Raw genomic sequence first — 127,006 nt, forward strand, 5'->3', positions numbered from 1 at the left:
ATCCAGATTTGTTTTGATTAGAGGAGGGAGGCAGTTTTAAGGCAGTCCCTACACGCAGATGTTTTGGACGTCCCTTGGTTTGCCAAGCAAACGGCAATCCTACAGGTGTTGCAGTGAAGATTTTATTTTATTTTTTACAACATTTACATTTTTTTTTTTTTTTTTTACAAATATCGTCATACAACGTATACCCAGGTAAAATGACAAGACGATATGAAAGTATGAAGAAATTAAAACTGCCCAAGCCTAGAAGTTAGAACGCACAAAGATTTTATGACCGATGCAGAGCTGGCTAAAAACTGAAGCTTCCCATGACATGTCAACCTGGGTGCACATTGACTCCAGTGAGGAGGGGGCAGGGGGAGACAGCTATCTACAATGTTTTGTATTTAAACTACAATATCAATTTTAAACGTTTCGTGTCAGTTACATACTGCTCATTTGTAATGTAACCATTTATAAATGTGTGTGTCAGATAGGGTTTTACTAATCATTTGCCGTAGTCAGTTCATTTTATTTTTATTTTTTATCACTTTGCTGGTTCAAAACATGATTTTATCTTCCATCGGAGGTATTTTCTGCATGTTTCCAAACTTCAGTGAGCTTCACAAAACTCTCTGTATGATCTTAATACAAATAGTGTGAGAGTATTTAAAAAATGATTTATTCCCATCAAGGAAAAAAATCCCACAATAATTCTTCAATATTTAACCAAATACAGACCGTGATGTGTTTCTTAACAATATTTTCCCATGAGAGAGCTCTACAACATGCAGATTAATGAGTGAGTCACTCATCTCATTTTGGAATCAATTGTCTGTGTTATTTCAGAACAGAAAGGAGGAACCCGTCTCAAAGAGGGTCAGCTTTGCTATCATTAACACAGACTGATAACAGGATGAAGGAAGGAGGATGAGAGAATGAAAAAAAAAAAACTGCCTTAATCAGGGTTATTGGAGCCAGAAATAACAAATGAGCCAACACGCCTTTACATAATGAGCCTGAGATTAGACTGGGAGGCAAAACAGGAACAGTCACCTCTACAGTGTCAGAGGGAGAAATAAAGAGGGTTACATGAGAGAGGGTGGGAGGGGGGAAGAAGATGAGATGAGTAATATGAAGAGGGGAGGGAGAGATTAGGAAGGTTTACATGTGGAGAGGAGGGAGATGAAGACACAAAGAAGAATATGATGGGAGTTAAATGACTTGGAAGTTTTTCATTAATGTGGAGGATGTGGGGCCACATTTTGAATGGATGCCGTAAATAATTGGGCCAATCTACATATTGTTTAAGCTTACAATTTTCTTAGTATGCCAAACATGAAGCCAAGTCAGTGAGCCAAAAGCAACCGTTTCCAAAGAAGAAGAATGGACGAAGAAGAAAGACATTGCATGGCATGTATTTAAATTTCTGTCAGCCCTGTGTTTTACTCTTAGAATAATGCTAATGACAGCTAATCATTACAGACTAACATGGACTTTTATCCTTAATGTACACTCACGCAACAATGTTAAAACGTCACATTTTGGAAGTTATGGTCACTTAAAGGGATACTTCATCCATTTGCATTAATCTTTGTATCATTAGAAACCTGGTAGTATTTTTGAATGGTCGTGCATCCCGCCCTCATTTTCCCCTGAGACTGGAAATCTTTGTATTTCTAAGTCTGAAGAGAAGCTTCTTGTGACGCAAAAATCTTCATTTTGCATCATCGGAGGCTGCTTTGGTTAGAGGGAGTGAAACTACATCACTAGCGACAACAGTTGAGGCTGATGGAGGAACAGGAGGCGGCTGCTGTGCATTCTGGGAGTTGTTGTCTTTCATCCACATGAGCCAAAAAAACACTTTCTGCCATTTCACGGCCAAGAAGGCACCAACTTCAACATTTATTTCACATTTCTACTACTACTTTCAACCAGTGAAGTATCCCTTTAAGCTATATCTATAATGCTTCAATGCAACCATGCTAATTGCTAACAAATAAACATGACAATCTTTGTTATGAACCATACTTTCATGACAAGGTTGGCAAATTAAGTATTCTACCCTTGCACTGTAAGCACAGCTAGCTATAGGTGAGTAAAAGGTCAATGTGAGGCTGAAAAAGCTGATCCCCTTTTAAAAAACACATACAGTGTTACAAAGCTGGATGATGAAAAGTTTCAGATCACGAAGTAAACATATGTTGGTGTAATCCCATGATAAGTCTGCAGAGAGCGCTAAACATAAGCGGCTTGTTCTGCAAATCACACGATCGTTCACCGATATGAAACCAAGAATTTAACGAGACAGCTTCAAGCCTCTTCTTAAGCCATTGAAACCCTTTACATAGTCTGTCTTCTCCCAGCACTGGAGACTTCTGCTCTACTGGTGTCCATTGGAGCTTTATTTTAGAATACTTATAGTTATAATAGACCATCAAACTAAACAAACTTTACACTGTACTCCTACAATCGACCATGAAGCTGTGGTTCAGTGATAGAGTCGGTCGTCTCTTAAAAAAATCTCAACTGTTATGGCCCATTATGATACAAATGTATATTGAAACAGGTTGTTTTTTTTAATGGTGCTTTACACAATGAACTCAAACTTGAATAAATGTATGCATGATATTTCTTTGTTGGTCATATTTGTGTATTTTTATAGTAAGTGTGGTCTCCAAACCACTTCAGACCCTTGGGAATTGAGCTGAACTCAGAGAGACACACAGACAGAACTGGGCCAGTCTGTCTGGGGGAGGAGTGGACGATGTAGGGATAGATGGTGGGATGGGGAGAGGAGAGGAGGGCGGTGTGGAAAACAGCGGTGTGGAAAACAGCGGTGTGGAAAACAGCGATGTGGGCGCCCTGTGGCTGCTGAGGCCAGATCATGGTATCACCCCGCGGATGCATTTGCCAATGGAAACTGACTTGGTCAGATAACCGATCATGTCCAGCCACCCGTGGATGTCACTGGTGGAGGCATACAAGTTGGAACACAGACGTCAAACAGGCCCATCCTAACCAGCACATATGCATATTTCCCTCTTTTTCATGGTCTCTCTGTCTGTCTAGATGTCTAGTGTTCTTTTCTGTCTCCTTGGCAGCTTTGTTTCCCCTCCTGGCAGTCAACGTGCCATGTCTTGGCTCGCCTTTTCATAGTGATGTCTTCATTTCAATACACCAACGCCTGTTTTCCCCTAAACCAGTTTTCCCTCCTCAACCTTCTTATTGAAACTGTGTCCTCAGAGCTGCCAGGCCTTTGCCACGGTCTTAGCGGACTGTGTGCCTCAGCACTGTGGGTTGGAGCTGAGGATTGCAAGGGTTTGTGGTTTTGTAGAGAGGGGCGATGTATGCCCTTGGGTGGGGAATTGGAAAAGATCGCAACAGTGCAGTAAGAGGACAGGACAAGGGAGAGGGGGAGAGGGATAATTACGTTATTTAACAGCTCAGGAAACTGCAATACGGTCCTGATAGGTGATTGAGTGTGTGTGTGTGTGTGTGTGTGTGTGTGTGTGTGTGTGTGTGTGTGTGTGTGTGAGAGGGGAAATCCTGCAGGGTTTTCTCTTCTCGTTGCCTGCTAGGCCAGCAGAAACGGAGAGGTAGAGACCAGCAGCAGGTCTGCCTACAATAACAGAATCCCTCTATCATTTTACATTTGCCTTCTCAGGGGAACACTAGCTGCTCCGGGGGCTGAGGCGCTGTTGCTCTGCTGTCATCATTTAATGCAAACCCTCTAACGCCAACAGAGGGGACTTATCCTTTTCTTTTTTTTTTTAACCCCGTGGACAGTTTATCACTGCAACTGCCCTTGGTAATTCTACACAAGCCGTGTTTAGTGTTACAAATAGAATGAAACTCAAGCTACCTGCATGAGAGGACTATTTAGCCTCAGATGTGTTGTTATACCCTTATAATCAGACTTCAATATGAACAGAGGGAACAGTCTTCAATGTGCACAGCACTCAAATGTATGTGAATTGCCGAGAGTGATTATTGGATTATTGACTTTTTAACTTGTGTATATACAGTATACGGGATAATGTACAGCCTTTTGAGCCCTGCACGTTTGAGCAGACCTGATGTAGGAAAGTTCTTCTTGTGTTTGAACCATTCGTTATTCCTTGCCTTACCCTAAACTAAATGGCCTTTATACACACTTGATTTCACATTGCTGAATTTCTATGGTAATTATTATATAAGGCCATTTTCTACAAATGATGCAAGAGAGGGATCACCCCTTTTTATTTTGAAATGTTTGGTCAACACCACTCAAAGTGGTTGTTAGTGGGCCACAGATGTGTGCCAGGGTTGTGGCAAAAAAAAGTCTATGCTGTGCTTTTATTTTGAAGAACATGTGTACTAGAAGTAGTAGTAGGGTTGTTTATTCATTCTCAGTAGGTATAGGTGGCGGTAATGCAAGTTAGCTGCCAGTTAGCGTGGCAAAATGTAAATATGAAACTGAAAACATGGGCTTTCTGACATTGGGACAGAACCTCAGTGTGTTGTGTTCAGTGAAGTCCTTGCACATGAAAGCTTGATGCCATCAAAAGTCTCTTCTTCTACAATCCGCAACATCTTTAAATTAAAAAATATATTTTAATGATTGAACATTTTCAAAAATTTGGGTTGCAATTGTCATTTAAAAGGTGGTTCCTGATGCTAGACCAGTCCAGAAAACCACTGGACCAAACCATGAAACGTCATCTACCTGGCTTGTCTGTTACAAAAAAGTATTATTATTCTCTTATATTGACACTCGATGCCTGTCAAATGTCATGCCCGAACTACAACACAGCTGCCGGCCACTAGCGAGGGCTGTAGCCATGGACTAATGGGCCTGATTTCCCTGCTCTACTACCCAGATGTAAACAAGCACAGTGAACAGATAGCATCTCATAGGAGCAGCACGGTTTTGCCGTTTCTGGTCTAGAAAACTGAGATAAAAATGTATGTAGGCTGTGTTAGGTTAAACTAGCATATCGACTGGAGTAATGTGCAACTGCATTCTGAACAGGAATGAGGACATTAACATGCAAGGAGGAATGGTGGCTGGTGGAACAAGCACTGGTGACGTAAGCAACTCATTGAAGAGGAAACAGTCGGCTATAGGAACATCCCTAGTCAAACAGTCTAACTTTGTTTATTCTGTCCTCAAGAGGAGTAGAGAAGAATCTAGATCAGATTGATAACTGAAATTGCAGACAGAAATCTGTTTATGAGATAAAAAGTCATTAGGTCACGGCCAATGGGAGGTCAGATGTCTTTATCCCAGATGACATTTTATCAGGTTTTGCTCTTGAAACAGACTGTTTTTCCTGCACAAACCAAAGCCTGCTGATACACGATTAGATAATACAACTCAGACTTCCAAGTTCTATAAATGGAAGCCAGAGAACTTTGCATACCCAAAAAGTCTGGAAATAAAAAAACCTACCAATCTCTTTTTGACTACTTGGTGGTTTAAACTAGATTCTTTCCGACCACAGATTATAATACATTTGTCATGCAATTGCAATATTTAGACATAAATAATAATAGACTGTATTTTCAGCTCACCATCCAACATGGCAGGAAATAAGTCCATGTCAATCTTGTACAGACAATAATAAGTTCATGTTGGTGAAATTACACTCACCCTCTGAAAAGAGGAAAAGTAGTAATGTGTTACTGTCCGCTGATCAGACAGAGATGGGGAGGAGAGGGGAGGCATGAGGCAGAATATTTTGGCCTGATGTGATTCAATGATGGTACGCCATATCACTACATCTTTGGCCACAGGCTGTTGAAAAACTTGTCATGCTGCCAGCTTATCACCAGTGTTATTCTGCCTGAGCATTTACAAATCCGCCCTCACGGACTATAGAGTTTGAATGGAGGCCAAAAAGAGAAGGTATGGAGATGTCAACTAAAGTCATAGGAAATATCAGCACTCTCAGAAGATTAAATTGCAGGCTAAATTAGATGCTGGTATTGACGCTTGCAGCTGCTGGCTCAAACCCCTGAAGTGCTTTTCTTGTTTTGTTTTAATTGGGGTTTAATACATCAAGGACAGTCTCTGGAGATTTAAATAATTTTATTTTGCACTACAGTGTCCTGTTCTCAATGTGGCAGCACAGTCACAGTGTGTTACATGAACCAACACCAGGCAATTGATTCCCTTGACTGTTACTCTATTAGGCAGATGTAAAATGTCATGCATGCACACATTGACAAAGTTAACATGTTCATGTTAAGCTAATATTTTGTATACCCTGCTAATCATCCCATAAAAGGCAGTTAGCATGCTATCATTTGTAAACTGTGTTAACGGTTCTATTTGAGGCGGTTATGTGGTGTTCAATGTTCTGTAATGGTAAATTTCTCTTTTACAAAATTATAAATTATCCGTTTCATGGGGGTGCGATATATTCATTAATGGTTGTCCAGGGAAGTGTGAATGAAGTGCTCATCGATGCTGACAAATTGGCAGACCAACACTTACTTTATTGATCTCTGAGGGAAATTCTGGTTTACACTGTTATTAAAAACATGCTTCTGACACACATAGGCCCGAAATACATGCACATGCTCAGGACCTGAGGACATGCATTAGTGGGGAAATGTCAGAGTGGTGCTGCTACACACTGCTACAAAGGTAGCGCAGCAGAGCTGTTTGGAATTCGGTACCTTGTTCAAGGGCGCCTCGGCAGTACTCTGTAAGTGCCATGGCACTTCTCCTGCCACCAGACCAACTTCCATATTTTGTTCCACACCAGGACTTGAACTGGCGACCCTCCGGTTCCCGACCCAAGTCCCTAAACTGAGCCGTGGATATTCTCTGATCCACACAGCTATAGCATGAATGAAAAAAAAAATGATTGGGAAGTAAATTAGAATGCAGAGGGCATTGTTCATGGGTTGCTTTTTAACAAGCTAACATGCAGGACAAAATATTTTTTCATATTTATTGGAAGGAGATAAGGAGGACACTTTTGCAGGTGAGCAGGTGTCGAATATTTTTTAAGTATGTGGTTGTTGATATAGCAGACTAATTTCATTCTGAAACTTTGCCTTTGGTCAAAAGCTCAGTAACTGCTATTTGCCAAAATTTGATTGGCTATACGTAAACATGTTACCCAGCTACTTGTAAAAGTAAGGGGTGCCATAGAGTAACAGAAACATACTTGTTTACCTCTCTGAGCCGACTGCCAGTTCCTTGCACTTTTGGACTTGATTTTATGGGACATAGCTATTGTCACATAAGAACTCTAAGCAATCAGGTGTATCCATGTTCCAGACGTGCCTTTTCATGCATGTAGCCCACTGCAGTAGATTGCCTATGTGATGTGCATTCTCAACAACTGGATATACTTTGTTTTGGATTCAGAGGGGGAATGTGCCCTGACTGGGGTAAGATGAAGCAGCGACACAAATGCAACAGTGGAAAAGCAATAAACAGGTAATCAAGGCAGTATGAAACATCAATTATCAACTCCTGGGCTGTGGACACTCTGGACAATTACCTGTTGCAACAGACTCAGTTGGACATTAAACAGATATTTGACCAAGACTTTGGTAGGTTAAAATCTGTTTATTGTCCTTGTCAAAAGATTCAGTGCTCCCAGGTAGTGTCATCATTTTCACAAAGTGTGGTGCATGTGTGAAAGTGGCTTGTGCGTTAACAGACGTCTGGATGATGTGGCGGTGGTGACGCGAGATCCTGACTGACTCGGACTTTGTCACGGCATCTATATGTCCTTGTCATAGCTGAGAGAACAGCGCTGACAGCCTCACTTAGTTTGTCTCTTTAAGCCAACATCACAGCAGAGATGGTGGGATGGGACGACAGAGTGGGAGGGTGCAGTGAGAAGGGGTGGGGTAACCCCCAGCTCTGACCTACCTGGCCATTCTTAGCCTGGCCCGGTATGGTATGGTACTGCACAAAACAAGCAATGAAGATAATAGGAAAGACAGGGGGAGGAATGGGAGCTTTGAAAGGCAGACATTGAAGGAGGGCTGAGAGTGACAGAAGGGGAGGAGAAAAGGGAGGGAGAATGAAGAGCAAAGGGGAGGGTTTAGGGAAATAGAGTTGCGAGAGAGGGAAGGAGAAAGAGAGAGAGAGAGAGAGTAAGGGAGGGTGAGACAGAGAGAGCATGTGAAGCACGCTGCCAGCGCTCTGTCGGTAATGCACTGTGAACAGGGACAAGCGAGAGAGCGACACACACACATTTTCACATACATACATGCTGCCTCTGTCACACACCATCTCACTGTGCCGCTCTTTCACACACTCATACACACACTCGCTCACACGTGTGCGCTGAGGCTTAGAGGTGCCTTGTTTAGGGGACACACACACACACACACACACTCTTTTACACACATGGACTCACACTGTGCAGCCGGACTCAACAGAACCAGATTGGACTATTGTCACCCACCAGAGGAGACTCCCAGCAATACAGCATGTACCGTAAGGAATGACTACCTGCCTACCAGCCTCACCTCCCTTCCCCTTCACCTCGTCTCGTCTCCTTCCCTCCCTCTCTCTCTGTCTCCCTCCATTCATTCATCCCATCGTTCTCCCAGCTGTGAGGCGGCATGCGTGGCTGAAGGACACAGCAGTGCGCTCTGCTGTGGTGTAGTGCGCTTGCCGAAAGAGTTGGAGTGTCCGAGCCGATAGAGGGGGGAAATATAGACTCCCTCCCTCTCTCCTCATTCTTCCTGTGACTCTGTCTGTCTCTGTCCCCCCCCCCCCCCCCCCCCCCGCACACTCTCTCTCTTCATGAATGTCACCTCTATCTTTGGGAAATAGTGGATTTATCAAGCCTGTGTCTTCTTCTGGTTTTCCTCTCAGGGTGCGGGTGAATGCAAAGGGTGACGCTAGGAGAGCTTGAAAAGACAGCAAAGGAATCAAAGCGTCCGGCAGCGTCCTTTGTGCATCCCTTCCATCCTTGTCCCAGCTTTGCGGAGCTGATACCTCAGGTCGGACAGTCTCTACTTCTTCTTCTTCTTCCTATTCTTTGTCATTGTTTCGGATGAAGACATTTTTTACAGGTGACGGACAGACCTGAACGAGGAGGAGCTGCAGTGTGTCCCGTCGGTGTCAATTTTTTTGAGAGTTGATAATCAGACATTTTTTTCATCCCTTGACTGGTTCTCGCTTCTAATCCCGTGGACTGTGCAGGATAAGGGGACTAACAGCGACTTCTTGTTCCAGCTGGCTTTTCACAATGCGGAGAATGGTTCTGTCGCTGAACCCTTTTGGACAGGATTGAGTCAAAGTTCAGTGGAGCTCCAGGAGGAGGGATAAGAGGCAAGCTCCAAGTGGGACAGAAGCATTGAGAGACATTTGGATTTTTGGTGGATAACCGGATGACAGTGACATATGAAGGCTTAATCTGTACCTTTTTTTCCAACCAAAAAGCAAACAACCAGAAGACAATTTAAAGGCAATCACCCGATACCTGCATCAGTTGTCAGTTTTGGGTGGGCCTTTGAGGAATCCACCCTTCTTTCCTCCACCTCCTCCTCTTATTCCTTCCCTTGTCCCTCTTTCTCTGCGTTGCTCCCTGTCGTTTCGGGTCCATCCTCATAAAGGCCCCCTCCTCAGCTCTGCACCCCTCCCTCAGCGGTGCTCCGTCGCCCTGGGTGAGTGGGCAGGGGGGTGGCCCACGGTACCCCCCGACACCTGGGCGCCACCGAGCCGCAAGAGGCTGGTGAGGCGGCGGCAGGGTCAGCGCTGGGAAGATGGCCGCTCTCGCCAGCTCCCTCATTCGCCAGCGCAGGGAGGTCAAGGACCCCCAGGCGAACCGGCAGATCGCCAGCAAGCGCAAGCCCTGCCCGAAGAGCAACAAGTCGCTCTGCCAGAAGCAAATTCTAATATTAATATCGAAGGTTCGACTATGTGGCAGTCGAGGGAGAAAGATGGAGAAAAGACCGGGTGAGTTCCCACAGGCCTTTAAATCTTCTTTTACATTTTTTACTTCCTGTCTTCATCTTCTCTACTTCTTTGCTTCATTTTCTGCCTGTGCTGGATAACTGGATTTTGATGGTTGACTTGCCAGACTACAGATTAATCCTCAGCTGTAAAGCCTCAATAGAGAACATCCCCAGCCTGTAATTTCCAGTGCACGACTTAATCTGAATCTGGGAAACATCCCAGTTCATCTTCCTGTTGGTTGTACACAACATGTATTTAAACTTAGCACAGGAAATTAGTATATTCCAGCTTAATGCACACAGATGTGCACCAGTGACCAGATCACATGACCTATAGCTTGTGTTGTGTCTGAAGTGATGACTTTGTTGAGGTGCTTGTCAACACATCCAGACACACACGCTGGTGTTCTGCAAGCGCACGACCAACTTGGCTCATACATACGGTGATTTACCGTGATATAAAAATGTCAAGCGGCGCCTCATTTGCAATTCTTGGGGGCCATTACTCTCTTGGTGCTTCCCCTCACAGTGAGGCCTAATTTGTCTTGTGTGTTTGCATGTTAAATGTAATTGCAAAATTATTCATTGAAGCTTAATGAGACAGTGACACTTGATTTGTGTGATGAGTGTGTCTGTGCTGCATATGGTGACGCTTTGTGACAGTATGAGGCAAACACACATTGATTCTTTTTTACAATCATAGAATGTATTGATATTGTATTTCAATTATTGCTCATTGTTGAAACATTCACATGATTCTTTTGGGGTCTGTGGTCATGGTTTAACCTTTTGTATGTACTTGGAAACACATTCTTAATTTACATAAAGAAAGGCAGGACTGATAGTGAGCACACACACACACACACACACACACACAAATTACATTTTATGGACCTTATTGATAAAAAGTAGTATTTTAAATACAGGTTAATCATTAGTCCTTAACATGAGTCCTGGGGTAACTGATTGGATGGTCAAAACTTGTAGTTTTTTTTTTCCTTTTTGGAAAAACAGAAAAGAAAACAGACGTTTTTTCCTTTATCCAAAGGTCATGATCTATTTTATTTTACAGTTTGGGAAGTCATCCTTCTGTGAAAGAAAAAAACAAATAAAACAACTTTTAATAAAGATAGGTATATGTATCATTTTACCTCCCTGCCGCTTTAATTATTATTATTTTTTACTGTGGTTCTCATTTTTTTGTTTTGGTTCCTTGGAAACAATTCTTAGTTTTTAAAATGAGTTTTTTAAAGTTTCATTTGTGTTTTTGCTTAAATAGTTGTTTTATATAGTGGGGTTTATTTATGTATGTTTTTCAAAGTCATAACATGCAATTCTCTCTTGAGATTCTATTGTTTTTGTGAGGCTGTTGTGGATCAGTGGTGGAGTCAGTTTTCTCTATCAGAAGGTTGGAGGATCCTCATCCCAATGTGTCGTTGGGATAGACAACCCCCAACTGCTCCCAAGTGGATTTAGCTAGCGTTGTGTGAATGTGTATGAATGGGATGAGTTAATACTGATGGACACTTTACATAGCAGCTTCTTCCATCAGTGTGTGAATGTGACATGTAGTGTAAAAGCAGAAGAATAGAATACTGATATTTAAATTCAAATCCATTAAATATCGACCATTTTCCAGTCTCTCCCGTTGTCAACTTTCAAATACATTCAAAGTTAAAAACTTTACCGTTCTTCAAATCATTCTTTTCAGCAGTCCATGTATTTAATGTGTTCAATGAATGAGGGTGTCCTCACCTCACCACCCTCCATGTGTGTGTGTGTGTGTGTGTGTCCTTCATACTTCCATGTACATAAGCGCGCCCTTTCCCAACACGTGCCAATGTGTTTGTTGGTGTGCATTCTTCTATATTTATGACCATGGTGTGCCAGGTTCATCATGATAATTACTTAGGGAACCTCTAACGTTGGAAGCAGCTTCCATTGAGGCGGCTCCTCTCTATATTGTAATTAGGGTTGTAAAATATGTCGGACAGGTCGTGGCTGTGCCAGCGTTTGGGAAAAGGCCATGCGTGCATCATACCCATTGTTTGAAACCATTTCCGTCCTGATAGCTTCAGTGCTTCTCACCCTCTTTATTATGATTATTTATTATGCTAATTGTGGTACAGAGACTGTGGTTAGAGACACATTACCAGCCTGAGCATTTCAGGTTGTGATTTACAGGGGTCTGTGTTAAGTACCGTGTGTGGCAGCGTGCGTCTTCATCATTCTCTCAAGGAGGCTCTTCATGTGTGTGTGCTCGCCATATGGAGGACACTGCTGACCCCTGGCAATGAGTGTGTGTGTGTGTGTGTGTGTGTGTGCGCGTGTGTGTGTGTGTGTGTGTGTGTGTGTGTGTGTGTGTGTGTGTGTGTGTGTGTGTGAGTGTGTATTCTCATCATGTGTGGGTTTCTCTGTCCTTCTTTGAGCTCCAGCCTGAGGCCACAGTTGACCCCTGGCCAGGAATAAACGACTGGACTACTCCTGAGCCATGGCCTCCACCTCCTTCTTCTCTTTCTCCTCCTGCTGGATGGAGTTAAGAGCAGCCTGCCCCACAACTGGGTTCCATTTTTTAACCGACATTTGACTTTTATTGGCTTATTCTGCCTCCCATGGCGTACAGTCTCTTGCATTGTCTTTTGGTTGCTTTCCAATATTTCCTAATGGCTTCCATTTTTTTTACATCCGACTCCTTTGGCCACCTTCACTTGTCGACTTTTTTTTGTTCAGTACGCATTCTGAATATTCATTTCTCAGACACAAACTAAATAAGAACTGGAAAGATTAGATAGCATGGACTACCCCAAGGCTTGTAAATAAAAATGCCGTCCTGTTTTTACTTCAGACAGCTGATAGCAGAGTGACACATTGCAGCATCAGTACCTGTTCAGCATTGTAATTTATAATCTAAGACTAACAACATTTGTGCTGATAGACAACACAAGGAAAGCTTCACACTTTCATCATCATGTTTTCGACTAACATCTGTGATAAGAGGACAGATATTTTGAAAGACATAATTAGCAGCTAGGAAGCAACAGGATCACCTTTTTGGTAACTTTCTGGGTCAGAGGTGTGACATCACACAGGTACCACGATCATCTGTCATGAAGCTTCACAGTTTTTTAAAAGTGTTGAATTAAACTAGGCTGAAAGTTGTTTCCCGAGCATTAGTTTAAAATCACACAGCAGGTGGAGTTTGCACAAAGCAACTGTTAATACCACGCGTGCCAACTGATTACTCACTTACTGAATAGGCTAATGATGTCACACATTCAGCACTCAATGCTGCAAGTGACTCAGTCCCTGTTAGATGTAACACTATATGTTTAGAGTATCAGGGTTACTGACATCTGTTCTCATTTTCTGGCTTGAGTGAAACTCTTTCTGGAAAAAGGATTTGAGCCCAGAGTGGGAACAAACTGCAAAAGTTCACAGGAATTTAAAAAGTGTGGAACTACAGAAATGTCTAAACCATACGCCCAACACATGATCATGTTCTGCTACACTTCTGTAGCACACTGAAAGTTTGTGTATTTTTCTTTCTGATTATTGGTAATATCATTCAACTAATGATAGAAGGATTTTCTGAAATGTCAGTGGAGGATCTAAATAGGGAAACTTCCTTCCATAAAGAGCGACCAAAAAAAGTTGGCTGTCATTGTTGAGCTCTATTGTCCAACTATCTTGCTAGCTTATTTGCTAGTGGGGACATTAGCATGGGCATGGGCAGTGTTTTCTCAGGAAAGCAGGAATAAATCACATCATTAGAAACCTATGAAATAGAGGGCTGGGTATCACCACTGATTGCCTGAAACGATTCAATTAGGATTCCTAAGGTCCCAATTTGATTCTATTACTGACTCGATTCCAAATCGATTAATTTAAGGATATTTAAGTTACAATACCAATTCTGTTTCAATATGATAAGGATTCTCAGAGAAAAAATATTAAAAATGTTTAGGGTTGAATGTACTTCATCTACATGAAGTCACCTCGAAAAATCAGACGTCACAGCACAGAAATACAAAAGACAACCTGATTTGAATGGCCAATTAAAAATCGATCTGTGGATTTTAGGAATTGATATCAGATCATTCATATGAAAATCCATTTCATTTTTTTAAACTCAGTCCTAAAGAAATATGCAACGTTATTAAGGGGCTTGGACTTCCAAAGACTCGGGACAGTTTTCATTTTTTCATAGGATTTTATTGAATTGATGTCCAGCTTGGAAAAACAACTTTAATACACCAATAAGTGCGTTCATAATACATGTTATACCTTTCCTTTAAAAATGCAGAAGGGAAAAAAAACATTTCAAAGAAGGATTGATTCTGAAGGGGAAAAGATGCGCACTCATCAAGTTGAGGTATTTGTTACTCTGGCTTGGTTGTTCACTTTATATTGTCATTACTGTTTTTAAATGCAGTTAATTGAGAGAAAAAAAAGATATGCACATTTGCTGTGATTTTATAAATATCTGCAAAATATGACAAATATTATAGGAACAATTAATCAACAAAGAAAGTTCACTTTGAGGATATTTCACCTCATGTGCCACACATTTTTGCGTCCCCAGAAATCCCCTTTAGGAGAGTTCAAACCTTGAGACTAAACCCTGAGCCTGCACATCAGCGCTCCCGAGCTCCAGTTACAAAATTCTGCTTTTGTATTAGATGTCCAGTATGCTGTGACCCTCTCCAAAGATAACTGATGGCCCCACAAAGACACAGAGTTTCTGTTTGTGAGTGTGTGTGTGTGTGTGTGTGTGTGTGTGTGTGTGTGTGTGTGTAGAGATGTTATCACACATCCAACACTGCTTGTGCGTCACTGCATTGTGCAGTACAGTTCAGGTTCCCTTTGTGCTGTTGAAGGCCATTTGAGGCTATTATAGGAGAGGAGGGGTTGCACTTAAAACTAATGTGTGAACTGTGTGTGTGTGTGTGTGTGTGTGTGTGTGTGTGTGTCCTTAAAACCTACCTGCCTTTAAGTGATGAATAGGGGGGAAGTGACGTGTTTGTGTGTCCCAACCTGACCCACACACCTTACCTCTCTTCCTCTGTCGTCCTGCATCTCTCTCCACTCTTTCAACCCCTCACCTCTGCACACACACACACACACACACACACACACACACACACACACACACACACACACACACACACACCCTCTAACCCTCACCTAACCCATACTAATGATGCCCCGGCACTACAGCCCACTCAGCTTATAACAAGGTCAGCTCGCCCTGCACAAACACACACTCAGAAGCCAGCTAGCACACACACTCTTTGAAGTGAAGACACACACACACACACACACACACACACACACACACACACACACACACACACACACACACACACACACACACACACACACAGTGCATATATCTATAATTGCAAACACCACTTCCATAAATACAAGCATTAAAAAAAAAAGACACCTCCGCACATACAAACTATGCACACACAAACACAAACAAATGATTCTATTTCATGATAATATACAGAGAGGGAGTGTGGGAGAGAGATAATTTCACCCTGGCTTTGAGTGTGTGTGTGTGTGTAAGCAAGGCTGATATGATCTAATGAGGATGTTAAGCCGCCTATTGGATATCAAAAAGAAACCGAAATAGCTTGTGTTGTCCTCTGGAGCTGCGGTGGAAGCCCTCCTGTCATCTGTTAACAGGATAGAATAACACTCCAAGTTGTGACTGCAGCACAGCGAGGGGGGGGGAGCGTTCATCCAGCTCCTGCAAATTGGTTTGTGTGAATGTAAGAGTGTGTGGGGGGCTCGCGGGAGAAGGTGAAAATAAGTGCATGTTTGTGTCAGAAACAAATGACAGCACACACACCCCGACTAGACTCTGCTTTCATCTGTGTGTGTGTGTGTGTGTGTGTGTGTGTGTGTGTGTGTGTCTCATTGTTGTGCCGTGATTCATCAGGCCACACCAGCTCCTCTCATTAACACACTCTGATTTATCAATAACGTGCGGCAGCGTTTGGAGAGCACACATTGACTGGGTTGGGGGGGGGGGGGGGATTTACTGCCTCGCACACCGGACACACCGGACAAGCTACACTATAGAAGACTATATTTCTCTCTCTCTCTCTGTCTTTATCAGCTTTCTCCCTCTGTCCTCCGTCCTCCATCGCTTTCTCCTCCTCCTCCCTCTATCTCACCTCCCTTTCTCCCACAGCCTCGTACGCCCCGTCCACACACCACTCACTTATCTTCTCAAGGACATCTGGCTTTCTTATAACTGTCTCTCTCTCTCTCTCTCTTCTCTCTCTCTCTCTCTCTCTTCTCTCTCTCACTCTCTCTCTCTCTCCCTCTGTCTCTCTATCTCTCTCTTCTCTCTCTCTTCTCTCTCCCTCTCTCTCTCTCACCCTCTCTCTCTTCTCTCTCTCTCTCTCCCTCTCTGTCTCTCTATCTCTCTCTTCTTTCTCTCTCTCTCTTCTCTCTTCTCTCTCTCTCTCTCACCCTCTCTCTCTCTTCTCTCTCTCTCTCCCTCTCTGTCTCTCTATCTCTCTCTTCTTTCTCTCTCTCTCTTCTCTCTTCTCTCTCTCTCTCTCTCACCCTCTCTCTCTCTTCTCTCTCTCTCTCTCCCTCTATGTCTCTCTATCTCTCTCTTCTCTCTCTCTCTCTTCTCTCTCTCCCTCTGTCTCTCTCTCTCTCCCTCTCTGTCTCTCTCTCCTTCCCCTCTCTCTCTCTCTTCCCTGCTGTGTCTAATCATCTTGTCTTTGGGCCCAGTCACTTATTCACTGGATGCTACAATGCGATGTTATGTAACTCTGCTTCTATTGTTAATGGATCAGCAGCGAGAGTGAAGCCTGTCTAATGTATAAAACTCTCATCATTCAGAGTTTGTTTACCATTGTTGCTCTTCCTTTTTGCTGTGGACGTGATGCAGCTTCATGATGCTAACGAGGGTTTTCGAGCAAAGGGAGACACAAAGAAGTCTACCGAATGTTGGTGTTAGTTTTGTTAATCTAGCTAATTACACAATTTAATGAAATCGGTCATTATGTTTGTTGGTCCTAGACTGAAATATGCATCTTTTTGTTTCTACCATAGACCATAGCCGGCATTCGGCCATTGAGCTGTCAATCATGGCACTGATTTTCATAGCATATAACTAAGAAATAAGAATACACCAGCAAGAAAAAAAGATACTGAACACAAATCAGTTTCATAATGTTAATCATGAAGAATGTCATGATTTAAGAAAATTTAATGTTGATTTTATAGTTTGTCCCATCTGTTAATATGTAGGAGGCGGGGTTTATAACCTACACTGCTGCTAGTCAGTAGGGGAAGTGCTCTCTTCTCTTTTGGCTTCACTTCAGTGCAGGTGTTTATCCGTCTATTTTTTATACATCACAATATACAGTCACTCCGTCTATTTGAATAGTGGTGTATTGTATGTACAGCTGTACGTTTCAGCCTTCAAATAGTTCATCAAAGAACTGAAAACCAAACACATCTCTGAGACTTTTGGTGTCATTTCTCATCAGGCTGTAGCTCAGTGGTCGAGTCAGTCGGGCCTCGATAGGAAGGTTTAAACGTAGGTCCTTACCTAAGACTATCTGATATGTACTAGAGGTATACTCCAAATTGGATCAACAATACAAACATATCCAAGATGTAAAGTTCAGAGCTGGAGGGACATCATACAGACGAGCCAGCAGAACCAGTGCATCGCTTGAAGCAACCACGTCTTTATTGGTGCATAACTTTATTCACCAGTATGATTTAAACAAATTGTTTTAAAAGTGAACACCATGCAGTTGGCAATTATTGTAAAAGGAGCTACAGAGAGTAAAACTTGTGTCTGTACCAGGCTGTAAACATGCACATTTCTGCCCAGATGTTAGATACCTCTATCGAAGTTGACACATTATTGGAGGCAGCCTCAAGAGGACACTGAGTCTTAGGAGTTGGCCTCCTTTTTCAGCCACAAAAGTTGCTTATTGCTTATAAGAGCGAGGGCTGTTTATATGTTTTTTGACAGTGAAATAGATTCTGTACAGCTTGATGTCAGGCTGATTACATACAAATTGCGACGAAAGGAAACGTGTAAGTACCTTAAAGTCTTTATATGCGATTTTTTGATCCAGCAGATGTCGCCCTTGAGCACCAGCATGAAACCAAAACAACTTGCGGTGCATTGTTGTGTTAGCATGCTAATGCTAGTGATCTTTATTATGCTCGTATCTTCACACTGCATGTAAATTTACCTGAAATGAGTGTGATCTAGAAACACAGTTAAGCAGTGAGTACAGTATGTTATTCTTCTTTTCTCTAGTCCCTCAATTAAACAACTTTTATACACGAGGGGATGAGCCGGCCGGCCGTCCAGGTGATGTAAACAAAGTGAAGATAGGACTCTGAAAACTCTGAAAACATCACAGACAGTGGGACTCGGGTGTTACACCCATTGTAGACAGTCATGACTCACAGAGTTATTTTCAGAGGATATACTTGATTTATATTATATTTAAGTGTAAAAAATCACATAGAAAGCCTTTAAGCCTGAAGATAAAGTAAGTAAAAACCAAGCAGAGGGAGTCCAGAGTTTAACGAGTTAAAAGATGCTCCCGTCTCTGCAGAAGTGAACAGCTGTACTGTTACAGTAAATTAACCTGCAACAAACCAGTGAGCTTTTAAAATCGCTTCATTACATTGTTGTTTCCAGAAGGATGAGAGATCTACAAGACAACACATGAAGAAGTCTCAAACTTTTTCACAGAACACCTTTGCTCTTCTGCCACTTTCACCCTGCACTCTACCTTCAGTGTCGAGTGTTTTTTTCTAGCATCCACAATCAATTGTTTGGACAAAATTGAGAACTAATTTGCCCTATATCTAAATGGAAATCATCCTTGCCTTAATAAATAAGTCTGCATGTGTTGCTCATTAGCTACAGACAACCAACCGTCATCAATCACCAAAACAGAAATATCTCCACGTGCGTTCCTCTTGCAGTAGACGACGGCCCGTGTTGTTTTGTAACAGGCTCCGCCCCCTCTGTCTCTGTGCCAGTGTGGCAGATGTTGTGCATTAAACGTTGCCCGGAATAGATGATTTGGAGATGCTAACATTTGGCCTGTGCGGTGATCAATTTGAGCTTGCTGTGCCCCCCGCTCCCAACCAATTGATTTATGGATCTGACCAACATTTATAGTCGCTGGGTAGAGGTTTTGGATGGGTGTCTTTGAAAATTTAATATTTCTGGTTATGTGCTTAAAGGCCGTCCACAACCTAGCTCCTCTTTACCTCTCTGAACTCCTGTACATCAACACACCTACTCGCACTCTCAGGTCTTCTTCTTCCATTCACCTCACTGCACCACCTGCCCGCCTGTCCACCATGGGGTCCAGGGCCTTCAGCCGCTCTGCCCCTCCACCTCTGGAACTCCCTCCCACCACAAATCCGTAATATCGACTCTCTCTCCATTTTCAAATCTCATCTCAAAACACATCGTTTTAAACATTCAGTCTGATCATTCTCCATAACTCCTTTACATCCTGAACATTTCTGTTTTTAATGTTATCATTGTGTTGTTACTTTGTTGTTTTTTATCTCTGCTCTGTAAGGTGACCTTGAGAGTTCTGAAAGGCGCCTTTAAATAAAATGTATTATTATTTATTATTAAATGTGTGTGTTTGCTGTTGTATTTCAGTGTGGGCTGAAATCTATCTTGTGTGTGTTTTAGTGTTGGTGAGGGCATGCTAGGTTGTTGTTGTTGTTGTTAGGCTAATGCAGGCTCCAGTGCCCGGGTAGGAACTTGGACTCAGTATGGCATATTCCTGGCAAGGCCTCGGCACAGTACAGCTCAAAGAAAACTAAATTGTATTGAGAGCAGGGCAATGAGGGTGAACATTTTCACTTCTTGAAAATTTGATCTTCAAATGACCTCAAACTGAGCTCCAAGCTCGCACCACATGGACCAACAGTGAGACATGTCTGCATGCATGCAAATATGCTCACGTTTATCTACGCCTGCATTCAACATCTCATATTGCATCAGACAATTTCCTCTCCGCTCGGAATTCTCCGTCTTGAGAGAGCCCAGGTAACAAATGACCAGCAAGAGTCGAGTCAGCATCTTACTCCCCCCACCACCACTGCTTTCTCAATGTCACAAAAAACCTACACTAACAGGGCATTGGTCCTTTAATCAATGCCTATTGTTGGAGTGCAATATTAACATGCTGAGGACAGTAAAGCCAGCATTAGCATTTTATATGCAATCAATTTGCCGCATGGTTTGTGTGCTGCACCAAGCAGGACGTGTGTCACATGGAGATGCCAGTTTAGGGAGACAGAACCCACACACAAACACACACACACACACACACACACGACCACACACACACAAACGCACAATCACATGACCAGACACACACACAACTGTCGAAAAACACAGCACAGCAGGAATGCCTTCTGGCTATATCCAAAACAAGACATTGAGGCACGCAAAGGCACAGAGAGAGAGCACAGCTGAACACACACACACACACACACACACACACACATGTCCTGGTCATGGGTGGAGAGTCTGTTGCTCCCTTATACTGTCCCTGACCGAAGTGACATTGTCTAAAAGAAAAGTCATTAAATCATATGACATTTTAATTCACCACACGTCCTCTGGTGTGTGTGTGTGTGCATGTGTGTGTGTGTACCACGCTAACCCTCACACACTCATAACCACAAACACTTCAAACCGGCTGTCGAGTGACACCGGCCTTACGGGATGAAGTCTGCGTGAGCATGCTTTCCTGCTTGCGTCTGTATCTGGTTACGTGTTAATTTACTTTGATCGGAGAGACAGTGGCACCCGAGGGTGGTGTAGGATTCACTGACAGGTGCTGTGGACCAACAGATCAGCACTGAGATCAGCACACAACCTCGGTCCTCTCATTGATCTGCATTCCTTACCTCTAATTCAGATGTGATGGTAAAGATTCAAATAAAGCAGGAATGTGTCGTCTCTATAAGATTGCACATTCTTTAATCGTCAGTATGTGAATTTCTTCATCCCTGAGGCTGTTATATGGATGGTTTGTTAGTTTTAATGAGTATATACCTGTCAGACTCGTTTGAAGGAATACACTTCATATACTTTATATGCAGAGGAATTGAGCATGACTGGCTAGTGCTAGTATTTGAGCTAACAGTACTTAAGAGCATGTTTTACTGAAACAAAGAACCAAACTTTCCTGATGTCACAAAGGTTTCAACATACAATATCTAACATTTTTACTTCTTGACTACGGTCAACTCGGAGTTCGTTTTCATCGGGGCTTGGGGGAGTAGCAGAGAGGATCACTCCCATGATTCCCCTGCCAGCCTCGACATCATATTTTGTTATTGTTTTGATTGAGAGCCCCCTGGTGGCAGATTTTACATACTGTGCCTTTAAAAGGAAATACTTTTTGCAAGTTTTTCATTTATGAAGTTGAATCGTTGTTGTGAAATTTTCACTTCAGTAACATGGATATAACACTATTTTCCATGAAATGTATCGATGACATATGCATCAAAAAATATATGTAATTTATCACATTTACGCTTAAGTCTTAGTAACAAAAACCAGATACCATACTGTCTTTAAAGTGTTCAGTCAATGAGTTGACAATCCCACAGAATCAGTTCATGCATTGTTTCAGAGCATATTCTGTTCACAGTTTTTGGTTAAAGTTGTTACTGAATAGGAGGATATGAACATCTTTATACTACTTTATACTACAAACACAAATATGTGACAGATATTTATATATTTTGCTGCAAATCTTTAAGAAACATTGGGATTGTCATTCCTTGTACCCTAAATCATAACGTGCTACTTTTGCCTCCTGTGTGTATCTTTAAAAAAACCTTTTCATTAATGGTTTTCACTCTTTCTGTTTCTCTCATCACTCCTTCCCCGCTCTTCCATTTCCTGTCTTTCCTCCAATGTTCATCCCTGTTCCTTTTAACATGATGCACTTAAACATGCACGCTGCATTTACTGTACTTTAAGTGCTGTAACTAAATGGGAACATGAATAAGACTGAATAATGTAACTGGCATGTTTTTATAGACGTGACTCATTCTGTTACTATATTAGATATTTCACAGAAACAAGGCATGCACATAATGTACATGCACACAATGTCTTTGTAAAGAAATGCTAACACAGCTGTATTGTTTTGAAGAGAAAGTAGGGAATCAAACAGGCATGCAGCTTACGTATGCATGTGCACACCGACTGTTCACACACACACACACATGTAAACACAGAGTGATGATAAAAGAGGACATGGTGGATGCAGAGCTGTGATCTATACGGTATAAACCCCCTCCAGGCATGACGTGGGACTTCAAAAGCACATGAGGACCTACAGCACATACATGTGTTCTTTGTGTAAGGATTTGGCATGTATTTGAAAAAGAAAAAAATAGATACACTGTGAATTTCCAAAGTGTGTGTTCATGTGTGTGTGTTGGGGACGCCTTGCTTAACTTGCAGCACCCTGTCTACCTGTGTGTTGTTCCCCTGTGGTACACAAGCAGAGGTGCGTGACGCGTCCTTCACTTTAATGTGCCATCAATCTGTATGAGCCGGAGTGCAACACCACCCCCCCCCACCCCCCCTCCACACACACACACACACACACACACACACACTTTGTACACATGCACACACAGAAAAGACACATTTGTTAAAGATGTGCTCTTTCTGAATTCTCAAATAATAGAATCTGCGCACAGATAAAAGGGGAACTTCTTCAAAAAACTGGGGCTTTACCACAGCCATTAAATTATCCATCATGCAATTAGACTGTGCAGAGAGGAACAGAGAGCGATAGAGTCAGACGGCGATAGAGAGCTCTTTGAGTCATTCATTACGTGCAGCATAAAGTCTTAACATCTAATCAGACGAGTACAGAATCTAATGCTGAATTTTCAGTTCTACCTGTTTGCACTTACCAATGTATTATATCATTAAGCAACAACTCATTTAACATCAAGATAATATTTTACTATTATCATCTCCTATCAAAATCATCTCCTCCAGCTAGCTGAATAACAAGGCCATCAGAAAAATTACTTTAAAATTACTAAAAATAGATTTGTCTTTAAGTATTTATCCCTCAGATAGTAGTCCCTGTTGAATTGATGGCAATTAGGGCACTGCAACAGCATTTTGCTGAAACATATCCCACCCTTAAAATCCCAATATCGCCTGAACAAACACACCTAAAGCAGCAACACTGAGATTTAAAGCTGAAGATAGAAAGGTGATCTGTAAACTTAAAGCTCCTGTGAGGAGTTTTTAGCTGCTCATGAAACACATTGATATTAATATTGATTAATCTTTATGAGCTACAAATGCTTGAAAGACAACCAGGAAGAACATTGATTGTTTCTACCTAATTATTTTTTAATATCTGTCAACACTGCTGCAGGGAGTCTAACCTGTTGCTTAAACTAAAAAATATATTGATTTTTTTTCCATGTTTTACTGTTAAAATACAACAGGATATTGTGTGATCAGAAAAATAAGTACTTTACTCATGCGCAGGAGAAGATCAGCAAACAGATCAATAGTACGGCTTTGTCCACAGGGGGCGCCAAAAACAACACCAACTGAACTTTAACTGATCAACCGAATTTCAATTAGCCATTCCTACATGTCTACTTGTTGAGTAAAAAGGGCAAATAAATGAAACAAATCTTCAACCTGCCATGAGTTTTTACTATTTTACTTCTATTTCTTTTTAAGACAAGATCTTAAATCTTATATTTAGTGCAGAAAACATTGTTAGGAATAAAAAACATACACACTGTAACCAAACTACATCATGTCTTGTAGCAGTTCAGACTCAGATGACTTGATACACATAATGAACATTCATCTGAAATGATGAAAGGAGAGTTGAACCGACCTGAACTCGAGAGACATGTTGTGTTTCTAAACTGAACTCACATTTTTCCCCAATTTGGAAGGTTGTAGAGATCATATCAAGCAGTTTAACACAAACATAATTGTAAACGATTTTAGAAACTTAATTTGTTGATGCTTTTATCATACAGTAATCTGTGCTATGTGGTAAGTTAAAAAACCTAAAATTATTCAATATTTGTAGTTGTTCTATATGAAAATACATCATCAAGTGAGATTCTGTCACATAGTTGGTCAGGTTGTGACTTTAGACATATCCGATATTTAACAAAAATGCTCTTACAGTATGCAGAATCAAAATGTAGGATGCACATTTTATGAAGTGCAGCCTAACAACTGGAAGCTTGCCAATTTATTTTTCTTAAAGAACAGTATCCAATGGACAGCCAATAGACTGTAAATAACCATGGACGAAGCCTGAGTGACATCACCCATTGGCTACTGACAGGGGGGGGGGGCTTTGGCAGCCCATTGATGGCGGTCGCCATGCAGGAAATGCTGTCTCAACCTAACTTTAAGAATCCTGACAAACATCTACATCCACATCCGCCCATCAGTCAGGTCAGTCACGTGCCTTATTATCAATAACTCTAAATAAAAACAGATAGATAAGATTCTAAAACAAACCTCGACCCCGCAGAGTGTGAACCTATAAAGACATGAGGTAATCAGACCAATTCTGTTTTAAAGCCAGGCTGTAAACATGTTGATTTCTGCTGTGAAAGTAAGCATTTTTTTAATGGGGTGTGTATGTAACAGCTGGGGCTTCTGCAGCCAGCCTCGAGTGGACACTGGAGGAACTGTAGGTTTTGCCCTTCCACATTGGATCCATTTTTCAACACAAAAGATTGTGGCTTGGGACAGCCTAAATGTATTTTGACAAGGAAGTGAAATTGAAATTAAAATCTCTTTTACCACTGAGTTCAACATGACAGCAGCTACTTTCTCCCATATTGCTTAAAATATAATTAATATTAATGTAAACATGCACGCATTGTCCACCAGCTTTGCAACTGACCACATGAACTTTTAGAACATACTCTACATATTTTCTAAAATCGTCATACTGTTAATCTCTCTCACTGCGGATGAGGAATGTGGATAAAGAGTATGAGCTCCACACAATCCTTAAGATTACGGTTCTGTTGGTTGACTGGAAGTAAAAGTTAAAATAATTTTCATCCATTTACATCTATTACAAAGCTAGAACCAGCCATTTAAAACCAGAGAGAGCGACTGAGGGGAGGGGGCTACATCTTGAAATCTTTGCTAGTTTTGATGTTATAAGCCCCTTAAGGCCGTTGGGCCATGAAGGACGTCCATTCACAGATATTTATCACCATTATTTTTGAACCATTCCGGCTTTATTAGACGTTTCCGAGTGACAAGTGACGGGAGAAGCGCGGAGGTCGGGCGCTGACATTCAGAAAGGTCGTAAAGGCAGATTCCAACCCATGATGCTATCTGCCATGATGACTCATATCTTAGAGAACACCTTTCGCTCACTCCTTTAGTCCATGTCCCATGAATAAATGGATATATTAACATGTATTCATGGGACATGGACTTTTGGTGTAATCTGTTTAAGGACATGCTGAGATGGAGGCCAGAGGCATTAAATCCTCAGAATGAAAGCAGACGATATAACTTATTCAAGTCAGCGTCTATCACAAATTCACGTCACACTCTTAAATCACGACTCGTCATCTCAACATGTCTTAATGAGGAGGATCTGATTCTGACCTCAGGACCCTTCTTACATCGGGATCTAAATGTGCTCTCTACAGAATGCAGAACATGAGTGTAGAAGCATCACTTGTGAGTTGAAAATATTACGCATTTTTCAGAGAAAAAAAGTTTGAATAAGTTAAGTATGAAGACCTTTTCATCAGAGTTTAGGAGTTGCAGCATTAATTGGATGTGACAGAGACCAAGATGGCTCCAGACTGCTGAATCATAATTGGACACAAGCACACATACAGAAACTCTCTCTCCGTCTATCCGACCTTCTCCACACATCCTGTTGAGGCAGATGGCCGTTCACCCATTAGTCTGGTTCTGGTCAAGGTTTCTGCCTGTTCAAATCAAGTTTTTTTTTTGCTTCTGTTGCCCAATGCTTCCTCCCAGTGAATTCAGATTGAGTCGGGTCTCTCTATATCAGCGCAACAGAGAGTACTGTCTAGACCTGCTCTCCATGTAAAGTACTGTAAAGTGCTTTCTCCAGTTTCCCCTTCACAACAATATGAAGACGAACAAAAGCCTAAAATTTCAACTCTATTCTTGTAAAATGACAAATTGTATTATTTGTATTCACTTCATTCTCATAAGATCACAATGCTCTTAATATTTTGATTTGATATTTTGAAATGTTACGTTTTTCTTCTTCGTTTTGTGCCGATAATACTTTGTTGTAGTTTATTGACATACACTTAAAGAGGTCATATTCTCCCCCTCCTCCACCTTTTCAAACAGTCCCCCTGTGGTCTAAATGAAACATCTGTGCTGTGCTTTGGTCAAAATATAACATGAATCAAACACCAGAGGAGGTTTGTGACCCTGTATAAACCAGCTCTCTCAGAACGCTCCATTTGGTGTGTGTGTCTCATGACCCCGCCCCCTGAATTTTCCCCGTAGACATCACTCCTATGTAGAGAGAATAAAAATGGCCGTCCTGTGAAAAAGTTTTGTTCTAATCTGGGGGTGGAGTCCATGGGTGGAGATACCAGGGGAGGGGAGGGTATTTTTTTTTTACCAGAATCCCACTGTGACATCACAAGGAGAGCACATTTGAAACAGAGCATTTTTCTCTGTGTTGTAAAACTTTTGCAGACCACAAACAAAGGACTGGATGGGTTTATTTCACATGTTGTGGGTCAGTAGACACTCAGGTTACCCAGATAAATGTTCAGAAACACTGTAGTGGATTTTTCATAATATGTCCCCTAACCTTTCACTTCCTCATGGGTCTTTCTCTAAAATACCAGCTAAGCAGGGTTACTGAACAATGCTTTCACATTAAATCAAAATAATACATACATAAATATAAAAAACTAAATACAATACAAAAAAATAATGATTATAAACAGAAAGAAACAAAAATCAAATCATCGATATGGAAGCTTTGAAAGCTTCCAATCTGTGTTCAACTATAACCTGGCCTGCTTGGATCATTTATAGCGACAGAGGTTGACATGTAAAATAATATTTAATAAATAAAATAGAACAAGTCAATTGTTTGATTTGGATGATATTCTTGTTCATTCATTAGTCAGCTCATGATCCTCCTGTGAGCCTCCAGTCCCCACAAACTGAAGTCCCCAAACCAAACTCTTGTGCCTGTTCGCTTCAGGCAGGAAGGACTCTGCCAAAGACCCAGCTGTGTTCTCCCGAGAACCTGACTCTATGGCAGGACGCCATCTTTACACCCCGCCTCTGTAAGACAGACAGAGACAGAGAGCGATTTAGAAAGGTCTATTTAGAGGAAGAATGTGCAACATTTTACACATAAATCCAGGAGAAATCAAGTATATCCTCTGTGAATGTGTCTCTGAGTCATGACTGTCTACAATGAGTGAGAAGTGGGAGCTCTGCCTACTGTACTGTTGTCGGAGCCGTGTTTACATCATGTTAACAGGGAAGGGACGTCCACGTGTATAAAGCTGTTTTATTCCCAAGACGCTGACTAGACTCTTCTCCTCTGTCGCCCCCCGGTGGTGGAACGAACTTCCAAACTCTATTGGATCTGCAGAGTCCCTCTGCACCTTTAAGAAAAAGCTAAAGACCCAGCTCTTTCATGAATACCTACTAACTTAATGATGATGGTCTCCATATTATTGATGATGATGATGGTAATGACGATGGTTTTTGTTTGATAAAGACGACTTATAAGATGGTTTCTATACTGATTAGAGCTCTCAAGAACTGCCCTCAATGTTGTGCTTTGCCTCTGGTCACTTCCTGTCAGCACCTGTGTGTCCAATCAGACTCAAAGCTGATCGTTTGCTCTTACTGACATTGTTCCCTTTTTTTCTAGATCCTTGCTTGTGTTGTACTTACTCTCTGATGTACGTTGCTTTGGATAAAAGCGTCTGCTAAGTGAATTGTAGAATTGTAGTCCAGGACTAGAGAAAAGAAGAATAACACAGCCTACTCACTGCTTATTTGGATGTCACGTGTGTTTAGATCAGGGGCGCGCTGGTGGCGCAATGGTTAGGGCGCGCACCCCATGCATTGAGGCCATTGTCTCAAGCGGGCGGCCCGGCCTCGCATCCCGCCTGTGGCCTCCCTCCCGCATGTCGCTCCCCACTCTCTCTCTCCCCCTTTTCCAACTCTATCCACTATCCTGTCTCTCCATTAAAGGCACAAAAGCCCCCCCAAAAAAAAAATCTTTAAGTGTGTTTAGATCACGGTCATTCTGTGTCAATTTACGTGCAATATGAAGCTATGAGTTAACCAAAGTGTGCTAACATTAGCATGCTAACACAACAATGCAGGACACAGGTGATTGCAGCTCGAGCAAAGTCACTTGCATTTAATGGTTCTTAATTGTGGTGCGTTCTAATTCATAACTTCTTTGTGCGAAAGCAAGTGTAAGAGGGGTTGGACGTGTGCTGCTGGAGGAGAGCGGAGGTGTGGCCAAACAGCCGTTTGTTTTGGTTTAGTGCTGGAGCTCAAGGGCGACGTTTACTTGCACATTAAGGGGCGGCTGTGGCTCAATTGGTAGAGTCGTCACCTCTCAACCAGAAGGTCGAGCGTTCAATCCCCAGCTGGCCAAATGTCCGATGTGTCCCTGGGCAAGACACCTAACCCCAAATTGCTCCCGCTGCTTCAGTGGTGGTGTATGAATGGGATTAGTTACTTCTGATGGATGATACTACATAGCGATCATCACTACCATCATGTGGTGTAAAAGCGCTTTGAGTAGTTGGAAGACTAGAAAAGCACTATATAAGCTCAAGTCCTTTTACCATTACATTCTTCCTTTAAGAAATCACAAAATAGTGGAAGTCTTTTTTTTCAAACACTGTGTGCTATTTTCATTCAGCCCCTGAAACACTGTTATACAGTAAACACATTTACAGAAGCCCATTTACACAATTTCCCATTTTCAAAGATACAAGAAGTTTGTGTGCGTAAATGAGTCACACAGCCTTTTTTGAAAACAAATATGTGAAGGGAAGTGAGGCATCGCCCCCCCCCCCCCCCCCCCTCCCCTGTGAGACTTAAAGTGAATTGGAAGATGGTTTGATTAGAGCAGACAAGGAAAGACTGAAGTGTGACCTCTAGCTCGAGGTAACGGATATTAATGAGGAGCAAGGGGGGGGGAAATAAAGCGAGGCACAAGAGGGATGCTTAAAAAAATCCGGAAGCCTTGGGAAGAAAAATAAACGTTACAACATATGAGCTTGTGTTTCAGAACATGTAACATTACTGAGATGAAGATGATTGATGGCAGGATTTTCTGAAGTATCTGGTATTGCTTTGTACACTCTCCAAATGCAGTTTTGAGGATCCACTCACTGGGCATGTTTTTGACAGTTTGAAGTATTTGAGCGGCCAGTTGAAAGTCTATTTTGGTTGCAGCTTGCCATGTCTGGATCTTGCAGATGTCTTTTTTTTTACAAAGTAAGAGCCTGTGGGGGATATTGACTTTTTGTCAGCTCTTGTTGAACCAGAGATTTTTGGAGGGGTTTTAACTTTTAACAGCTGCAATATCTTGACATCTCTATCTCGGTCTGGAGTTATAAAAGCATGACCATAAGCAGAATTATTATCAAAACTGTTCAGAGAAAATCACCTCCCAAAATAAAGGCCATCATTTTCTCACCCCCCAACTGGTCAAATATGACAGCCTTTATCCATCTGTGTCAGGTTGCAGCAAGGCATCATGGGTACATACCACTGCTGAAGTCTGCTGTGATCATGCATAAATCAAATGCAAGAGCATATGTTTTATTATGCATGTCCTTGTACTATATGGGTGCTTATTGCTTTGATTTACAGTAAATTAAGATTACATTCTCTGATCTCTGCATTTAAAGGAAGAATTTGCAATTTTTTAATCCAGTAGATGGCCCTTGAGCACCAGCATTAAACCAAAACAAACTGCTGTTTGGCCACACCTCCGTTCTCCTGAAGCCTCCGCTATCCTACAGCGGCACACCTCCAGAGGTGCTGCTTGTCAACAGGCAAGGCAGGCAACAGCTTTGGGCCCCCAAGCCAGTAGGAGGCCCCCCAAGGGCTGACAAACTTTAAACCACAGCAGTGGTGTGCACATTTCGCATTGACAGTAGGAAACCTCCCTAAGGCGGCCCCATCTGACAGCAATCTCTTATGTCCTGCTAAGCAACACATTCATTTTTTTACTGTGAAAACCAAAGTTTGTCACTGAAAGTGGGCAAAGGAAAACGAAGAGTAATTATCGAATGGGGGTAAAAAAAAAAGAAAGAAAGAGGAATAAAAGACGAAGCACAGAGACACTAGCTGAGACACCCAATTAAATTTTGCTTTGGGCCATGACAGACTCTAAAATCGCCACTGCACACCTCCAACACTTCTCCAAAAATGAAGCACCTTGAAGCGCAAGTGGAGGACAAACATGTCCTTTGAACAAGCTACAATCACCTGTGGTCAGCATTGTTGTGTTAGCATGCTAATGTTAGCACACTTTGGTTAACTCATAGCTTCATATTGCACATAAATTGACACAGAATGACTGTGATCTAATGACACTTACTTGACATGCAAGGCCATCCCATCCATGTAAACAAGGCTCAGACAACAGTACAGCCTGAAGGACTCTCGTTTCTCACTAATTGTAGACAGTCATGACTCAGAGAGGATAGACTTGATTTCTGCTTTATTGATGTGTGACATGTTGCACACTCGTCCTTTAACACTGTTGGTTAGTTTGCACAGTCAGCAGTTCTATTTGTTAAAACTTTTTCAAAATTCTAAAAAGAAGAAATAATCAAATAATTTTTTTTTGTTTGTAATAGTCTAATGAAATTTAAGGACAGCTATTGATGGGATAACGATGAAAAGGATACTGACAGTGTCAGTTTTTGATGTCTTAATGCTTTCAACACATGACACCATTTAATTTTTAAAAAGGCTGTAAGGACTGGTGCAGTTCTGCAGAAGGAGATGACTCAGGTGGATAGAGAGGAAAGGAAGGTAAGGAGGTAAGGAAGGTAGTGAGCACACAGATATATCTCAGAAAGTCAGGGAGAGATGGACGGATAGGAAAGAGGAAGCAAAGAACTAAAAGCAGCTCTCAAATGGAGAGGAAGAGATGGTGCGATAGAGAGATGGGAGGATAAGGAGGAGAGGATGGAGGTAGGTGGGTGGGTGGAAGCAGGGAGGGAGGTAAGAGGGGTCAGGAGGAGGATGGGGGGAGAGATGGACTGATAGAGAGAGAGAAGGAAGAAGAAAGATAATTGAAAAAAAATACATAGCAGGAGAAAGGTAAAGAGTGATGGAGGGAGGAGATAGGCCTGGGAACGATGAAGCTCTCAGCAGTGCTCACTTATTTCAAAAAGGGGGGATGAGGCGGAGGAGAGTGAGTCAAAAGAAAGAATGAAAGAAGCCCAAGTTAATTCATTTCTCTCAGAGGAGCCTTCATCAGATAATTTAGTCTGAAAAATGCCAGAAATTCAATGTGTGTGTGTGTGTGTGTGTGTGTGTGTGTGTGTGTGTGTGTGTGTGTGTGTGTGTGTGTGTGTGTGTGTGTGTGTGTGTGTTTGTTTGTGTGTTTGTAATGAAGACTTCAGTGCTGTGCAGGAGACACACATAAGTAATGTATATAAATATATAGAGGGTAAAAAATATTTTATGTTACTATGCACATCCTGTGTGTGAGTGTTGGTGTATGTCGAGTCTGTGTGTGTGTGTGTGTGTGTGTGTGTGTGTGTGTGTGTGTGTGTCTGGCTAAGCTGAGCTTGGAGTCTGGGGGCAGTACGGGCGCTTTAGAAGAAGATAAGCAGACATAATTAAGAGGCCATTAATAAATTTGTTAATGAGCACTCCATGTAACAGAGAGAGGTGGAGAGAGAGAACGATGGAGAGGGAGTCCATCGGTAATTGTGTGCATGTGTGTATCTGTGTGTGTGTGCGCACAAAGGGAAGGCACATGCAAGTCGTGTGTGTGTCTCTCATATTGTATATCAGCCGTATCTGCTGGCTGAGATAACTTATCATTGTAAGATATGTCCTGCCTGTGACACATACACACCGTCATTTCGGCCCCATTTGCATAAAGAGGGCTTTTAGCGATGCCCTTGTACCCTCAATGACAGGATCCCTGCATTAGTCAATGCTCGAACACACTGCTGCACGCTCACATACATGCTCACACACACCTATATGAATTTAATTACTTAACATTTTTATGTATTCAATGAAACTTTACAAAATTAAAGCTTGATTTTTAAAGAGGAATAAGTTAACTTTATGTAATGAGAATAAATGATCCATTATTCAGAATAGACGATGAATAAATACTGCAAAAATGCCCTCACATTAACAAGTTTTATAGAACTTGAATATAATTAAATTAAAGTGCAGTGACACCAAGCAAGTTTCATTTATTGAAAAAGACTGAAATACAGGAAAACACTGCAAATTGACACTAAAACAATACCGACGCATTGCTGAGAGGGCATATGAGAAGGAAAAAATGTACGAGTGGGCGGCCCATCACATGCAGTCACAAGTGGAATGACAGCACTGAAAAGCCCGTCTTCTGCCTGCTCCACTTTTCAGAAAATGTGTGCTCAAACAGGCCGATTGGAGATTTTCCCTTCATGACATCACAAAGGGCAGTAACCCCTCCCCCAGGTGGGTGACACTCCCACAGCTAGGTGTTTGTTCTGCCCTCTGAGTCCGCCTTCTCACCTTAAACAAAAGGACATGGAGGGAGAAAGCCCGAGACACCCAAGCCCTTCCAGAGAGGGGGCGTGGTCAGACACAGCTCATTTACATATTTAAAGCTACAGACACAGAAACAGCCTTTTTCCTTTTCAACCAGTTTCAACCAAGTCTCAGAGCTCCCAAAACATGTCTGTGAAAATTCTTGTTCTAAATCCACTCTGATCCTGTATTTGATCGTGTCTATAAACTCCTCTATTTCAGCCCTGCTCAGAACAGGCTGTTTCTGTGTCTGTACCTTTAAATATGTAAATGAGCTGTGTCTGACCACGCCCCCTCTCTGGAAGGGCTTGGGTGTACTCGGTCTTTCTCGCTCCATGCCCTATTGTTTAAAGATAAAGATAAAGATAAAGATAAACTTTATTGATCCCCCGTGGGGGAAATTTGTGCATTACAGCAGCTCCAGAAAACAGGGGACAGGAATATAATTATTAAAAATAAAAATAGAAGTTAAAATCAAATCAAACATATTTACATTCAGTTAAATAAAAAAAATACAATAATGTAAAGTTACACAGTAACTACAAAAAAACTACAAAAAAGGTTTTGTTCTTAAAAAAACACACACAGTGTGTAGCATTATTGATATGAGTGGTGATGCTGTTAAAGAGTCTGATTAAACAGTCTGACTGCAGATGGGATGAACGACCTGCGGTAGCGCTCTGTCTTGCAGGGTGGGTGTCTCAGTCTGCTGCTGAAGGAGCTGCTCAGGGCCCCCGCAGTGTCATGCAGGGGGTGAGAGGGGTTGTCCATGATGGATGTCAGCTTCACTAACATCCTCCTCTCACCCACCTCCTCTACAGAGTCCAGAGGACAGTCCAAGACAGAACTGGCCTTCCTGACCAGTCTGTTCAGTCTCTTCCTGTCTCTCTCTGTGCTCCCTCCTCCCCAGCAGACCACTGCATACAAAAGTGCAGACGCCACCACAGTGTCATAAAAAGTCTGTAGCAGAGTCCTGCACACTCCAAAGGACCTCAGTCGTCTCAGCAGGTGAAGTCGACATTGGCCCTTCTTGTACAGGACGTCTGTGTTGTGTGACCAGTCCAGTTTATTGTTGAGGTGAACACCCAGGTATTTGTACGTCTCCACCCTCTCAATGTCCAAGCCCTGGATGCAGTCTGGGGTAACTTTCTGCGGAAGTCAATCACCATCTCCTTTGTCTTGCTGGCGTTGAGCTGAAGGTGGTTGAGCTCACTCCAGTCGACAAAGTCCATGATGACCTGCCTGTACTCCTGTTCGCTCCCCTTAGACACACACCCCACGATGGCTGTGTCATCGGAGAACTTCTGCAGGTGGCAGCTCCCAGAGTTGTAGCAGAAGTCCGAGGTGTACAGGGTGAAGAGAAAAGGGGAGAGAACTGTCCTCTGCGGGGCCCCTGTACTGCAGACCACGGTTACGGTGAGAAGGCAGACTCAGAGGGCAGAACAAACACCTAGCTGTGGGAGTGTCACCCACCTGGGGGAGGGGCTACTGCCCTTTGTGATGTCATGATGGGGAAAATCGGCCTGTTTGAGCACGCATTTTCTGAAAAATGGAGCAGGCAGAAGACGGAGAGGATGGACTTTTCTCATCATTGGAGGGTTTGTAGACGGACTAGGGACACATATTAGTGTTAAAAACATGTCAAAGTGTATTTTGCACAATATCCTCACCTTTAAAACAAGGTGAAGAATAAAGAAATCATTTGATTGGTTAATTCATTATGACACATTTCAAGCCACAATGATATCTGATGAAAACATGACATGGAATTAAATGATTGGCACAAATCTTAGTTTTCTATCTAAAAGATATTCCAGTATTCACATTGGCAACTAAAAAAAACTAAACTCTTCTCTATTAATTTCCATTTAGTTATCCCCAGGCTAGAATTAGCTTGACTAATAGGTTTATAGAGTTCATATAGGCTTCAGTAAAAAAGGTTTTATATCTTACTGATCACTGTTCTTACACAAAGATGAAAGCTGTTCATCAGCGCCTGCAGGCTGGTTCTTAATCAGGTGTGTCATATAAATGAAAGCTCCCTCAAATATTTGCCCACAATATAACTCAGCAGTATGAGCTGGGCGTAACTTATACATAATGTAGTCATCCATCTACCATATTTAAAGGTAAACACTCAAGCCTTAGACACAGCTGTTTCAAATATTAAAGAGCTTACATACACACACACACATAAGGTTGTGTTGTGTTAGGCTTAAAGTGGAAGTATAAATGTTAGATTAATGTGAGTCATTGTGCTGGGGAGTGCTTATGTCACAGATAGACGGATGTGACATAAGAAGTTCAAGTGTTTGTGTGCAGATCACAGTTTATATTCCAGCATATATGTGAAAGTTTGGTGTGTGAGGGAGTGTTCTGCGTGCAGTGAGTCACTCGGGGAAACACTCCCTGTAAAGGAAAACAAGAGGGGAGTATGCTTCTGTGGATTTATTCACCCTCCTTGGAGAAAAATTGATCCAAACCATGTTACAGCACTTTTGGCACGTGGCCTGATGAAGGGGAACTCGTGTTGCTTATTGTGCTGTGCTGCTCTTAGAGTTGCTATTTGAAATCTTAAGGTCATAACATTAAACTAACTTTAGTTTTAGTGGCAAAAATGCATGAAAAGCCGTTAAGAAGACAAACAACTTGCTGTGAAAATTGATTTTCAACTTGCATCCTCTTCTCTACCCTGGATTTTAAAAAAATATAACAACCCACTGGCATTCAATTTCAGAATACTCCCAGGCTTCACTTATAGCCTTTGACACTCCAGCAACTACTCTCTGGGAGCCTGAAGCTACAGAGCCCGTACTGTAATCTGTAATGTCAACATGATGTACAGCCTGGAGGTTGTCCACTGACAATGACTTTGTGGACTCACAATGTTTGTCTGAATTTATACATACACAGCTTATTTGCTGTGGCATTGTAATCGGCCCAAAAGCAGAAGTACTTTTCATCGCCTGCAGAAAACTGCCAGCGGTGCCAGAAAGAGTCCAAGGAATAAGTATACATTTATAAAGTTAAATGCATCCTGACAACCCAGCCCAGACTGTTTTCATTGGTAACTGCTATAACAAATCAGCACTTACCAAGGTAATTCCTGGTATCTCTTTTAATATATCACTGATGCTAAAAGTGGATCCAAAAGCAGCTAAATGTTTAGATTTTGTGAACAAGCTAAAGTTTTCCAAATAAGCTTAAATAAAGTAGGAACAAGTAGTAAGAAAGAAGGCGTACAGGAGAATGGAAGGTGAACATTTAATAAGGAGGTTGGTCTATAAATGTTGATGGATATTTAAAACAGACAGTTGCTGTGTTATTCTTCTTCTCTGCATTCACATCAAAAAGTCTAACTTTACTGTAGTTTTTCCAATGTCAATGCCTGCGATGAAAAGTGTTGATTATTTTGTTTTCCAAAATGTTGACAATCAGTACAAACAAATACATATTTTTAGTTTTTATTTCTTTCTTTCTTTTAAACTTTTTTGGATCTAAGCAAAGGCTATACGGCTAGCTTTGAAGTTCAGATTTGGATAAAATCAATATTGGCAAGTGGCTACATTTTCTGATGTAGGCTAGCATTAGCAGTGGCTATAACACTAGCTACATTAAATCCAATGTTGGGGAACATTTTGAAGATATTGTTGTTGTCCCATCCCAAGGTTTTGGATGGTCTTTTTTGACACATGAATCTATGTTTTGCAGCTATTTTAGAGCTAAGCTAAAAAGTTAAGCAGCTTGTTCATTATTCTCCAGGTGGGCACAGTTTCTCATAGATGGACGGGGATGTACATCTTCATTTGTCAGCTTGATGCTAACAAATTATGGACATTTCCAGTACTGGGCAAACAGAATTAGCATCGGGATCCAATAATGTTGCTGATTTAACCAATAGAAAAAACGTCACTAATGCACCACGAGTCAAAGTTCAATACTCATTTGTCTGCACATGTGTTGATCAATATTGGGGTTGCAGCTGTTGCTTAGCTAGCCTAGCTCATCATATTAACAGGACCTGCTGTATAAAGACAGGTAGGCTTCCTATTGTGCCGCAAAAGGAACTCCAGGAGAGTTACAGCTTCCCAGGAAAAGTTTCAGGCAATAATTATGCTGAGTTTTTGCGGACACTGAAAGTTTTCATTTTCAGTCGCCCACAGTGGAAATGCCAACATATTAAAACGAGCAAACACAAACGGTGGGTTCACTAAGTAGCCCTGTTGCGAGCTACTTCAGTGAGGCAAATTCCGGAAATAACCAACTTGAGCAGACGGCTCAGGAGGGCATCTTTATCTACGACCTTGTGTGACCTGTGCAGGTCACTGATCTGCTAATGGATTTTTAGCATCCCTATTTGGAGGATTCAAAATGTGGTAACCCTAAAATAACTGCACTGCTGAAGTTAGTAGCTCTACCTGTTTGTACCTCAAGCTACTGCACACTTTTAAAGTAGACAATGAGTATTATCGACTTCTCCCTTCAACTGGAGCAACTGAAGTATGTTTGGGTGATCCAACCTTCTTGTTATCATGAGCTGTTCATTGCCAGGGTCTCCACTCCACCTCCATGGCACACCAGATGTTAGTTAGGTGTTTTCCGACATAGGTGCAGAGCTTTCATTGCCCCTTATATTTAATCGTTTAATATCCTTTCCACTACCACATTTCTCAGCCTCTCCACTCCCAATCCTTCTGCAGCCTTAGGGGCTTTGACTTAAATGTAATTACAAAAAAACCCAACTCCCGAACCCACGGCAATCACATCACCACCACCTCCTGCTTTCCTTACCCTCCCTCCAATTAGAGATAGAAAACGAGAGAGAGAGCTAAGCTACATGGGAAAGCTGATCACATTATTGAAAACCTGCCTGCCCCCCGTCTTTCCCCTCTCTCCTCAACCCTCTCCTCTCTACCCCTCCATAAGCCATCATTTATGTACACAGTAATTCTCTGGGGACCTTAGAAGGAGGCAATTAGTCCTGTTTTGCCTCCTCGTTGCATGACAGTAATGATCGGCCTGACGATAGTCATTATGGCTTTACATGTTGGTGTGGCTCTGTGAGCTGGTTGCCAGATCCTTTGCATACTCTTCCTTAAACTGCAATTGAGTCAGCCACTAAAGGATCTCTGGCTCTGGAGGATTTTGGAAGATGATCTGAAGTAAGCTTTGGTTAAGCCACCCTGTTAGGAAGCATCTGTTCTACCGAGGTGTCAGTGTCCTTCAAAGAGGGGGTAATTACCAACCCCGGTGATTCTCTTCAGTACATGACCTTACCCATTGACCCCCTTGAAGACATGGGCACTTCAACAGGGAATTTGTAAATATTGTTTTCAAATGTTTAGATAATTGAGTTATGATGGTGTCATGTCACAATATGATACTCAGTGTTGGATAGAGAACCTGACAATCATACTTTAGTGCTGATCTCATTTCAAAAAAGGACTGGTAGAAGAGAAGGTCAGCTGTTCTAATATTACTTGAGCAAACGTCTTAAAGTATCTGATATTCACCATACTAAAGTATCAAAACTGTTTTTTTCAGATATTAATTTTACTGAAGTATAGAAAGTAAAAGTGAAAGTTAACGTTAATGGCATTCATAAAAAAAGCAACTGGTAAGAATTTTATTTTTGCAACTAGCCAGACTGCAAGGCTTTGGTGATCCTATGAGTTTTTATCTAAGAACTTATAGTTTCTTCATGGATTATATTTGACAATCATGATGATAAGGCATTAACAAAGTCCCTCTTTTTAATATTTGTCTGTAGGGAAAAACACTTCCTTGTTGGGGAGTGTCCCCCTTAAATACTTTGCATAACGGGACAAGCCTTTTAAAGTGAAACATGACATCAACTTTCATGAAGGGATAATGTAAATCCCATATGGGGGCCAGTATAGGGGCGGCTGTCGTTCAGCTGGTAGAGTTGCTTGTGTCTCAACAGGAAGGTTGGAGGTCTGCAGCTCCTGCAGCTGGGGATTGGAACTGGGCTGCAGGAGCTGGAGTTGTGGCTTGAAGTCCAAACCTTCCAGTGGTAGCAACTTGGGGTCCAGTGTCTTGTCCCAGTGCTTAGGTAGCAGCGTATGAATGTGTATGAATGGGGTAGTTTATACTCATGGCCACTTCATATATCACTGTGTGAAGAGGTAGGTTTAAAAGCGCTTTGAGTAGTCAGAAGACTAGAAAAGCATACAAGCTCAAGTCCATTTACCATTTACATATCAGTCACAGGCTCAGAAACTCCATCCCCTCTCAGGATTATGATGAGGTCAGAATGTTTATCTCTAGACAACCGTTAAAGCTTTTAATTTAAAGCTACATGGCACCATTCATTTATTATATTTCCTCTGCAGCAAATAGCCATCAGTAAGACCTCTAGGTTAAACTGGCCTACTGGAACACTTAGGGCTTATTGACTTCAAAAGACCCTAAATAAATGGACTTCAAGAAACTTGGCTGCAAACAAGCTTTAATTTATGTTCTCTGTAGAAGTTTTATACTGTTGTTTTTTTTCCATTCAGATTACTACTGGAAGTAAAATCTATTATTGAATGTTTTAAACAATGAGGCAGCCACTGATTACTTTAAAGTATAACTCCTGAGAATGTATCTAAATGTTTTATGACTGCTACCTCAGAAATGACTTTGAACTAAATTCACTGAAAGTATTGCTTCATATGAATACCCAAAAGTACTGGATGTTACTAGTTGTCCCCAGGACAGTAGCAATCTCAGGACCAATTGGCTAATGTCTGACATGTTCTAGCTTCTGGGGACAACAGTTCTGGTTCTTCTGGTGGGGTGAGATATTCAGTCCAAGTCTTCCTGTTCCATTTAAAGTTCAGTGCATTTATCTTAAATCACGGGAATGGAGTCACAACAAGACTGTTATCTACTCTCATATCCAGGTTTCTGTATGAATACGATGTTAAATTGTCAACCAATACAGCCATTAACTAATGTGATTGCATATGGATAGATGTGTCTGTCTTCTTTTCTCTTCACACAAATATTGTTGTTTTTTCATACAAAAACAGCTTGCTCAAATATGATTGGTCAATACCACCTAGAAAAGGAGCACAGGAATAACTGAGTTTTAAATCGATCTGGCTACATGGGTCATTAATAGTAGATACAAAGATATGCCTGAGATGGATGGAAGGGACATTTCTCATTGTCTTTGACTGACATTTGATTTACAGAACTTCTTAGTGCAGACTGATATGATTGGACTCGGTTCTTGAGAATCTATGATGCAAAGTGTACAATGACCAATGAGGATTGTGACCACCCTCTGGTCTATTTGTAGCTTCTTTCCTCTTGTGTTTCAAGTTCATGTAATTGGTAGACATGGCATGACGGAGATCACCTCATACCAATGCTCCCAGTCAATTAAAGCAACTACTCCATGCATCTTTATCCCCCTTTTGGACCAACACCTGCAATTGAATTTGTTAGTCAATTCAGGTGTCTCTCCATTTATTCATTATGGCTCTTTGAGTTGGTTTTGACAGTATCACTAGGTATCAAACATCTGTAAGAATTACTTTACATTTAATGGTCTGAATGCCGGTCTAATTAATATTCAGACGTCACTTAATCACTGAAGCAAAGGGGATGTATATGCATAACACTGCTTTGTACTACTTTTGTAGTAGGCTTGGATTTTTCATAAAATAGGGATGTTTTTTTTCTGCACCTACATCCCACTCAATTACAAACATGAACTCAGATTTTCCAGCAATTGTACTCAGTTACTTTCATCCTCCTGGATAATATAACCACCATCCACTAAACTCAATTCAAGTTCTTCATGTTGAGTTTCATCAAAGAGTTTTGCACCCTCACAGGCAGCCCTGCTCTCCTGCAGCGTAATGGAGACACACGATGTGCGATAAATAGAATCACCAGCACTCAGCCAGACAGGCTGACCCGCCGACAGAAAAGGAAGAAGTGAGGTACTAAAGGGGCAACTGGGAGGAGAATAATGACACATGAACAGATGGACAGATGTGGGAGGAGATAACTGGAGCCTGCTGGAGATGATGGGGTCTGCCCGGATGGGTTTTTTACGAGAGGCCTTGTCTCTGAATGTGTAAAGGGAATTATCCCCGTCCAGTTCAATAAAGCGGCTTGTATAATTACAGTTCAGTTTACTGGCTGCAGGGAAATTGAATCCCTTAGAATGGTGGGAGAGAAAAAGAAGGAGGTAGATAAGCAGGTGAACAAAGTGTGAATTAGAAAGAGGAAGAAAGTACTGTAGCTTCACTTTTTTCTTTTATCTCTGTGCAGAAAATTGGATTCACTGGAGCTACTGTACAGACTCCAAATGTGTGTGTGTGTGTGTGTTTTTTGCTTGTTTGCTGTGATTAGCTGCAGCAAGTTTTAAAACCGGCGGCTCTTTTGAGGATAACCCCCATCTTGCTCTTTTTCAATTTCAGCCTTCAAATGAAATGCACCAACAACAGCGAGTGACAACAATTTGACTTCTCCGCCTCCTCCTCGAGGTGTCATTTCAGGACATCCCGGGGGTTGGCTGTTTATTGTCGACATGTCACGCGTTTTGGTGGTGTCACCAATCAAAGAGCGATTGTACTGGATGGGAAACAGCTGCTTCAGTGCGATCGGGAAATAATTAGGAAGTAACATTTTGTGAACTGCGTGGCATTTCGGGCTGATTGCAGAGCCGCCGACGAGAACGCAGCGGAATGAGGATGTATTGCTTGAATGTCTGTGTGTGTTGGTACGGGGGGGTATGAATGAATTGAGGACAGACTGGAAGAGAGGGGTCTCTGCAAATCAGTTTAATTAAAGAGTACCGATGCATGAGATTAGATGGGGAGCCTATGGTGTAAAGGATACGATTACACAGTGAGAGAGACAAAAAGAGAGAAACAGTTCAAAAGAGAGAGAGAGAGGGAGGCAAGAAGGTGGCTGTGAGAGATTTAGGAGGAAATGCAACAACATCACAGCAGACTCCAGAGGTTGTTTTGCGCCTGCGGTGATGCACTGCACTGCCTGTCCCCCTGGTGCTCCTCAGGTTGCCACGGTACCCAGGGTGTTTCCTGTCTTGACGATGTGGTACCCCCTGAGTCAGGAAGTGTGTGTGTGTGTGTGTGTGTGTGTGTGTGTGTGTGTGTGTGTGTGTGTGTGTGTCAGTGCAACAACTGTCTGTGTGGACAGTCTGTCGCTGAGAGCCTAATTAGGTGTGTCACACAGAATCTGGTGACAAGATGCAACCATACTGCTGCAGGAAAAACACACACACACACACACACACACACACACACACACACACACACACACACACAGCGCTGTATGTCTTGTCCTTGTTACGTGACAACACTGAATCACACGTTACACTCTCTGTGAAGACAGAAGCTCTCAGACCCCGGGCGACTCTTTTAATGTCATGAAAAGGAAAGCATTTGCTGCATGGCCAGTTTACATTCAAGTCCTTTCAATCCAATCATGCCTCGGCTAAAGTGTTTTTTAACAGTCTTTGAAATTGGATTTACAATTACTGCTGTTTTGCATTAACCTGCTTGTTGGACTTAATTTACCAGCAGCCACTTTGATTCAGCGTTAATTAAGTTAAAAAAATAGATGTAGTTGACTTTTTCCCCGTTTGATTAACTTGTTCTCTCTGAATAAAAATTCTCCACTTTACTGTCGGTTCTCTGAGATAAAGCATGGAAAAAAAGTGAACTTGATTACTGCTCCTGTGTGGAGATTTTAGTTTAGGTTGAATTTGGCACCCCCTATGGTCAAAGCATTTCCCTTTTATCATTATTAAGATTAAGATTTAAGATTTACTTTATTGAGAGTTTTTACACTCTGTTAGTCATGAACACATACATAGGCTGAAATATATACACACATGCACACAAACAGGATCCTATGGACATGCACTAATGGAGAGAAGCCAGAGTGATGGAGCGGCCCACAGCGGGCGCTCCTGAGCTGATGGTGGGGAGGGGGTTCGGTGCCTTGCTCAGGGGCACCTCAGCAGTGCTCAGGAGGTGATCTGGCACCTCTCCAGCTACCAGACCAACTTCCATATTTGGTCCGCACCGGTACTTGAATCGGCGACCCTCTGGTTCCCAATCCAAGTCCCTACAGACTGAGATACTGCCGCCCACATGCTGATCTTGTCCCGTAAATGTGTGGGAAGGGTTACTTTCTTACTGTGTTACTTTATGTTTACATATGTGGACATTTTGGGTGAATGTTGTACATATATGTCAAAGCCATTGAGGGACATGAACTACATCATTACACATAAAACTTTAGCTAAAAAGCTACCAGGAGAGTTACAGTGTCACTATTGTGGACCCCCCACCATAACATCTCACTTAGCATTTTATCTTCAAACAGTGTTACAGGGACCATATGTTCCTCTGAGGACAGTTTGTGTATAGAGTTATGAACATATACCACAGAATCTGAACACTTCTACAACATTTACATTTCTCTACCAAAACTCCATAGTGCACCTTTAAGTAGTCAGAAATAATAGAAAAGTGCTATACAAGCTCAAGTTCATTCACCATTCAAGTCCATTTGTACTTGGTACTATCTTATCGTGTACCATATATCTTATCGTATATCATATAGTTTATCGTGTCGTATATCATATCCTTACACACTGTGGGCACAAAGATTATTTGCTACATTTAAGACCTTTAAATTTATGTCTTAGGGGATCTGACAGAATGCGGTTATTTAAAGTCTTAATATGTGATTTTTCACACTTTAATGTAATATAAATCAAGTATATCCTCTGAAAATAACTCTGTGAGTCATGACTGTCTACAATGGGTGTAACACCCGAGTCCCACTGTCTGTGATGTTTTCTGAGTTTTCAGAGTCCTATCTTCACTTTGTTTACATCGCCCGGACGGCCGGCTGACTCCTCCCCTCGTGTATAAAAGTTGTTTAATTGAGGGACTAGAGAAAAGAAGAATAACATACTGTACTCACTGCTTAACTGTGTTTCTAGATCACGCTCATTTCAGGTAAATTTACATGCAGTGTGAAGATACGAGCATAATAAAGATCACTAGCATTAGCATGCTAACACAACAATGCAGCACGAGTTGTTTTGGTTTCATGCTGGTGCTCAAGGGCGACATCTGCTGGATCAAAAAATCACATATAAAGCCTTTAAATAACACAAAATTGACATGTACAGTAAAGGACAATATGTTGAAATTACAGTATCAAAGTTCCATGGCTAAGAGATGATGTCTCCATAAATCAAAGAAAAGAGAGGGAGAAGTGAAGAAACCTGAGCAAGAAGAATAGGAGGAATGTGAGGCAGATAAAAGGCAAGGGCTTTAGTTTGTCTCTTTACGTCTCCTGACACTTTCTGGAAGGTATTTTTTTTTTTTATCTCTTGTGTGTGAACCAATGAGAGAGAGAGAGAGTGAGAGAGAGAGAGAGAGGGGGAGGTATATGTAGAGCACAAAGGCCTGATTAACAATTTGCTCCATGTTCCACTGCTGTGGTGTCGACTAAGAGAGAAAGAGGAACAAGCAGGAGAGAAAAGAGAGAGAGGAGGATGAAGATGGCAGAAGTGCTGCCTCAGCACTGTGCTGAAGGAAGGAAGAGAAGAAGAGAGGAGACGAGAGAGGAGGTGAAAGGTGTTCACTCCATATGTTCGGCGATGAATGAGTACAGAGAACAATGAGGGAGAGAGATGCAATTAGGGTAGGAGAAGGTGAGGTGTACTCTCTCTGAGACATTGTTAAAAACTTCATAATAAATCATGCTAAATGCTTTAGCTATAAATCCATGGTACTCTTAAATCTAAAAATGTCTTGATAGGTCATTAAAGTTGACCTTTGTATGCTGGATTCCCATATTAAACACGGCCAAAGTTTCAGATCATGAGGAAAACAAAATGTTCGAGTAATCCCAGGATGAGTCTAAAGAGGGCGCTAAACGGCTTGCACACTATAGTTCCCCCGATATAAAACCAAATATTTCACAAGACGGCTTCAAACCTTTATGTAAGCCGTTGAAACCTCTAACATAGGCTCTCTTCTCCCAGCACTGGAGAGATCAGCCCTGCCCGTGCAGCCCTGCAGCGTCCTGCCACCCCAGAAGGCTTTGAAGAGAACTGGCCAATCAGAAGGGACGCCCCTTAAAGAGACAGTAGCCAAAAACAAACCATTCAGGCAGGGGCTGAAATGAGGAATGAGGAAGATACAGCGATTATTAGATAAATAAGGAGTTTATTGAGTTTTAAATCATGGAAAGCTATCCCTTTAGGTTTTACAGACTGACAACATAATTGGTGTAATATCTTTAATTGTTAATAACAGCATTTAAAAACACGTTTCTCGTTGGATTATGTGCGAGGTAAATAATTCATTAACCTCAACAAATAAAGCATTTCTCCCTTTTTAAGATGCAGTACCTCCAAAACATCACAGCAAACTGTTTATTATACAAGTGAAACAGACAGAATAAATGTGTTTGCAATCCGATTATAAACAATTAAAAACACACATAAGACCTTTTTCTTTATTATAGATAATGATAATGATGCATGCTTCAGTATCTCTCATTATCTAACAATAAATGCAATTATGTTGCTAAATATTATCTCATTTACACAAAAATAATGACTAACAGGCTCTCACTGACTATAGAATTATACATTTTGCAAAGGCTTAATTTGGAGCATTACTAGACATTGTTTTCTCCCCTTTAATTCTGAAACGCTGTAGCTCCAGGATATGACAGGTGCTGATCTCACCGTCTACAATGCATCAAAAGGGAAAATGACACAGCCTGACTTTTATTTTCAGTCTCTTCCCACACAATACAACTATACAACATATTGGCCATAACTCACACTTACACACACACACTTTAATGTGTTTCTCATTTAATAAGACACACTTTTACATGCTCCCCAAACCTCACTTTCATTTTCACTTGTCCCTCTAGAGAGTAAGCATATACATGATGATAGAAATATCACTTTTTTTTTCAGGAAACTCATAACACACTTTTTTTTTAATCTGCTCTTTATTTCCCCGTTGTAAATTCAGATGTGCTTTATTACTTTTCACATGCGTCATGTTTCACTGATATTGATCCTTTCCGCCATGTTGTTCCCAACTCTCTCTCCTTGATTTCTGACTCTATCCTGTCATGTCTCTCTAGTAGAGGAAGAAAGATGCCCCAAAATGTAATCTTACAAAAAGAAAGAACATGTCAAGGGCAGAAAGGCAAACATATTGTTCCATATCATCCTCATGTTATTGTTATAAACAGGCCGCCCATAATAGGAATATGCAAAAACATAAGAGAATAAAAAAACACAGGTGTTTTGAATTATTCTGGCTGATTATATGTGGACAGGTTGGCCAGTAGGTGGAGCTCTGCTGAGAATGTATGATATAATAATAAAGCATCAACAAGAATGATAACAGGTCATGAGGTCCTTCTCTCCAAACAGGTTCTTTAAAATGAACAGGTTAGTGGAGCTGTCAATCAAACTAAGTTGACCATGCCCACATATTCCCGAGAAGAGGTCTAACCATGATCACTTACACTTGTAATCAGAGGATTTAAACAAGTTCTTAAACACAAAAAATAACAAGAAAAAGTAAATATGGTATATGACAGTTAAAGTTGGCGTTTATCTTAAAGCCGCTGTCAGTTTGTGTCTCACACTAAGATATCACTATTCATTTCCTTCCATAACGATATCCGGGTGTTGAAACCTGGACACGTAACGCTCTGAAGAGTGTCTGATAATAATGTGAAAGCAAATTGATTCGTCCTCGTTCTATCAGCGACTCTGGATGTGATCCAATTGAAGAATTGAACAAAGAGTCCTCCTGGGTTCTTTAAATCCGTCAAGTCATTGTCGATTCACCCTTCCCTCCAGCCCATTACCCATCTGCTCCAATACACACACACACACACACACACACACACACACACACACACACACACACACACACACACACACACACACACATCATCATCATCCCTTCTTTGCAATGAGAAACACACCTGAGTGTGTGTGTGTGTGTGTGTGTTTCGCAGTCAAACAGCAATTGGTCATTCACTAATGCACAGCGGGAGAGCGTGTCCGCCAGGACAAACCTTGCAAAAGTCAGAGGTCACTGACGCAAAAGCACGCAAGTCCCTCACAGGGCTGACTCCTCCTCATCTATCTCTGTCAGAATGTCGGCCAAGAACACACACACATACACATACACATACACACACACACAGACGCTGAGACACACACTAGTAGGTGTGCTCCAGCAGACACATAAAACCTCTCACAGCCACACATGAAAACAGACTGCACACACACACGCACGCACGCACACACACACACACACACACACACACACACACACACACACACACACGGCTGGAGACACTTGGTGTCACTTTCTCATGAGCAACAATTGAGACAGAGAATGACAGCAGCAAGTATCCCGAACTCTTTTTGTCATTTGCGTGTTTGTGTGTTTGTGTGTGTGTGAGAGCGATTGTGTGCATGTTTGTGGATATTTCTTGCCTCTAAGCACCGAGACGAGACAGGATTCTAAGCTTCAGACACGAGCCAGACATTCATAAAACATCCCCGTAGATGTTATTGTTATTGTATTTTTGCTTTATGTGCATTCCCTTTGAAAATACAAGTTCACAGTCGGCCTGATATTAAACTGATTCTTTAAGCTATCTGTGAACAACATGTCAAAATTAATGAACCACAACGTGCAATTTCAGTAATTTACATCAAATATTGTTCTTTCACAGCAGAAATCCAGAATCAATATCTTAATAAATATAGGCTGATACCAGCTGATTGAGATGTAAAATACTGAAAATGGGGACCAATTGCTCATGGGTGCATGGTTTCTCCTGCATTGGTGGAATACAGTGAAATGGGAGAAATGTGGGAAAAGAAAACCACTGAATACAGTCATTAACTTTGATTTATATTCTAGAGTTAACAGACAGACTTATTTCATAGATCTTGCAATAATACAATTAAACAGGAGGACCACATGGACATTAATCAGGCCTGGATGCTTTTATTTCAACATTGCATTGAGTTGCATTGAGTCACCAAAGTTTCAGGACTAAAAGCTCCACATTTTTCCAAGTGCTACACTTTCAGCCAATTTACAGCCTCCGCCCGGGTTGTAAACTATGAAAATTTGGCCAATTTGTGTCTTTTGGGGGGTATTTCCTCCGCATTATAATGTGCAATATTTATTCCCTCCACTTGTGCTCTCCCTGTGAGTTATGGCGTAATATTCTTTAAGCATCATCTAGCGAGCGTCTATAGACAGGAAATTGGCCTGTATTTGCCTCTAATGGCTCTTTAGGGAATATTCCTATTTATCTCTGTATGGGTCAGCACTTACCAGGGAAGAGGAGAAATATAGTATGGTGTTAAAACGCTGAAAGATGTAAGGTGTTGTTAAGAGAGAGGGAGAAAAAAAAGCAATAAAAGGAGGGAAGGGTTTTTTTTAAGGAGAAAGAGAGATGTTGGTGATGAAGAGAAAAACGTGTGTGGGTGGAAAGTTGGGTTCCTGGCCATTGACTCTTTTCAATGTTACAACACCAAGGCTCCTGGAGATTGATCTGTCCACTCGCCTCCCACCTTTCTCTCTCCCTCTTTGATTGCCCTCCACACTCTTCATCTCTTGCTGATTCACTTGCTTGCTTTCATCTCCTCTTTTTGCATGTTTAGTTAAATTCTTCTGCCTACATTGCTCCCCCCCACACTACTTCACCTCTGTACTTTGCCTGTCTTCCCTCGGTCTCCTTTAAAGCAACAACATGTAACTTTTCCATTAGTTTCAAATGTAGATACAATAACTTTCAACATGAGAGAATGCCATCTCTACCATGTCCACAGTACGTAAATTTAGCCGCATGCTAACCAAAAAGCTGAGGCTAAGAGGAAGAGAGCGGTGACGGACGATGCTAAGAAGAGACATGGAGAGAGTGACCGAGCAAGAAGTAGAGAGTACATCCTTTCAGAATGTATTCATAACAGATTGCTGTATCATTATAGGTTTCATTGTTGTCTCATGTTTAACAGATTAACCCGACACAGAAAGTCATCTAACCCAAGTTATGGCTCAGTTTGTCATGCAAATAAGTAAAAAAAGTAAGGACATTTTTGTCTGGTAGATGATTTCTTTGTTGTAACAATGCTTTTTGGCAATAAATCTTATACCGATGGAAAGCCTGTTTATTTCCCTTTTATAATGGTGCCACATTTGTAAGGAACATGCATTTGTGGGACGAACAGCAGAGCTGAGTATGTGAGTTGTGGCCTCATGAAAAACTTGCCAAATCTTCTCTTAAGGCTCTAGAATTCGCAATTCTCTAATTTTTTAGGGGGAATTTCCTAAGAATTGACCGTGGCTGCTAACAGCTTCATTGATTGGGCATCAAATGAATCACTTTCTGTTCCCTCTCAAGGTCCAATTCACAAAGCACATTATGCCAATGGGATTCAAGTACAAGCATGCCCTGTTCCAAATTCTTGTTTTGCGCCTTATTGTGAAGAAAATTGTCTTCACCTCAACTATCTGCTACTCAGAGCTGAACTCTTGTTTCAGAGTAGTGAGAGTGCAGGTAGATTGTTGTGATCAGTGGAAAATTTGTGCCTGAAAACCATCACAAATACTGTGGCGCAGTTACCACCGACTCGCAAAAGATGGTCATTTTTTTCAAAATCTCTGTGCATGGTTAGTTCCATAGTTTGTGAATCAGACATTTTTTTGTAATATATCTTATTTGTATTGAAAGGGGCCAATTTTAACCTAAATTTATGCAAAAAAACCTCAATCACCTTCACACCTAGACTCTGTTTGATCTTCCTCTTCCTCCTTCTCTTCAACAATACTTTTTCCACTCGTTTGATTTTTCATTTAGTACTATCTGGAATGGCATACTAGCAAAGCCCCATCCTTCTTTATTCCTTTCCCACTCATGCTCTTTTTCCTCCTTTTCACCTTAAACTTCTGTCTCCTTTATTCCTTTGTTTTTTTCCCCACCCTTTTATATTCAATCCTTTTCTCTCCCTATACCTCCATGTCTCTTTGTCCTTCCTCCCTCCCCCTCAGGTGATATTGGGTCCTGGCCCAGGTCCACATCAGATGGGCGGGGTTTCCCTGCTGATCGTTACAGTAATTGACATCAGTGAAGAAGGGGTCCTGGGATTCTGAAAACCTCTGTGCTGGCTGACTCAGTCTGCTCTCTGTTTCTGTCCTCTCCTTCGATCAGGCCTCTGCAGTGTTGTGATACAACAGAAGCACTAACACAACAGGACACTGAATGATTTCTGTCTTTACAGAGCTGCATCAGTCTGGACAAGCAGCAGCTCCAAGTGCATCTGCAGCCTCCCAATCCAAACATGTCAAATACAATAGCTTGGACAGGGGTCATTGCTCCCAATTATGATGATCTACATACCCCTTAAACTCTGGATACTGTCATCTGGTTTTTAGTTTGTGAATGCAAGGAAAGTACAGCGGCTGTTTGGAAAAAAACTTAAAGAAAGATCTCCAAATGAAATAAACACGTTTGACAATAGACGCCATGCACCTTACAATTATGCCATCTTGCAAGCTAACAGCCTGTTTTGGGTGTTAAGATTAGAAATCTTGGAAAAGTTACAAAATGTAGTCGCCGTTCCCAGATTTTCCACATTTAACTTCCTGTGAAGTTTGCATCTTGAGCAGAACCTTTAAGTTTGAGCTTTATATTTCTGTTCCCCGTCTGTGTCTTTCATTTATGTTCCTTCTGTCTCTCTTACATTTTCTCTTTGATACTCTCTCTCTTCCTCGTTTTCTGTCTCTCTGTCTCTGATCTGATTCTTTTTTTCTTTTCTTTTTTTGCGGTTGTTTTTTCCCCTCTCTGATCCAGGGTAGACTCGTCTCACCGGGCACCTCTCCCTCTCCCAGTTATGCCACAGCTAGTTCTCTCTCTCTCCGTCTTCACATCTCTGTTTGCCTATTACAAAATGAACGACCCTCGGGGGTATCTTTCTTTTCGCTTTTCTAAAGTGTCATCGTTCCCCCTCTCTCTTGGCTCCTTTCTTGATTTATGCCCACCGTCTCTGTCTCACTCTCTCTCCTTCTCATCCCATTTTCTATCTTGTTCTTTATCCCCTCTCTCTTATCTCCCTCTCCATATACACTCTCACTCTTCTCAGACAACAGCTATTGTTTCTCTCTCTCTCTCTCTCTCCTCTCTGACTTAATCATGGAGGCCATTCATTTAAGCTTGAAATCATTAAGCGTTCCAGCACGGACTGAAAAGTTCACCCATTGCTTTTCTAATTAATCCTCAACGTCTCATTCTGTCCTGGACTACGTGTGTGTGTGTGTGTGTGTGATGTGCCACTTCTGTTGGAGTGGTTTCTTGTTCCCAATGAACATTTTTCTTAGAGTCTTCTCGAAGGACCAATGTGTGCCTGTCCAGGTGTTTCATCACTGTAACAGCGTTAGCATTCAGGCCAGATCACAAGGATGGATGGGTGGATTCATGATGGACTATGCTTCTGGGCATTATGCTGCTCAGTGCCAATGCTCCATCCAATCATGTGTCAGGCTAAATTCATTTAAATGTTTATTTTCTTGTTTTCTATCGTCTGAAAAAGATACAGCCTTTGGGGGAAAATTACAACTTTTTTGGATTCTAATGTAGCCAGCAGTAATGGTGCGTTCCATTTGATCTTTGGAAATTCCTAATTCCATAAGCAACAAACAATTTGGGGGCCAGGACTTCCTGTTTGTGCATTGCATTATTTACAGCCTGTCTCACAACTTGAGCAGCCAGAATGGAGTTGGGCCTGAAATATGATGTCTGACGGCTGATTGTTTGTTGCTCTTGAATGCAGATGTCTGCTTATAGAGAGAGCCGGGATGGCATCACATCATTTTGCCTGTTTGATCTCAGGCTTCAACACCAGTTTCATATTAAGATATTCTTTGCTGAAACAATTTCAGATTAGACTTTAGTTTGTATTGAAATGTAAAGGAAAACAAGTATTAAAGATTATAGCATGAGATATGTGTAATTTTTTGACACAGCCACAGTTAGGAGATCACTTGCGGCGGCTGTGACTCAGTTGGGAGAGTCGGTCGTCTCTCAACCGAAAGGTCGAGGGTCAGATCCTCAGCTCCTTTAGGAACACGTCCGATGTGTCCTTGGGCAAGACTCCTTGCTCCTGCTGTTTCGACAGCGGTGTATGAATGCGATTAGTTACTTCTGATGGTCCTACTTCATAGCAATCACTGCCAATTGAATTGAATTGAATCAGTGTGTGAATGAGGTGTAAAAGTGCTTTGAGTAGTCAAAAGACTAGAAAAGCACTATATAAGCTCAAGTCCATTTACCATTTACTCAACTTTCTGCTGCAGTCTGTTTGTTGGAATTGATTTCAGTAAGGAATCAAGAGTTTAAAAGTCTAAAAATTAGATTTTCATAACCTTGATTTCTCTTAAAGGTCCCATATTATGCTTTTTCTGGTTTTATATGCCCTTTAGTGTGTTTTCCAAGTGTCCTGTGCATGTTTAGGCACATCTATGTGCAAAAATTCAAAGTCAGCGGAAATGCGGCTTCTCCTACATCCTCCTGTTAGCTGTAACATTAGCTACATGTAACACTCGGTTCTAGCCCCCCTCGATAAAAATTTGTCAGTGTGACGTCTTGTCAGTGTGAGATCACTGATCTAATCCCATTGGCTCGTTGTGGCAAGCCCTGCAGCTCATGTTGAAATTTTCGAGAATCGTGCTGAGCAACTGACCAATAACGACAGAGCAGATCGGCAGACCAATCAGAGCAGACTTGGCAGCTCATTTACATATTTAAAGCTACAGACACAGAAACAGCCTGTTCTGAGCAGGGCTGAAATAGAGGGGTTTATAGACATGATCAAATACAGGATCAGAGTGGATGTAGAACAAGAAACTTCACACACATGTTTTGAGGTGCTCTGAGACTTTTTTAAACTTTTTGAAAAATCATATGTGTCCTTTATCTTAGCAACTAAAGCATCGTTTATGAAACTGCGATGTAATGAATATGATCCTCCCAATTGGTCATTTAAACTACAAGCTAAAACATGTACAAACAACATCGGAGTCTGGTAAACATTCAGCAGGATTTCACTTCATCACTTTCATCATTATTGATTTTCCTAAAAGCTAAAGTTTGACTGCAGTAAGTGAGCGAGAGAGAGAGAGAGCGAGAGAGGGAGAGAGAGAGAGAGAGAGAGAAGCAGTTTGTTTCCAAGGCGTCCCGCCCCTTTCTCTCTCTTCGTCCTATGAGGGATGGAGCTGCTGGAAGGTTTGGAGATGATTGATGGTCCTTGTAAATATGGCCATTACCATATAGGCTCTCCCCGCCTTTATGCCCATTACTCATTGTCAACTGGGGCCACTGTGAGTCCCTAATTTTATGCAATTTAGCCGTGTGCTTAATGTGACTGTGGTGGAATATGAAAATATGAGAACACATGTGGGGCCTCTGCTTTCTGAATCCAGAAGTTTCTGCTCTTATCGAGGAGTTTAAATGCAAAATATGGAAAGAAAGATATAACTATGGCCTCAGTTTTATATGACAGAAAATCTACATATCACACTCCACTTGTTCTCTTTTTCAATACAGACTGTGTTATTGCTTTTTGTGGCTGCCGCCGAGCGTTTCCCATTGGTTGCAATAAATGCTTGGAGATGAAATACTAGCAGTTGTAAAATCCATATGTCCATGGATTAATAGCTTCAGGCTCTCGTGGCAGTGGTGAGAAGACAATATTAGAGTCAGTGGGGAGTAACAAGCTTATTAACTCTGCAGAAAGCTGAGAAGTGTTTCTGGGACCAGTGTGCAGAGGCATGGCATGTTAAGTAGCAGCAACTAAGCAGGAATTTGCCCAAAGAGCTGTATTTGATCAAAAGAGAATTATACTGAAATGACCTTTGTCCATTCGCTGATTAAATCTCCAAGACTGCAGAAATTAAAACTTGATCTTTTAGGCAGGAAACACACAAAAGAATGAAGTTGCACTAAGACCTCAAAGCACTAAGCCTGTGCACAAAGATGCACGCTTGCCTTTGTGTTGCAGAGTGGAAACAGTTCAGGCACAGACGAGGAAGATTACACACTTTTATACCGCACGAGCAGCATGCTACTGTAAATTACTGATGCTCTGTTGCTCTGCCTCGAGGAGTAATTACTCGAGAAATTCAACTGTGCTTTGTTTCCACCTGTCACGCAGCACAAAGAACAATCTGTCAGCCAGTCGACTGAGAGTTTTGTGTTACAATATGCCTATTCAGTCCTGCTGGACGACTGAATGGAAGGGAAAGGTTCAGCCCTCTGCAGCAGGGTTCATTTCTGGCACCTTTTTCTATTGTTAGAAAATGTGATTTACACATACTGAATTTTCTTGTGTGTTTATTTTTTATGTCCATCACTCATTTTGAAGCTGCAGCTGTTGCTATCTTGCTGGTATGGTTCAAGCTGTATGCAGTGGTCACACTTATTCCAACAGAAAAAGAATGCACTCTCATTTATACAAACCTTCCCTCACTCGTTGGGGACGAATCCAATGGTCCATTTTGTGAGCACTGCCATCTTGCTCTGGCGGCCATCACTGCTGTGGCATCTCAGCGTCTGCTGTAGCCTGCGGACTGTCACAGCTGCAGAGGTGGTTGGATTAAAAACGTTAGACAGCTGCTGATAAAGTTATCTTATTCAGACGATTTTAACTTTATGTAGACGTTGTATTTAAGGCATCATTTACAACAACAACCTGATTACATAATGGAGAAATAGAGATAAAAACTTGTTCATCTGCCACATACCTGTATTGAAATGCTGTCATATTACATCATTTTTGGATGCTTGTGAGCTTATTTAATTAAAAGCTGAATTTCATCATCAAAGAGTAGCTGTGTTGTGAACAGGATTCTTTAGATATTCATTAAGCATGTATATATATTTTTCTTTTGCTGAAGGCAGCTGGTCTGTGTTGATGTCATGCAGCTCTTGATTATTCTTCCCGATAGAGACACTTTAGAGGCTATGAGATCATTTCATTAAGCGCCTGGTGATGAACGACTTAATACCATCTACAGGTCACTAAGAGAGTGCAAAGATTACCAATTATTATACAGTACTATTACTGTTTATTACTGAATATCCATGTCCTCTGTGCTGTCAGTGAATCTGTGTAAAGTGTCCACTCACATGGACACAGCATTGTTTTTTTTTTCTAAAGTTAAAGTTTGTCACGACTGTTAGAACAGCTGAGAACGCCACAGGTTCTTCCTGCCGTCCTTTACATTGCTGTCAAAAGTTAAGTTTACACAGAAAGTAATGGTCAGAGTAGAAATGTGTTCACTTCTTAGGACAGCTTAGATTGAACCCTGCAGATGTTGTGGGGAGGCGCCACAGCAGTAAAGGTCGCTCGTAAACTTCTGTTTTTTCCCCAGATTTGTCTTTAAAGTTTTAAGGATCTGTCTTTTGTGCTTTCCTTTTTTTGTGGTTAACCTGAAGCCATATATGGTTAGGTTTAGGCATAAATAAAGATGCCGAAGTTGAGTAAAGAGACCAGAGTGGCCGAGATATACTAACTAAAAGCTCCTGTTAGGAACTTTCGGTCCACATATAGTTTGGCGCCCCATGTAGGTGAAGTGGTACCTAAAATCTCTTCACTTACCTTTTCTTTACGTGTGTAAGTATTGACACCAACCCTGCAGCAGCCATTAAAAGCATTTAAAAAATACAATATATACAAACGATCCAGCTTGTTGCTGATGGTCTTGTTTGCTTCTGTGGCTCATAAAATGGCATCAGTATTAATTTCAGCCTGTTTCATAACTAGATAAAAACTCCTCTCAGGAGCTTTAACATCCTCTCTTAGTTTCAAATGGGATTCAGACTCTTGTCTCCAGGTTGAGTCCTTCATGTTTGGAAACCTTAACAACTCAACCAGTTTAACCTGTGTGTCTATGTGTCAAAGAATGGCCATGGGAAAGCACCAGCTTATTCAATTTCATAGGTTGAAAAGCATAGAGCATGCAAATGATTTTGCATCAAAATGAACTGTGTATGACTTTTCACAAGCTATATGGACCCTTGCACTAGGATATCCTGCAAAGTTACATTTGTTGTCTTTTTTGGTGAGGTTAAAGCAAAACGACACTGACAAAATAACAATGCAGCAGATAAGATGCATCTTAGTGCATAAGGTCAAACATCTATCTTCTGTAGAAGAGGTACATTTTGACCGTGGAGGTCACATTTGATCAATCAAGGGCTGGGCTGTTGTTCAGTAAACATTTTCATCAAAGCATGATTATTTCACTGGACGATCTATATGTCTTGCACATTATTGCTTATAGTTTTCATTTGTTGACAAAGTTGGGGTGTATTTCATCATAGTTTCTTTTCAAAGATGAGATGAAACAGGGCATGGGTGCAGAGCCAAAGCTGTCCGAACTCCTTCATGCAACATGTGATGAAAAAAACCCACTTCAAACATGTTTATCTTCCTCAGTCAAGCCAAAGAGACTCAAACACTGGGATTGATGCAGACGTCTGCTGTTGCATCATAGTCATTGCAACGGGAAGAAACAGAGTCTGTTGGCGGAAATTTCATTCCCCATAAAAACTGTATTGTACACTCATTGTTAAACTTTTGGATAAGGCTATAGTTTGTTTGTCATGCAGTGACATTTATCACTGACTCACTGAAACAAATGGAATTAACAGCAGAATGTCCAATCAACTGAAACACTGGTACAATCAAACAAGTGCTGTAATACTGGAAAACTCAAACAGCAACCTTCAGTCCAAATTACATACACAACTAAACCAAAAAAATGGTTTTAGATGTCCAGAAAGTGCCGGTTAATTTTGGATCAAGGATCAGCGTTTCTGATTGTTGCCTTCTCAGGATCCATATACAGTATAACGAGGAACATGTTAGTGGCAAGAAGTAGCAGGAAAAAGCAAAAGCAAAAATGTGTTCAAAGAAAGAATCTGCATTTTTTTTTAAAGAACTTCTTCATACCCACATTTTCTAATTTATGAGCCTTAACTTCCTAATAAGAATTCCCAAGTTGACTAGTGTTAGAAAAACATAGTTAAGTGTACTTAACATAATACGTGACCTTTAAAGTGCTACTAGATAGAGTGGGAAACTGGGAGAGAGAGTGGGGAATAAAATGTGTAAAAGGAGCTGTAGGTCTGACTTGAACCTGGGTCGTCTGCTTTAAGGACTAAATGACTAAAGCCTCTGCAGAGGTGCTGCTTTTCAACAGGCAAAGCAGGCAAATGCTTCGGGCTCCAGACCTGAAGGGGGCCCCTGAGAGCAACCAAACTTTAAATCACATTAGGTGCTCATAATGTGCAAATTTTGCAACGACAGTCGGAAACCTACCTAAGGGGGGCCCCATCTGACAGCGCTCTCTGTCATATCTGTGGTGGAATTTCTGTACCTATGTATTAAGATTTAAGTGTATAAACATCATTATGTTTATTCACTGTTCTCTGGTGTCAGTCAGACCTGATAGAGTTCAGCTGTGACTAGAAACCAAGGACAGCTTAGTGTGTCGAGGGTCTTCCCCTTTATATCTGCATGTTTGGTAGACTTAGTGTCTGTTCCAAATTGACATCACAGATTAGTTTAGGTCAGTGTGACTCCGACGTCAATAATGTCTTTTCTATACATGCAAAGCCTGTTGAAGAGTTTGGGAGAATTGGCATAGCAGGGACACAGCATCGGACGTGTGCTTGCTACTCCATCTCTGCTCCAGAGTATTCTTGTTTGTATGAACTTTCATCAATGTAAGCCATCTGAGTCAACTGAGTCTTATTGTGTGAAGTCAAGTTCCTCAACAGTTGCCCTGCTAGGCGTTGCATGCAGTATTACTGTGAGAACCAAAGTTTGTCAGTGAAAGTCAACAAAGACAAATGTCTATTGGAGAGAAAAAAAGCAACAGAAAAAAGATTAAGAGGAGTATGCATCGGGACACTGGAAGACATAATGGTGATGAAAACTGGTAGGAGGGCCCCCCCCCCCCCCCCATAAATGTTTGCCTAAGGCCACAACAGACTCTAGAATCGCCACTGAGCCTCTGTACATTGTGACCTAACTGCTAGGCCATCAGCGCCCCAAAGGAACACTTTTTGCTTATAAAGTGTGGACTTCTCGACTATATCAACGGCCCCTCTGCTGTTGTGATTCATTTTGTGTTCTGTGATGTACAAATCTGCTGATTCTCTCTGATAAAGTTCCCGAGCTCTGATTCTGCCAAAACGCTGCAACAGTTAGCGAGCTACAATGACCATAATTTTGCAAGAGCGCCGTCAGTGAGGCAGCACATCTGTGCCTCCTTTAGTGCGACTGAACGGAGAGAGCTTAAGATGATGTTTCTTCAAAACAGATGGAAGTATAACAATCAGCTATAGTCGCTTTACCATCAGCTTCAGGAGCTTTAGCAGACGTTAGTGCCTGTAAAAAAACAAAAAATATGAGTAACTTTCTAAATGAAACATCAATGACAAAACATCAGTGTACTCAGCTCTGCTCCCTGTGGGAAACATAGAAAAGTGTGACAATCAGAGACACTCCCATCTCACATCTTTTTATTTCCTTTGTCAAGTTCCTCCTCTCTCTCTCTCTCTAGAATCTATAATTCTCTTTCCTCCCCCCTGTGTCTCCTCCTCGTCCTCTAAACTACATGTCAGTCAATCAGAAGGTCCTGGTTGCTGCTTAGTGCTTTCTTCCTCTTCACATATGTCTTTTCACTGCATCCCTCCTCAATCCTCTTTTCTATTCAAACAAGGGCAGAAGTAAGGACGTCCCCGAAGACAGGATAGGCAGTTTTTAGGATAATAAAAGGGAGGAACAAGGGAGAAGGAAAAGGTGAGAGTAAAGTGTTAGAGAATAAGACAGAAATGTGTGAATGAAGGCTGGGGGAGATTTATAAGAAGGGTTTGTAACAGTGTCAGAAGAAAAGAGAAGGAAGAGAATAGATCATGAGATACAGAAAGAGAAAACAGGTTATTAAGAGGTGAGAGAGAGAGGGGGGGAAAATAGACAAAGGTAAAGCAAGTGTGACCTATGACCCTCCAGCTGCTGTACTCTACCCCCATCTGTGCCATATTTAGGCCTCCATGTTCCCATTAACTTCAAGAAGTACTACCTGAATTTGCGCTCATTTGTTGAATTATATTAAAGAGAAATTTTGGAACATGTAATTTCCTGTAAACTAAAATCAGAGTCAGAAGCTTTTTCCTAATAACAGTTATATAGACTTATACAGAAATAATGCTGCTCAATCATCACTTATGGTCCTTCATACATGTGTGGTGGTGACTGTGTCTGCAGAGACTCGGTCCTCTGCCTGGATTTAATAATTTGGTTTGTTTTGTCTTTTTAATACTTTTTATTGTCATCATGTCTTAACATACAGTACAAATATTTTATATTCAACATAAGGATGACAATATTTTACATTTTTATAAGTGGTGTGGTGTCAAAAAGGTTGTGTCCCCCCAGTAATGTGGAAATACTAAAAATAACACTTACAATACAGAAACATGTATTACAGTTTGTTTAAAGTAGGTTGAAGTCAAACTGAGGTAGCTTGGATCTGTGTTACATAAATACATGAATTTTTCTTCCCTTTCTCTACGATATTTAACATCTTAAGGGAGGGAAAACAAACAAATTGGTTATATAAAATAAAATAATACAATTAAAATTAAAAGATAGAGAAGAAGAGGAAAAAGAGAAAGAAAAAAATATATATAAGAAAAAAAGTTTTGGTCGACTCAGGATGTTTCTTGGTGTTGAGCTGGTGTGTTGTTTCCCCGAGCATATGACAGCGTGCAGGTGAGTTCAGGAGTAGATAGAATTCAGTGATTGGACGTGATGCAATCAGGTGAATATGAAGGACGTGGAAGTAGCGGCATAGTATAAGGCCAAACACCAAGCGGATATATTAGCTCGTTCTAAAACAAGGGGTGAACATTGTGTGGACTTTCTCCTGGGGACTGGGAGTTGGCCTGCTTGCCGTTGGACAGGCAGGTACCAAACACCGGCGGTTAGCTTGTGGTAGCGTGTGCAGTAGCTTGCAGTGTGGAAAGCAGCAGTAAACATACACACATCGTCCTGCAGTGAGAGGGCACTTCTGTGAGTGCGTCACCTAATAAAAAATAATAATAATAATAATACCTGAAACTATCAGTACCATAATAAAGTTGTAAATTAATGAAAAAAAAGAAGAAAAAAAGTGCACTTCTGGGGGTGATGAGTCCAGTTTGAGTGTTGTGTTCACAAGTTTGCAACAAACACTGCTACTTACTCCACCTTTAAGCTCTGTTTTTACGGATTAGATCGTGATTCCATTAGGCTACCCCACTTAACACAAAAACCTTCCACTGATATATTTTTCATATTTGTCTTTGTTATACCCGTAGGCTCATACACTGGTACACCTTTGTATATAAGACAATTCTTGGTCTGCTTCCTCTCTATGTGTTTTTATCATGCAGAGAAGCACCGGACAGTTTTCTTTGCGTTCTCAGGACCTCTTTATGCTTTCTTTCCCAAATGCTCGGACAGAAATTGGGAAAAGGGCTTTTGGGTACTCTGCACCCTCAGCCTGGAATCTGTTGCAGAATGACTTAAAGCTCAAGGAGCTGGTGTCCTTAAATGTTTTTAAATCTAAAATGAAAGACATGGAAGCAGATTATATAGGATGTTGATGTTTTAGCTCGGCTGTTTGAACAACTGATTCCCAGATTTGACTCATAGATGGTTCTATTTTAATCAAAATGTTGTGCTTTGTAAATTGTTTCTCTTTGTATTTCTGTCTGTAACTTTGTGTTTTTTGCTGCTGCCTGTCTTGGCCAGGTCTCCCTTGAAAAAGAGGTTTTTAATCTGAATGGGACCAACCTGGTTAAATAAAGGTTAAATAAAATAAAATAATATACTGTTGTATTGATCAAAGCCCAAACACAGTACTTCCTTCCTTGGTGCCGAACATTAGCGCTGGATGTTCTCGTACTACACAAGTATCGACCAGTTTAGCTATAAAGATTTAAAGACATCTCTATTGAAGGAGGAAGACCAAACAGGACAGAGGGTGAAGGGATTGAAACATTTCTACTATGTGTGCCTGTTGTGTGTGTGTGATGACAGACAGACATTGTCCTTGGCAGACCACCGCTGCTTCTTCAGCCAAACCCATTGGGTTGTAGTGTCCAACACACACACACACACACACATTAAGAATTGGAGTGTGTAATGGGGGTGAAAATAGCACGAGCATGTTGCCCAGTTGTCATCCAACTTGAGGCATCGGGCAGCTGGAGGGTTCAGGGTGACTTTAATGGCTGAAATTCTTAATAAGTCAAATTAATCCTTCTCGTCATTGAGGTCACTCTTTAATTGGCGTTGAATATCTTTGGGATTATAAAGCGCAAATCCTTTCCATGTATAAACACACCCACACCAACACATGCTCTCATGCTTTAAAGTTTGATACACTCTGATAACAAATCTGTTGTTTGTCCACTAATGCTAGGAGATTCCCAGGAAACATTCAAGTCCTACAGTCTTGATGCCAAAAGAAATGACACATATACAATAATTTAACTGAAAGTTACAAAAAGTATATAAGGGTACAATTGGCAGCGTTAAATTACAAATGTCAGTATGAATTTTCAGAGCTACTTCACTTAAACCATGGGTTTAATTCAGGCTTTGTACGGCCAAGTATTTTAGCCTTAGGTGCCTAACCTGTATCAGTGATAAGCCTCCAAAAGGGATGCACTTGAAAGTTAAATCTCTTAAAGGGGACATATTATGAAAAATCCACTTCTATAGTGTTTCTGAACATTTATCTGGGTAACCTGAGTGTCTACTGACCCACAAAATGTGAAATAAACCCATCCAGTCCTTTGTTTGTGGTCTTACAACACAGAGAAAAATGCTCTGTTTTAAATGTGCTCTCATTTTTATTCTCGTTATAAGGGGGGGGGGGGCTCATTGCATTTAAAGAGACACACACACCAAAACGGAGCGTTCTGAGAGAGCTGGTTTATACAGGGTCACAAACCTCCTCTGGTGCTTGATTCATGTTATATTTTGACCAAAGCACAGCACAGATGTTTCATTTAGACCACAGGGGGACTGTTTGAAAAGGTGGATAAGGGGGAGAATATGTCCTCTTTAAACATGTCAGGGCAGTGAATATCCGTTGTGTCAGAGTAGCTTTTTAAAGGGAAACACCACCAATTACACAATTCCAATTTAGTTGAATATAACTGATCAGAGTGTATAAACAGACTCACAGAGTCTTCTGTGGTGGCCAATACTTGTAACATAATGCAACGCCCATAATGATTTCCATTTACGTTTTATAAGAGAGACAGATCTTCAATAAGAAGTTCACCAACTCGTGCTAAAGTCTGAATCGAATGTAATGACAGAGACGCACTGCAAATTTGATTTTGAAATGTGATTTAAAAGCCAATCGAAATGCATCTACAGCAAACAGACTGCATTTAATGCAAAGTAAGAGAAAAGACACAAACCCAGAAATCAAATGCAACCGAAAAACAATGCAAATCCAATCATTAAAATGGAAGTGCTCCATGCATGTAGAGGTGTTAATTGAGACAGCTTTCATATTGATGTGAACTCAAGAAGAAGACGAGGCCCAGTCACTGAGTTCTGTGTAGAAACCAAATAAAAATGACTGTAAAACGTATTAAAAAAAACTACACAACTAGTCTCCCATTTGGGTGGAACCAGATCATCAGTTTTATAGAGAATTTGTTTCTGATGGAAAGTTAGCTTCCATTAGCAACAGCTCTCAGTTAACAGCTGTGAGCTTATTCTGACTGTTGTCTAATTACAGTTGCGTGTTGGTGTTTACACCTCAAGCTATTACAAAATATTCAGACCTCCCAGAAACCCTTTTTATTCTGAAGTAGGCTTCACTGTTAACTGTAATAATGGACTCATACAGCTTCCTACCAAAATGTTCATACCTACTGTTGCAAACCATTGGTCATTGGAGTTGCTCAGTTATTAATTTCATTAACATCTTTGCTTCTTTAACAAGAAATAACATAGCACAAGATTAAGCAGATCAGTTGATTATTATTAATCATATATTATCATATTCATCCAGGTCTGCTCTTCATGACCCTGCTTGTTAGGAGTTCACAGCCCTCCAAAATGGACATGCCTTGATGCAAGTGTATTTTTCATGATGGAAACGTCTTACATAATACCACCAGGTCACCCTAGTATGCATTGGTGATAAAAAACTTTGCACTTTTTGGCCAAATGTAGTTTGACTTCTACATATATTATGCACCACTCAAAGAGCCCAGCAGAAATACCATCTATATTTGACAAATTGGCCCTGGAGAGTGCTGCAGCAGTTTGAAAACAGTCACCCCACTCTATGAGTATGAACTCTCCTCGTCCATGTGATGGCAAACAAAAGTCTGATAACTTTGTATGCCATCAAAGGCAAATTAAAAGACCAAATGTAAGACTTAAAAAAAACTTGTTTCAAAGAACTTTTGTTTTGAATTCTGTCCTATTAGAAATTTGTAAAAATGAAATTTGATATATGTTGGGCTTCATGGGAGTCAATGTCTGTGTTCCTTCAGTTCTGTCACCTGGCCACAAATTTGACTTGGGAAGTCGTCAGCAAATTGTTCCAGGATTCAAAAGGGTGGCAATGAAATGGGACCACCTAAATTGTTTTCATTAGAATCTTTACCATTGGTAATTGTCTCTTTTTTAGCCTATCATTTATTTCTTTTAACAGTCCAACAGAATAGGCCTTCACACACCAATTCTCACCAAAATACCTTTTTCCAAACTACCCAGTAAGGCAAGGCAAGTTTATTTATGGCGCATATTTCAACAACAAGGCAATTCAAAGTGCTTCACACAAGACATCAAAAGCATCATGACAGAGGAAAGAAAAGAAACATTAAAATAGAACATTTAAAAATCACTGAAATGATTAAATCTGAAAATATGTTCAAAGAAAAATAATTCAAATTTATTTCAGTAAGTGTGATGTCATGATTTTCAGTAAACATCGATCACCTAAGAGGAGACAAAGCCTCATGCTCCTTGTCATCTCTACTTCTAGCCTTTGCCTATTCAAAGATTTAAATAAATATGCTGTGCACAGTGAGGGAGGGTAGGTGGGTGTATACGTGTGTGTGCAGTAGCCTTGTAAATGCTCTTAACTTGCAACAGTAGTCTTGAATGTCCTTGTGTCCGAGGAGCGGAGTGCTCTGGATCACGGCGTCTTCACCAAACAGAGACGTACGCAGGTGGAACTACGCTAAAGGTCAACATCCTGTGTGTGTGTTTGTTACTCTGCTCTGCACTGGGGCGGTTGTGTAAAGCAGCACATGGCCTGCTGTGTGGTCTGAGGCTTTATTTGGGATTAAGACACAGGATAGTACAGATTACCACACTCCACATCTAACCTTCTGCGTCTAGTCGGACAAGCTTTTATCTTCTAGTAGTTACAGCGACTCAATCATCAGCGCTGAGAGGCCGGAGACTCTGATGGAAAGCTTCCCGACATGTTGTGCCACACTCTCAGCATGAACGGGAGGATTACAACCTAGCATTTCTTTGACTCATTCTACAGCGTCTGCTAAGTGAATTGTAAAATTGTAATTCACGGACCGCAAGACTTATCACTGATGAGCTTCTATTTCACAACATCTGGATGTTCACAGAAAGATCTGTTAGCTAAGCAGAGAGTCAGAGTGGAAAGGTTGATTGTTACATTTAGGGGTACCCTTTTTCATATGATGAAATATCAATATTCACAAATTACACGAACACTCAAGTTATCATTAATGGAAATTTCACTAATTTACCGTTATCTCTTATTTCAGGAGTAGCATCGTTCAAAGGACCAAGTCTTTGTAGCCTACACAGACCGCTCAGGGTGAACTGTCTGAACTGGGCTTCTAGCCAACTCCAGTGTAGAGCTCTTGGAGGCAACATCAACAAAAGTCAACATGGAGTAGTACTGGTAAAGGGCGCAGCGTGGGTGAAACAATTGAGGACTCACCAAGACCAAGAGCTTGGTTCAAGTCCCATGTAAAACTAAAAGTTATTGTTCAGTTCTTGATGTGTATTCTAAACTGAACTAAAGCCTGACCTAACCCAAAGTTCAAAGTAACTAACAGGTAAGACAGAAAGTAAACCAACCTCATAGGAGATGCTAAAGGCTAGCTTAGTTATAATGCTAAACAGAGAGCAAAGTCTCCATTCTTGATGGCTTGCAATAAGAAGGCTCAACCTCGGGCTGGGAGATATATCGAGTTTCTAAGATGTTTTCAAACAAGATATAGGGTAAGACATTATCGGTAATTTCGACTTAAATTGCATTAAAATAATGTTAAACGCGTTTTCTGTTGAGCTGCCAGTTGACTTATATCTCATCTCACCGTCCGTCACTTTTCACCCTTCTCCTCCTCTCTCCCTCTCTGAGGCCAAACTCAAAAATATGAATGAATAACAAAACACACAGCAGTGTTTATTTTGTTATGCAGAAAAAGGACAATTTTTTTTATTTTTTTTAATGTATTTAAGGAACTTTACTTTTTAATTTCACAAACAGGTAGGTATCATGTACATGTTGACTTTGTGTAACTGACTGTTTATAAAAGACACATAGATACATATCGAGTATTGCCATTCTGCTTAATAATATTAAGATTTGAGTTTTGGTCCATATCACCCAGCAGTTCTACTGCAGAATGTACATGGGGTAATGCAAGAAAAGAAGATGGTTATTTTTTTAAATACATACTGTATACTGTATATTGATGAATAAAAATGGCAGAGCACACTGGAGCATTTGCTCAAAAGCCGGGCAGTCACAAAGCAGGGAGGAGAATTATTGTTATTTTTTTCTCTTTTGGTTGATTTAAAGTCAAATTTTTAATATGTTGAGTGTTTTTCTTTGAATATGTATCCGTTCCTCTTACTTTATGGAAGTGCAAAATAATTAATTGCTTAAGTGCCTTTAAGGCAAAATCAGGTTGTGTTGGTGTTACATAATTGTTTTTTTAAGTACTCCAGTGGAACTGTATTCATTTTGTTTATGAATCAATTTTATGAGTGTAAATGTGGGAAAGACTATCTTTCACACTGGAAGTCTCTCTCTCTCTCTCTCTCTCTCTCTCTCTCTCTCTCTCTCTCTCTCCCCTCTCTCTCTCTGTCTCTCTCTCTCTCTGTCTCTCTCCCCTCTCTCTCTCTGTCTCTCTCTCTGTCTCTGTCTCTCGCTCTCTCTCCCTCTCTCTCTGTCTCTCTCTCTCTTTCTCTCCCCCCCTCTCTCTTTCTCTCTCTCTCTCTCTCTCTGTGTCTCACACCCCTGCTGTCAACTCAGGGCCATCTGCCAACTGCCCCCCCTCGTACTCTTCTGCCCTCATCCATATTTGATACTTCTCATTAAAAGTTGATTGTGGAAACACTTCAGCATTCTGACATTCCTTCTGATCCACTATTTGGTCTCCCTCAGCACTTCAGAGAGGAAGGACCCCCTCAGTCCTGCGTGTGTGGCCTAAGGAGCTCAATACAAACACCGGGTTAAGGGAAGACACGCTAACTCATCCTAAGAGTGCTTGGAGAGGAAACAAGCCAGTTGTTCAATGAAACAAATAGAAGTCTGGTGCCTCCAAGTACATTTAATAAATGACGACAAACGGTATTTGAGAGCAGCAGTAAACAGAGTAAACATGGGAGATGGCTCATTATACAGTACGTTCAGTGTGACAGTTAAGTTGTACTTGGTTGTTTCTGGACATATTTCCTTCTTGTATGCTAAATATTGAGCTCTCTATACAACAAAGCATTCAAATTTCAGTTTTAGACGGTTCTCAAAGCTTGAAAATATGACAAAGTTTATCACTCTCTCATGCCAGTTAAGCACTAATATGGTTCCAAGGTCAACTTAGCTATTAATATTAAATACAGTACCATATTAATATCCCACGTAATAAGTTAATGTGGGAGTAGTTCACACATTAATCAAGCTTCGTTGTTTGATTATCCATGCACAATGCTTCTCATCTCTATGGCAACACAGAGGCGTGGCACCCCCTGTCCACTACCTCCAACTTGAGTTTTGCAATGATTCACTTGGTATCACATTACCGCAAAGCCACAATAATGATGATTTAACATGAGTCAACCCTTTAAGTGATTAGTAAGGTGTGTCATAACTATTCATGGACATAATGTTCAGTAACTGTCTATCTTGCCATAATATCATGTTGTAATGTCCAATAATTTACCCTAACTGAAAGTCATAGCTGTAGTCAAAACTTTTATTTTATAACGGGCACCGGAGTAACTTTGTATATCAAAGTTAAGTTTGGGAAAGGCCGGCCTAGTCAGTTGCTAGTCTGAGTCAATTCTCAGATGTGACTTAACTGTGAATCAAGTCCGAGTCCTTATCTCGAGTCCCTAATTTTTGATGTTTACGATGGAGATCAGGGTTTTGATGGATGTTACATCTAAATAACATACATCAAATTACTAACAAATGATTCTATAACTTACAGACTATTATGTTGAGTAAGTAATACAACTAAAAGGAAGTGAACTACTTAGTGCAGCCATTATAAATGGTCTGGGAGAGACATTAAGGGGCTGTTTGGGGGCTTATTTCCAGCTAGCAACCATATACTCCAAGAAAGCAGATCTTTCTTGATGCTTAACGTTAAAATAACACAAAGCTAAGCACAAAGCTTGCTATCCTGACACTAATATCCTTTCTAAACTACTGGAATTTGAAGGTTCAGACATGTTTGTGCCTCTAGTCCCTTAAGGTGGCTAGCATGTGTGACAAGCTAGCCCCGTTGTGGAGTAGACAGTTGCTACAGAGACACAGACAGACATGGACTAGATGTATTAGACACAAACATACAGACAGAATGAACATCTTGCTTGCCTCACTTGAACAGTCACTGCGGTCCTATCAGTCCTCCTGAAGGCCACAGTCACACACACACACACACACACACACACACACACACACACACTTCCCTGTTTGACTATTTCACAGTGCAAATATCAAGACCTGCCTCTTGTTTAGTCAAAGTGCATGCTAATAGGTGGCGTCGTCGTGCATTAATATGTACGCCGAGGAAGTGTTTGTGCATGTGTCCCTCGATGCTAACGTGTGTTTAACCCTGTGTTTGCTCTGCAGAGCCCCAGCTGAAGGGCATCGTCACACGGCTTTACTGCAGACACGGCTTTTACCTCCAGATGCTGCCGGATGGCACCATGGAAGGCACAAAGGACGAAAGCAGCTCCTTCTGTAAGTGAACAATCAAACAGACATTTTGGCTGCTTGTTTTTCGTATAGCAATGTCATTCACTGGGAGTTTCCCCAGATACACCACGCCAACGGACATTTAAAAAAAGGATAGGACGCTCTTACATGGGAACGTTTCAATAGCAAAAGGACAACACAAACATCACTGCCGTGCTTTCTGGATTGTTTCACTCTAGGATCAATCAGGCTGAAAATGTATTCACACTTGGCGAGGTGCGCTGGGTGACCGCCAGCTAAATGGGATTTGTTCACGTTACATAATGTATCACAGCAGGTCCCTGGCACGGAGTGACTTTTTCAAACACATTCAAGATTGTTTCCTTCACAATCAACCTGAACTTTAAAGTACAAACTTCATGTATTCACTGATAACTCCAAAGTGTTTGTGTATACAATGCAGGGTAGGTGTGTGTGTGCTCTCAATCTTAGTTTAAAAGCTGCTGAATGCTATGAAGCTACCATCGCCAGATGATGTTCCCTACTTATCCCAGGAACTGATGAAAGTCAGGCATTGTGATTCCTATAGAATTTTTATACAGGATACTAACAAAATCTAAATGACTGTGAAGATTATTCAAATCTGTTTAATCCAGAGTGTAGTGGTGTCTTCTGCTCCCCTTCTCTAATCTCCACTTCCCTGGATAAGGACTCAATCAATCACATGTTGCAAAGTAGAAGGTACATTGGGATCTAAATATTCTGTCTGCCTGTTAGAAATTCATCTAAATAGAGCGCCACAGGAATGAGTCCTAAAACCCAGAAGTAAATTAGCATTTGAGCGCCATGGGGTCTAACATCTAAAAGTCAACGGGGATTTTGAATGGGTTTGTGATTAGACGCCTGAAATAAGGTCTGTGGTTAACACAAGCTTAAGAGATGTTGGTGTTTTGTTAGACCACATAAACTACGTTAGGTAATACCCACACTTATGAATTTTGAAGTTTTTACACGTCTTTAAAAAGGCGGTTGCTAACAAGTGGCTAAATGTGACTACAGTGGTTGTTGGGGACATTAAACGTCACGCCGGACACAGAGGCCGGGAACTCTCTCACTAGTCGGAGATGTCTCCTGTAGGTTTAATCTTTTGGTTAAGGTGATTATTGTGTACAATCATCCGACCGTGGTGTAGTTAGCTTGTAGCATAACGTTAGCTTTTTACTTCTGTCGGCCGCATTAACACTTCAAACATCATAAAAATGGTGTTCTTCAGTGAAGATTATCCTGCTGAACAAAACGCCTACGCTTCAGAAACATGTGTTTGCCACAGAGCTTATTTTCTGCAGTGATCCAAAATCCAATGAAAAAATCCCATAGGAGAATTCTCGTTAGACCCCATGGAGATGCTACTTCAGGGTTGGCCTACAAAAATACGTCATATGGTTTGTTCTCTATTCAACTGAACCATTAATATTTAATGACAATATCTAACTCCTCTCAAGACTGAGGTTATCCACCATCTTTGAAATCCTTAATTGTTGTCTATCCTCGACCGTAGATTAACGTGGTACCACCCTGTCTGTCCATATGACACATGTGCAACCCTCAACACAGAGATGAGAAGGAAGCCAGATGGCTCACACTTCCATCATCAGCTCTGGGGGGGAAAAAACAGAACGTGTTTAATTGTGTCTGTCCAAGCAGCACAAGGGCACAGGATGATGAGTGGAGAAGGCAAGTCATTGAAGCCCAAACCTTCCCAAGAGGATTACACCATACATTGTTTCTAGTTACATTTAAGAGTATAATTAATTCTGTTGCTTTTAAAGAGAAGTTACTAAGTTTTCCAAAATAAATCAATGGATCGACAATAAAGACCCCAACCCCAAGATCTGTTGCTAATAGAAGTATTAATTAAATCTATATATATTACTTGTAATGTGACATTTGTTACACCGTACCCTACTCCCAGTTCAACACAAGTTCACAGTTCTCTGAGAATACATGATACAAATATGTAACCAACCACAGTGCATTGTTCCCCGTCCTAAAGGCCGTTTCATTTTTAAATCACAGTTAGATGCCCTGCACGGCTGAGCAGTTCATGTTGATGGCAGAACCTCTTATCTTTCATTTTGACGTTGATGTTGATGGATTGTGTTGAACCCAAATGCCCACCGAAACAGCTGGCTGAGATGTGTACTCCACTGAGTCCACTTTTCTAGTCATGGTGTATGGTAAATGGACTTGAGCTTATATAGCGCTTTTCTAGTCTTCTGACTACTCAGTGCTCCTACACCGTAGGATACACCTACACATTCACACACTGACGGTAGAAGTTTGATGTTTTTTATTTTATTATTGTGGCATACATACATTTATATGCCCTGCCCTCATGGGCTTACATGACACCATAAATTAAAACGTTCCAGGATCGGAGTGCACTAGGTAAACTATATTCATTGTCAAGAAACAAAATGTTGAAATGTTGTTGTTCACACGCCCCCGATGAAGCAAAAAAGACAGCAGGATGTGTTCTCTGGGATCCATACAAATGTACAAAAATCTGGCAATCAAAGAGTTGTTGGGACACTTCCATCTGAACAAAAAAGTTGGATGGATCATTTCCTTTCCCACAGTCATGCCACAAGCACTGCAGAACTTTAAAACAGCAACATTGATAATTGCTACCTTAATCTGTAGTCATGACAGTTTTGGTCTCTTGCATATAAAATCCCAATGCTACCCTTGGCCCTTGGTTGGTGGATTCTATATGTGCTCATCTTGCAACTGCTATTTGACAAACCACATGAAAGGTAGCAGAGAATCCTGTAAGGGTCTGAGTCAAGACTTAAAGCTCAGCTCATTAGAACAAAAACCTGTTGTCGTTTTCAGTTGTTCAGTCTGCAGATGTACCCATCCCCCCCCCCCCCCCCCACACACACACACACACACACACACACACACACACACACACACACACACACACACACACACACACACACACACACACACACACACACACACACCAGCAATATAACCCTGTAAACACACACCTCACACTGCTAGAGGTGGTCATCACCTGGGTGATTACTGACCAAAAACATCATATCCCATGATCCCTTTAAGTCCCTTGACTCCCTTCGGCACCTCCTAAAGCGATCAATACTGTATCATGGAATATCCCTGATGTGGCAACACAGCTTTTTTTCCCCCGTCCAATCACAGCTTTGGATGGAAAACATCATGCTAGCACAATTTTTTGGGGATTTACAATCTACACAGAGGAGAGAAAAGCTTCACTTTCAGTTGTGCTTCCCGTTGAAATGTTGTGATTTCAGCATTTTGTTAAGATGTCAGTGAACTAGTGGCAGCACATTGTTACCTGGTTTGACATTGGCATTTGTCCCAGAAAGAACATTTAACAGAATGTATTTACTCTACTTAGTACATTGGCAGGATTGTGTTCACTGGTTGGAAACTTGCTGTAGCGTGTGACAAGAAGTGTTTATTTCAATTTGGACGAGTAGAGCGATTTAAGACACCACTCTTAAAGACGGGGTTTTGAGTAACAACCCCTTGGGGAGAAGTCCAATGAGCTTAGGGTACACTTTTCCAACAGCTGTTTTGTTAAATTAGGCTCACATCACCTCCACATGAAACCGGATAAACCTACTCCCTCTTATGTAACAGCACACCGTCAACGAGGCAAACATCCCTGTACTCTGAATTTGAAACACTTTAATGTCCAATCTGAAATATTCATCACATAATACAGTAGGGAATATCTCAAGGCAAACAGGGTCTCTTTCCAGAGAAATGTAAAGAATGCTGTTGCGTAACAGCGCTCCTGCAGCGACTGAATATCAAACCTCGTTTCGACCAAAGTTTCCCCAGAACTAAAAGGTTCAGGGACTTATATTCAAGGAACTAAAAAGATCCTGTGGCCCATAGTTGTCAACTTTTCCACCGCGACCTCAAGTCCCAGGAAGATTATACAAATCAGGCTGTATCGCTTTGCAAATGGTTTCATTGAGTGCTGTGTTTAGGGTTTCCTTAAAAGGGAAAGAGGACTCTAATCAAAATGTTGAAGAATTTACACTGGAGACCTCACTCCCCCCCCACATTTCACCAGACTCCAGTCAGCAGAGGTCACCCTTCATTGTGCTAGCGACAGTTTGACTTATGACGACTTTACTTCCATCAATCCCAGGATCTAGTTTAATGCTGTCCTGGGCTCTTTTGCATTCTCAGGGTTTGACAGGTAAGTCCTGTTAAACTCGTAAATTGTGCACTTTTTTTTATCCAACTTGATTATGTCTGCGTTCATGCAGGAATCGTTGAGTGATTGACATTATTGTAAGTGAGTATCAATCAGCAGCACAATCATCTACCTGGCTGCACAGAATATTGAACTGGCAGAAATAGCTGTGTGAGCATGCACTTTAACGTACTGACTGTCAGACTTATCTGCATTAGTATCCCCAGAGACTTTTTAAGAGTTCAATTTACCCCCCTGAAATCTCTTTTTTTGTGGGGCGTTTTCTTTCTTTTTGTTACGGCCAATAGAGAGCATGAAATGTACAAACCGGATGAACAAAGTGTTTCTTGATAGTCAGGAGCTTCACTGACCAAAGATGCAAAGATTAATCTGCTTTGGGATCGTGGGGCGTATCAACCCCCTGTTCCTCTCCCTCTCTTTTCAAAGTATCCTGGTCCCAGGGCTGGGTGCAAAATGTGATTAAATCCTAATTGATTTAAGAATTATGCACCCCATAAGCAAAATATAATGAAGATGTTTAAACAAGATTTCAAACACAAGGCCCTTCTCCAAAACAAGGTCCCTCGATAATGTTATAAAACAGGCCCTGTGTCACTTAAAGTGATATTATGCTTTAGTATAGCTTTTATGGTATACTCATATAAAGTTATGATTAAACACATTACTGTAAACCAATTACCTCACAACCTTTTTTTTCACACCCTGTAGTCCTGGGTCCTCGGGCAGTGGCCCATTTCCTCTCTGTAATCCAGCCTTGCACCTGAGATGCCAACTAACATTTTCTTCAGAGTATTCCCCTGATATGTAACATATTGTTTTATATAATTGGCACTAACACTTATTCTCATTGGACTAGTACAACCAGGGAGTATATAGTAATTCTTTATAGTTGTGTGATAGTGATGACTTGGCCTCTTTAAGTGAACAATGGGAGCTCACATACAAAGCCAATGCCAATCAGGTCAGCTCGTCGCCTTGTTGTGAATTTAAAAAAAAACCGTATGACTTATTAAAAAGTATAATTCCCCATACAGTGTGTGCCCAATGAGAAGTGAGCTAATCAGGCCAATTGCGTTTTTTGAACCGGGCTGTAAACATGTTACTTTCTGCTGTTAAAAACAAGCTTTTTTGAATGTGGTGTGTCTATAGCCCCATTTCCACCAAGCGGTCCGGTTCAGTTCAGTTCAGTTCGGTACTATACCCATTTATTGGAGTTTCCACCGTCAAACGTTGGGAATAGTAGCAAAATAAGGGATCCGTACCGTTCTACTTTTTTGGTACCCTTCTGTTGGGGTGTCTAGGGTACCGATCCCACCCTCAAGGGTCCCTTGTTTACTGTGTCCTGTTCTTCTTGAACGTTGAACTTAATTAAAAGCTGCCTACACTGTGTTGAGCTGCTATGATGTCACACTATTACATACTGTAGCTAATGCGGCTATCTCCATCTGGCTTACACTCCCCTTACCAAATGAAGGTACGGTTGGATGTGGACACGCAATCAAGATCAGGGTTTAACATACCGAACTGTACCAAACTGTACTGAACCAAACCGGATTGCTTGTTGGTAACTGGGTGTATATGTGACTTCCCATGCTTCCGCAACCGGCCACAAGCAGATGTTGGCCAAGCTGTAGGATTTTGCACTTTCGCATTGGCTTCATTTTCCAACACCAGAAGTTGCCTCTTGGATTGATCACATGCAGGGCAGCATGCAAAAAGTAATGGATTTTTGTATAATTTTTCAAAAGGCTCATCAGAGGTGGTAGTCTTTTACTGTTATGCTAGGAGTTCAATGTCACCCAGAGTCTCGGGAATTTATCCTGTGGATTTTGTCGGTTGATTTTGGTAAAATGCAAATTTTGCCAGTTCAATGTCAACATGTCCATGACACACAGATGTGACGTGTTGACGTCTAAACCATGAGGTTCCTGACTTGATCTGGGCATAGAAGGATAAAGGGTTTGCATTAAAAAACAAAACTTCCTCAAACTCTCTTAAGTCTCTATAATTCATTCAAACAGTGTAAGAACTCAGCTATCAGCATCCCTCGTCAAAGTCTCTGTCCATCTTCTATGATGTAACAAAACTCTGTCACATTTTTGAGAGGCTTTCACACTAAAAGCATAAATTTGACATCTTCCAGACCAGTGCCATTACGTCCAATAGAGAGCACTCAGTGGTGTCTAGGTGCACCCCGGCACTCAGACATTTTGTCAGTGAGAGTCTGTAAGGTGCACTTCTTAGGGCTCGCAGACATTAACATGTACTTTTTTCTGATTTAGACAACATGTAATTGGTATCACCTTCAATCACCTTCGACTCCTTTCAAAAGTGTGTACGTGTGTATGTTCGTGCAGGACTGTAATTATTCACCCTCCCGCGAAGGACGGCAAGAAGACAAAAAAAAAAAGGGCCAAATCAGCAACAAATGGGATAAATAATTAAGGAACCACAGTGTGATTCATATCTAAGGCTCTTCTTCCGACTGAGTTCTTGGCAAACTCTGGTACTGATCTACTGGGTGTCTCCGGAAATGTGCACTCAAACAAATGTGGGCATGAAAACTTCATAAGACAGAAAGTAGCGAGCCAATTTCTGTGGCATCTAAATAGTCACGGAATTATAATAAATGGATTTTCTATTCATGGCACGAAGATTCCTCTTCCATCCATCAGCCAAACTTTCAAGTAATGTACTTTAATTGGGAGTGTGTTTTATGACTGCAACATGAAAGCTTTTTGAAAGTCAGGTTATTAGTTTTAAAAGGAAGGGAAGGCTGTCGGGGCAGATTGAAAGGTCGCAAAGTCCAAAAGAAACTTTCATCTAGAAGGCAGGGGGTCAAGTTTCAAACGAGACCAACAAACACGATCAATTATTTTATCTTTTTTTGGGGGATGGGAGGTGGGGGCTAATCCAAAGATTTACAAGTACAAGATCTTGCAAAACTTAGCATTGCTTTAACAAAACCAACACCTCTTTCCAATGACAGTAAGGTTGACCTTGAGCTACGACTTGATGTTCATCAATATGAACGCACCAGTCATCATCATCATCTGTTTGAACCATACAGTCTGTGGATTGAACTTTCAACCGAATGTGTGCAATAACGAATCATTGCAATGCATTGATTTTTGTAAAGAAAAAAATACTGTGCTTCCAATCTAGATTAATTTGCTTGAAATTTTTGCTCACTGACATGGAGAATAACTATTTACTTCCATCCATCCACTTTCTTACTCTTATCAGAGGTTGGGTCGCGGTGGCAGCAGGCAAAGTACCTAGACTTCCCTCTCCCCAGCAACGTTTTCCAGCTCCTCCTGGGGGATCCCCAGGGATTCCCAGGCCAGAAAGTAATATAATCCATCCTGGGATCTCTGGGTCTATCCATTGGTCCTCACCCAGTTGGGCGTGCCCGGAAATCCTCCAAAGGGAGGCATCACCTACCTTTCGATGCAAAGAAGTGGCTCTACTCGGAGCTCCCTCTAAATGCCTCCCCCTATCTCTAAGGCTGAGCCCATCCACCCTCCGGAGGATACTCATTTCGGCTGCTTGTATCCGCAAACTTATTGTTTCTGTCCCTACCCTTTAACTCATAACCATAGGTGAGGGTTGGAACGAACGTTGACCGGGAAGATTGAGAGATTTTCCTTCTGACTCAGTTCCCTGTTCACCACACCTGCAATATTGCCGACGCTGGGAGATACTTAAACTGTTTATGTACATTTAACATTGTGAGTATTTCACCCCCCTGCATTGAGTTTGGGTTCACCACTTATGAACTTCCCACACAAGAATTCTCAAGGGTTGACATTCAAGGGTCTCACCGAAGATCACCACCTCACCTTCCTCCACCACTGTATCTCAACCCTTTCCCCTTTAACCGTTGATTCTCCTCACACTCCTTTTTATACGTCTGACCCGCTGTGACCAGTTGTTCTGACACCGAACATATGACCTACAGGGAGCAGGAGAGAGCACGAGCACATAGGGGGACTTGACTCCCTCTTGGCACCTCTCCTCCGACCTGGGCTTCACCTCCTAACTCCTCTGGGCAGAAGGGAAAGGTTGGTGTGGGGACAAAAGCTGGAAGGAGGTTCTGAAGCCCTGAGGGGTTGTCATGGAACAAAAAGTGAATAATGTGGCTTTTGCATGGCCTTGCAATACTTTTTTTCTCTGTTTTTTTTACTACGTTCCCTCAGGGTTTCCATAACTAGGCGGTTGAGGAAGTTGTCACAAAGCTGGATGCTGACTGTATATTAAAGCAAAAAAGTGTCAAAAGGAAGGGAACAGAGAAAGGGGATCAGAGACGAGTGGGAGAAAGCGAAAGAGGCCACAGTGGAATCCGCCAGAGAAAAGTGAGCCAGCGAGACAAGACAGGTTGGCAGAGGAAGAGAGAGAGGAAGCGCGAAAGGGGAGGGGGAAAAAACGCGAGGATGATAAGGGAGGGAGCGATGGAGGAGCAGCTGGCACACAACTGATGGCTCCTCAATCACTGTGTCTCCCCCCTCTGGTGGGAGGTCAAAGGAGCTGCCACCCCCTCCTCCCGCCCCCTGCTCCTCTCTCCTTCTCTGTTCTTGGCTCGTCCAAGCTGTTATGTAATGAAGCTGAGAGAGGAAAGACGCCAGGAGAGAGGGGTATGGCGAGGGAGTTGAGATTTATGATCTATTTATTAGGGTAGAAGGTGCTGTATAAGAGCTTTACTGATGTTCTAGCACATTTTAGCCACTTTATGTTAAATCTGTTTATCTTTACAATTTGTCTACCGTTCAAGTACTATGCCTTTAAAACTCAGTTATTCAACTTTTTAGCCACTGTGGGTTCCCATTTATTTCATTCATTTAAATTTTCTGACCAAATAGTTCTGGGACCTTTTGAAAAGTAACCATCCACTAGGGAGTTCCTTATGAACTAAACACCATGGGGGTCTATTTATTTTCTGTCTGCATTCACACCACCATAATGCTGGGCGATTTTCTACTCTAAAGCAGGAGCTAGTAAAGGTTCCTCTAAAGTTAGGTTCTAGGAACTAAAAAATAGTTCATAGTTCCTGCAGTGCGAAATCAAAAAAGGGGGAGGGTTCCAACAGTTCCTAGAGAACTATGAAAAAGCTCCAATACTGTCAGAAAATGCCTATAGTAGTGTCCCATTAGCCTACATATTTGTGTGGTCATACAAAAAGGATTGATATGACAAGCCTAACAATAATTAAAAACTTGAGTCATGAATATAAGGGATTCAGGATTTTTTTATTTTTGTGTAAAATGTATGTATGTATCTCACAAGATATTTTCAATTGTAAATGCAGTGCTTTGAATAAGTAGACACAGTTCTTTGACCTTCTATGATTCAATGGTTAATAACATGGAGTTCAAGTAGACTTTTTAGGTTGTTGTTTGATTAGTTGGATTAATAAGACATCTGTTGGATGCACAAGGTTCAAACTACAGGTAATCTCTAAAGTGTTTGCTGCATATAGATGTAGAATCTGTAGACAAGAAACAAGACCTTTGCTGCAGGAAGCATTCTGTTATCTGTTCAAAGTCTAAGTCAGGGTTCCCAAAGTAGGGCTCAGGGGCCACTTAGGTGGTCACAAGATGCCTTACCAAAAAACTAAATAGTAACGTAAAATGACTTTAAACATCATGTTTTGGGTTGGCGGCTGGATTTTTGGAAGGTCGGGGGTTCGCTCCCCGAGCTCCTGCAGTCACATGTCGATGTGTCCTTGGACAAGACACTTAACCCCAAGTTTCTCCCCACACACAGACATCACCTGTGTGTCTGCTTTATCAGTGGTGCATGTCCACTCTGTGCTAAATAGAGATTATTGGTAGATATTTTTACTTATCACAAGCATTGCAGGCCTTATTTTTTTGCATTTTATTTATTTTAATAAGTTGTTTGTCTGTACTTGTCAGGGTGAATGTAGTCTAGAATATGTGTGATTAGTTATTTTTGAGCAGAAATTAGACAAAAAAGTGGAGATAACCTTTTACCAACAATTCAAACCAGCAGTAAACAGTGAGCAAATGAATCATCGGCAAACAGAGGGAAGGAAAACAACACTTTTGTGCATTAGCAAATAAACGTGACCAGTAAGAGGACTTAGAAAATGAGTTTTCAGGGCCTTTAAATGTGCATTAGCCTTTGCCTGTGTTTCTGTGTCCATGGAGTTAATCAAACAGCTATAGGAACAACAGCAGATTTTAGGGGCATAACAAGCATCTCCGGGGTTCTGTCACTAAAAAGCTAGATTAAGAAAAAAGACATGGAAGGAAACAGCTCTCAGAGGAGTTTAGGGAAGATTAAAAATAGAAAAAAAAATAAAAGGCTGCACAGAGAGAATAAATGCTCTGAGAAAGTGTCGGAGACGCTGGTGTGATTGTTAGTGGATTTGAATTTTTGTAAATTCTGTTTCTTGGAGAGGAGGAGAGCGAGAAGCCGAGATGAGACAGGAAGACAGACATTTTGACAGACTAGAGAGTAGAACAGATTAAAGGAGAAAGGAGAAGTACAGAGAGTGACAGAGGGAGATGAAAGCTATTGACTTTTGTGTGATGAAGAGCCATAAGTAAGAACATGATTCCCCGACTTTTATCCACTGTAATTACTATCTCACACTGTTGGAGGGACAGTTTTACTTATCTCTTTCTCTGCTCTGGAAACAAGACAACGCTTCTGCTCTGTTTAACTCTCCCCAGTGCTCGATAACACTTCTGCAGAGGGCACAGAGAAAAAGGATTCAAGACTTGAAATGGAAATGAGGAAAACTTTGCACCGTGTCGTGGCTGCAGCATCTAAGAGGAAATGTGAACATGGAAAGCAAGATGAGGAAGGTGTAAGAGTACCAGAGCGGGCTTGTGAGGATGAGAAGAGGATCATGAAGAATACTAAGGCATGGCACACCTTCAAAGATTTTTAAAATGTGAGACACCACACATGACGACAACTCATGACAGATTTAACAGTTCAGATCTCATAGAGTGTGGAGAACAACGAGACAACAAACCCAGCACATCACACACAGCAGCCGAGACACAAGACCAGCCTGTCGGCAGCAACCGTCTCGCGGCTATATTGCTATATTACTGGCAGGACGAGGAGCCCGGGCCGGCTCGAGCTGGGGCGGACTGATAGTGTTGGTGCTCTCACTGTTTGTCTGTGGACACAGACATAGAGTCTATTTTCTGGCAGGAATTTCCAAGATCAATTCTGGAAGAAATCTCGGAATCAGTTGAGGAAACGGCCTTATTTGTTGAAGTAAACATGTCTGTAAACCTGACCTTAGTGGGAGTGGTCTGCAGTGCTGTGCATTCTGGGATTTGGTGTCTTTCATCCACATGAGCCAAAAAGACACTTTCTGTCTTTTCTCGGCCAAGAAGACACCAACTTCAAAATGTATTTCACATTTCTACTACATATATGACCCAATGTCAATACAGATTCATGTTTCAACAGGTGAAGTATCCCTTTAAAAGATGCAGGAGGGGAGCAGGGGCGTGTCCAGAGGGATGGCCAGGGTATGCATGGGCCACCCTTGAAATCTTATTGGCCAACCCAGGTGCCACCCCAAAACTATTGACTATTATTAACTTTTTGTCCTTGCCAAAGGTGGGACTTATTTTGAAATCCACTTTTCAGGCTGGGGTGCAACATAGTTTTACGACAGAGGATTAGGGACACCATAAAAAAAAATAATCTAAAATTTCGAGTTTAAACTAAATTTCCAAGATTATAGTCATAAATTTACGAGAATAATGATGAAAGGAGAACGCTTTAAGCCTTTAAAGTGTAAAAGAATAAAAGAATAAAGTTGTTTTTTTGGTCTATATCAGAAGAGCAGCAGCAATTTTTGAAATACTTTGAATTGTGACTTTGGACATAATTATTTTTTGAGTCCTTGCCATTACTTAAAAGTTAATGTGATTAGTTCAGACAGAAGGGTTAATAATTGCTCTTCATTCATGTTTGTGTAAACAAACTGGACACCCCTGAACAAGTCAGTGCCCCAGTTAGGCCACCCCAGTTCAAAAAGTCTGGACACACCCCTGGAGGGGAGGATAGAAGATATAAAAGAGGGGAGACTTGGACAAGAAAGAGTGATGAAGAGACAGACAGAAAAAGGCTGCGGGGTAAAATAGGACAAAGATGAATGGATGTAAATGGAAAAGTATTGGTTTCCCAGGATGGAGAGAAAGACAGCAGGCCATGAGGGACCTGAAATGAAACAAATAAAGAAGAAAAATGGAGTGAAGAAGAAAAAACACACAGTGAGATAAGAAAGAGGTTGTTAATTCATGACAAGGCGGAGTGAAAAGACGAAAAAAAACAAGAGAGAGTAGAAGAAAGGAGCGAGAGAGAGACAGATGGACTTAAAGGAAGACAGATAAAAGAAATCAGTTATGGAGAGGAAAGCCTGGGGGAAGAGGTAGAAGTTAAACAACAGGAGAATGAACGTTAGTTGTCTTGTCATCAGAGTCATTGACCACCTGGGAAATCAGGCGTGAAGCTCAGCTACAAGTTACTTAATCTACTGTTGAGACGGCTGAGTTCATTTTTTAACAACACAAATGGCAGCGTGTGAATATAGACAGGCTGTTTCAATTCAAATCAACTTGTTTTCTACAGATGTGTTAATTCCGCTGTCATTGTACTGATCCCTCTGCAGTGGTTTGTCTTCTTTCAAGATAAGGGGCTGCACAGTGGTTAGCAGTGTGTTGCCTCAGAGCAAGAAGATCTGCTAATCTGATAAACACACTGGTAGTCAAATGAACCTGACAGAGGTCGAATCTCAACTCCAATTCCACTCACATTTCAAAAGTTGCTGACTTCAAACAATGAAAAACACAGAGAAAAGGATGTCTTAATGGGGTTGCAGGGGCTCAGTGGTAGAGTCGGTCGCCCCGCCATTGGCAGGTTGGGGGTTTGATCCCCAGCTGCTGCAGCCACATGTCCAATGTGTCCTTGATTCAGAATCAGCTTTATTGGCCATGTATGCTTACACACACACAGAATTTGTCTTCAGTAACTGTGCTCTCAATGTACAAAGTGACACATTAAACATAATATAAGCAAAAAAAAACACTAATATATACAAGGCTAAATAAGAGAATAGTGCAGTGGTGAGTAGTGCAAAGAAATACTGAGATGAACATGACAATAAATCCTCTTGAATTCTGGTATGGGCATTTCTATGAGCATGCATGTTCTCGCAGTGCATGTGTGGGTTCTTACTTGGATACTCTTGTTTCCTCCGACAGTCCTAACACTGTACGACTCTGAATCTCCCCTACAGTATGTGTGAATGTCATTTTTTTGTCTCGCTGTAGCCATTTTCACACATGCACTCGCAAAAAATTCTAGAGAAATTCAGGAGTACTGCCGCTTAAATCCTCCGGATCTGGTATTTCAGACATGCACCTTTTCATTTCATTTCATTTTATTTTATTTTGAACATGTTTTAAAAATAAAATAAAAATATACATTACAAACAAAGCAAACAGCAATCAAAGCATACTTTCTGTAGTGGCTCGATTTGTTTTTCCTTAACCAGTCCATGTTCGAAAAGGGTGTAGGATGAAGTTAAATAACTGATCCAGTCCTACCACTTTTATCTTTTTAGCTTAATAAATTAATCCAAGACTAAGCTTTAAAAAATAAAATCAGATAACTAAGTAACAAAAGCAACAGATATAATGTATTACACACATTAATTGGTAGACGGTACAGACCTTACAACTGATATTGATTCCATTCTTCTCATTGACTGTTCAATTTTATATTTGTTATATATCTTATTCTTGAAAATGTTTTTAAATTGTCCTAATGTTTTACATGTTTTCATTTCATCACTGCAGCTGTTCCATAAATTAACACCCTTCGTTGTAATACAGTGTAGTTTCATGTTGGTCCTTACTGCTGGTTCTGAGATTGTGTTTACTGTCCCTCTGCTGAAAAAACTTTTGGATACTTTTCGGTATCTGATCATTTTGAACTTTGCACATGATTTGAGTGGTTTTAAAGTCGACCAAGTCCTCGAGTTTCAGTGTTTTCAGTTTGATGAAGAGTGGGTTGGTTGGTTCTCTGTAGTTGGGGGAGACCATCCCTGTCAGAGGGGGGTCTCCTGAGGGAAGAGGTGACGTAAAAACATCAACCCGGGAGTGGCAGATGGAGTCCGCTATACAACGCTATGTACTGACAATATCTGCCTTCATAGCAATGCTATGTTTAGTTCAACAAGATCACAATATCAACTAAAGAGCGGAGGAGAACCTACAGAGAGTCGATGGTTAAATGTGGTCAACAGAGAACACATTTGATGCAGAGGATGAACTCTTTTTAGGTCTGAAAGCATTTTATGTAAACATGGCTTTACAGGATGCTCCAGGAAGCACATAATACAGCTTCTGAAAAACATCTGATTTTAGTTTGCATGTATTTCATTGGCAACACTTTTAGAAGTAAGCTCACAATATTCACCATTAACTAGTTTCTTATGAGCATGCTAATTAGTAGCATAGTAGCTGCTTATTAGTCATTATTAAGCGCTTATTAGTACCTTATTCTACATGAATGCAGTCTGTCGCTAATTGGCAAAAAGTAATTGGTGAATGTTGTGAATTTAATTGAAAGTGTTAGCATTTCATTATATTATTAGCAACATATGGTAGAATACATCAAGTTCCTTTATACTACTGCCATATAGATTGCATTGTAGTGGTTTGTATGGTTTATGATTCATAGAGTAGAATATTAGTTTGCAGTATGAAGTTAGGTTGTACTACTTTCAATTTGAGCCCATGTCAGCTTGTGCTTTTTCATACTCAAGGGATATTTACATCTTCAGTTTGTTGCTAGTTTGAAGAGCTAAGCGTTGTGTGCTTGCTTGTCGATGCAGTGGCCATGATCGAACACGATGAGTTCAGTTAAGTTCATTTCTTTAGCTTATTTGGGGCGAGTTAAAGACCCTTTCAGAAGTCTCAGTAACCAGCACATCACAGTGCTTACATTCAGCAGCTTCACTCAAACAAGAATTATAACAAAGAGCTCTGGTGACTGTCCAGAAGTTAAACTCTGTGCGACTTCTCACAGATGACTATAATCCTTCTCATTCCAGTAGAGACCAACTGGGCTGCACAATAAACTACTGCAGAGCGGCAGCGCGGCGTGCAGGCCTGCAGATGCCCTCTGCTCAGCTTAACTCTGTGTCCTCTCCCTCGTCCCATCTCCACTTTCTCCTTGTTTATTTATTGTGTTGAAGATCTCAAGCCCTCAAATTGACTTGAGGGATTGATTTGGCAACACCCTCCTCCTCCTCCTCCTCCATCCCTTTCATTTCCCTCCCCTCTTCTCCTTTTCCTGTCCCTCCGTCTCTCCCTCAAAAGACTTTTGATTAATCCAGCGACCTCCTCTGTGAGTTTGCAGAGAAAGAAAGCATCGCAAATGATAGGACGGCGAGAGAGAGAGCGTGATGAGGGAGAAGGGAAAATAAAAGAGAGATGGGATGCCTTTATTACCCAGACATGAAGTTATGTGATCCATTTGATAAGAAAAGCTTTTTTGATTGAGGATGAAAGAGGAAGCACGCTCTTTCTTGTTAAGTGATAAAAGGAGATGGATGCAGAGGGAGGAGATGAAGGAAAAACAAAAGACAAATGACTGTGGAGAGAGGGTGGTAATCGACCGTTCTCAGAGTCCCATTACGGTTCCTCAGCTTGTAGAACTTTCCAGTCATGGACAGGTTCAAGTTTAAAACAACAAGGGCAGAAATTGACTAAAATTATTTAAAACAGAAAACCTTTTATCAGCATCTAATGGTTGTTAGCAGATTGTTTCAGCTGTAGCTAGCCAGGTAATCAAGGGCCTGATTCACAAAAGGATGGCACAGTTTTTGCGCCTGCTAAACCTGTGTAAATGAGTCCAAAAGACGCAGTGCAATTAACGTAAGACATGCAAAGGGTTAAATGCACCCCTTACTGCGATGCAGAGCAAACAGCGCGTTTGTGTGCCAGTGCTGTTTGTCTGACTTGACGCAATATTTGGGGAATATTTTGGCCGATTCTATGCAAATCAGCCTCATTGCAAATAGCCACACGCAGTTTGAGTGGAAAAATTTAAAAAAATCTGCGAGTTGAAAAAAAAAAAGAGTTGGTGGTCACTGCGCCAGTGTTTATAAGAGATGTCACGCGCACGCTTCCCAGTGAGCAGGAAAACTATTCTACTCTTTAATACAAAATAAAGGTCTATACATAATAATTTGGTATTAGAACAACCACATTTGTTTAGATGTTATTATCCTATTTAGCCTTGTACATATTAGTCTTTGCTTATTTGTTTATTTTTGTGTTTATTGTTAATATTTAATATTATACCTTTGTACAAAGAGAGCACAGTTTTACCAAAGTAAAATTGCTTGTGTGTTTAAGCATACCTGCCCAATAAAGCTGATTCTGATTCTGATGTCTGGGGGTTGGCTCGATGAAGTCTTCTTTTCTTTGAGTTCGTCTTGCTTGCTCCATTCAGGGAGTTAGCTTTGTTTTCATGATCAAACGTGCATCACATTTTTCGGCTCTGGCCTCACAACACCGTTCAAAAAGTTTCCCCTCACCCCGAAGTTCATCATCTGTTTGTGAACTAAGTACTGTAGTGTTCTGCAGCTCTATGCAGAGCAAAGGTGCAGAAAGCTTTGCTCCGCATTCAAACACAAGACAGGAACAAACTGCACGGAGCAGGACATGATTATGGGTGTTCTTCTCCTGAGCATCATTAGCCCGTTATTCTTTGTGAGTAAAGCAAATGATACACAATTTTTAGAGCTAATAGCGGCGGTGATCCATTCTCAGTGAATCAACCTCAGTTACTCATTTGTGAAAAAAAAAGGAACATAACTTAACCACAAAGTTATGAACTTTTAGCTGTAGGAGAAAAACCTGTTTCTTCTGTAAGCTGCAGCTTGTTTGGTTGTGTTAGCTTTCAAAGTGTGTCTCCATGTGCAGCAAGTTATGTGAGGTCATCAACCCCACAGTGAGGCTGCTGGTGTGTGTGTGTGTGTGAGTGTGTGTGTGTGTGTTTGTGTGTGTGTGTGTGTGTGTGTGTGTGTGTGAGTGAGTGTGTGTGTGTGTGTGTGTGTGTGTGTGTGTGTGTGTGTGTGTGTGTGTGTGTGTGTGTGTGTGTGTGTGTGTGTGTGTGTGTGTGTGTGTGTGTGTGTGTGTGTGTGTGTGTGTGTGTGTGTGTGTGTGTGTGTGTGTGTGTGTGTGTGTGAAAGAGCGAGAACCAAGAGTAAAGGGAGAGTCGAGGGCAAGAAGGAGCGAGGCGACGCGTGTGTGCCCTGCTCTATTTGTCATCGCGGCCGCAGTCTTTGGTGACACCTTGTTCATTTGCGAAACCGACTGTTTGAGATGCAGGGATCGATCGAGCTAATAGAAGCAGGGCCCTGAAGATAGAGAGAGAGAGGGGGAGAGAGAGGGGGAGAGAGAGGAGTGTGTGCAGATTTCATCTCCGACTTTGGCACCTTGAAACCGGACACACGTCATCTTTTGAACTGGAATTCTAGTTTAAAGTACATTTTAAATCCTTCACATCGGTAGGAAAAAACATAAACAAGCAACTTTCTAACTTTTTTAGGCAACATTTTCATAATAAAATAAAAGCTCATAAGTTTTTCCTCCTCTGGATAAGAAGTACTTGTGACAGAAAATCTTTCTTAAAGCTTAAAAAAGTTTCCAAAAACTTCCATCTGGGCCAGCATTGACTTTCTATCTCCATCTGATAACTTAACTTCCATCCATTATGTTGACAGAACTCTTGATTTGAAATTGATTAGTTTAAAAGCAGCTCGAGGCTCCATGAATCTAAAACACGCTCCTGAGACTTCATTTTTCATCTCTGTGAGAAATCTGTCATTCTGACAGCCGTGCTGTCACTTTATAATGCACACTCAAAAAAAAAGAAAAAACTCACCTATGCCACAAACAGCATCACAATGATGATGCTGGTATTCTTATTTCCAGAATTTAGACTTATCCCGTTTAACATAATCTATTGTTGGAGTTGTGCAAAACCTTCAATAAAATAAGAACTCAATATTGATTTAAAGCTGCTTTAAGGCATGTAGGATCTGCAGGGTGGTACAGGGCTATTGACAGTATCACAGTGTGTCACAGGTTCAATTCCCACTTGCCCTTTATGTGCTCAGAGTGAGCCATGCAACAAGACTTGGATCTCCTACTTATTCACTCATTAAAAACCATCTGAATATACCTAGAACTGAATAGAATAGAATAGTTCTACTGGCTGTTCCCAGGACTATTTTATGTGTTTAAATGACTTTCACCTTTTTGTCTGCACTTTTTAAAAAATAGTCAGCTGAAATAAAAAGTTTGTCTTGGCTGTTTTTATCTCCTGGTAAAGATCATGAAATGGTTTAAGCTAGCTGCAATCGCCGGTGGTGTAAAATGAAGCCAGTGCCAAAAAGTGCAGTTTCTTCAGTTTCCACTAAAAAAAGTACAGGAAGTCCTATACACAACCCCAAGCTCCCAGGAACAGCACCAAACGTTAAAGTCAAATTAACATGATGGGTGAACCTGGTATTGCGACATCATGTGATGTCATTCGGCACAAAAATATTTTTTCCCTAAGCTGACATTGGGAAAGAGACTTTAATAAATCAGTGGATTTTTTTTAATTTTTGGGTCAATCAACTTCCCAATATGAAGACTTAAATAACGCTTTTCATAGTCATAAGGTTGTAAAATGCAATCAAGAGATTTTTTGTAAAACATTTTTGAATGTGCATTAGAGCCTCAACACTGTGACTCCACTGGATGCACATGGGCCCAGTAAGGAGGAAGATCCAGGTACTTTAACACAGGATTCAGACTTCTTCTGCTCAGACTCCAATGCTGTATCCACTTCTATAATTCATCCATGCAGCCACATTAAAACGTAAATGATTCTGGTCTCGATAGCACACACTGTATGTTGGGACGGGGGGGGACCTGTACATAATTAGGGCATAACTGGCGCATTGTAGATGTTTGTCAGGATGCTTAAGGCTCACCTACTGCTACTGGGTCGTCAAAAATTTGGGGTGAGACAGCAAATTCTAACATAGCGACTTCCATCGTCGGATTGCGAAAATGCAAATGTTCCTTTAATGATTACAGCTGTTATGAACTCAGTCTTGTGAGCCTCGTCTTTATTTTCCTGACATCCAGGGGTGTGTTCATAGGGGTGGCTACGGGTTGTGTTTCCATATTCCCCCCTTATTTCCAGGACATTGTTGCTCTGTCAGATGTAGTTGTGCGTGTGTGTGTGTGTGTGTGTGTGTGTAGGGGGGGGGGGGGGGGGGGGGGGGGGGGGGTCAGATCGGGCGGGCGGGCTAACCAAGGAAACGGGGTTGTGGACGGATCCTGGAAAAGGACAAACTATCGCGATCGTGTTTGGCTTTATTGTGGAGAGTTGGGAGTGAATCAGTAGGAGGTTCATACAGGGAGCAAAGAAAGTCCAAACAAGCAACTGCACTTAAGAAAACAAGCCGATATTTGCAAGCGACTTTACAGAAAAACAAAACCAAAGTACTTATAACAAGCGGACCTGGCAACACTGCCCAGTTTGGCCACCCCGGTTTAAAAAAAACTCTCCCTGCACGCCCCTGCTCATATCCAAACACTTAATCGTCATGGTAGTGTTTGCTCATCATGACATGGTGACCACAGAGCAGCTGGCAGCCGGGGGGGCTGGTGTGTCAGTATCACTCAACTTCCCATGTCACATCTTATAAGGCACTGTTTGAGACGGCACGCACTCAAGAGGAATGCAAAGGAAGGCACATGCAGAAACACACACAGGTTCAACCCTACAAATAAACAGAGTGAGTGCTGCTCCAGTGGCCAGGCTGAAGTTAGTTTATATGGAAAGCTATGTACATAAGAGATCCAAGGCTCCGTATGAAGGGGATTCAGAAAACTGCATTACAAAGTGCTGTTGACTGTGTCAGGACACAGGAAAGGAATTCAAAGCAGGTTTCAGGAGATGTCACTTTCTAATGTACTGTATTTTTTAAAGCTCTCAGCTAAGCCATGCTCTCTCTCTCTCTCTCTCTCTCTCTGTCTCTCTCTCTCTCTCTCTCTCTCTCACTTTCTCTCTCTCTCTCTCGCTCTCTCTCTCTCTCTCTCTCCAGCGAAGGGGAATTCTCCGTCCTGTCACTCCCGTCTTTGTCTGATCTCCGGTGTACCCGACTTTTCTCCTCCTAAATCTCCCTCCCCTAATCCTCCCCTGCCTCTCACTCTCTCTTTTTCACACACTTCCTATTCCCGCCTCTGACTGATATACTGTACAACAGGGGATGGTTGAAATAAGAGACAGGCTGGAAAGCAATTGTCTTTTACCTTGTGGAAGGAAGAAGCACTGTGAGCTTTTTAAGAGGAAGAATGATTGCTCTAACATCCCTCCTGTCTCTCTCTCTCTCTCTCTCTCTCTTTCTCTCTCCCCACAGTGCAGTTCAACTTGATTCCTGTGGGACTCAGAATAGTGGCCATCCAGAGCACCAAGACAGGGCTCTACGTTGCCATGAACAGCGAGGGCTACCTCTACACTTCGGTACAGTTGCCTTTAGTTTTTAAAGATTTTATTACAGTAGTCCTGTCAGAAAAAGCTACCAGCCCCAGCACTGTCTTCATCGTACTTTGACAATTCAAAACTTCTCTAAAAAATATACTGTATCACATGGCAAAGTGGCATCCAGTGGAGAACAACTGGGCCTATGTTCCTGGGAGACAGCACACATGCATTCTGCAGTTGTTGTTGTTGTTGTTGTGTGAAGCAACATCATTTGGAATAAGGTGGATAAGCCCTGTGGCATCATTTTGAGACAAGTTTTGACTAACATTTAAAAGTCACAGAGAAACAAAATTAGCCTGAACATGTATTATTCATACTCATATCTGAGCTAAAGATCAAGTTTGATATCTGCTGGAAAAAATCAAGAAGTTATCATTTATTAATCCCACAAGGGGAAATGACTTGTTATTATAAGACAGACAGACATAGACATGCTACACACACATACAGAAGACTGAATGTGCACCACTGGAGTCCTATGTACATGCACTAATGGAGAGATGTCAGAGTGAGGGGGCTGCACATGAGCGGCCCGAGCAGTTTGGGGTCCTTGGGGGTGCCTTGCTCAAGGACACATCAGCAGTGCTCAGGAAGTGAACTGGCCCAGGCCAATTTCCAGAGAAGGTCTGCACTGGCACTTGACCCTCCCATTCCAAGGGTTAGCTGGTTCCTGGTTTGAATCCCCGTCTGACAGGAGCCTCTCTGTGTGGAGTTTGCATGTTCTCCCTTTGCATGTGTGGGTTCTCTCCGGGTTCTCCAGCTTCCTCCCACACACCAAACACATGCTATAGGTCAGAGTTGGCCCTGTGATTGACTGGCGGACAGTCAGGTGTGTGCCCCGCCTCTTGCCCGGGGGCTGCTGGGAAACGCTCCAGCCTGCAATCCCAGACAAGAAAATGGATGGATAACAGGATAAATTATGATATTGTTTTTGTGTTTTTAAAAGGTTATTCCAATTTTTGCCATAGTTTTCTCGACGTACATCAATAACAAACACAACCTTCAAATCTCGTTCTTTACAATTGAAATTTTTGATATTTTTGAATCGAATATGGATGAATGATGTTTAACTGTGATAGTGTTAGAAATAGTATTAGAAATTGAGTTGAGCAGTCCACACTCATGTGCAGAATCACACACACACACACACACACATTACTGTCATGTAAGACTCATGGTAGAAAGCAGTTTCCTTTGATAAGAGTCGTACCCTGCATACTGCTTCTCTTTCACTCATACATCATCAAGCTGAGGTGGTGACATCCAAAACTGTGCGTATGTCTGTTTAAATCTGTTCATGAAACACTTTTCCTCCTCCTCGGTCACAGCGGCACTTGTCGTCTACGACAGTTGAAACCGCTCACACAGCGCTTCCAGAGAGTCGTCTCGCATTGATGTGCAGAGAGTCGCAGCGCAGCCGAGGCCGCAGATTTGAGAAGGAGATGGAAGAATAGATGAAGAAGAGACAGAGGGGTGGATCAGAGTGCACTGTATCAGGATGCAAAAGAAAAAGCCCCCTTCTTTTTTTCCCAGACTTTTTTTCTCTTGGCACACAAACAAAGCGTGTGAGATCTTGTTTGAAGTGCTTCGGTGCGCTCACTTCAAAGCCCACCTGACGCTCCCCGCATGCATACGAGGAGAGGAGATAGCTTCATCCTGCCACATATACAGTGTGTGAGCATTACACTGCCGACACATAGACATCCACATTCCCTATTGTTTGTCCTCCGTTCCAGCTTTGACTATGTCTGGAGACTGATTTGGTTAAAAGGTCACACAACGTGATGTTTAGTCGTTTGCAAGACTGACTTTGAGCTGAGTTCTGATTGGCTCTGGAGTTTTCTTTAAGTTTTCATACCTTGTGTATCAGGAAGAGAAATTCAAGGAAGCATGAGGCAATCCATGTGCATCAATTTGAAATATGTCTTTGTGATTTAAAGAGGACATATTCTCCCCCTTCTCCACCTTTTCAAACAGTCCCCTGTGGTCTAAATGAAACATCTGTGCTGTGCTTTGGTCAAAATATAACATGAATCAAGCACCAGAGGAGGTTTGTGATCCTGTATAAACCAGCTCTCTCAGAACGTTCCGTTTTGGTGTGTGTCTCTTTAAATGCAATGCAATGCAATTTTTGAGTCCTCTAAGATTCAAGCATTCAAGAAGTAAACACTATGTCAGTGACACCCATGCATGCCCCCTGGGGGAAAACCAAAATGAGCAAAATTGCTGAGATGACAGTTAGACCAAGTCTGACTGAAATACCAAGTGTTTTTCTTGTCAGGTGTAGTCTTATCTCTAGGTACATCTTGTTGAAATGCCAAAAGTATTGCCACTGCATATTTTACCCTTACCCATCAAAATAAATAAACTTTTCCCCCTAATGAGCCCCAGAAAATGGTCCTTGCATATGACTTTTCCAGGACTTGGAACCCCCTCCAGACAGATAAAACCTTGCATACACACACACACACACACACACACACACACACACACACACACACACACACACACACCCACACACCCACACACACACACACACACACACACACACACATATACAGAGGTTACTCTATCCCAGGCATTCTCCTGGCAGAAGAAAGGTGACCCATTTTCACTGAGGGAAAGAACCACGGGGAACGAGAGAGAGAGAGAGAGAGAGAGCAGAAGGAGAAAATCCCTCTGAGATGAGAAATGGGGGAGGACAAAGGAGAGGAGGAGGATTCTTCCCCCCTATGTCACCTTAAAGTACCTCCTCTGCTATTGTTCTGTTTGAACGTGAGCAGCAGGGAGACAGGAACAGAGGAAGACGGAGCAGAAATGGAGGAGGAAGGCATAGTCGCCCTCAGGGGTCTGTGGAGAGGCAGAGCAGGCCTTTAACACCCCGGTTATGTAATCAGTGACATGTGCTGGGAACAAGGTCCCTGCGTCTTCCCCTAAAGGGTACTGGAAATTACAGCAAGCATTCAAAGAATTAACCTCAATTCAAAAGTTCAACAGGAACAATGGGACATTTAAAAAAATATATCTTTTCAAATTGTTTGCTGTAGTGGAAACTGATGTGAGACTGTGAGTGAGGAGGGAATTCTGTTGTTTAATTTCTTATGTGGGGCTTGTGTTCAAGATTTATCATGAAAGAGATGCTTGAGATAATGGCTGTTCATTGTGACTCTTTGGTCTGCAGTGCGGGGAGAAGAGGGAGGGGCAGGTAGGCAAAGCCACCCATACAGTACATGGGGAACTGACTGTGGTTGATAAAGATACTCTCATGCCCTTTTTAAAGCTGCTATGACTCATTTTTTCATATCAAAACCATATAAAAATGACTTCATGTATCCGGTGGTTCATTGGCTTGCAGGTTCAACCCTTCATTTTTCTGATTTCATGACCCACAATTCCACTTGCCCTCTGTATACAGAGACCCTGCATGCTTTAAAGGAGGCCCACGACCAAAAACAAGCAAAGCTCTATGCTCATGTGTTGATTTAACAAAGTTTGCCAATATTCCAGTAGGAACAAAAAGTCAATTTTGATTGCCGTGAATATCATAATAATAATAATAATAATAATAATAATAATAATAATAATACATTTTATTTAAAGGCGCTTTCAGAACTCTCAAGGTCACCTTACAGAGCAGAGATAAAAAACAACAAAGTAACAACACAACGATAACATTAACATTAAAAACACAAAAAACACAAATGGATGTAAAGGAGTTATGAGACCGGGTGGAGAATGATCAGACTGAATGCGACAGTTTAAAAAGATGTGTTTTGAGATGAGATTTGAAAATGGAGAGAGAGTCGAATATGTGACACAGTTGAGTCTAGAGTGGCATATGGCATACATATCAAGCAGCAACATCTTTTCCTTAGACAGAATATTACCACTATTACCAATATTACCACCCTTGATTTTTTGGGGAATGACCCCATCCTCTTAGGAAAAGAAGCACAAACATTTGTGTGTATTTACGCCGCTTTATGAATCATGTAAAGAACAGGCGGGTCGCAGCGTCATCATGACTCATCTGGACTGATTCTTTAAATAATCAGTAAATAAGTATATGTATTTCATACATTTTTTATGCATATTGAACAATTCACAGTGAATCCATTGCCGGGACTGCACACATTATGCCCACCATGTCGTGTTCCTGCTGCTCGGTCCAGCCTCATCATTAGTGGCTTTAGAAACCCTCCACTGCAGAGGGTCAAAGGTCAATTTTGCACATTTAGCCGCAACTAAATGATGCCTCACAACACTTTTGTGTTTTGAGGCTCACATGAGCCAATCAGACGTGAACAACAATTGAGGACCAGTCCTAATAATGAGGGGTCGCTCGTATCCCCCCTCAATATTGAAAGTATTCGTCCCAGTATAACAGCTAGCGGTTAGCGTTGTGCTGCTGCCTGCGCTAGGCCAGACAGGCTCATCCATACAGCAACTGCTGACTTCAGACAGGCTGGTAGTTAAACCTTTTTGTTTATGTTTTTACTCAGCTCAAATTTAAGGAGTGTTTTCCACCAAAATCAGAGAAAAAGGCAGTAACCAAGGCGGTGAGGTGTTTCCTCTTACCTTTTTGTAGCAATAACAAAAGGCTTTCCTCTGCTGCGGCAGTGTTTCAGTGGCTACTCAGCATTAATCTTTCATGGGCTTCTGTGGCAGACGTTCCCTTCCGCTACCACACACACTCACAAACACACACACACACAGATAATTACAACACTTATTTAAAGGATTTGAAAATGAAGTGCCTCCTCCCAGCTGTACATTTGCCAGTAATGGCTCAGAGAGAAGAGAAAAGCCGTTTCCCAGCTTCTTAAGCCCCATCATTGATCTTTGTTTATCAGTTTCATCTTTCTCATTTAAAGCATCTTTTGTTGTAATTTTCTCTGTGTATTATCTTCAGTAGTTGCTGTTTGTTTTATGCTTATTTATGCCTAATAATATCAGCTGCTCCCCACAAGGATCATTGAAATTTCATCTGAGCACCTCATTTAATTAAATGAAATCACCTTTTATGAATATTTCAAAGATTTGCAGTGACCTCAGTTTATCTTACACGTTCATTGAGCAGCCTGTAACACAGCTCTTACAGGAGTGTAATGTTTCTCTTTTGTGCTCTGAGCTGGTTTCTTATATAAGATATTAATCAGTTAACACTGCCTCGAGGAAAACCATAACTGATAAGGGCATGAAAGAGTCCCATAAGCAATTATTGGTCAAGGTCACCAATGCCCAAAGAGGATTTCTCTTTTTCTTATTCTCCTCCACAGGGAGGTCAAAGGTCAGCTGGAGCAACAGCAACAGCACAGCAGTCCTGTATGTTTCTCGAAATTTAGGCATTTGCTCAATGACAAAGCAAGGTCATAAACCAGGGTCCAGTGGCGATTCTAGAGTCTGTTGGGGCCCTTGGCAAAAATTAATCGGGGGGCCCCTCCAACCCGTGTTCATCACCATCATGTCTGCCAGTGTCCCGACGCTTCCTCCTTTTAGTTTTTTCACTCCCTGACGAATGATTCCTCTTCGTTTTCCTTCATTGACAAAGGTTGGTTTTCAAAGGAGAGGGAGTGCTGTCAGATGGCGCCCCTTTAGGGAGGTATCCTACTGTCATTGCAGAATTTGCACATTTTGAGTCACTGCTGTGGTTTAAAGTTTGTCAGCCCTTGGGGGTCCCCTACTGGCCTGGGGCCCCGAGCAGTTTCCTGCCTTGCCTGTTGACAAACAGCATCCCTTCCCTTAATAATATAAACTTATAGAAATGTGCTTCCCTAAAATTGCATTGATGAAAACACCTATTAGGACATGTTTTATAATATTACTAAAACATACATCCACTCGTTTTTCCCCCTTTTTTGTTGTTATTTGGCCTTTTAGCTAAACCTGCTGTCAGTTGTTTGACCATGGGGAACACATTCAGAGGTTGAATCCTGTAAAACATTATTATTATGATTATTATGATTATTATTATTATTTCAGTCGAGGGTGGTGCCCCATGTATTAAACCTTTAGATTGAAATGTGCATTACACCGCTTCATATCAACTGGCATTGTGTAGGATTGTATATTCAATACTCTCCGCCTTTATGTCTGCAGGTTCAAGTGTGAAATTAGATGAATTATCATTTTCTTATGAGTTCTTGATGAGCGTTTAATGAAGTTAATCTTGGATTTTGCTAGTTCTTAAATATTTTAATCAGACAGTTGATGGCCATCTTGATGTTATACTGGAAAAGTACAACTACATGGTGTAAAATATGAAGACATTTTGATTGACTTATTTATGGCCAACACAAACATCTCCTCAGATCAAAGGGATCTGAATTGTATTGTCAATGCACTAGGCCTTAAAATGTCAATAAAAACAACCCACCCCCTCTAGATGTTACCACACAGAGACTGTTGTGTTACGTTTAGGGCGATGGTCACCAGTAGCTTAGTTTTTTTTTAAGCACAGAAACTACTTCCTTAGATTTAGTCTACTCAAATAAACATGTAAGAATGGCACATTTACTCAGCTAGTGGTAACTGTGTCACAGTATTTATAAGAGATGTCACACGCAAACGTTCCAGTGTTCAGGAAAACAAGTGCTCCTCTGTATGACTTTAAAATAAATGATCTTTTACATTTTGTAAATATTACTTTGGCATTACTATTATTCATATAATCAGGGTGTGGAGCAGGCGGTTTTGAGGGCCTGTCAGCGCCGATAAGTTAGACATACAACAAATTCTTTCGTTGATAGGGTGCTTAAATGGGGCAGATTGGTGGCGCTATATCTGCACTATTTATAGTGCTGCTAGCGGGCGCAATCCCTTCTTAGTAGATCTGGCCCTATATACAGTATATTATAAACAAACTACAGCGGACAGAGGAGATCCAGAGTGATAGTGGAGAAATGTCATGCTGGAAAGAAGCCACAGGTCCGACTTGATCCTGGGTCTCCCGCTTGGAAGACTATTGCCTCCATATATGGTGTGCAAGCTAACCGCTAGGTTGGTTAGGTTATGGCTCTGTGCTTCCCTGTGTCCCTTCTCCCTTTCTTCTGTCTCCAGCCCAGGTGAAGCTACAAATTGCACAACGAGGTACACCTGGCCTCAAAACTTAAAAGGCCAGTGTTGGCTGCAGAAAGAAGAGGCATTTTGGAGTTGGGACTGCTGTGCCTCTCAGTCAGGGATTGTCTGTTGTCTTTTGTTTCTCACTTGATCTTTGTTATCAGTTAGTGTGTCATATTGTAATAAATCCCTTTGTTTTGGCTTTTTTAAGGTGTTTTAAGTATTTTAATGGGTCAATGTGTGGACTGTTGTTAGCCCCATAGGGCCGCCTTATGGCGGGGCATAACAGTTGGGTCTTGTTAGAATCGCAATGGATTGTGGGATGTGTAGTTCTTTCACGCTTCACAGTCTTGTACCTCTATTTTCCAGTTGTTTATTTTTCTCTGCCGGTCACTGTTGAGCTTTATTGATGTTGTTTTGAAAAAAAAACAGTTCCTCTTTTGAAATGTTAAAAAAAAATATTCATAGAACACCTATGAAGACTAATCAAAACTTAAATAATCTGACATAAAACAATATAACTAAAGTGTCTGTTCATATGTCTTCCTAAATGACATTTGATTACTTCAGTTTGCAGTGTGGTGTTCGTCCTGCAAACTCACACAGCATTAAATATTGATCACAGGCAAGTTTCAGTAAATCCTCATCTCCTCAGCCTCACACTTGAACCTGCAGACAGATTTAACATAGCCGCAGTGAAAGCAGCTCCCGCCAGGACAAAGGATGCAATAAACAAGAATTACTTACCGACGAGGGATGAACATTTCTCTTCTGTGTCTCGATACGCCCCCTCAGGAGAGAATTTGGCATCCCCAGTTCAGCCTTGAGATATTTAAGGATCGCCCAGGTTCCACTTCGGAGCTTCTTTACGCACTCTGGAGGAATGCAGAGAGACAAGGCTGTATATACTTAACCAGAAAAAGTAATCTACTGTGCAGAAAAACAACACATTTCCTAACGCCTGAGTTTGTGAGCTGTTGTGTGCACCGGATCAATAAAGAGGGAGCGGGAGTGGCGGGGCTAAATGATGGAGCAAATGTCCTTTTTGTCCTTACATGAGCCTCTTGTTGCGGGAGGATGAAACGAGATGATAATAGAGGTGAGGAGGAGAACAGAGGCATGAGTCACCGTAAAGAATCCCTTTTTCTGCTTTTTCCATTATAATTGTGCAAATGGAGTTTGGCTTAAAAAAAAGAGACACCGACCTGAGCTTCAAATAAAACAGAATGAAAAGCTAATTTTCTGACCTTGTCGTGAATCACAATGCTTCCTTGTGTGTATCCAAACCAAACACACACACACAATCAAATCTGTATTCAAGACGAGTGCTCCTCGACTCCTCCAGGATAAGGGGGTGGCAGGGGGCAGTTTGATTGACAGGACAGGCTGAATCTCTCCACCAGTAATAACAAACAGGCCTGATTGTTGTCGCTGTCTTGGACGAGGAGAGAAGCAGGAATGGATGCTGGGAGGCGAGAGGAGGAAGAGAAGGATCGCCTGACAGGCCCAGACTTGGAGCGAACATAACTTCTCCGCTGGGAGCAACAACCGCCACTACGCTCATCTTTCTTCCCCCTCCCTCCCTCTCCTCCCTCTCCTCCCTTTAACCCCCCCACCCCTCTGTCTCACTTGTTCGGCTTTTACTCGCCTGTCACTCCGTCTCGCTCCCCATCCGGCCATTTGTGTCTGTTGGCCTCTCTTGTGGTTTGTCTGCTCCCCCCCCCTCCCCCCCCCACCCCTGTGAACCTTTTATTCAGAGTATATGTCCCGCTCTTGATGTGTCCCTTATCTCCTGTCCTTGTCCTCTGTCCGTCCTTCACTTCTCTCTTCTCTCTTCTCCTTCGCCCCCTGCCTTTCTGCCCTGAAACCTTTTCCTCTCACAGTCGCCTCTTTCCCCTCCTATGTTTCATCCTCCCATATATTTTCACTATTTACTTTAAAGCATCCCATATATAAAATATACATTCAGAACAATCTGATTTTCTAAAAATCATTTCCAATATGTCAAGGACATTTCAACAACAGAGGCATGTAGAGGTATAAAACATGTCTAATTTGTGTGACAGTATGTCCCTTTAAATGTTGATTGAAGTGAGGCATGTCTTCAGAAACCAATCAATTGATGTGTTTCATAATAATGCTGGCTAAAGCCGAACGCTCCCCCCACCCCTGCCAGCATGATGACAGCTGTCCCAGGTGAATGTTAATTGTAAGGGCGTAATGCAGAAAGATCGAGACACATTAAGGTGACACGCTCGTAGATGACATGATGTAACATGATAATGTGACTCACACACTGATTTAGAAATGTGAGATACAGTTACAGAGGAGGCTAGAGAAAACATACAGTAAGTGGTTGGGGGGGGGGGTCAAATCTGTTACAGAAGAAAAATGAAAGACAAATAAAAAATACTCTTTTGATTTGAACAGAGAAGAAAGGCAGTTTTTTAGACAAGGCCATTTTGGACCGAACAAAACAGCAAAACCAGCAGGTGTTGCAGTGATGGAAGCGGGCAAAAAGCCTCAGCATTTTTTTTCAAATCTCCACGAGCAGAAACGTGGTGAAACTAGAATAAATATTGGAGATGCTTTCGAAAAAAATGGAGAGAGGTTAGAATGCAGAAAGGTTTACAGACCCATGCAGAGCTGGCTAAACACTGAAGCTTCATAGTCCGTGACATGGCAACCTGCGTGTGTATTGACTCTAGGGAGGAGGGGGCGGGGGGGAGACAGCTCTCTATGATGTTTTGAATTTGGACTGCAGTACCCATTTTAAACACTAGGTGTCAGAGTTACATACTGCTCCTTTAAACTACCTTTTAAGGAGTTGAATCACTAACAGGTGATCCTATGTTTTATAAACTGCTGTAATGTTCAGTATTCAAATTTAATCTGTAAAGAAATTGAATAGCATGTACTAGAGTAGAAAAGAATGGAATATTTTTTATAGTGATTGCACCTGTACAACTCGTCATCAATGCAAGAGTAAAAAGAAGTAAAAAGCAACAATGAGACACAATAAAAGAAAAAGAATAGCAGGTAGTAGGGTTGTGCAATAATTAATTAACAAAATAGTAGGCAGTTAAAGGGGGGGCATTCAGCGGACTGATTTAAACCTGCTATGGCTCTGAGGAAATAACGTTAGCTAAGTAAAATATAGTTGACAGTACATCAAAGGTTCAGGAAAAAATAATTGCATAAGAAAGATTTTCCTAAGACCCTCACAACCTGGTTCTTGCTGCATTGGCATGTTCAACTAAAACATGTGATTGCGCTTATAGTTCCCTGAGGGACTCCCCACCCAATCACTTTGTCTTCTGCTTGTCTGAAAATTGTTCAAGCAAAGCATTTCTATATAGGAAAATGACTAGGAAGAAAGTAGGGGGAAAAGGCTTTAGATTAGTCCACAGTGCATGCTTCTGTGTTGGAGAGCTATTGCAACTTGTTGCAGCTTGCACTTTTATTAAAATGATAATCGTTGCAGACACACCTCAGCAGAATTGTTCGAATTTATCCAGGTGTTTGTGTTTTTTTTCTTTTTTTTACCCCTTCAAGGTGAATCCAGACCGAAAGTGAGCAGGGATAAAGTAAGCTAAAGTATGAGATAGAGAAAACCTCAGCAAACATTTTCCTATAAGCCTACAGGGTGACCTCCATTGATAAACTTAAACATTTCACTTTGCCGCAGTTCAGCGATAATAATCAGTAATAAGTGAAGCCTGACTCAGAAACTTTTTCATTTAAGCTCCTGATAGTCCATCTGCACAAAGAGAGAGAGGCCAGATGGTGGGTGTGTATCCATCTGTCTTTACACATCCCCAACAATACACACCTCCTCTTCATCAATCCCTCAGTCTCCCTCACCTCTGCACTACTCATTTCATCTGGTTAATATATCTCTTTTCATATGCATGTCTGTCTTTCTCCCATTTTTAATGCTCTGCAAATCCCAAATAAAACCTAAGTAATAAAATAAATTAAATTGAGGTGACCAGGCTTTTTCGTCTCCTGGAATTTAGGTACAATATACATTTTTAGAAGTCATGTTTTTTAATACATGGACAAGGATCAGGTCTATGTGGTGACTTGTAAAGTCCACTTGCAGTAGTGTTGCGTTCAGGTGCAGCTCTGCAGATGTCAAGGGAGGGAGGGGGGGGGGGGGGGGGGACTCCTTGTCAGGGCTCCATTGTGTGAGGTGCTGGGACCCGCTTACCTGTGGGCACCTCCTGAAAATTGCTTTCTGATAAAAATAGTGCTCAGCCACCGACCTGGCCCACTTTATTAGTTGTGTGCTCTGGGAAAGCCTCCCGGGTAGAGAGATGGCAGCGTAGAGGGAGGGAGGGAGGGAGGAGTAATGTGAGGATTTTAGGGGGGTAGATGTTGTAAAAGACATAAACACACAGAGCCTGTACTGTATGCGCACACACACACACACACACACACACACACACACACACACACACAAGCACATAAACTCCCCTGTGCAATTTAGCCACCCTCCACATCCCTTAAAAAACACACATGTGCAGCCAGGTATAAACAATCTGACAGAGGCAGGCAGACGTAATTGGGCCGGACTCGGATACCCGGGACCGGCTCTGGACAAATTCTCCCCCAGTTAACTGGGGAAAGTTTGGCCTAATAAAACTTTACCTGGGCGGGATGACTTTGTGGATGTTCACTCAGAAGATGAACAAACATGGCTCCATTTGCGGCCCAAGACTGAGAATCATTGGTGGGGAACAAGAGGAGCCGGAAAAAAACACTTACTGCCTCTTTTCAGATTCAGTTTAAGGGGAGATACAAACATAGCTATATCACATGTAAACCACAGAGTGCCTGGATGCTGAAAGAAATATTTCACAATTTCCCAGTTTGGGATCAATAAAGTACATATATCTATCTATTTATCTATCTATATAAGAAGTTACATACATACACTTTGGTCCCGAGAAGTTTAAATTGAGTTCAAGTCCAAAAATAGATTTGAATAGACAACAGTAAATGTAAGGGGATACTCAAGAAGAGTTAAGCATATAACTTTGAGCTGCCATCTCCAATCTGCAGTCTCTGGTAACTTTATTTTAGGGGTTGTAGGCTGAAAAGTTTGGGAACCCCTGCTGTAGTCCAATGATGGTGCTCGCTGTGTTGGAAATGTTACCTCTACCATACTTTTGAACAATCCAAAACTGGTAATGAGGTGCAGCTGAGGTGAGTCTTAAGCCACCTGGCAAACAGCTACAATGCTAAAAAGATTTGTACACCAAGGAGTGTAAAGGATTTATTAACAAGTGACATTTCGAGCCAACATGAGCCAACCTTGTGTGTCACTTGCGGATCTTTATTGCTAATTTAAACCTATTTGTTTTTGGATCCAGTGCCCACCGTGCCTTGCTTTTTCTTTTTTTTATTAGAAAAAAATTCAAAAAGGCAAGCACATCTGGGAATGTTTATGTACTGGGTGCTGGGTGCTGGACAAAAAAAATCCAAACACTTTTTCTCTCTTTTTTAAATTTAAACATCGACAATGCACCAACTTGTCATTCATCTCAGTAATGCCCCTAATTATGCAATTTATGCTTAACTGTAAATATAATCGAAATGGTGTTGTAGTTTGAAAGGTTGAATCATAACAGAAACACACAATCTAGACAGCAACAGGCACAACCCAATAGTTATTTAACCTCTGAATTTAGCCAGGTCATAAGGTCATGATCTGATACACGTACACACATAGCCACCCACCCTTTCCTGGTAAGAGACCAGGTGTCCGTCCAAGAAACTTCTAGGAAATGGTCTTTATATAGCACACATGTTGTAATTGCCCATAACGGGATGATTGGGATGCTATAAAAGAACTGCTCCAAGAGAAATAAACAGATCCTCGATTCACCATGTAGTGATGGGATACAGCTGCAGTTTTTTGCACGTCTGCATTGGCTTCCTTTTTTAATAACTCAGGTTGCCACTTGGTTACAATACGTCGTAATGCAGACGACATGCTGATGTACTTTTGGAATCGTTGGATAAAATGTATAAACTTCTGGTCCCATTAGCATCTGTGCTAACAAGCTGTTGGCTTGGAAATCTTTTCTCTTCACTACAATAAAAAAAGAAATATCTTGATGATGAAATAATGTACAATCCCATGAAATATAAAAACATCAGTGGGGGATACACAGTAGTTACAGGGTAAGTAGAAGAGGTCAGGGAAGGTATTGTGTTGGAACATGGCAGTCATGTAGGTTTCAAGCAACAGTTTTTCCTACTTTCAACTCACATACAACCCACATCTGTACAACTACTGCAGCTTCCTCAACTTCTTTCTCTTTTTCTTTGTACTTACTGTTTACTTCCCCTGACGTTTCATTCTTGGGATGTTATCTGATTTCATCATCAAGAGTTGTACTTAAGTCAGGAAAAAATATGCTAACAAAGCTAACATTTTGTCAGCTTTGATTCTAATTGGATTGGAAGTTCACACAGTTTATTCAAAGGACACATTTTTAGAGACTGTGTTCCCCGCAGTGGAACATAAAGGTTGTTTCACCAGGCATATAGAAACCTGCTACATTACACAAACTCACCCCTCATTTCTCTTCCCTTACCTTGATGCTTAATCATTCCCTGACCCCTTCCTCTCCCATACTCCCAGACCTCCTATTTGCTTGTTTTCCATTCTTTTTCACCCCCTCTCTGCCTCTTCTCTGCTCTGTTCGTGCCTCTCCTAAGCTCTCCACTGGGGACTGCTTTCAGAGACGCACGGAGGAGCCAGCCGCTAAAAGGGGAACACCTCTGCTCACATGGACAACCTCCGAGAAGAGGAAGTGACAGAGAAAGGGAAATATTAGAAAAGAAAAGAGAAAAAGAAGGACAGGGGGAAAGGGGGATCGTGGGGGGCGTCATGAAGGATGAGGAAGAGGTGACATGAGAAAATGCTGCAGCTCCATTCAAAAGCTAAAATAATAGCCTTGGTTCGTTTTGACAAGAGTTATGAGCGTCCCTAAAGGGGTGAGCTGTTCTGCATTCTGATCACTACTAACAATCCATAAATACATAAACAAGAAGACAGGGAAACATGAACAGGTTGATACGTTTTATTTAATGATTCACAGGTTATGAAGCACAAACGACTAAAAGCAGGTCAAGTATACAGGCTTTATACTCTTCCTTGTTTCCTAGGAGTGGAGAGTTCTTTATAAATTTCACACTTGAGCATCTCGCCGTCGTATCTTACAGTGGTGGTTATTTGGGATGAATGGTCTTTGGTGATACAGAGAGATACCACATCCATCATCTCTCTGTGTTCTATAACAGTGAGCAGGTTCTTTCTCTGTGGAGACTAGAAGATAATAAGTGTACAAGCAGGAGTATGTGTGCGTGTGTGTGCCTGCGTGTGTGTGTGTGTGTGTGTGTGTGTGTGTGTGTGTGTGTGTGTGTGTGTGTGTGCATGAGCATGGTTTCGTCAAGATATTTAGTTCACTGGTTTTCCTGCAGAGCTGTTGTGAAGAGTAGGTCAGAGAATTCTTGAAGGGATGAGAATATACTCGGAGACGTTTTTTTTTTATTTTTTTAAGGATGTTCTCTTTAACTTTTTGTGCAAACTTTTTTAGAACAGGCAAAGCTAAATCTTTGTATATATACAGTATATTTAGTTTGAATAACGTTATAGAGAAAAGGATTAAATGAATTGCAGTCCGGTTGATTTTTGAAAACATGTTCAAATGTTTTGCATAGTTACATGAAATCATGAAATCTTTGCATCAGCAGCCTCCTTTTCACCTACTTCCAGGTACTACTGGGGCGGCTCTAGCTCAGTCTGTAGGGACTTGGGTTTGGGAACCTGAGGGTGCCTGGTTCAAGTCTGCGGAGTAGACCAAGTCTGAAATTGGTCTGGTAGCTAGAGAGGTGCCAGCACTGCAGAGGTGCCCTTGAGCAAGGCACTGAACTCCCAACTGCTCGGCCGCTCTTTCACGTCATCTCTCCATCAGTGCCTGTCCATGACTGTAGGATTGTATGCATGTGTGTGTAGTTCAGCCTATATGTGTTTAGCATGTCTCAGTAACCAAGTGTAAAAGTGATTTCCCCCTCTGGGATTAATAAAGGATATCATCTTCCTCATCTTCTTTTTTTTTGTTTAGCAATGTGTTTTCCAATTTCACACTTGTAAGTACAAAGCATTTACAAGGACAGGTAAACTTCCCTTAATTTCAAGTTCAAAAGTTTCTTAAGAGATCCAATATGATCCTCCTTTTCAACTTGAAACCTAAAGAGTAGCTTTGCGAGATTTGAAGCTAAAAACAAGAATCTTGTTTCTTGTTTATTTTTGGTGTCCAACAACGTTTGGAGGGTTTCTGTGGCTCTTTAGCTGTAAAAAGATCCATCATGTACTCCAGTTAAACCAAAATGCAATACTTTTATCACTCTTAAACCTATAGTGCTGTGACACAGGAATCTAGAACTGTAAAATTTAGCACCCGAAATAATTATAGGTAGGTAAAGGGCTTTACAAAGATGCATTTGGTCAAGAACATCTGCGGGAAATAAAGGAAGTTTACATGCTACAACATGTTAAATACTGCTTACAATTTCCAGCTAGTGACTGTCTTGATGAAAACAGGAAAGGGAGAGCACACTGTATTGATGCAGATTCCAGCACCAGTTTCAGCACCTTGGAGAGCGCCACACATTCTGTACACTTTGCGAAAAATACAAATTTTTCAAGAATAGGATCAGTTTTGTTCTAACACAATTTCTTTTGTGTGTGTGTGCATAGCTTTTGATTAACCATAATTTACTTTTTATATTTATATTTATATTTTTTTGAATGCCTCTTACTCATACAGTGTTACATGTCCTAGTGCAGGTAGACAAAGTCCTTCTGCGTCCTCTCTAACATTGTTCGTCTTTTGATTTTTCATGTTTCATAATCAGTTCAGATTATTCAGGTTGTATTCATTTTAGGATTCAGGTTTGTTATTATGTCATACGTTATATTGTACAGCCAGCCCATGACCAGCTTACAAGACGATGATCAAACATTTCCTACTTGTTGGAATCATCACTGGATGTTTAACATACATTTAAAGTATCAATATGTAACTTTTACACCGTCAAATAGTATTTTTAAACAGTTGATTAATAAGAACGATAAATTTGAACATGGAGAATGGCGTCTCTCCCATGTCCACAGCGCGGCCTGGGTGCATGTTTACTGCAGTAGCCAAGGTCATCTCATGAGATGTGCAAACAGCTTTACTGTAGGTCACTACTCGGGTGTGGCTGAGTTGGAAGAGGCGGTCGTCTCTCACTCAGGTTGGGGGTTCGATCCTCAGCTTCCATATTTGCTTCATTTTTCAAGAGCAGAAGTTTCTCCATGATCCAAACATTACTTCTGGATGAATAAATAAAAAAAGATGGAAATGGTCAAAATGTCAAACTAGGTGCTTTTGAAAAACAAAAACCAATGCTTGGTAAGAGGTGAACTTAATTTTCAACAAAATATCTTTGAACTATTTTTCTTTTTCAAAAATGCCAAAGCAACTTTCTTTTTTCAATAGTTTGCATGCTGCTTGATCCATTATGTATAATATTAAAATGCAGCTTCTCTAAAATCAGCATGAAGCTCTGCAGCCCCGTGGAGAATTAGGATTATCACCTTAGTCTGCAGAAATGTCTAATCATTATTGAAGATTTGTCTTCAAAAGTAGCTTAATGTGCATAGTGCAGGTAAACTATCATCAGTTATTCTGTCATTTGACTCAATACTTTATGACCATGTTGAATGTTGAGTGACAGGTTGATTCATCGTTTACTTCGTGTGAAAAAGTATAAATGTTTTCAAATTGTGTTGGTTCGACCTACAGACAGAGAAGGAACTTCTTGGTCCCTTTCTTACTGCCACACACTGCCACACACACACACACACAAACCTGACAGGTGGCAAACTGGCAATTAGTCAGTTCCCTCAACAAAGCTTTCAATAAAGTCTTCTTACAGTCTGACCTGAGAGGACTGAACTGCCTGCACGCTCACACACACACACACACACACACACACACACACACACACACACACACACACACACTCACTTTTCCCTGCACGCCCACACCTCTTTTCGCCTCCAACTCCTCTCCTCTGACCTTCCTCACTTGAATCAGAAACCGCTTGTCACTTTTTCTTTTGAGTCAGCACTCTTGCTTCCTTTCCTCCACTCCCTTCTTGCACTCTGATCGACCCCCTCCCCCCCAACCTTATCCCATCCCCATCCCCTTCCCCATCACACACACACACACACACACACACACACACACACATACACACACACACATGCTTGAACACACCTCCCTCCTCTCATGTGGCAGCAGTAGCGTGCAGACACACGTGGCCCTGAAGAAGCAGATACAAGGAAATTTGAGGGATAGAGTAAGATGGGAGGCATGCAAAAAGAGAGAGAGAATATGGGGGGAGTGAAAGAGAGGAAGGGAAAGAAAAGGAGGAGTAGAGAAGGAGAGATGAAAAATGTAGTGTAGAGGTAAGGCAGGTTAACTCTGGCTCCCTTTGGAAAATCCCCTAACGCACAGCGAGGGTCTGGCAGTCAAGGTGAGAAGCAGAGGACATCCCTCCATCCCTCCCTGCTTCTTCCCCCTCATGCACCCTCTCCAGCTGTTCTCATTACAGCGTGTGAGTGTGTGTGTGTGTGTGTGTGTGTGTGTGTGTGTGTGTGTGTGCGTGTGTGTGAGTGTGTGAGTGTGTGTGACTTTTACTTCCACTCATTTGCAGGTGTCAAAGTATGATTTAATGCATGTGTTTTGTTTATTTCTGCATTTTTCCGTCGGGTATCATAAACATGTGTGCTCATTAATGTGGATTTTCTCTTTGCTAGTGTGTGTGTGTGTGTGTATACATGTGTGTGTGTGTGTGTCCCCGCGTGTGTGTTTTCTGAATGCTTACGAGGGCATCAGGTCTGGTCGAGGTCCAGCGCTCCTCAGGGCGTCCCTGTAAATGCCAGAATGTTGGCAGGGACGAGGAACCCCTCTCAGCCTGATCTGCTCAAAACTTTGTTCTCCTCTCTGTCGATCAGAAACTCTCAGACACACACGAGGTGTTCAGGAGTGAACGCAGAAGCCAAGAGGTGGAATATGAGACATGAAAAGACAGAGGGAAGAGATTTAAAAACAGCAGTTGGGTTTTGTTCTGTGGTGGGCTGGGAGAGCTGTCAGATCATTCAAATATAACTGTGGTCTCACTTTTCATGCCCGGCAATGTTTGAGCTTCAGCTAGCTATCTGTTGAGTCTGTGCAGTTTGGTTGGAAGTTCTTTCTTCAATTTTTTTTATCAATCAACCGAGTTTTGGTTGCATATTTGAAAGAACCCACAATAAATTAGTGCCCATCTCTGCAGACGTATCCCTTCAGATTTCCTGCAGGACGTAACCCTCTGCTGCCTACTTTTAGGTGGTGGTGTGTAATGTGTTGAAGAGCGCATTTTTCCTGCGTACATTGAAGCTCCTGTCTTTTCTATTGAGAGGAACAAATGTGCATGTGCAACTTTTATTCGAGTCAATAGAGGCCCAGAGCGCTGGATTCTAGTTCACAAGTGACGGGAAACATGTCACCAATCAGAAACTTTGGACACATAGAACATTTTAAATCCTACCCGTTCACACCAATTCACACACTGATGGTAGAGGCTGCTGTGTAAAGTGTCCATCAGTATTAACTAAGGAGCAACTTGTGTCTTGCCCAAGAATAGCTAGCAGCGCATCAAACTGGACTACTGACATCCTGAAATACAGCTGGAAGCGATCGTCCCTTTATCAACACATGAAACTCTCCATGCTCTTGTCTTGTTTTCAGGAGAGCACGGACACAGGGTCTACTTTTTATTTTCTTAAGTAGTAAAGAACCACTCACTGCTTGATTACTCCATGTCGTCACCAACTGCAAATCTTTGCAATAAATAGGAAAATAAATACATCAGACTCAGAGGGCAAGGTTTCTTGCCCTCTTTTTTTTTTTTTATGATTTTTGGATTACGGATCCAAAAACGCACATGGTGCCCTAGGCAAGATTTGAGCTGGTGCCCCTGGTATTGCAACTAAGTCCAGCAGGAATTTGGTTCCTTAGAGGCTGCGAGGGGTCGACTTCGACAGCTGGTAGTCACACTGGAGCTGCTTCCAGTACTTGAACAATCTGAAAAGCGGATGTCCAACATGTCCGAGTCTGTTCACTCTCAGTAAACAAGATCTTCAGGTCCTGAGTACAGACGGGATTTCTTGAAGGCTTTATGCAGAAGGTGAAGTCTGCAGGCGCTCCGGCGGTGGGTCACAGTATTTACACACTCAAAGAAAACTGGCTTTGTTTCATTTAAACCTGATATTTATCGGTGCGGTCAGTGTCACTCACTTCTGATAACTCATCTGAACTCCTCCCCCACAAATAGTGGGTAATGAGCAGCGGTGTTGTGATGCGTCAGGTTGTGAAGGGAGCAAGAAAATAGATCCTTTTTAAATAGGTGCTGAAGTTATGTGTTCTTGGTTTCTTCTGTTGCATTACCAAATAATAACATGAAAATCACATTAGACAAAATAAAATTAGGTGAAAGTTAAACACAGCAGAAAGGAACATGGTGTCAGACAGCAGTGACAGTGAGAGCTGGCTCTCTGACTACTCTCTGACCAAGTTCGCAAACAAATCTGTTTAAAATGACATGTTTAAGCACTTTATTGAGTTTGTTGGCAGTTTTTAATGTTGTTCTTAACCTCTCACCCTTCATGAACACTTTTAAAATCAGCACTTCAAATCTGAACGGAGCAAGAGAGGCAAGAAAAAGAGCAATTTTATATGAAACAGCCAAACTTAAACGCATTGATGTTTTATTTTTACAAGAAACACATAGAGACAGTAACAATGAAGTCTTTTAAACTTTCAACTGTCCTTCCTCACTCATTTTGGGGTGCCAGGACACCCCCTATAGACGGTCGGCACCCCTAGCATTTGCCTACACTGCCTACGGGTCGGACCTGAAGATACACCCTAAAAAAACAGCCTCAATGTGCAAAGACCTTCATTGCCCTTAAACAGACTCACACAGAGCCTTGCAGAAGATGTAACCTCCCTTGTTTTCAGAGTAAAGAATTTTTTATTTGTGAGAATTTGCTATGCAGGTAAATTTGTAGCTTTAAGTGAACGTCAAGCAGAAACATGTAGCTTTTCAAACCCCAATGGACACACTGTTGACAAAGTTGCTTTGAATAACAGAGGTTATTTCTCAGTCAAGGGTTGTGGAATTGAATGTTTTGAACACTTGAACCTGCTTGTTTTATCCTCCTGTGAATACAACTCTTATCTTAGAAACTGAAGTTTTGTTTTGTAGGCCGTGTCTGAGTTTCATCCCTAATTGCTGAGTGATGGCTTCTACAAAGAATCTGAAGAGAACAGTTGCTGCTGACAAACACTACAGAAAAATGCCAGCGGGGCGACATGTTGTGCATAAATTAATAAATGATAATGACTCCTATCTGTAGACAATTATTTTGCAAAGCTCCTGTGATGCTTTCTCAGCTGTTTGTCCTCAATTAAAAGTTGTTGTTTTTTTCCCCCTCCTCATTTGCTCAGATAATAATCAGCCCTGCTGGTAAACAAGCTTCTGTATGGCTAAACTTGCTCTCTCTGTGTGTGTACAGACATAGCTGATTCTAATCCATCAGGTGCATCTGCAGGTAAATATTTCATCATGACCCAGCTTTATGTCCCTGCTGCTTTATCCTGGGCTAAAACCTTGTGTTCCTGCTGCTTCATGTTCAGATCCAAATCCTAGATTCATAAACAACGATTGAATGCAAAGAAACAGAAATATATTATGACGTAAAATTGCATGTATATTGAGTCATCTCAGATTTTCAGACACTTTTTAAAAGAAAACCTTTTATATATATCTGCTCATGCCTGCAGTACAACACCCCCCCCCCCCCCCCCCCCCAAAAAAAAAAACATCCTCACAAATGCTTTTAAAGAACACAGCTCTCAGTTCATGATCAATCCAATATATTTTTATAACCCAGCACATTCCTTTTTAACTTTTTTTCCTCCCCCTGCAGGATGTTTTAATGGCAGTTTCCTATTGTACTGGATCGTGAAATGAAGAGACAGTGGGGACAGGATGGAGACGACGAGGATAGAGATGTGATCTGACAGACAGTCAGTCGACTGACTTAAAGCTGTTTTGACCTTTTATGATGACAAAGAAAACAACTTTATGGTAGCAAAGTAATAAGGACAATATTTCCCTCTAGGTGCTTTGGAGTCAACGTGTGGAACTACATGAAATAATGCTCAAGTAAAGTACCCTTTATGTGGTACTCAGGGATAGTTTGGGACTTGGAAGACTTGAGACCTCATTACGAATAGAAGAGTTCACTTAAGAAGACTTGAGGGTGAATGAGAAAATGAAATTAAAACACTTCATTTAAGACTCTAGGTTGGGTTGGCTGTGTCTCAAAGTCGGTCGTCTCTAACCCAGAAGGTCGAGGGTTCAATCCCCGGCACCTGCAGCAACATATCCGATGTGTCCTTGGGCAAGACACTTAACCCCAAGTTGCTCCTGCTGCTTTGTCGGCAGTGTATGAATGTGATTAGCTACTTCTGATGGACATCTACATAGCAACCTCTGGCATGGGACACGGTTGATAAGTATCATGACAACACTACACTGAACCCCAAATTGCCCCCAAGAGACAGTGAATGCATTCAAAGGGATTAACTAATATTGATGGCCACAGCCTCTACCATCAGTGTATGAATGGGTGAATGTGACACATAGTGTATTGATTGAGCGATTGATAGATAGAACTTTACTGTCAGACATGGTCGGAAATTTGTCTTGCATCACAGCAGCTCCATTTGTGACATAAAAATGAAGACAAGATACAGACATACAAACATTTGACACAACATTCAAACACCAAACAAACATTCAGAGGCCTTAAACGGGCTTAGATCTGGGATTCAGCTCCGTGTTAAATTTGAGAATTGACAGGTGAAAAAATGGGTTTCAGTCTAACCTTAACAAAACGTGGGACCCTGTTTCTCCAGTTTGATGGTAAAAGTTAATATTATAATAATAATAATGATAATAATAAAGTTTATTTATAAAGCACTTATCAAAACCAACGTCACAAAGTGCTTTACAGAAAAAAGAAAAATCCCAACGGTCAAATACACAAAAAAAGAGCATGAAAAATAAAACAACAGTGCAGCAATCATCCAGTTAACAGAGAAAAGGGAAACAACCGAGACAAAGATTGGCTAAAGTTAACAGTAAAACAAATAAAACATCATGGATGAAACAAGGATTATAAGAAGGCCTTACCATAAAAATGTGTTTTTAAAAGTGATTTAAAAGAAGATACTGATGTAGCTAGTCTGAGATCCTCAGGCAGGTCGTTCCACAGCCGAGGAGCCCGAGCTACAAATGCTTGATCTCCTTTAGTTTTCAAGTTTGAGGTGTGAACAGTAAAGCCCAATTCACACATACTCCGTGCGCGCCGCGGTCTGTCAGTTAGCCAGTCTTAACATGCTTTTACCGCAGGCTGATTCATAGAGTCTTTGCAGTGGATGGCCTGTAATCTTTGAGTAGATCACAGAGAATCAGAGTAAACGCACATCAGAAAACTTTATTTGAACAGTCCTTCCTATTCACCAGTTGGAAGTCATTTGGTTTGGCAATGGACTTGAGTCTATCCAAACTTGACTCTGGACCTTAAATCACCGACACCAAACTTTGAACCCTTACCTCGGCTAAAACTGAGGCTTACCAACGTCAATACCCATCAGCCTCTCTGATCCGTGGTTAACGTTGGCATTGGCCTGTGTGCATTTGTCACTGTGCTTCTAGTGCAACAGGAAAAAGCCTATATTGATCGGCTGTAGTTTGCTGACATGTGTAAATACAAACATCATTTCCTGAAAGCTGTAAAAGTGTAACACATCTCATGGCGTCCTCTTGTCATAAACAGTAAAAACACACACACACACACACACACACACACACACACACACACACACACACAGAGCCATTCATGTGCCCTATCAACGCTGTGAAATACGTTTGTCCTCTGGGACGTGCTCGATAAGTGTCTGTGACTTAAAGCCCCCCTGGATTAACCTGTGCTTGCCCGATCGCAGCTTGTAAGTCGTTTTTAAGTTCTTCACGCTCGATTGCGTCGCCGCGTCGCCGTCTAATCAAAAACCTAATCCGGGGTTTTTTTCCGGACTAATGCCTATTGACTTTTCACAGAGGTGTTACATAGAATCAATCCCCCAGCTGAGCGCATGGGGGGGGCTCAATGGTTAATGGCGGCTGTGTGTTTGGGAACGGGGGGCTGGATAATGTCCTCAGGTGTCAGAGCATGGAAATGAGACGCGTGTGTGTGTGTGTGTGTGTGTGTATGTGTATGTGTGTGTGTGTGTGTGTGTGTGTGTGTCATTACTGGAGAATAATCCCACTCTACTTTCGCCTTGTTTCATTTCTTTTTTCTGCTTCTCATCTTCCTTTACCCAGAAGTCTCTTTTGTCCTCTCTTTTCACCCGCTGCTCCCTCTCTCTCTCTCCTTTTCCCTCCATCCCCTATCTTTCTCTCTACCGTCTGTGGTAGTGAGTGATGAGGGAGGCGCCCAGTCCATCCGTCACTGTTGATGTTGTGACTGTGTGTGGTTGTACTTGTGTGTGTGTGTGTGTGTGTGTGTGTGTGTGTATGCATGTCATCCGGTGCCGGGTGGCCTCCCGCTGATGTAAGAGGGATCCGTCATGTCTGTGTGTCAAAACAGCAGACATGCATGAGTGGATGTACACACACATGCAAACACACACACACACACACAATTCTCTTGTTTCATTTCTCACCACGTGCGAGTAAAGACGGGCTCGGATACTTTTAATTGACCCTGATGATGTAATTTACTGTCTCAATGTTCAAAGTATCGTTTTCACTTTCATACTATTTTCTTTTTCAGGGAAATATTTGAATAAGTTAGATCAGCCTTTCCCAAACTTAAGACTGCCACGGCCCGCGATGAAATACAAAGTTAGTCCGGGGCCCATTATAAAATAAATGTTTTGACTACAGCTATCACTTTCAGTAAGGGTAAAATTATTGGACATTACAATATGATATTATGGCAAGATAGACACAAAAGTTTACTAAACATTATGTCCATGAATAGTCATGACACGCCTTACTAATCACTTAAAGGGCTGACTCATGGTGAATCATCATTATTGTGATATTTATTTTATTTTTATACTTGGTGGAGGGCTTTTTGCGGCCCACCTGCAGTACCCACACGGCCCACCAGGGGGCCGCGGCCCACACTTTGGGAAGCACTGAGTTAGATGATTAGACTTCCATCATGGCTACATTTGCAGCTAATAGCTCCTGGAGTTGTAGCAGGCAGTGCTGGTTCTTTATACTGTAGTGTTGTTGTGTTAACATTCATCTCTGCTACCTTAAATACATAATGCAACATGATGGAACATTTCAGCAAATTCTGCTTAAAAATACACAAAACAAAACAAAACATGTTTGCCGCCTAAAAAGCAGCACAGGAAAAAAAAGAAAGTCCCTCGTGTGGATTTGTGTCTGTTGTGTGACTCGAGTGGGTTTCACCGTGCTATAAAGAGAGCAGAGCATTGTGGAGTGGCAAGTAGGCATGAGTTAATTTTGGAGCATCGACAGCAGCACTCGCAGGAGGAGAGGTCGCAGTAAGCCCCCCCCCCCTCACCTGGACTGCTTGTGTGTTTTGAGCAACCCCTGCTGAACACAAGAGGAACTGCAACAGCTTTGAGAATGTCTTGTTTGTCTTTTGGATGGGATAAATAATGAGGTTTTAGACCAAAGGGGGGACAGTTTTCTCGGGCTTTTGATTAAGCACAAGGCTCTGTTTCATTATCTTATTAGACGATAGAGGTAAAGAGGTCCCTTCTTTTTTTCTCTGTTTTGTGATTGAGAGGGAAACGAACAGCAGGAAGTCTCATCAGAGTAAACGCTGTGCAAACAGATGTGCATGTGTCCCCCGTGTGTCTGCTGCGTGACTGATGTTTCTCTATTAATGTCTGCTTAATCGTGTGTTATCCTCTAAAAGAAGCATCGCTGATGGCACCCTGAGTCTGTTTTGCATTTGTGACTATAAGTACATGCAGTTGGCTTCTTGCCAGGATGGACCCATTTGATTAGAAATGATTGTAAAGTGTGATTGGGGGAAATATAATATACAGTATAGGTGCTTTGTCATTTAGATATTTACAGGAACTCCAAATAATATGAATATAATGATGAAAACTTCTGGATTAAACACAGCCTGTATAAAACATGGACGTAGTGTCAGTGATGTCCCCCATTGAGGCTCCATCTCTTTGCCTGTTTGTCTAGTGACAGGCAAAGAGGTGGGGTTAAAAAAGGCCTCAAGACTCTTTACAAACAGGTATAACACGCTCACCTGTCAGTCAAATCAGACATGCCTCTAATTATGCAAATGTCTACAAATCTTTCTCTTCTTATGATTAAAAAGGATAAGAATTTAAAAAAATGCACCTGTCATAAAGCGTGTAGAAATAAGCTATTCAGACATTTTTTCTTTTTTGTACCACGCTGTAAATATGTTTTTTTTTCTGCTGTGATGGGCATTTTAACATGGGGCCTCTTGGGGATTCCTATTGAAGGCGGCCTCAAGTGGACACTCTAAGAACTGCAGTTTTTTTTGCACTTCTGCATTGAGCTCATTTTTCAACACCAGAGGCTGCTGTTTTTTTTATTTATTTCAACAGCTTGTTAGAAACCCACCAAAATGTCACAAATTAAAGCGGCAGTTAGCAGCATGAACATTCTATTGCAAAAATACCTTCAACCACTTCCTCTGCTACTTCGTATCACTCCATCAAGCTCCGCCCACTAAATGCTGCAACGATCATACAAGCCAAGTTGTCATTGCAAATGTTCAATTCATGTAGTTTTGACGAACATAGTCGGGGTAAACACACTACAAGTTCAATGTGCACAGTTTTGGGCACTGTTACCGCCTTCTAAAAAAACGAAGAAAAGTCACAATTGTTTAATTGTTCTAAAGATCATCTTGCCAGATGTTTCCTGAAGAAGAACATGAGGACTACACTGATTTCAACCATCAACAGCTATTTCTGCTCATCATCCGCAATGTTTGTTTACTCCAAAGTCGTGTTTGACCTCAAGAGATTTAGCTTTTTTAGAGTCTGAAGTGCGGTTTTTAGTCAATGGAATCTGTTAATGCGACGTACAGTTTTGGTCATATCATTGCGATCCACACAACAAACGACTACTCTTATTGTTTGTACTCATAGCGTATGTGGGGTCTCTCACATCTCTGATATCTGTTAAGACTTAAAAAGTCTTTAAGTGTGGCCCAGGCTTTAAAAGACACAAACACTGATGGACAATCAATATACATCCCAAAATAGTTTAAAGGTCGCGACTGATGTGCTGCACGGCCGTTCGAGGAGAGAGAGAGAGAGAGAGAGAGAGAGAGAGAGCGCAAGTGAGAGAAAGACTGAGAACTGCCGAAATCCAAACGAAGATCGAAGATCAAACCTACATTTATTTAAAGGATTGTCTTTTCCAAATGTGGAATTTGAACTGAAATCAAAGTAAACTAATGTTGCCTACTGCAGCTTTAACTGACTGCATGACTTGCAGAGGTGAGTGTACTCACAATTATTCATGCAATCTTTGTGTTCCTGCCGGGGGGGGGGGGGGGGGGGGTCTGTGTAGCACCATGCTTAGCATTACACCAAGTTAAATAGCATTAAATATTAAAGGTGTATTTGTTTCAAGGGGAAACCATAAATATATGATACACTGAAAACAAAACAGATTTTTGTTTGCTGCCTTGTCATGTTCAGGTCATGTGTCACCACTTTAGTCTATAATGTTTAAACATGAATTTAAACTATGCGGTGTGATTGTGTTCAGTCGTCTGCGCGTGCATAATCACTCTGATGGCAACAAGGACTCAAGTGCTTCGCTTTCATTTGCTTTCGACACTCGTCTGGAACACTTAGGTGAGACAACAGATGAGGAAACAGCTCGGAGAAAATGTAATAATGGGAAACAAGTCTGCACTTTAAAGGAGATGAATAAGAGGCTCTGTGGTGCAGCTGGAAACATGAGATTCAGTTTTTAAGCCTTATTTAAAGAGACACACACAACAAAGTGATTGTGTTGTTAATCCACTGTCAGGGTATTGTTTTACCAGCAAAGTAAAGTATCAATGTGTTCATATTCCATGTGTCATGCTTCAGTGTCAGTACATCATGATTAGCATGTATTACATGTCAGTTTGCTAATGCTACAAGTAGAATAGAAGAGTTTCAATCCCTTAACATTATTATGTCATTCTCTCAAAATTTCCGAGCAGATTTTAAAAATGCCTTCTTATCTTGTCTTACATTAACAAATTGAATATTTTTAGTTTTGGAGAGTAAGTAGGAGAAAAACTGAATCTTTTTAAAAGAACATTCATTTCAACAAAATGTAACAATTTATTTCATAATTTAACAAACCAAATTATTATAATATTATTATCAAGGAAGTTAAAAGTCACATATTATGTAAAATCGTTTTAAAATGTTTTGTCCCTATCCTGTCTACAAACCCTCCAGTGATGAGAAAAGTCCATCCTCTCCATCTTCTGCCTGCTCCACTTTTCAGAAAATGTGTGCTCAAACAGGCCGTTCGGAGAGGGGGCGTGGTCAGACACAGCTCATTTACATTTAAAGCTACAGACACAGAAACTGAGCAGGGCTGAAATAGAGAGGTTTATAGGCATGATCAAATACAGGATCAGAGTGGATTTATAAAAATAAACTTCACACACATGTTTAGGGGAGCTCTGAGACGTCTTTAAAGTTGTTGAATAGGACCTTGTTAAAGCTTCTAGGGCGACAGCTGACAGTCCTGACCTGGCGTGCGTTCTGTTTTGCGGAACAGAAAAAACCAAAATTGTCTAGAGTGTTGCCAGCTTTAAAAACACAAATGCCAGAATACTATTCTTGTTTATGGAGCTTCAGCAAATGTAGTCACTTTTCACTGCTGCACCACTGGCCCTGCCTTTGTGACCATATTGAACTTGACTTTTTGCCCTATCTGGGCCAGGCTATCTGAAAAATAAATCATTTTGTTTTTAATTGGAAAATCTGCCTTTTACTGTTAATAAAATCCCAGTCTCTATTTTAACCTCTTCTGCTCGCTTGATGTGGTCTTAATGGCTGATCAAAAAGACATGAAATGACGATGCTTAAAACACACACACACTCATTTACACACACAGGCTTCACATTACTCATATGGCCAGATTCCATTTAATTCACATAATTAATCAATTAATGAACTAGAGAATGCATATTAGGAGGTTGTGAGCTGGTGATTTACAAAGCTGGCTTTAATCCTGTAGTCCCCCCCCACATGTTGATGCACACACACACACACACACACACACACACACACACACACACACACACACACACACACACACACACACACACATACACACAAACACACAAAGAGTGCAGAGAAGATGAGCTGCAATACACTGCTGTGCAAACGCGGTTAATGATAGCAATCTGATTACACCTTCCAACAGACTCCAGACCTTTGGATCGGGCTCGGTGCTATTAGAGCTGAGTTAATGGGTGGGTGAGGAAATGAACGGCTGCCTAAGTGAATGGATGTGTAATTAAAGCATGGGCGATACAGTCAATGTAATTAGCTTGTTTATGTGCGCTACAATGGGTATAGGCAGACGTTAAGGCGCTGCAGAGAAAGATAGAAGAGAAAGAAGAAGAAGAAGGAGGAGGAGGGTGAGAAAGGGCGAGTGAGAAATGAACGAGAGAGAGAGAGAGAGAGAGAGAGAGCAAACTCCTTATTCAGGCCTTTTCTGCTCACCCGTCACATCAAGGCTCCAAATCAATCCTGCAAATTGGTTTGTTCCTCAACAAGGTTACCAAATGACGGAGGGATGGAGGGAATGAAGAAGAGACGAAGAGGCGGAATATGAGAGAGAGAGGGAGCGCTGTAACGAGAGGGAGACGGAGGGAAGGGGGATGTCCCGCTGTTGACGTATCGTCTAATGCAGAGCTATGTATGTGTGTAAGAGTGTGCAAGCTGAAGGCCAATGGCGGGGTTGTTAAACTATAAGGAAGGTGAAGGATCCACCTGATTGTTGTTTGTTACAGGTAAACCGAAGCAGCTGAGTTATGGCATCCCACCTCTGGAACCACTTTATCCTAACGTGGAGAAATGTGCATGCGTTGGAATGAATTTCAACCGCCGTGCGTGCGTGTGTCTGTGTGTGTGTGTTCAGTTCCTCGATGTAAGCCACAGTCACTCCTGTAACCCTGTCACCATGAAATGTGGGGCCCCATTTTCCTCCCATTCCCAGCTGAGCCGGTTGAACTGGAGAGTAAATATATAAATAATGGAGGAGATAAAAAATGGCAGACAGACGCTCCAAATGTGTTATTCTTCTCCTCTGACCCTGTGTGTGTGTGTGTGTGTGTGTGTGTGTGTGTGTGTGTGTGTGTGTGTGCACTTCTGTCTCTTTCAGGAACACTTCACGCCCGAGTGTAAGTTTAAGGAGTGTGTGTTCGAGAACTACTACGTCACCTACTCGTCCATCCTGTACAGACAGACTCAGTCGGGTCGGGCGTGGTACATCGGCATCAACCGGGACGGACAGGTCATGAAGGGGAACCGCGTTAAGAAGACGAAGGGAGCAGCGCACTTTCTGCCCAAACTCATTGAAGGTAAAACACATTAAAGTGTACAGAACAAGCTGTGACAGAGTCAGGGCAAGTGGGTCCTACAAGACACTAAAAGTTTAAATATTGTCAACTTCATCAACCAAGAATCACTGTTCTGTGCCTCCAGTGCAACAAAACCTCTGCTCTTAAATGTTCTGTTTAAAGTGCAGCTTCAGGTCCACCTTACCTTTTTTCTTCACCTGGTAAAAATAAAGTTAGTGGTGTGCCTCTCCCCTCCTCTCCTCTCCTCTCCTCTCCTCTCCTCTCCTCTCCTCTCCTCTCCCCTCCTCTCCTCTCCTCTCCTCTCCTCTCCTCTCCCCTCCTCTCCTCTCCTCTCCTCTCCTCTCCTCTCCTCTCCTCTCCTCTCCCCTCCTCTCCTCTCCTCTCCTCTCCTCTCCTCTCCTCTCCCCTCCTCTCCTGTCCTCTCCCCTAGCCTCCTCTCCTCTCCTCTCCTCTCCTCGCAAAGCACAACATTGAGGGCAGTTCTTGAGAGCTCTAATCAGTATAGAAACCATCTTATAAGTCGTCGTTATCAAACAAAAACCATCATCATTACCATCATCATCATCAATAATATGGAGACCATCATCATTAAGTTTAAATTTAAATTTGATGCGAGCAGTAACTGGGAGCCAGTGTAAGGAGATTTCTAAGTCTAAAATATTTGCAACTTTCTCCTTCCCCAGTGGCCATGTACAGGGAACCTTCTCTACACGACGTCGCTGAGCAGAGCCCACCCAGAAAAACGCCCAAGACCTCCAGTGACTCGCCGGTGCACCAGAACGGCAAGAAGGACCCTCAATCCAAAACCAAAACCTCGTCCTCCTAGCGCTCAAAGACACGTGTTTGGAGGTGGGGTGGAGGACACGAGGGGGGGGGGGGGCACTAGGCACCAACGGACACTTGAACAGGGGGTTGTTAGGGCTACACCCACACCTGCTGCCTGCAACACTGACCCCCACAAGAACCCTGTGAACCCATAATGCACTGCTGCTCAGTTAGAAAAAAAGGGAGCAGAATTGGGCAGAGTGGAGCTGGCTCGATGGGGACGCCCCCTTTTACCTTCACAGACCTCCATGTACACCAGCCCTCCACTTATTTAAACAACCTCTGTGATTATCAACGCCTGGGATATAAAAGCAATAACTCCATGAAGAGGTCACGTAGCGTCATGTTGCATGTCCCAACAGTGTGTGTTTATCCGTCTGGAAGGAAATCCATCACACCCTCCATCGTCAGCAACATCCTTCCAGGCAACCAAATATCCAAGAAAAGTCTTCCAGGTTTTACCACAACGAGTGTAACATTCAAATCTGTTCCACTGTAGCACACTATTTACAATTGCGTTGTGTTTTTTTTATTTTTATTCCCCACAGGGTTCCAAGCTTATGCTAGCCTGACACAAAGCTAAGCTAACCAGAAAGCTGCAAAAGCTGTCACAAAGACACTGTTAGGACTTTTGTTCTCCTGCCATAATTGTCTGTATGTGTGTGTGTGGCCTGAATACCTATCAGCCCTGCATGTGTTTGTGTGCTTGTGTGTGTGTGTGTGTGTGTGTGTGTGTGTGTGTGTGTTCTCTTCTTCTTCCACTCGCCCTCTTTGCGCAATTTCATTAGTTTGTGACATGGACTCAATTTTCCACTCGGTGGCACAAGAAAACCCCTCCCATCCTCTCTGGCTCTGATAATGGAGTCTGAGGCTGATCGGAATCTTTTGACCCTTAAACGAGGGGCCAAGAGCTCCCTCAGCACACTGCAGAACCACACAAACACACACACACACACACACACACACACACACACACACACACACACACACACACACACACACACACACACTTAAGCACCCTGATATCCATGAGTGACCACTACAGAAAATGATCTCATAAATTAACACACTTAACATGAATGAAAAGTTGCAAACACACACACACACACACACACACACACACACACACACACACACTCACACACTCACAAATGCAGCAGACATGTTGATGTGGTGGTGATGGTGCGTGCAGGTTATGGGAGACAATAGAGATATCATCAGTGAGATGGGGTACTGATGAAGCTTGACAGTGTGGCTTGTGATTGCGCTGCAATAGGTTTTTTTTCCACTGTGGCTGACCATGCATTGCACAAACCTCAAAGCCCATTATGTAGCAGTGGACTCACTATCATTCAACATGGTATGCTTGTCTGAAAATACATTCAAGAAAGTTTATATTTTACTTCTGCATCCACATTTTGCTACCACCGTAATGATTAATACAAAAAACAACAAAGTGCGCAAATATGAACAGTTTCTTTAGATTCTGTTCCACCCCAACATTGTCCCCACTGTGCAGACTTTTGCTGCATTCAGGTGCTGCTCGGGTGCTCCAAGTTTCCGAGTTGGGAAGTCGTTCTTCCGACTTCAGTGTGTGAAAGTGATTGATTTCAGTTCGGAAAGTTGGAATGTTGTCAATAGCACAAAAAAAGGTTGATGCTTCAAAGAAGAAGATCAGTGAAATGTAACTGTTAAAAGTTATATTTGAGGCAAATAGTTGATGTGTAATACCTGAATCAATTAAAAGTATGTTCACATTAATAACACATATTTTGACCCCATTTGATGACGATTATTACGTCAAGTCGGGAAGTCGGGCACCTCATTCTTTTCCGAGTTTCCGAGCTGCATTTTATAACTCGGAAACTTGTTTTTCCAATATGTCCAACACCACATGAATGCAGCATTAGCTAACACAAAGTACTGTATGTGGACAATTGTTAAAGGGGCAATACACCCATTTTACATGTCAAAGTCAGTTTACAAGTCAAAGGGAGTACAACTCAGTCTGTGGAAATAAATCTCAGGAGGAGCTGTGTCAGGTGGAATAATTACTTCAGTGATGTCATCTTATAATTTTGTGTTGCTGGAGATGTTAAAGTCTAACTTCAGTACCACAAACCCCCTAAAGCTGGGTTGTATCTTTTATATTAGAGAAAACACAAGTAAATCAAACTCTGACTGTAAGTAAGCTACCCCAAGTCTTTACATCTATTTAGGTAACTAATCCCCTTTAGGATGGTACAATCCATTGACCACACTGTTTCTGTGTCCTAAATCCATATTACATTCTAATATTAAGCTGTGAGGAAACACTCTCTGAGTACAACGCTAAGATACAGCCGTTTCCTCAAAGGAAATATTTGAAAAAGCTGAAAAACACCCAGAAAGTATCCTATAAATGTGAATGATGCTCTGTTAACACAACAGAAAAACATCAAGGAACAAACCTAACTTATGTTTTAGCTATTGTCCTTATTCCTGCATATATTAAATACCGCATAGTGCTTATATGTTGATTAATATGCACTGTCAAATTTCATTAAATTCTAAAGATTAAATCTATTTGAAATGAACACAAGATACTTGTTCCCCTCATGAAAGGATAAACGCTATGTGAAGAAACCCGTCATCCTAATTATGCCCTCTGACCTTCTAATAAGTAACATAACATGACTTATGGCCCTTAGTCGCCATAACAACCAAAACAGCATTGCCACATACAACAGACCCAAGCTCTGTGTTTGTGAGCTAGCCAGGTATTGACAACTACCTACCCTAACACATGGCCCTTACTGGCCCCCACTACTCAACCCTGTAGATTGATGGGCAGCCTGGGTTAGGGGCAGTCATGTGGGAACCTCCCTCCAACAGTGTTTCGTCCACCACGACATCAGTCCCACAACACCTTGGGTAGGCTAATTAATGATAAATGACTTAAAACCTGATGCTTTAACTGTAAGCTACATTTGGAGTTTCCATTCTGAGTTGTGCACGTGTCACTTCCTGTTTCATTCTCAATCATTGATTTGTTTGTGTTTAATTAATTGCAAGACGGTAGAAATACACAATCAGCGCCTAGTAATCTGTATGCAATGTCTTTGGCATCGGTGACTCACGTGACATCACTGAAGGCAGTTTACCAGCTCCCTCTAGAGTCAAAGAAGGCTTTGTACTGCTGTGTTGATTGTAAGCAGACTTTGATGAAATGATTCGTGAAGAATGGTCAAGTTCTTCTAAAGAATCCTGAAAGTATGAAGTTAAAGGAGTGAAAGATGATCGCACTGCATTATGGGAAGTGTAGGGTCTAAAGGTCAGGATATTTCGGCTCCTGCTGCTTATATTTTGTCAAATCTTTATTTAGGCAGTATCTTTCAAGACTCCCAAACTAATGGAAGTACAATACTAAATATGTGGAGCAGCCCTTTAAGTCTTTAAATACTCCTGGTGGAGTCAACTGAGGATCTGTTTGTGACATGACAACTTCACATAAATCACTTGTTTTCACACTTATATCCATCTAAATGCCTATAGGAGACTTTGGTTGTGAGGCAAAGGAATTTAAGCCTTTTTTTTTACTTTTCATTGAACAATTCCCAGTTTTCAAAGTTAAAATAGGGTGATTACTGTTTAATTTAGAGGTAAAATTAGAAACCAAAGTTATATGTAAATGAGTAAAAACGTTTTGTAGCTCTAGAACATAAGAAGATTGATGAACAAATAAACACATTTAAATGTGTTAATCTAATTTTCTTTATTGTTTATCCAATATACTGTCCTGGTAAAGAAACCATTTTTTTTTTTTTTTTAAATAATCACTTTTCTCACCTGGGAATCTGGTTTTGTTCTTTCCATTTGTTCTTTCCATTCAACATGAAAAGCAATCATTTTTCATATCAAACTTTCTTGTTGCAATGTGCCAGGCAGGGTAATTGTTTCTGCCTAATGTTTATGTATTGTGGGAAGCGAGGGAGTTTTGTGTGTTTGGAAGGTAGAGGCGAGGCGAGATTGATGATCAGGCTTTAGAGAGAGGACCGCACGGAAGAAAAGAGAGAAGGAGAGAGAGAGAGACTTTTTTAGGGGGAAATAATTTGCGCTGATGAGCAGAACAAAAATAGTTTTCAGAGGGGATTATGGTAATATGGCCAGTGTTCCCTGAACACACACACACACACACACACACACACACACACACACACATACACACACACACTCTTCTCACTTCATGCATAATCCTCTGCTCCCGTGTTACCTGTGGTTGTAAATAATAATAGCTGATAACCCTTGCAGAATAGAGGGGAGCTGCAGAGCAAAGTAATCTGCTACTTGAGAGAAGCAAACCCGGTGGGTGAGAGGAATGAAAATGTAGTTTGAGAGGGAAAGAAAGAACAGAGACTGATAATACAACAAGTATGAAGTAGGAAAATTAAGAGAAACATCCAGTAGATTTCAAGTTATTCTTGCTAGTCTAATTCGTTTCACACAATATACTGTTTGAACCTCATTGTCACAATAAAGACCTTAATCAAAGAGTTAAATAGACCCTCAGGTTGGCACGTCTGACCAGTCATCCTTTATGGAAAGCTAAATCCAGGACACAATGTTTAAGTACTACAGTCGCAGTGAGTTATTACCCAAATATTTAATTAAATGAGGTTCTGCCCAAAAGAATACAATTAACTGGAAGACACTCAATGGAGGAGAGAGGAGAGGAGAGGAGAGGAGAGGAGGAGAGGAAACGAGAGGAGAAGAGAGGAGTAGAGGAGAGGAGAGGAAACGAGAGGAGAGCAGAGGAGAGGAGAGGAAACAAGAGGAGAGCAGAGGAGAGGAGAGGAGAGGCATACTGTGGTTTAAAGGGCTGGAGAATATTTTCATACGTTATGTCATGTTTGTTGTTTTGATGATTTTAGCAGATTAGATTAAAACATGCTGTTACAGAGAGCTAAGGGCTAACATTTAAGGATAGCTACTTATGGGCTATGAGATAATGACAGTGTGTTTGTAAGTTTAAATTCTTCTAGTTAAAAGTTTTTGAGAGAGATAGAGTTAAGCGATGTGTCAATCATGCACACAAGCGGAGTCAAAGGGGAACTACACAGATTAGTCATGAGGAATGTCTTCCTCTTTTCTGAAGCAAGCTTTCTAAAGGTGTGTTCAAATGTAAAGAGAAGAAAATGTTGGCCTCATGTCGCTTAAACTAAATGCAGTCATTTTCTTTGATAAACGTTAGCTGTTAGTTAGCTTGTAAAGGCGAGGCTAAGTTGGCATCACGTCGCTCACACAAAGTAAATTCAGTCTTTTTTAATCCCTACACGCAAATGTACCAATGTAAACTGTACTGTAAGCTAGCTAGCTCAAGCAAGGTTACGTTGGCTTCACGTTACTCACAAACTAAATCTAGTCTTTCTTTCCATCACAACCAGCAAATGTACCAACGTTAGCTGCTAGCTAGCAAAGGCAAACAGTAGAACAGTTGTTCTCACATTACTCACACGGACTAAATGCAGTCTTTTATTTTCATCACAACCTACCAATGTGCAAACATTAGCTGATAGCTAGATAGCAGCTGACTGTGTGTGAATTATAGTCCTTGTTTGGTTATAATATCAAATATGGCTAGGAAATGTTATTGTCCTTAAGTTGCTCTTCCTTTTTCTAATGGCTCATTTATGAAAAACAAAAGACTGATATGTAGCATGACTTTTTTTTGCTGGAGTAGAAACATTTCTAACTTGTGTCAATGTGCGTAAGATTAGAGAAAATTGTAAAACTTCAGGCTTAAATGTATTTTGTATTCCACTTAATGGTGACAGTTTTCTCACAGAGGCCTTTACATTTGGTTTGACATGAGTGCTTATTTCAGGGACACAGTGGTTGAAATTTAAGATAAGATGCATTTAGGGAAATTGGATATCTGGTAACTCTTTTTGTGTGTGCTTATCTTAATGATATCTCAGCTTCTTCTAGTTAAATTTTTATCTAATTAAAAAAAAATGCTTCTTGTGAGTCCCATAACCTTATGGAACTGCAATACGATATTGCATGAGGGTCCCTTTAAGCCTGAAAAATAATAAACAGTATCATATTTTATTGATGCATATGCCTGTACAGATGCAAAAAAAAAAAACGATAGCAAAGTTGTGATTCCAGATAAGAGAACAACTCAGACTTTTTTTGATTGTGATATTTGTAGGGCTATAATCATCTGATTTTTTTTGCCTCATACTTTGAGTTGAAGTTACTTTTATACAACCGGAGCCAAGATTTTATGTAAACGAAGCCATCAGCTCTCGAGTGTTAGATACATATCTCACTTTACTGGACATGTGCATCCACTTTAAATTACTCATCAGTCCTCTTAAAGTTGCGTCTGTCATCAGTTTTAATTCATGTTTCCGTTGTAGTTTAGGCTACTGATGAATATTTATTTTCTCCAGACTGTTATCTGAATACTCATTTGAAAGCTATAAACAAGGATTACTTATTTATTTTTAAAAGAAAAGGTATGCATCCATACATTTTTAAGCAATCTAGCTAATAGCTTCTTATTTTTTCATTCACAACGGGCTATATTTTTTTCTGAAGCTATAGCAGATATTATCTTTTGTAACCAAATTAGTCCTATTAGATGTTATTGGAGTATTTCTGAAATACATATATATATATATATATATATATATATGTATATATATATATGGATGAGCAGATGGGGTCAAGATTTTAAAATAGAAGATGTGTATGTGTATCTCACTTGATGTGAAGTGTTATTAGTCACACTTTGCAGGGAGTTAGATGTATCAGATCAAGGTTTGCATGATTGCATGTGTGTGTGTGTGTGTGTGTGTGTGTGTGTGTGTGTGTGTGTGCATTGGGTGTGTGTATCACAGACTCTTGTGTGAGTTTTGCAGTGTCCATACTCTTCCATTTTTCCCTGCTTATGAAGCCTGAAATCAGCTTCTCTCTTCCAGCCAGTCTGCATTCGGCCTTCAGGCTTCACTTCAAACACTTCTTTGTGAATTACCGGGTGTAGAGATTGCCATTTATCTCGGTCTCTGTCTATCCGAGCAAATGTTTGATCAGCCATTTCCCCCACCTGCACTAGAATTGTTGAATTTACTGCCTATAACATGCTGATTCATCAGCAAGATTATTGACTGTATATAGATGGACAACACATCCATCTCTTCCCGTTGTACAAAAGTGAAGTCAAAACAAAACCCAGTGACCGGTGCTGACATGTCTGTTGAGT

At 41.4% G+C, this 127,006-nt stretch overlaps 1 protein-coding gene across 1 annotated transcript; it reads left to right on the forward strand.

Annotated features, from left to right (window-relative positions):
* Positions 1-8,077: 8,077 nt before the first annotated feature.
* On the forward strand, positions 8,078-120,889 carry fgf11a (fibroblast growth factor 11a). The gene is made up of 6 exons (XM_061031474.1): positions 8,078-8,434; positions 8,819-9,904; positions 68,077-68,187; positions 88,917-89,020; positions 118,734-118,932; positions 119,616-120,889. The coding sequence occupies exons 2-6, from the start codon at positions 9,712-9,714 to the stop codon at positions 119,756-119,758; spliced, it is 750 nt and encodes a 249-aa protein (XP_060887457.1). The 5' UTR covers positions 8,078-8,434; positions 8,819-9,711; the 3' UTR covers positions 119,759-120,889.
* Positions 120,890-127,006: the final 6,117 nt, after the last annotated feature.

Source organism: Labrus mixtus, chromosome 23 (assembly GCF_963584025.1).
Source record: "Labrus mixtus chromosome 23, fLabMix1.1, whole genome shotgun sequence".
NCBI lineage: Eukaryota > Metazoa > Chordata > Actinopteri > Labriformes > Labridae > Labrus > Labrus mixtus.

Coding starts and splice junctions, on each gene's coding strand:
- fgf11a (XM_061031474.1), top strand. CDS start 9,712: ATGGCCGCTCTCGCCAGCTCCCTCATTCGCCAGCGCAGGGAGGTCAAG. Junction 68,188..88,916: donor GGACGAAAGCAGCTCCTTCT/GTAAGTGAACAA, acceptor CTCTCCCCACAG/TGCAGTTCAACTTGATTCCT. Junction 89,021..118,733: donor AGGGCTACCTCTACACTTCG/GTACAGTTGCCT, acceptor TGTCTCTTTCAG/GAACACTTCACGCCCGAGTG.